A 144,179-nucleotide genomic window follows, 5' to 3' on the forward strand; every position below is an offset into this window, starting at 1 on the left:
GTGTGATAATCCCCACCAGTAAAGTGACCAATTACATCTTCAGTTCCTACTGAAAACTTGTGGATTGTTTGCTACTACTTCAACCTGACTTGTTACTGGTGTCCCTCCCTGTGGCGTTGCCTTGTCTTCCTGCCTAAAGAGCCATGACCAGTTCTTGCTTTCATTTTGCTGGCTGTGAAAAAGCTTGAACGCGGCTCTGCTGAGAATGAGTTTGTTTCCTACAGCTCTGCTAATAAACCACAGGGTTTGGGGGAATATATCTGTTGAGCAAGAGCAATGGGTTTGTAGGGCCTATAAAGGAGGAGGAAAACTTATTTTATAGAGAAACTTTAGGTTCTCTTTCCTTCCATATAAGGTCAGTTACTTAGGGCACTCTCAAAGCCAAGGCAGGAACAAGAAGCTCCAGTTAACTGCAGAGGTCCTACTTTGACCTACTCTTGAGAGGATACTATAAAGTGGGGCTATCCTGCAATATAAAATTTTTGGAAAAGGAAGGCAGCTTGTATTCCTCTTAAGGTCCTGTTTGCTGTGATTGATGTCAGCTGCTGCATAACAGGACTGCCACATCCTTGGACAGATGTAATAGGATCTGAATTTTAAAGCTTCACTGGTGCCAAGAATGACAAAGTAATAGTAGTGTATGGCAGGCTTTCCCCCCCAATCTCATCTTAAATACTAGATGCTGCCAAAGCGTGGAAAAGCAGTGTTAAATTCTATGGCATCTTAGGCATGTGTTAAGTAGCTAAATTTTTTGCTACTGCTCTAAACTGAGCTACTAGTCATGCATGTGTCGCATGCTGCTGAGTTGGAATGCACCAGAGCATCCTGATAGAGATTAATTATTAAATCTTATTTTCCCACACTCAGGAAAGTCTGCCTGGGATCAGTGGTCACTTTTCTGTTTAGCAGTCCTTTGTAAGCTTTACTTAGCCAATCTCTCCCTCATGGTGAAACTGAACTTGGGCACAAGCTGTCTTGAGAAGCTGGTAAAAGTGCTTTTTGTTGTAAAAGTCTTCCAAAAGTCTTAAAGGAACTCGGTATGTTTGGGGAGTGGCAGTTTTTTGTGCATATTCCTGTTCATTTGGGGATTAGGTTCACAATATAACCTGGCCACCTCCTAATGTGCATTTGCACGACCAACTCCTCGTGAGTTCACTTTTGTAGTTTTAAATATCTTGCCCTTCTCGACACATGAAACAATCCCTTTGTTTCATAGAAGAGGTGAAAAAATGATGGCCAAATTCGCTACATGGCATTAATGATTCTGGTGTGTGAAATTGCTTTTTTCATTTAGAGAAGAAGCTCTTGCTATGTGACAGAGTGGTTGTAAGCACTCCCTTAATACAGGTTGTGACTGGAACTGGGTGGTATTTAACAGCCCAACAGAAGAGTTCACTGGTTATACTTGAAAAGCTTATCAAGACTGCTACTGATTTCAGCATGTTTAAGGAGAGAAATGAAATTTGTGTCTCCAAAGGTGTTGGTGTTTACAAGTTTTGTGAACAATCTCAAAACTGAAGCATGACACAAATGGGAGAAGTGAAAGTTTAGTGGCCTTGCCCTGTGACAAACTCAAGGAATGGTCTCAGTTTTTCTATCCAGTGTCCTGCTGTGGTCACAGTTGGCTGACCTCGTCTGGAGAACAAAAATTGGGTTAGAATTTGGATGTGAGCTACCTTCTGAAGCCATCTGTGCCCACAAAGCTTCCTCCATGAAACTGTAAAGCACTTTTTGCTTTTTTCTGCTGTCTCAGACACACACTGATCTGAGGCTGGCTGGGTGGGTGGTAAGAGGACTTTCTCAAATTTTAGTGCTCTACATATAGATTACCTTCCCTGGAGAACCTTGCAGGACACCAACATGATTGTGTCCTATATCTGCTGCTGCTGGAGCAGTACATCTTGGAGTCTTTAAATTTTCTTCTTATACAGTATTCTTTGTTTCTGTGCCTTGGAATTGCTGGAAAGTGGGATCAGAATGGAATTTGCCCAAACCTTCCAATAGATATTGCAGTTGAAGGGGGGGGGGATCTTTGAAATCTATCCATGAGCTTCTGCTCTCTGACTTGATGCTTTTAATACGTGGATAATTTGGGGGAGTTTAACAATGGAGATGCACATGCTGCCCTGCAGTGTAGTCTTCAGAGTCCGCTCTAACCCTATATTGCAGCTTTTCCTTTTTGGAGGCATGAAAGGCAAGCTGGTACTCCCATTGGTGCTAGATGAAAGGCAATGCTGGACTGAATATTATGTCAAGGGAGAGAATAAAGGTAGTAGGTTTTTCACTACTATAAAGGTAGTAGGTTTTTCAGTAGCTTCACTGCATTCCAATAGATTTTCCCATCCCTATGTTTATCACTTAGACATGATATTCTGTGGAAGGTGGTAACATGTTTCTAGTGCTGTTATGGCTTGTGGAGAGGTGACTGCATAATGATTAAAGATCTGTTCCTTTAAACATTACTTTGCAGTTTGCACTGTATGTTCAAGCTTACCGCTGTCCTTGGTGAGACTGCCTCTGAAATAGGATGGAAAAATAAGACTGTATTGATTATCTGCCTAAGGCTGCAATCCTAACCTTCCTGAGAGTAAGCCCCATTGAACAAAATAGGACTTACTTCTGAGTAGACCTGGTTAAGATTGTGCCCTAAATCTCCGTAGAAACTCCTAATGTGGAAGATGATGTTGAATATACAACCATTAACCTTGTTAATAACAACCAGTATCTCTTCTACAGACTCAAAATGCCAAACTGGGGAGGCGGAAACAAATGTGGTGCCTGTGGAAGGACGGTGTACCATGCAGAAGAAGTTCAGTGTGATGGGAGGAGCTTCCACAAATGCTGCTTTCTGTGTAGTAAGTGATGGTGTAGCTGTCTATTGAGCACCAGCCGAGCTGCCTTTTAAATGGACAACTTTGCTTTCAGCATACAAGGCTGAAAGTGGGAAGAGAATGTGGCTGCATCAGACACATACACTTTAGGATTGCTGTGAGGTCAGAATGCTGTTTGATGTGGAGCTAGCTTCTGCAAACTTGGAAGTCCTTATTCTCTGCTGCTCTGACTCTGGAACTAATTCTCCCTGGATATCAATTGGTCACTAGTCTAAACATCTCTGAAAATGACATGTCAGGTTTTTACTTTGTTCAACGTGGATTGTTTTTAAAAACTAAAACATGTGCTTTGGCTGGCTTAGCTGAATCAATTTTGGCAAATAAAAAAGCATATTAAGAAAATATGAAAACTAATCCATCAAATTGCCAGTTTTCACACTCCCCGTTATTTAGCAGTTCACACTTGGACCAATCTTATTAGAAAAATTGTTCAGGACTTGGCTTTGTTCCTCATACCAAACAAGTTAAGTTATTTGGTTGACTTTTCTATTGCACCATAGCAGAGCCAAAATTCTGTTGGGCTTTGGCTCAGGAGGCTGTAGATTATCTCAAAAAAGCAGGGTCCAAGTGATTATTTTTTTGGCCTGCAGCTTATGAAAGCATTGTATTCATACTAACAGCTGCTTCATCATAATGGATCATATCAAATAGATATGACTGCCTAGCTGAAGAACAGTGCTATTATTCTCATACAAAATGAAGTGTGTAGCTTGTCTCGAGCTGATACCATGAGATAGGTGGACAGACAGGAAGGTTTTAGGGGTCTGTGTGAGAAACTAAAATATTGGGGGGATGGAATGCAAGACCTTGTCTTGGTAGTAAGAAACATTCTTGAACTAAACAGCAGGGGCTGGGGAGAAGGAAAAACAAGTTCAGATTACTTAGTTTCCGAGATTGCTTCATTCTGCTGGGTGTCCATCCTGGGCAGTAGTGTAGCTATAGTGGTGCAAGATGGTAAGTAGTTCAGGCTCCTGAACTTTGCTTACGCTTGCCACTCCCACTTGCCCTTGGAGGCATTCAGGTAGCATGGTGTAAGGTCTGCTTACACTCCCCTTCAGGAGCCTTCACGAATTACTGTTTTTGCACTGCTCTAGCTATGCTTCTGGTCCTGAGAAATACTAAGTGTCTTGAGGATGGACAGTGCATATTCCTTCACCAGTGAGTAATCGCAACCTGCCTCTGCAACTCTGAGCTGAAAGGCCAGATCCCCCAGTCAAACATGACTTCTGGCAGTTTTCGTGGAAATTTAGAGGTGCCTGGTAGGAGAAGCATATAACATGCTATTGACCTGTTTGTGTAGTACACAAAGACTGCAGTTCTATGCATGCATAAGTTGGGAGTTCCTTGCTTCTGAGGAACTGCAAGGGGGCTGTAAAGGGGTCAACTTTTATAATGTGGCCCAGTGGTGCATATAAGGAACAGGGATCAACTGTGTACACCTGTGGGCTCAGCAGAAGTGGGTTAATTGCACTGAATTTAGAAGAGTGCTGCAGATACTTAAGTACAAAAAGCTGTTGAAGTCCTAGATCCATCCACAGTTTGAGGGCACTCGATTTTACTGGGTAAGGCGGTTTGTCTTTCGATGAATGCTCGTGAGGATGTGCTTGAAGTTGCCATGGACACTCTAGTGACAAGTCAGTTTAAACATGTTGCCCTGAATTAGGCATTTTTTAAAGTGCATTCACTGTGGAGTGAACATGCCTATGAAGACAATGGCTTCTGAACTGGGGAGGGGTGGGGAGTAATGTGGACCTCATTTCAAGGAATCAAAACAAGCAACCTAAGACTGTAAAAAGCAGAACAAGGTAGCAAGTTGCTGATGGTATTCCAGGTCACAGCTTTTTAAATAGATTTGATGTTTTAGTTGCACTCAAAAAAACTCACGACTCTGCTGAACACAAGCATGAGATTCAGTCCACCAGAGCATTTAGCTGTGGACACTTTTTTCCTTTGTTCCTGGGCAAAAGAGGATTTGGAAACTGTTGCATAATTAAATATGTTGGCACTAATATAGATGCTTATTCTGTGTGGCTTTTTCTTTTTAAAAAGCGGGAGGAAAAATTGCTGACCTCAGTTCCTGGCTTCCGTGCAGCTTCACTAATTAAACTGCATTGAACTTCCATTCTGTAAATGTCATCGTTGGGAAAAGGAAGGCGAGTGGAAGTTCCTCGCAGAGCAAAATATAATTCAACAATTCAAACAACCTCCCTGTAAACTTTCTGTAGTTTACTACCACAGGCCAGAAAATGAACATCTGGCACTTGGGTTTGCTAAACAGGCTGCCGTAAGAGCCATTTCTAAAAAGCAAATCACCTTTTTTTCCAGTGGTCTGCCGGAAAAACTTAGACAGCACAACAGTAGCCATCCATAATGAAGAGGTATACTGCAAGTCTTGCTACGGAAAGAAGTATGGTCCAAAGGGTTATGGCTATGGCCAAGGAGCAGGCACTCTCAATATGGACAGAGGAGAGAGGCTGGGTATCAAGCATGACAAGTAGGTGCAGCTTTTAGTTGCTCTAGCTGATTGCATATTTAAGTAGTGAGTGAAAACCACACTGGTGGCAACATCCCTAAGCAAAATGAACCAACGTTATACATGTGCTTTGACTTAAGGCTGTTCAGGGAACCAGCATCTCTAAGAAATGCGTTTTCCATTTTTGCTTTTGCATAAAATAGTGATCACATTGACTGGAAAAGGTGCAGAAACTAGTGACTAAGTTTCTACAATGAAAGCAGTGCCAGTAAACTTGGGTATTGAGTGAGGGCCTACAACTTAAGCTGTTGAAGCAACTTCATGAATGACTTTAATAGAGGAACTGGGCACCAAATGATTTGATTTTAGACACATTGCCAAACCATGGTTTGATGCTAAGAGAATGGCTGCATACTTTGTGCATGCTTTTCCTTGTTCATGATCCCTTAATTCGGTGATTTTCAACCTTTTCCATCTCATGGCACACCGACAAGGGCACTAAAGTGGTCAAATAACTAATTGCTTCCTCTATGTTGTGAACTCATAGTTCCTTGTTTTGGATATAAGAGCAAAGGATGGTGCCAGAGGCTCGTATTAAGAATCCAAAACACCCTGGCCCATCTATCATCATCTGATATAGGATTTGGAGCAGCCTAGACATTGACTTGGGGAGAATTTCCCCAAGATATTTGTGTGTTGACTTTAGGTTTTTCTTAACTATGTACCACTTGTGTATAAGAACTGCCTGCTGCCACCCCGAGAGCCTGTTAAATAGGGAGGGGTGAAGTGGACAGCGTGCAAGAAGCAGTGTAGGCATGAGTTCAGGACTCAACACACTTTGGTCCTGGCAACAACTAAAATGGTTAGTAATAAAGTGCATTAGAATATAGATGGGGAAGTGCAGGACTTGTTTCCACAGTAGTGAACCAGGAGTGTCAAACCCCTTGGGCCAGATGCGGCCCCTGAAAGCTCTTTATCTGGCCCCTGTGATATTTGGGCTGTCCTAGCACTGTCCTTTCAGCAGCACTGGTTCTGCTGAGACTCTGGGAGTTATGGAAGGAGACCAATGAAGGCAAGGGACACTGGGGGGGGGAGGACAGATGGTGGGAGGGAGATGCTGCCAAGAACCGAGTTATCATGTGGGCCGCCCTTTCAGCAGCTCTGCTTCTGCTGAGGTGTCACTTCACTGACCCCCTCTCAGCTGCAAAGTGATACTGCAAAGTAGCGCAGCTGAAAGGGCAGCCCATGTGACAACCGGGCTCTCCCATACCTTGAAAATATGATCAAGATTGGCACATTTTTCTCTTGTCATTTGCAGCTAATGAGTTTCCATGTGAGATCAAAGTGCTTATTTCTGGCCATCAGCTGGCTAATGACATCACTTCCTGCTTAATGATGTCACTTCCAGCCCTCAGGTGGTGCTGTAAATGCTGTTCAGTCCGCTATACGAAACACGTTTGACACTCCTGTACTAAACCATGGTTTGGCATTTATTACAAATCACTTTAGTGTGCTGTGTGTATGTCGGGGTGCAATCCTAACCCCTTATGTCAGTGCTTTCCAGCACTGGCATAGCGATGCCAGTGGGACATGTGCTGCATCCTGCAGTTGGGCGTCACTCACGGAGGCCTCCTCAAAGTAAGGGAATGTTTGTTCCCTTACCTCGGAGCTGCATTGCCCTTATGTCAGTGCTGGACACCCTCAGTCATTTATTTTGTTAACAGACTTCAGTGACCTGCTTTTGTTTCTTGGGTGCAGTTCAAAAACTCTTCATATTGGAAATTTTCTGTGCTGCATAATTGTGTTTTGAAACTGTTATGAAATTGGAAGGAATTGTCTGTGTTAACCTTAGTGTTGGACACTGAAAAATACTAGGCTTCTTATGTGAACTTGAATGTTGCAGGATTTCATGCTGCCTTTGCTGATGTTAGGAGGTATTAGCAACTAAGACACGATTATGGCACATTTATCCTGAAGAGTGTGATAATACAAGGCAGAAGAAGGCCACATTTTTAAGGCAGTGGGAAGTGCTGTAGCCTTGATGACTGTTTCCAGCATGTGGCCCTTCAGATTCACTGAACTCTAGAAACAAAAGACCCAACAATGTAAACAAGACTCTAGCAGAGTGGATCTGTAGTCTGGCCTATGTATGAAAATGAATAGCTGGCTTGAGGATTTAACTGCTTCCTAATCCTCTTGAGACTACAAGTGTTGGGTTAAAAAGAAAATTGTACATGAAGCATTTGGCAGGTTGAAGAGGCCAGCATGGCCTTGGGCTAAGGCATACTGGCAGTCAGCAACTTGAACAAGTTGCTTTACCCACTGCATCAGCACAGCAATTGGTAAAGAACTAAAATCTAGTACAAGTCTGTTGCTAGTGAACCCTTTCCTAGCAGCAGCCCCCCAATTGTGTTGCCCCCGAGTGGGGGGCGGGGAGGCTAGCTTGGCAGGTAGGATGTTGAGCCCGTGTCTGGGGACCTGCTGGACTGCCCCTGAATTTTCCATACTGGTGGCAGCAGTAGGGCTTGGTGTGGGTGGGGTTGGGGCGGAGGGAGCTATGGGGAACTGTACAGATTTTGCCCTTGGGGCTCCCAGCAATCTGGTGTCAGCCCTAGAGGTCAGCCATAGCTCAGTCACTTGCATCATTTACAGTGTTTTTGTATACTGTACTACTTTTCATCATAGAGGTTGACATAACAGAAAAGCAAAGAGAATTCCTTCTCCCCAAAGGGCTAACAGTCCAGGGGGGGAAAGACAAGGAAATCAGCGAGAACTAGTTGTAAAGATGCCACCTGGAATGAATAGAGGCAGTTCTCCCAGTTCCAAGCATGAAAGGTAAAAGCTGCCTCTTAAGCCAGCTGTGTTGGGAAGAAGCCTGCAATAAGCTTATTGGAATGAGAAAACTGCAGTAAATTGACTCATTCCCCAGTTGTTGCCAATTCCTGCTGTATCTACCAGAGCAGGTAAGGCAGGAGTGGGTGAGATGGAGCAAAACTCCACAAGGAAGATGTGGGATGGCGTGGATCTGGCAGTGATGGTGTGCTCTGGATCCTATCCCCTCATTTCACAGTCTCCCTGCCCTTCAGACTTGTGCCAGCTACAGAGCTGGCACAGGTCTGAGCAGACCCATTGCTGAATGGGAGGCTTACAGAGGGGTAAGGGGATATGACTCCCTGTTTCCTCCATAGTCTCCCACCACACACACACACACTGCCTGCTGGATTCAGTGTGGCAGTGGAGGGGGAGAGGAAAGGATTGTGCCCTTAATGTATTAGCAGAGGTGTGGAAAAGGCAAACTTACCCACAGTAGAGCTGAGTGACACAAAGTATGTTATACATACCGCAGAATGAGAGAAGCACCTGATCATGGCCACTTAGGAAGGGTGACAAAGCAAGATGGGAAAAGAAACCGATGAGAAATCTAGTCAAAGTAGGAGAGAGCAATCCACAAGCCTTCTGAACTAGGGATGGACTGGGTAGGAGCTCCCCTTCTAATGGAGATTACTGCTGGTCCACACCCACCTTTGTACAGGTCTAGCTCACATGCTGTCGCTCATCCAGCAATTGTGTGTGTGTGTGTGTGTGTGTGTGTGTGTGTGTGTGTTGCTAGTGCTTGAGTGACTGCTACAAATAGCAAGTCAATTGACTTGAAGCTTTGCACTGGTGTAAGAGTGCACGGGGAATAGTAATCTCCAGTTCATTTCAGTTGCTTAAAGGGGTGAAACATCTGTGATGAAACTCTCTTCTTCCCCAGTTTAATGCCTACCTCTTCATGAGATGTGTAAAACTATATGCAGTGTACTGGAGTGTGTTGTACAAGGACACCACCTTCTCTGTTTTAGTGCACCTTCTCATCGACCGACAACAAATCCAAACACTTCAAAATTTGCCCAGAAATTTGGAGGAGCAGAGAAATGTTCCCGATGTGGGGATTCTGTGTATGCTGCGGAGAAAGTAATAGGAGCTGGAAAGGTATAGTGGCTTTTTATTGACAATGTCTTGCCAAAACTGACTTTATTTGTATTGTAACTATTTTTGTCCAGTTTCTTTTCCAAGAGAGTTGACTAGATCTAATATAGGTTGCTCTTTTACTAGCGGTATGCTATAGCTCTGATTCAAAAGGGGGAGGGATGCAGTTTGGAGATGATGAGCAGATTTGACCCAGATTTCTCCAACTTCAACTTTTACTAGACTGACCTAATATTAAGAAGATGCTTTTAAGGAGATTGAATTCCCAGTTAGCGTGTGTGTATATCCTATTGAACAGTACAAGACAGGAGGCTTAAACATAACTATTTTCTCTTTAGCCTTGGCACAAAAACTGTTTTCGATGCGCTAAGTGTGGAAAAAGCCTTGAATCAACAACTCTCACAGAAAAGGAAGGGGAAATCTATTGCAAAGGTAAGGAGTGGGGTGGAGGGAAGGAAGGAGAGATTCCCAGGGCAGACTGAATAGATCAGTGATTTTCAATCTTTTTCATCTCATGGCACACTGACAAGGCACACAAATGGTCAAGGCACACACCAGGTTTTTGATGATTGACAAGGCACACCATGCTGCCAGTGGCAGCTCACATCTCCCATTGACCCTATTAATAAATGATCTTCCCCCAAATTCCTGTGGCACACCTGTGGACCACTCACGGCACACCAGTTGAAAATGGCTGGAGTAGATGATTCTGAGAAGGCAGTGGGATGGCCTACAGACTTGATTGGCTAGTTTCATCTTTTACTGAGTAACTTGAAAGTATTTCCTTAACTCATTACTGCCCAGCCCACAGTGTACCTATTGGATCATGTTGCGAATATGCAACATTGGGCAGAAATGGCTTTTAACTACCCATTAAGTTTCTCAAATGCCTCCTGCACGTGCAACAGAAGTTATGGGTAACTTGAAGAGCTCATGGGACTCCTGTGAGAGCATCTCAATCTTTGATGTGAAGATGGAAGTACTTGAGTAGGATGTCTGTAATATGCTGGCTTCAGTATCTGGCTTAACTAAGTCCAACATAGAAACGTCATGGAATTGAACTAACTGGAATTTCTTTTTCTCGCAGGCTGTTACGCAAAGAACTTTGGTCCTAAAGGATTTGGCTATGGCCAGGGAGCTGGCGCTCTTGTTCATGCGCAGTAAATACCATTTCACTGAAATGGCTCTGCAGTTACGAGATGCAGCTTAAATTCTACTAACTGTGAAACTGATACTAGTTTGTGCTCTTTCTTGGTTTTTAATATTGTATATTTTCACTGTTCTTTTTTTTTTTAAAAAAAAAAGCCGCACATGATAAGGCTGTATTTGCTAACAATTGATCTCAATAAAGCTTTGAATTTAGAACAGTGTTTAAAAGGTCTGAAGAAACTGTCTTGGTTTTGCTGGCCTATGGACCTGCCTCTTAAACTGGTGTTTTCATAAGTGTCGGCAGCATCCAGAGACGGATGCCACCTGCCTAAGGCAAAAAGTTTTGACAGAGTGGTGGGAAAATTTGGATAAAAGTTGCATCAATGTGGCAATGATGGTATGCCAAAGTCTAAAGGGCTTAAGGACTCATGGCTTACTGGGGGGAAAAAATCCAGATGCTAAAGTCTAAAGCAGTCACTTCTATGTTTTTCCTGGAGGAAGGGATGCTGGTGGCTTCGTTCCCTCCTCAATTGGGGGGGGTGTACAAAGCTGCCAGCACCACCACCTCCAGGGAGAACGCAGAAGTGACATCACAATGTCATGTGACATCATGATGTTACTGCCCCAGGCGCTGGGGATTTTAGTTACGTCTTGTGGTCCTTCATTAGAAGATTGGCGTTTGAATGGTAATACTTGATCAACTGCTTCATATGTGGCTTTCAGAGCCAGCCTAGAGAATCTTGGAACCCTGTACAGGAACCCTGTTCAGTAGCTTGCCGTCTGCCTGCAGCCTGAAGTATCTCGTCTGAGTGGGTATTCCCTGCACAGCGTAAAAGGCTAGATTAAAACTCATACCTCTGGCATGCTAACTTTCCACAGTGACCATTCAAAGCTGACACACTGTAGTCTGATAGGTCAGAAACAGCTTTATCTGGTATTTCTGGGCCCCTTGTACTCCAAAGTTCCCTCGAGTTGTTTGAGAAATGCTGGGATACAACAGTGGATGGCAGTGTTTTAGTTTAGTTTTCATATTGGTATGGGTAGTGTTCCTCTCGCTAGTGTCAACGGAACTATGGGCTCAACTTTTCTCTAAGAGGGATAGTGTGCATCTCGTTCAAACACATCATTTTGCTCTATCAAAATTGCTAGTCTGCATATGCTGTGTCAGTCATTCTGGACTGATCTTGTGCCAAGGGAATATAATGGAAAATATGCTTGTTTTAACAAGTAGGTTGCCAATAAAATTACTTCATCCCTTCTTTTAAAATAAGTAATGAAGAGCGTAACTGTTCAGGCAATGAAGTTGCATGTACCCCTGTAATAAAAATAATCTAGGTCAGGGGTTGCGATACAAGGACATCTGCAAGAGGGATCTGAAGGCCTTAGGGATGGACCTCAACAAGTGGGAAACCCTGGCCTCTGAGTGGCCCGCTTGGAGGCAGGCTGTGCAGCATGGCCTTTCCCAGTTTGAAGAGACAGTTGGCCAACAGTCTGAGGCTAAGAGGCAAAGAAGGAAGGCCCATAGCCAGGGAGACACACCAGGGACAGACTGCACTTGCTCCCAGTGTGGAAGGGATTGTCACTCCCGGATTGGCCTTTTCAGCCACACTAGACGCTGTGCCAGAACCACCTTTCAGAGCGCGATACCATAGTCTTTCGAGACTGAAGGTTGCCAATACATGAGGTCAGGGGTGTCCAAAGTTGTCAGCAGGAGGGCCACATCATCTCTCTCACACTGCGTCGGGGGCTGGGGAAAAAAAGAATTAATTTACATAAATTAATATACTAGAGGTGGAACTTACACGAATGAATGAAGGTCTTGCCGTAGCTCAAGGCCTATAAAAGGCCTTGCACAAAGCAAGGCTGGCCTTTTCTTTGCTGCTGCTACTGCATCACAGATGTGAAACAGCAAGCAGTGGAAGGAGCCCTCATCCCACAGCTAACACAAGAGGTCAAAGAGTCGCCCTCACTCTGAGAGCAGTCGCATCTGGCCAGTGCGGGCTCCAGCAAATTTCCGGAGGGCCCAAGGCTCATTGGGGACTGGGGTGTCCCTGAGGGCCGCATTGAGAGTCCTCGAGGGCCGCAAGTGGCCCCAGGGCCGGGGTTTGGGCACCCATGGTCTAGGTGAATGTAACTTAAATAGGCTCAAATACAACCACAGAAGGAGGAATTGAGCGTTTGATTACTTTAAGTGTAATTTTCATATTCAGAGTGGTTTTGGAACAGAATTCAAACTGCAATGGGCTGGAATTCTCTTATGGGGCTGAGGGCCAATGCTATAAACTCAATCCAACATAGCATTAGATAAGGTCTTGGAGGTCCTTGACTGCTCTGGGAAAATGGTGATAAGCTAGATCAGGGCTTTCTAGCCTGAGGGCTGGATCGGACATCCTCATTAATCCCTGCCGTGTGAATGTAGCTTACTTGTCCATTGGGGAGGCTGTCGTTGTTGCTACCCATCAGCCTCTGATTGCTCTACCCCAGCAGGCTCTGCTTCAGGATTTTCTGCCAGATATGGTGGGGCAGAGTGAACATGGGGGGGGGGGGGGCGTGATTGACAGTGGCAGCTTCCTTGGCAAAGTGTTAAGCTCTGATCACAGGGGTGAGGCTGTTTGTGGCATGCAGTGGTCTCCAGGTTGGAGACAGCTGAGCTAACTACTGAAGATGAAAATACAGACAAACGATGGTCTAGTTCAGGGGTTGGCAACCTTAAATATCCAAAGAGCCGTTTGGACCCGTTTTCCGGAGAAAAGAAAACCTCGGGAGCCACAAAATCCTTTTGACATATAAAATGAAGATAACACTGCATATATAGTTTTTTTTTACCTTTATGATCTGCTGCAAGCTCCCCTTCCTGTGCTAACCAGACAATATACTTATTGTCAAGATATATCTTGACTGAGGGCCCAATCCTACCTAACTTTCCAGCACTGATGCAGCCCAGACTTAAGGAAACAAATGTTCCCATACCTTGAGGAGGCCTCTGTGACTGACTCCCCACTACAAGATGCAGTGCATGCCCCATTAGAATGGCTGCACCGACACTGGAAAACTGGATAGGATTGGGCCCTGAGACGGCACTCTGAGGCTCACACAGGGTGACCAGATGTCATAACAATAAAAGAGGACAAGTCACCCCAAAATGTAGGATATTGAAGAAAAATGTAGGACCACAAAATAAAAGCTAAAAACACTCATCTATATTGATTATATATTGATCAATATATAGATTATATATTTATAATATAATACACTCACCATATACATGACCCACAGCACATTACGGGAGCAGGGGAAGCCCCAGCACACCATCTTCCCAGGCAGGAGCGGCCAAGCCCCCCTTTCCCTCTCCCGCAGCACAAAACAATCTCCCCCTCCGCCCAAGGGGAAAGCAGCAGCAGCCCATCCTGCCCCTTTAAATCCCAGCCTGTAAGAGCCAGAGCAGCAGCAGCCCATCCTGCCCCTTTAAATCCCAGCCTGCAGGAGCCAGAGCAGCAGCAGCCTGTCCTGCCCCTTTAAATCCCAGCCTGCAGGAGCCAGAGCAGATGGCTGAAAGAGCCGCATGCTGCTCTAAAAACACAGGTTGCCGATCCCAGGTCTAGTTTATCAGCCTGTCATGGATGAAATGGCATTTTCCTTGAAGGCGTTGCTCTGGACCCAGATTTTGCACCTGGATGTTCAAGTGTCAACTATGGCCTGAGGTACTTCCACCCTGTGTGTGCCGGCTTCAGACCAGAGTGTTTGCCTCTACAGGGCTACACTGGTTTCATTATGTCTGGATTATGGTAATTCTAAATGAGACTAGTCTTGAACACCACTTAGGGCTCAATCCTATCTAGCACAGGAGTGGCAGCTCCAAATAGCTACCACCAACTCTTGGGCTGGATCTGAGCATGGTTGAGGTCTGCATAGGGGAAGGGGAAATTTGTACCCTTACTTACCCAACTAAGGTCCCAGCCTGCTTATGGGGGCTTTTCAAGTCTGCAGCAGTTAAATTACTGGCACAGACTCAAGAAGCCTTGTGTTGGGCTTTCAAGTGGAGGAGGCTTCAGCCAGTCCTACCCCCCACTTGGCACTTGTTCAGCAGTGGTAACCAGGGGTTGATCTACAGCATCAATGAGGTGGCACAGGCCTCCCCAGGCACTGCTTCTCCAGGTGGAACAAACATACCTCACAGCATGTGCCAGTAGTTTGGCAGCCTAGGACTGGGCTATTAGACACATTATCCTATTACACACACAGGATCCTGCTGCATGATTGCCAGCAAGAATGACCACTTCACGCCTTTCTGTGACTTCTATTGGTTGTCAGTATGTTTCTAAGTGTTATTTTCAACCTAAAGTCCTAAGGGGCTTGAGGCTAGAGTGCCTGAAGGACCACCTCCCCCTCCCTGTGAAAATGTCCACCTTGAAGTAATCTCAGAGGGCTCTTCTGCATATTCTGCCACTCTGCAGGAGCTGCATCTACCTCACGTGTGAACATACTAGTTCTCCACAAGCCTGGCTAAGTTGCAGATGGCCCACACACACTAGGAGCAATAGAGAAGGCTTTGAACCCTATCACTGGCTCTGTTGACCACATGTATGTAATCCAGAGGCAACCCAATGCTAATCTGCTATGAAGCAGGCAAGCCAGAGTGGGGTTGCCACATCCAGAGTGAGGTTGCAGTGCAACTCTTGAGAAAGGGGAATTCATTCCCTGTGTCACACAACAGCCATCTCTACGGAGCTGCTCAGTTCTGTGCCACCTAAATTGGTGGTGCAGAGCTGAGCAGCCCGGTGTAAGGCCTGTCTGCTTGGCACTGGAGTTAGCATCCACCCTATGTGCCAGAGCCTGGTCCTACCCTCCTACCAGCCTACCCTCCCCAGACCCCCACACTGGTGACACAACTCTGTGTACAAGTCTTTGGACTCCCCCGGGGGGGGGGCCCAGAAGTCCTTACAGCACTTTTGCAACACCTGGAGGCTGGCACAAGGGCACCTTAGGATTATGCTCTTAGTGCTTTAAATCCATTTGGGAAAGTACAAACAAGAGAGTCTTACACTACTAACGTACTTAAAAAGCCACACTACAATTCTGTTCCTATACATTCAGGCATCAACCATCTCAGCTTATCCTACTTGATAGCGTTCTGAGAATAAAAAGGAGGGACAACCCTGTATGCTACCCCAAACTCCTTGGTAGAAGGGGCCAATAGAAATGTAATAAGCAAGCATTTAGAAATGTGTTGTACTGTTGAGAATACTTACTGAATCTCATTAAAAACATTCAAGAGTGAGAAAGGTTGGCAAAGCTACTGACTATGCAAAGTGACTGCAGAAGTCATGACACGCACTAGCATCTAGGAGACAAATATTTATTTGATTAATAACTTACAAAAATTGACAGGTTTAATTTATGTAAGGAGAGCTATTTTATTAAACATTTTACAGATTCTGTTCACAATGTAATACAACATCTTGACAGTAGTAAAATAATACTTGGCACAGTTATAAATAAGGTAAATTAAAAAAATCAATACACAGTTTAAAACAGCAATGCTCTTTATGCATATTAATTGTTAAAAACAAACTCAGGAGGGCACTGGAAAACTTAAAACCTGCAAAAATCAGCTTGTCTAGAGCAGACACAACATTTCTTTGCTCGTTCTGTATCGGATCAATGGACATTTAAATTCTTTATTTGAAATTTGTTTCATGTAGCCCCTAGAGTGTATATTATACTGCAGTATATTTAACATATTTCTTGGCAGAAAAAAATGCTGCATAGATGTGTTTTCTTCCCATTCAGATGGTTTCAGCATACATATACTTCAGTATTTCTGAAGACAAACTAGAACTGCACTAGAATTATTGTAAACAACTGAAAATACAGAACTTCCTCCTGGTTGCATCTATTTTGTTAGCCAATTTTGCAGTGCGCAGTCAGGCAACACTTACACCCTTTGTTTTGGTTCAACTGAACTAGAATTAACTGTTGTCAGAAACACAATCTTTTTACAGTTGTTTTTACAAGGAATCCATGATACACATGAGTGGAACTGGCAAAAAAATATGTTGCACAGGTTTTTTCTAGGGCTATGAAATGTATTTAGCATACACGCAGACAGCTTTAACACCACAAATGAGTCTGTGGAACTCCCAATTTTCCCAAATGGGGGCTCCACACCTTTAACGTAAGAGGAAAAAAGGTCTTGCACAAAATCGTTCAGTTTTAAAACTAACATTACAAGAAATGGTGTAAGAATAATATATTCTTGTTATACTTCATCTGACAAAATAGCACAGGCCTTTTATCACCCCTGCACCCCAGCTTCACTTTCTTTCCTTTGAAAATAGTATGTTGAAGAGATAGTTAATTATTTTTCCCCCAGTATACGGGGGGGGCCCTGTATCCACATATTCACTTATCCACAGATCAGGTTTGCAGGCCCCCTGCCCCCAGCAGAGGCCACAGGTGTCTCTCTGAGGCCTCAGCTGGGCTCAGCCTGAGCTTTACAATGAAAAAGGTCACTGCTGGTTTTTTTCGTAAAACTGGAAGTGACTTTTTTCATTGTAAAACTCAGTCTGAGCTTGGCAGAGGCTGTGGGTGGATGGACATCCTCAGCCTCTGCTGGGCTCAGAGAACCCTCCAGAGATGCCCTCTCGTATCTGCAGATTCGGGTATCCATGGGGGGTTCTGGAACAGAAACCCTGTGGATACAGGGGCGCGCCTGTGTTAAACATTCAAGTAAACTAGTGTTGCACTTCTGTAAATCTTGATATCTGGTACTTGCGAACTATGCACACCTAGCAATCAAAGAAACAGCTAGAGGGGAAAAAATGTCTACTTGCAAATACTGAACATCAACTATTTACAGTTTCACTGCTCCTCTTACTAAGGCAAGGGGCGGGAATACCACTAGATTGCTTTAATGCCTGTAATCTGTGCATTACAGGAAATGTTAGCTTTGCCAAGCATCCAACATGCAGTGAAGTCGCAGGGTACAGTGCTTTATCAACAGCAACATTGATCATCACTAAAAAGCCCATTAGGTATCTTCCTACATTTTTGGTTGAATAAAATGAAATGAGCAGCTTTTAAATATACTAACACACATACTCATACGCACACACTCACAAAGAGAAAACTATTTGATAAATTATTTATATACAGATGCACACATTCTTTACACTGGTCTCTATCGTCTATGTTAAGACTTCGCCCTCCCCTCACAGGTTTCTCGAACCACTATGCTGCTACAGCACTTAAAGATAACTAAACAGATTTTTTTTTTCAAGTCTCTCTGTAAACAATAGTTAAGGAAGCAGTGAATAATTCACAAGAAATATATAAAAATGCCATTAACAGAAAATCAGTGCATCACATCTAACAAAAAAAAAAAAAACCTCATCTGGAATGCAACTTCATAACAATCCTTCCCTTCTGAATATATCTGGGTTTGATCACTTGAGACAAAAAATAAGGGTGTTTCCCCCCATTTGTTGAAATGCCATATTCTTCAAGCCCTGCTATGTTACATTTTTCACAAACATGTGCTACAAAGACATCTTGCTTTCTGTTTGAATTCCACCATCTCCATGCCTGTAAAAATAGTTAAGTTTTATCAGCATTTACTCCTTCAGCAAGTGCAAGCAATTTAATTAGTCGTATGTTTTCTTCCTATTATTGAGAGTTTGCCTTTTCCTTCTTTGGTTCCACCTGTGTTGTCAAACTTCCCAACTCTCCAATGACTGGAGAAAGTATTGTGCACAATTCACTGCTTGCATATATTATAATTTTCTTTCTTTACTTTCTGCAGGATATTATATACTATATTTTATTTTGTGGTCTAATTTAAAAATGTTTCATCATGCACACAAGTGGAGCTTTATATTGGACAAAAAAAGCCATACTTCCTTTGTGCAACTTTCCCCCCAGAACAAACAACTTCACACAAAGTTTATTATGAATAACACACTGTATCAGAAACAAGACAGCCCCAACAGCCAACAGCCATTACTTTTAGGTTACCGTTCTGTGATCAATATCTTGCTGTGTCCTGCTTCAGCAACTGCAGACTTTACAGTGGATCCCCAATAAAACCATGTGATTCTTCGGAGTATTGAATGCACATTTTTCAATGCACATAATACTATAGCAAATCTATACAAAAATTCCATTACAGGAAATATAATACAGTGATCTCAAAGTTCTGGATGCTCTGTGACTCTAAATTCCAATGAAATTGTTCAAATTATGAAATAAATAATGTCCAGCACAGCATGACCTTAGCATGTCTGTAATTTAACAATCTCATGCTCCATTGTAAAAGCAGATAAAAGGAAAGAAAATGCTGTGAATATGTTGTAGTGAATAATTCCCATGGCAAGGAACAGTTAAGATCCCCTTTTTCATATTCCTCCTCATTATCAGGATTGGCAGTTTATTCTGTCCTTTGTTGACATCTGTTAAGAAAACTGATGCGGAGAAGGTACCATTAGATTCACTGTTAGCTCTATTCATAGCATGCTACTGTTCAAGGGACGTGGATTGGAGAGAAACAAATGTTGAGGCACCACGCAGATATGATATGGTCACAGGCTGGAGGTGGGCGTTACACGAGCTGGTAGCCACTTCCAGATGTTTGCTCATATTCTATTGTATACTGCCTTGTCCAGTCCACGATAACAGGGCGAAAAAGACCACAGCATCTGAATTCAAAGAAGTCTATAATATTTCTTATACATCCATGGCTAAAAACAAAAAACAAAGATGCAGAGTTACATAAATGCGTTACAAGCTGAAAAGGGCAATATGTACTATACAAAATACTACAGCCTAGTACCTACTGTGCTTGTTGGTGCTAATGGCACATGGTACTGATGTGATTGCTGGTACTGATACCCATAGTATCACTGTGACTGAAAACCAGTGTGACACAGTGGTCAGACACACTGTGATCTTTCAAATAAAAAAGTCATTGGTTCTACTGGCTCATCAGTCAAGAACTCACTATGCAGTCTTAGGCACACTCTCTCTGTCTCCTCACCTTTCAAGGTTACTTAATTAACATTTACAGCACTGATTGTGCAAAGTGCTTTTGTGACAGAGACAAGAAAAATCATCTCCTTAGGGCTGCTGAAAGAACTGATGGCATAATGTACGTGAAGGATTACAAATACTTTGATGCCATATAAGTCATTGATTTCGATGGAACCTGTATTACAAAATGCAACAACGCAGAGCTGGAAAGGAAGTATGGAGCTGGGTTATAGCAACTAGGAGAGGAGGCACCAGAGGAAAGGAATGCTGGGAAAATAATTGGTTAAGAGAATACAGCCAAAATGCACTGGGCAGTATTTGAGAGATAATGTAGGAAAGAGGAGGTTGAACACAGACCATATCTAGACAGAATGTGGATAAGTGTTAGAATATGGATGATAGTTAACATAAAGCATAGAAAATAGGATTAAAATTGTGACACTTTGTTTTCGATGTCACAAGGTTTCACTGTTGGATCATACTGTTGGCTTCACCAAAGGAATGTACAAGAAAAACAGCAGGATGAAATGGGTGCTAGACAATGTGTAAGGGATTAATTACGCTGATATGAGAAAAGAATCTATGCAGGTATCTTTGACACATACTAATGGATCAGACTAAAACTGGCCCATGTCATATAAAGAGTACAGATGTTACTTTACAAGAACTACATTTCTCAATTCTGTTTGCAGGAAGCTGTTTTCATTTGTAGTAATGTGCATTTGGGAAGCTATTAAGTTTTTATTGCATACACCGCTAAATAGTGAGTATGTGTGTGCGTGAGAGAGAGATAGGCAATCTTATGCACGGCTACTCAGAAGTAAGTCCCATTGAGTTGAGACTTACTTACAGGTAAGAGGGTACAGAACTGCAGCTATAGGCTATTATTATGTCTTTCAAGGTATTTGTAGTTTGTTTATATATAAAATTCTCAGATAATACATTTTAACAAATACTTAACTAATAGATTTCTATTACTTGAAGGAGATTGTGTTGTTTAGCAGCACTTTATTTCAGTCAGGCTCACAACAGATGAGACACAGGAGACTCATGATCCATTTTTAAAAATTGTTGTTGTTAAAACTGAACTGCCACTGTAGATGTCTGACTTGCACAGCGGTGGAAAAGAAGGGGCTGTATAACCTCTTCCACACAAATTGCTTATGGATAAAAACTGCACCACCATTTTCTCTACTGGCTTCATTTTAAGTAAAACACGTGCTTTAGTAAAACACAGGAGAAATCATTTATTATGTAGGGTTCTACATTCTCACTCATCAAGACAGGTAGGTGACTGCCCTCTTGTGAGCATGATTTGAGAATCCCAAGACTTCCTTCCATCCTTAGAGCTGCAGAGGTGAGCAAGCCTAGTATCCATAATTCTGAAGGGAGCACCAGCCCCCTCCCCAGACTGAAGTTTAGAAAACAGAATGAAAGTTATTCATCTGCTGCACTGCTAAGACCCCTGGAGTAACCCTTTCAGTGTAGGGCCAGCCACTGGACTCCCTGATACACCCTTTCTATGTCCAAAGCTGAAGCTGGCAAGAGGAACAGGGACACCCCTGACCTTGCACTGAGGTGTACTGAAAAGTTAGGGACAAGAAGAACGGCAGGGATCTTGGCAACTGTGATTTCTGGCCACAAAAATTGTGAGCCTGTTCATTGTTCATGTGTTTCCCATATCTTATCTAATTTGACTTTCAAATGTAAAGACAGTGGCAAAAATATGCACTTCCACACGTTTGTTCATTCACATACTTACTTAAATGGACTTTCAATAGACGTTGTTGTCACTTTAAAGTGCTTATATCGTCTCGCATTCATTCTTTCATTTGTAGTAATACCTAAACAGGAGATCTGGGGGAAATGGAGAAGAACAAGGAAGTATTTAGAATTTTTGAAGTTACATGTATACAAACCACTGAAGTGAAGAAATGTTGCTGCTTCAAGTCAAGACAGAGATCATAAAAAGAGGAAAAGACAGTAAAAATTGGATATTTTTGTCTACATCTGCAGATACTGTGGAATTGGTTGTGCACATACAACAAAGTATGCAATTTTGTGGCTGCATGAACCATAAGGAAAACATGAGACTTTGGCATCAACACTGGACTCGGTTTTCACTTCTAAAACACTCAAGTGATAACAATGTGTCTGTCCATGAACAGTTTCTTTAGCATCACATCAATCCCTGAAATCATCAGTGGATTTGGTTAACATTTTCCTGCTCCACAAAACATTCTATCATGTTCTTTTCATGCATTCCCATTAAACAAACCTGTAGACGAAAACCCAGTTAGTTAATTTCATGGCTGTTATTGTGTTATATTAAGACCAAAAAAAAAAAAAAACAACACCCCAGAAAGATAAAGTTTTTAAATTAGTTAAAAGAAAAACGGATACACTTTCCCAGATACGGACAACATAATTTCTGATTCTCGTTATAGCAGCATTTCTCCATCTGTGGACCAGGACCCACTTGGTGGATTGTGACCTGATTTCTGGTGGGTCCCACAGAGCCTCTAATGAAAACAAGGGTGCCGGAAAGATCAGGTAACTAACTGCCTCAAGCCTGGAGACTATTCAAATATCTGTAACTGTGTTGGCAACCTTCAGTCTCGAAAGACTATGGTATCACGCTCTGAATGGTGGTTCTAGAACAGTGTCTAGTGTGGCTGAAAAGGCCAATTCGGGAGTGACAATCCCTTCCACACTGGGAACAGGTGCAGTCTGACCCTGGTCTGTCTCCCTGGCTATGGGCCTTCCTTCTTTGCCTCTTTGCCTCAGTCTGTTGGCCAAGTGTCTCTTCAAACTGGGAAAGGTCATGCTGCACAGCCTGCCTCCAAGTGGGCCGCTCAGAGGCCAGGGTTTCCCACCTGTTGCGGTCCACTCCTAAGGCCTTCAGATCCCTCTTGCAGATGTCCTTGTATCGCAGCTGTGGTCTACCTGTAGGGTGCTTTCCTTGCACGAGTTCTCCATAGAGGAGATCCTTTGGGATCCGGCCATCATCCATTCTCACAACATGACCGAGCCAACGCAGGCGTCTCTGTTTCAGCAGTGCATACATGCTAGGGATTCCAGCACTTTCTTCAGATAGCTGCTAACTGCCCTGAAAAGAGCTAAGCTCCTACAGCTTAAAAGATTACTGACCTTCTTAGAGTGCATTTCAGCAATGCAAGTTTCTTTGCCAGTAAAACAGCTGCATTTAGAATGTACTTCATTTCACCTTTACCCTCCTTTGTGTTCCTACCTCAATCATCATGTCCAATAAAATACACACGTAACAGATTGGAAAGAGAATGTCATTTTTTCATCCTTCCACAGTACTTGCTTCAAATCCAATACCATCTGACTTAGGAAATGAAGTATATTTCAATTTTCTAATGCTTTTCACATCAGGGAGAATAACAGCCCACAGCCGCAACATACAGAGCTCCACATATGTACATTCTATGATAGGAAACACTCCATACACACATGGAAGAACCTCTGGGTCTACAAAGAATATTTCCATTAACTTCATAAATAAAGGGAAACATCTTCACTCCAAGCTGCACATGAAGATCAAAGATGCCCAACCACGATCAGAACACGATTTTATTTATTTCAATCCCAACCAGTTAAAGCTATTTAAAAGTATAAGAGAAAGCAAGCTGCTTGTATCTTTATTATTAATTCTGCTGGTCAGGCCAAATTCTTTCCTACCTGATACATCTGACACATTAGCAGCACAGCCACCCACATGAAGTGAAACACACTGTTCAAAAACATCCAGAACATCCAAGGCGAACAGGTGGCAATTTGTGTAATATATGTCCAAAAACCATCTGCTGTATAACTAGTGTGACAGTGGATTCCCCAATCTGGAATAAAAAAAAAAAAACATAGATGGAGTAAGAAGATGTTCTCTGAACTCCATTGCCACATCCTTGCCTTTTGGTATTGAAGATACAAAGCTTTGCAAGTTTCTAACTATTAAAAGGGCAGTGCAGCAACAGAGCAAATTCTATGGGGAATAATTCAAGATGAAAGTGTTTTTATGATAAAACCCGCTAGACCAGTGATGCTCGAACTATGGGTTGAGACCCACTGGTGGGTCACGACCTGATTTTTGGTGGGTTCCCAAACAGTGATGGAAAGATCAGATTTTTGAATTGCCTCAAGCCCTGAGGCTATTCAAAAATCAGATACTGCAGCTGCAAAAAGCTCAGCTCCTGCAGTTTGCAAGCATGTGTAAATATAGGGAGGTAATTGCTTGAGTGTCTTTTTCTGGTTATTATTACTTATAAATAAATCATGATTTCTTTCTATATCTCCTTTTTGGTAAGCTTAAGTGGGTCCTAATAGAGTGTCATTTAAAAAATGGGTACAGGTGCTAAAAAGTTTGGGAACCACTGTGTTAAACAATAACAAATGTGTAGTTCAATGCCTACAGGCAATAAAAAAAACAACACAATTGCATACAACATAAGAGTATGCAGACACACTAAGAATTAAATCAGGCAGTTAGAAAGCGATTCAGGAAATATACTCACAAGAGATACATCCATAAATCATCCAGCATATCATGAAGAGTAAAAAGAATAGATATCCCATGAAATAACGATGGTTGCCAGCTCCTAAGTACAACAGAGAAAATGATAAGATACTAGAGGTGGTGATTTAAACAAAAACTTCTGTAATACTGTAAGCAGAGCGTCCCTGCCATAAGACTCAAACTTGTTGCAGTTGGACAGTAAAATTTGTCACATAATTTGCAAAGAAAGCACAAGCCTTTTCTGAGGAAGGATTCAAGGGATAAAGCAAGTTATGACTGACAACAAATACAATATAAACTAGATTCAACACCCAATGGTAATTTCTTCTCCAAAATAGATGTAACTTTCATGTTATCTGAGGTGCCAATACAATAAATATTTTAAGAATTCTGTTTTTACATGGAATCTTTTTTAGTTGCTATGATTTGTGCTTCAAGGTCATCCTGCCAAATAGTCACACATTGAATTTCTTCCCTTACAACTCTAAGCAAAAGTTCTAATAGGTTCAGCTGCATCATATGTAGATGATCATACGTAGAAACAACCCCCTGAAAAACTGTGCTAGTTATCAAGTTCTGTTTGCTTCCCTTCAGTGTTTTACCCAGGCAGAAATCCCCAAACTGGGTGATAATTAGTTTTAAGGGAAAATTGAAATATTTGAGGCAACCCCTTGCCTCTTCTGTCACCAAGAGAAAAAAGCATATGGTGTGTCCACCAGTCCCAACATGACCTCTGATCCTTCCACTGTGGCCACTCAGGGATGCCAGCTGATGAGCAGAAGCTCAGCTGTTGCTCCGTAGGAGCTTGTGGGGCAGCTGGTTGGCTAAAGACGCACCAAGGCAACATCCCTGCAAACTGGCAGAGAGAAGCAGTGGCTTGCTGTGCCTTACTAGCAAGGCTTCAAGCCTGACAAATACAGGCAGCCCGGTCCAGGGAATGGATGGTGGTGCGGTATTGATGCAGGAGGGGAGGGTGGCATGGAGACGATGCTTCCTTTTGGCCCAGCAGGAGTGCTGGAAGTGGGTGGTACAATGGGCAAATATCAAATTATTCATCAACGTTAAAGTGAAACAACTTTAAACAACGTTAAGAAAGGACTTTCTGTAAAGTACAATTTATTTCTGAACTAGTGCCCTCAATCCATGCCACAGAATGCCGATACACTTGGATCTACTTATCTGCTTCCCCTAGGCCACATTAATTGCCTACCCAGTTCAGTGCTATTAAATGCTATCAGGAACTGAGCCATCAAGCTCCTTCCACAGTCCCATTGCTTCTTCCTGCTGCATGACATCTCCCAGATACCCTACCCCAGACCATATTAGCCAACTAGCACACAAGCAGTAGTTTGGCTGAACTTATGTTTTGTAAATCGTGGTAAAAATAATTCCTGGGCATCTTCTAACGTCCCAACAGCAATGGTGAATACGTGGAAACTAAGGAACAATGCTATGACTCAAAATGAAATACACACGCACCACAAATATGCTAAGGAAAAGTTTAATGGTAAACTACTAGTACACTGAATGCTCTGTTCAGTACATACCTACACAATTACCAACCCATGGGCAGTGATGATCGAACTTGGCTATACATCGATTGCACACACCACAATGTTTGGACCTCACTGGTTTCCGTATCTGTTTGACAGAGTTTAACACACATACAATTGCAATAAGCTTTACAGATGAAATACAAATGTATGACATTTTAGACAAACCATTTTTGCTGTTGCTCTCACTCGTATGTACAGTGCCATCAGGCAGCTTCTAAGGAGAAGAGCAGTACCATCACATTCTAACCCTGACTTCACTTGCAAATACAGACCTCTCTCACGTTATTTTTCTGTAATAAACTTAAATTATGTATTTGTTATAGTGTACATGCCTTCCATGAGTTTTAAAAGAGTCCAAATGGCTTACAAAGGAAGCACTGCACTTGATGTGAGCATTTGGACAAATGGGTCACAGGGTCTCAATGGCAAAAATTAAAGCCAAACACAGGAAAATTCGCTTTTCCATCCTAAGTCTGAATTTCCCCACCATTACTTAATTTTATTGCCAACATTAAGAAAGCACCTTTGATCTAGAGATCGAAACAGCAAAGATTTTATTAATGAGGGGAAAAAACCCATAACTTCCCAACAAAGAGGCCTTGAAGGCATTTCTAGTGCTTGTAGTTATCGAAAGATCAAATGATTATGCACAATGAGCGTCTGCATAAATAATTTGTACACTCAGTGGAACAGACTGAACAAGATACTGCTGTATCTATGTAGAAAATATTTCATCAAAACAAATGAAGAGCACAAAAGCTTTTTTGTTGTAGGAATGACACCTGCAATATTTTACTTTTCACTGTTTCAAAGCAGCAAATATATCAAAGAAAAACATGTGTCAGAAGTACAAAATTAAACTGTCAACCCCATAAACTGACAACTCTATAAAGATAGCCTTTTTAAGATAGCCTTTAAAAGACTGTCTTTTCAGTACACCCCAAAACAAACAGAACACTTACACTCTATGCTCAGTTATCTTCATGCAGAAATGAAAATACAGCTACATACTATAAACATTTCTTTTGAATGAATGATAGGGCACAATCCTAACCAACTTTCCAGCACTGAGATAAGGGTCATGAAACTCTGAGCTAAGGGAACAAACATACCTTGAGAAGGCCTCCATGACTGCCACCTAACTGCAGTATGAAGTACATGCTCCACTGGCACAGCTACAGTAAAGCTGTGCAGGAAAGTTGGTTAGGATTTGGGCCAAAATAATTTTTTATTTTGATGGGATATACAAAACTTTTAAACTTTTACAAAAATTTCAGATAATGAAGTGAATTTGGATAATGAATGTAAATATTGATATTTTCAACACAACGGCATAATTCCTGCCCAGCCTGAGAACTACTTTTTAATTATTAAAATCATACTCCACTTAAGGCATGAAGAAGTCTTATACATGGCAAAAACTTTTGACTGGCAGAGGTGACAATAACCAACCTTGATGCTCACTTTCTCCACCCTTCATGTTGAGAACTGACTTAGCAACAAAATACCCAGATTGGGCATGCATGGCTACAATATACCTGCCAATTACAAATGAAATTTGTTGGTGGAAATATTTTCATGGTTTGTGCCCCTCCTCTGAAGTAGAAAAAAACAATTAGGATTAGAAGAAACAAGCCAGTGGCTGTAGAAGGGATGTTTAACATTACTGGCTTGCCAGAACCCCTAAGGCCACAGACAGCAAGAGTTGAAGAGAAGCCTTAATCTCATGTCCTCCAAGTAATGCCAAAGATGAGCCAGGAGCCACACGTCATTTTGGCTTGTGGGAGGAAAGGCCTTTAAGCCCAGGGTGGCAGTTGCATCTGGGGCTGCCTGGGGAATGCTTTCAAGGGGCCACTTTACCTTGGGCCCATTACAGACTCTTAAGGTGGCAGCAGGAACACCAGTGAACTAGAGAGAGGCTTCAAGATGTCCTCCAATATTTCTTACAACAGCCCCAGCAACCCAACAACTCTTACCTGTCCCATCAAAACGTTGCTCTTTTATCTAAAGTTTGCAAACTCTGGCTTACAAAAACCAGGAGTCCAAATCGTGGGTTGATGAGGCAAGAGTCTTACGGCAGTAACATGCACAATCCTTGCATGCTATAGCAACAACTACAGCAACAGATGTATTAGCAACAACAGTGTCTATATTGGTACAAAAATATTTCCTGGAAAGAGGTTCAGGCACAGACACAACCACTGAATCTGTACATAAACTGAACCCACTTCACGCTGCCATCCATGTTCAGCTTTCCCACTATCAGGACCTCCAATATTTTTAAGGACTGCTACCAAAATATTTAGGAACTGAAAAACCTAAAGAATTACAATGTTGTTTGTTGAAAATGTTGTTGAAGACAAACATGGCATTAAAATGTATATCCTAATTACACGCAAGTTTAAAAAAGCATACTACCAAACAGGTACTGCAGAATATACTGAGGTCCAGACTTCCTGTCTCCGCAAGTTCCACTATTGTCTACAGAGGAACAAAAACAATAGTATTTAATATTTTAACAAGCAACTGTACACAAGGCATTTTCACAGCACTTAACACAGATCATCTTAGGCCCTGGCAAGTAGATCAGGTCATGCCATTTTTTGTTAAATCAATTTAACGGCTGAAAAACTGCAGACACAGGGCCCAATCCTACCCAATTTTCCAGTGCTGCTGCAGCTGTGCCAGTGGGGCATGCACTGCATCTTGTGGTGGGGCAGCAGTCACAGAGGCCTCCTTAAGGTATGGGAACATTTGTCCCTTTACCTTGGTGCTGCATTGTGACTGCACCGGTGCAGGAAAATTGGATAGGATTGGGCCCACACACTCCTATGTGGTTCTGCACCACTAGCTTTTAAATGCAAGGGATCTCCACCACCACCTCACAATGCAACAATGCTGCCTAGTGCTGAGACGGCCCCAACATCAGGTTTGTGGAGTTGCTCCAATGGCCCAAGATCCCTTTCTACTTGCTCAAAAAGCACCTATCGCAGCAGGCCAGGGCCCTATAAAGTTTCCCCAATATTAGCACAGCAGCAGGATGAACTATTGTTGTGGGGTAAAGAAGGCAGTCTGATTTCTGCTTCCTTATGCTCACAGTGAAGCCCTTAACACAAACCTATGTTCTGCCGCCCCACAGTGAGAGTCTCAATCTTAAGCGTTATCTAGTCAAGCTGCTCACCATACAGTAAAACTGTCCCTAGATTGTACCACTTCATAGACTGTAGGTAAGAGACCACTCTCTCATATTACATTCTCCCAGCACGTAGAAAACTGTGAACCAGGGAGAAGGGCTAATAATTGAGCCTTTTTGCTAGATTGGGCCTCAGGCAGCATATTGCCCATCTACTCCAGCTACCAGTGAGCTTCTGGCCCAATTTACCTGGAGCCCTTCACTTCTGAAAGAGCGTTTTCACCTCACACAATCTTTCTCATCCACTGAGGTCAGCTGGAGTAGCTTGAGATTCCTTCCTCCTCAGAAGCCAAATTGACGCCAACTCTGAACGGTTTTCTTAATAATGACAGTTACCACTGAAAAGCTCTACTTAAAGAGGCCTGCCTAGCTACATCTTTATTTTTTCTCTGTTGATTTGTAAAACCTTGGTTTGAGGTGGGCCTCTCCTGGGATTATTTACATTGCACAATACTTTGAGCAGGCAAATTTATAAAATGCTTTTCTAACACAATATAATATATTAATATAATATATAATAATCAATATTATTATTAATTATTATATTAGTAATATAATATTTAATATTTATATATTAAATATATAAATATATTTATATTTATATATTAATTTAATATATAATATACATATTGTTATATATAACAATATAACACAATAATAAGTTAACCCTGGCCCTCCTCATTCCAACAGTGTCTTTTCTAGTGGCTGTCTGCTGGTATTCTTTTGCATCTTTTTAGATTGTGAGCCCTATTGGGACAGGAAGCCATTAGTTACTTGATTTTGCACTGTAAACCGCTTTGTGAACTTTTAGTTGAAAAGCAGTATATAAATACTGTTAATCATCATCATCTTATCTTTCAAGTAATATTTAAGATGCATGGGATTTTATTACCTTTTTCTTTTGTTCTTCTGTGGCTTTAATAATTCCTGGATCTGATTTCCAGGATTTTCCAAAATTGTAGAAAAGTGCAACACTATTGGCAAGGAATGGAAGGTGGATGAACATAAAATTTAGATGTATTTAACATTAAGGAATGTACATAAAACATGTTCACATTAATATTTCTTTTCTAAGGAACAATGTTCTAAAAATTAGCATAAAAGGGTTTTGTAGTCCACCTGTCATAATATTTTGTAGAAAAAATTCAGTATATATTTTGAATGTATCCAAAAGCTTTTTATTATATACTGTTCAACAGAATAATCACCTCTTAATTTATTCCAGAAGCTCTAAATTTATTAGGTCCTTAAAATATTTTCTAAAAGAACGTATAACAACTGCCTATTCACATTTTTTTAAAAAAGCATTTTAACTGAAATTTCCAGTCATTTAAATCACAAGAGAACACTTTTAACCATATAAGGGATTGCATATGGCATTGACTATTACCATAATCATGCCTTTAAAAAAAAAGTACTGAAGTTCATATTCAATTGAAAGTTCTTCTACTGTAAACAGAGAACTGAAAGAAGAAAGTTCACGATTATTTGAAAGAATAAAATACTCCTTCTGGATACACTTAGCATTTTCTTTCACATGATCTAAATTCCTCCTTGTTCAGATTTTGGAGTTGACTTTGCTGTGTTAATGACATCTTATTTCTGTGTTTTCTTCAAATTAACAAAAAGTAAAAACTTGTTATACTTTGATGGATTCAAATGCTTCCTACCACAATTCTACTAACAGTTTCACTTGCTGATTCAGTAAAAAATGCAAACACAGTGAATGTGCTTTCACATTAATCTGTGTAGCCTCAAACTACTAATTTCAGTGGGGCTCCAACAATACTAATAATACTAATATGTTAACAGCAATTCTCTGGTAGATATTGGCAATGTGCAGAACTTGGGCTCAGTTGACTGCTGTAAGTTGGACTGAGAGGATCGTAGCCTGTGCCTTTCATGTGCCAATAGACAGTCAGTCTGAGTTTGTCTGAGCCAATAGTTATGAAATTTTGTCTGAGCCAATAGGCTCACTTGCTGAGTACCTTGTAACAAACGCATCAGTAAAGCAGCTACCACGTTTTCCAGACTCACAGAGACTGGTCCAACAAGAAGCTGATGGAACATACCAAGATCCAGGTCTACAGAGCTTGTGTCTTGAGTACACTTCTGTACTGCAGCGAGTCATGGACTCTTTGCTCACAACAGGAGAAGAAACTGAACGTTTTCCACATGCGCTGCCTCTGACGCATCCTCGGTATCACCTGGCAGGACAAAGTTCCAAACACAGTCCTGGAACAAGCTGGAATCCCCAGCGTGTATACACTGCTGAAACAGAGACGCCTGTGTTGGCTTGGTCATGTTGTGAGAATGGGCGATGGTCAGATCCCAAAGTATCTCCTCTATGGAGAACTTGCGCAGGGAAAGCACCCTACGGGTAGACTACAGCTGCGCTACAAGGGTATCTGCAAGAGGGATCTGAAAGCCTTAGGAATGAACCTCAACAGATGGGAAACCTTGGCCTCTGAGCGTTCTGCTTGGAGGCAGGCTGTGCAGCATGGCCTTTCCCAGTTTGAAGAGGCACTTTGCCAACAGACTGAGGCAAAGGAAGACCCATAGCCAGGGAGACAGACCAGGGACAGACTGCACTTGCTCCCAGTATGGAAGGGATTGTCACTCCCGAACCGGCCTTTTCAGTCACACTAGACGCTGTGCCAGAACCACCATTCAGAGCGCGATACCACAGTCTTTCGAGAATGAAGGTTTCCAACTTTAACTGTAACAAACCTGAGAGTTGGAGGACCAAATGGAAAACCGCTGCAGGAGAGAAGGCTGCAGTACCACTATAGGAAAGGTAGGGGCTGCTGTGCAGAGCCACTGAGGCTATAAAAAGGGCTGCACCAGCACAGAGAGCTGAGAGACCACCAGGAAAGAGCTGCTGTGAGGAGCCTTGGAGAGCGAGCTCTACAGAGGAAGAGAGACCACCAGGGAAGAGGCGCTGTGGGGAGTGAGCTGGGAGAGACCAAGCTACAGAAAGGAGCTGAGGAGAGAGCTGCAGGAAGGAGCCCCTGGGAGAGCCTCTGAGAACCAGGGAACAACCATCCAGCCTTTGCCTCAAGTCCTGCTGCCTGGAGCCTGCCTGCCTGCCTGCCTCAGGGAATTTGGAACGAGGTCATTTTGATTTGTTTGGTTCAGGTTCCATTCCTCCCAATAAAAAGCCTTAAAACTTAGCTGGGTGTCAGTGGTCTCTTTCAATCCTGCATAACAATATTAAAAGAGTTCCTTAGCATTCAGGTCATTGTACAAAGGGTTCACTGGAGCAAAAATGTTTGAAAAACACTGTGATTTGATTCACACCTAATACTAGGCTATGGTTTGTACTAACCACAGTTAAGAACCCACACATGGCTTCAGCTTCTACACATATAATAAGCAAACTATATTTTAAAGCAGTTTGTTGCCTACCCACTCAGAACTCCACATCAGAAGTTCCTAGATTCTGATGTGTAGTAGGCCTCTTGAGTTGGTGCAGTTGTTAAACAGATTACCAATAGTCTGTGAATTCAGACATCACACCATAGTTCGTACACACTGCTTTGCAAACCAACTTCAGATGATTGTTTTATATTCCAGTTTCTTAGCTCCAAACAAACCTGTTTATGAGCAGGCTTGGGTTCAGACAAAGTGAAACAAACATGGTTTCGCATTGCGGCTTGAACCCACAATTGTTAGAACATCCACAAAATATTCATGACTGACGGAATCACTGATAGAGGCCATGACTGACACGTTATGAAATATTTGCTTACTTAAAACAAATCAGCCCAAACCACAGTCTTCAATGAAATTCCATCAACACTAAGTGTGCAATTTCAAGAGGGATTCAGAATGAGTCACTCATTTTTAGTTTACAAAAGGTTCCAAAATAGAGATGCTTTGGCTTGAATAATATGGTACATGCTTTTACAGAGTGCCATGATTTATTCAGAAGTACTAAACCTCATGTCTAGACTGCTAAAAGAAGATGGCAAAGATAAATGAATTTGCCCTAAGAAAAGGTTGAAATACCTTAGTTATCAAACTGGCATTAGATTTTTTTCCCCAAAATCTATGGTTTTGAGAACTTGGACAATCTGTTCCTGTGGTTAAGAATCTGCAGAAAGGCCCAAGCCAAACCAAAAGATTAGAGAGGGTGTGAGTTTCTTGTATATTGCCACTTGCTGCCCTTAACTTCTACACAAATAATGTGAGCAATACACTCAAAAACATCCTGCAAAACAGGTGCCTGTCTGACATCATGAATTATTATGACAGAAAATATCCAGTCTTCTGTAAAGAGGAAGAAAGACAGATGTTTAAACTGAAAGAAAAAGGGTAGCAGGGAAATGAAAAGGAGAACTAGAATTGATAAAATTCTCCCTTCTCCATTTTGAAGCTAAACAATGCCAATTTCTTCAGGGCAACCTGTCTGGAAATATTTGGAGAAAAACACACTCTCATTCCAGGTTCTCCTTTCTGTTTTCAAATTCAACCACTGCAGACACTGAACAGAGAACAGTGCAGACAGAAAAGGTAATATATTAAGGTGCTAAAACATAAAGTCTAAGGGAGTTCTCCTAAGTATCTGCCACATCCAATCAACTCTTATATTTCTCCAAATTTGACTATGGGCACAATCCTAACCAACTTTCCAGCACTGGCGTAGCTGTACCAGTGGGGCATGTACTGTATCCTGCAGTTGGGGGGCAGTCACAGAAGTCTCCTCAAAGTAAGGCTGTGTTTGTCCCCTTACCTCAGAGTTGCATTGCCCTTACCTTGGTGCTGAAAAGTTGGTTAGGATTGTGCCCTGTGTCTCTCAGCTCCTGATGAAAGCCTACAACATGGGCTTCACACTTCAACAATGAAAGAAGGTGCCAGGAGTCCTGGGGCTGCATTTCATTTATGTCTAAAAATTATATCTTGCCCTTGCAACAGTAGGGGAAGCTATTTGGGGCATTTTTCTTTACTTTTTTTACACATTTTTATTGAGGATGAAAGAAAGTTGACTTGACAGCAAATTGAGTTATGCAATTCACTAAAAAGAAATATTTCAAAATGGCAAACATAAAGGATATCATTCCAAAACCAGAAAAACCATGTCACATACATCCAGAATTTTGTTGCTAGGTAGATTCCAAGAGGCAGGGCACTATGCATCGAGTGATCAAAGAATGATCTGTGAAATCAATGAAGAAAAAATAACACAAAAGAGGTTGTCACATATTGCTCAAACACATACCCTGAATCATTCACTAAAACAGGGGTCTTTAAACTTTTCGGCTGAAGGGCCGCATCAAATATCTGGTATGGTGTTGAGGGCTGGAAAAAAAAATTAAATATAAAATTTAAATAAATACATTAGAGCTGGAATTTAGATAAATGACTGAAATGAATGAATGAACGGGCTCAAATGTCCAGGATTTCTGCAAGCACCAACACAGCCCAAGAAATAAAGCATACACCCCCTATTCCTGCATTCCACAAGCACAACTCTGGTTGTGTTTGGTTAACTGGGCCAGAGGCTCTCAGGGGATCAGCAGCTGGCTGCGGGTCAGACAGAGGCTCTTCACGGGCCTCATCCGGCCCCCGGGCCAGGGTTTGGAGATCCCTGCTCTAAAATGTTGTATGTCATGTATACAGTTTCAGACACTCATGGTAAAAAAAGGAACATACTGCATCTGCTCCAAAAGCTACATAGGCTTTTGAAATCACGATACTCAGGCCAGCCTATCTGGACCAGAATGTGAAACACGGCCCACATTTTCCACCATCCCCTTTTCCTCCAAGACGGCAATCAAAACAGAATTGCAGCAACTTCCTACCAATTTCATCACAGAAGCGGTGCTGGAGAAGTTGGTAGAAAACGGGGACAAGAGCAAAATGAAATGATGACTAGCTGAGGTGGTAGACAGGTACAAGGACCTCCCTCTGCCAGTTTACTGCCTTCCCCCAACTAGCTTTACCTGGCCTCACAGGTAGGCTGGAACTGCCATCTTGCTACTAAAAGAGTTTTTTTAAATATATCATACATTGCTATAAAGCAAGTATTTAGATAGCCTGCAAGCAGAATGATGATGACGTTAATAATTACAAAATAGAAGTAATTCATAGTCCAATTCAAGTCATGCTCACAGGAAGTATGAATGCAATATTTTCACCAGAAGGTCTTTTCTAGCTTGGAACATAAAGCAGAATTCAGCACATGCAGTGACAGCATTCAGGAAGCTTTTGTAGGCACAAGCACAAAACATCTTTGACATACTCTGAATGAAACTCTCAGCAATTGTTATTTGACCAGACCTCCTGAGCAAATTGACTTTTGTCTACTGAGCATCTTTGCGGGTTCTTTTTGCTGCTGCTTGCAAACATTTTATGCAGTTGCTGAAATAATTCAGATCTAATGCTTCTCTGCATTTCTGGGTGCACAAGCAGGCCCAATGCAGATATGGAAACTGCAGATACAGGGGAGCCCTGTCTCCTCCACGGCCCCCACACACACCTGGCATACCCATTAAAGTTTAGAACCTTAGCAGGGTGAAAATTATCTTCTTTATACAGGTCGCTATAAGCATTTAAACTTATAACAACGTAAAGGCAAGCTGCCAGCAGCCGGAATGCTGGAAAAGACTTGATAAAGGTTAACAGGAAGCAGTTGCCGTTGTACAAATCGATGATAAGGCCACACCTGGAGTATTGTATCCAGTTCTGGTCACCACATCTCAAAAAGGACATAGTGGAAATGGAAAAGGTGCAAAAGAGAGAAACCAAAATGATTACTGGGCTGGGGTACCTTCCTTATGAGGAAAGACTACAGCGTTTGGGTCTCTTCAGCCTAGAAAAGAGGCACCTGAGGGGGGACATGATTGAGACATACAAAATTATGTATGGGAAGGATAGAGTGGATAGAGAGATGCTTTTTGCCCTCTCACACAACACCAGAACCAGGGGACATCCACTAAAGTTGAGTGATGGGAGAGTTAGGAAAGACAAAAGAAAATATTTCTTTACTCAGCGTGTGCCATAGGATGTGATGATGGCATCAGGACTAGATGCATTTAAAAGGGGATTGGACAAATTTCTGGAGGAAAAATCCATCATGGATTACAATCCATGATGTGTATGTGCAGCCTCCTGATTTTAGAAATGGGCTATGTCAGAATGCCAGATGCAAGGGAGGGCACCAGGATGCAGGTCTCTTGTTATCAGGTGTGCTCCCTGGGGCATTTGGTGGGCCGCTGTGAGATACAGGAACCTGGACTAGGTGGGCCTATGGCCTGATGCAGTGGGGCTGTTCTTATGTTCTTCCTATGGGTTGGGAGCACTTGCGCACCTCACAGGGCGGCGGCGCTTTTCGAAGGACTCCAGTGGGGAGGTTCTGCCTCCCCACCCACAGCATATCCCCATCTCACGAGTAGCGCAAGCCTGCTCACAAGTGTGCCCCACTGATTCAATGGGACTGAGTGCCATGCAGCCCTAGGGCCTATTGCCTGATTCAGTGGGGCTGCTCTTATGTTCTTAGTTAACATCATGCTTCCTGTTAACTTCAATCTATTTTTAATGGTACTAATAATCAGCCTTCTGAAACCAGGAGACAATATTGCAGATGTCCCAAGAGGAAAACAAACTGCTGCCAGTTTAGTAACAAACAAAGAAAAAATTTGGGCTACATTGTCTTAGTGCAGTCATGCAAATTTCCCAATCCACTAGTGCAGTGGTTCTCACATATTTAGCACCAGGACACACTTTTTAGAATGAGAATCTGTCAGGACCAACCAGAAGTGATGTCATGACCAGAAGTGACATTATCAAGCAGAAAATTTTTAACAATCCTAGGCTGTAATCCTGCCCACACTTACCCAGGAGTAAGTCCCATTGACTATCATTGTTAAAAGAATATACATAGTAGCTTGCTAAAAGTACAGGTTTTTCACATTTCCCCAAATGCAATCACATAGCATGGGAGCATCAAGGCTAAAAAATAAAATATTGAAATGAATGGGGACCCACCTGAAATTGGCTTGCGACCCACCTAGTGGGTCCCGACCCACAGTTTGAGAAACACTGCTCTAGTGCTTCCAGACGGATTCAGTTATAGTACATTTCCATAAGCCAATGATATTACAGAATTCTATAATCAGTTCATTCTGTAATCACAGACTAATGTTTACATTTTGAGAGCAGTGACAAGGCTAAAATGCACACTCAGCAAAACACAATTATTTTAGCTGAATTTGAAGCAAAAGTCTAACCCAGACCTTAAGCTGCAGCAATATAATCTCTTACATTTACACTAGAGATTCCAATGTCTACAATGCTTAAGAGGCTTATCTGACATATGCTGTATTTCTTAAATTGACAAAAAATGAATTTAAGACTTCCAGTCTTTCTGGAACAATAAAAACTCAATATGAATGTTTTTTTTCTCTCCCCCCCCCCCTTTTTGCTATTAAAATTAGATAATTCTTCTTGGCCTATAAATATTGTTTGTCTAGTCAGATTAGATGGAAATCCTGCTTTCCAAGAAAATCCCTCTTAAAAGAAGTGCATTTGTTTATTACAATTACATTAGGGATGTTTAATAAACATTTAATAAACAACTTTCAGTATTTGGTTCTCCAACTGGAATGTCATAGCAGAATTAAGAGGAAAACACTTCTGTTAAGTCTATACAATTGCGTTCTCATAAATGCAGTAATTCATAATGCTGCTACCATCTAGTACAGTATGAATCCTATCAATTATCTAGAGCAGTGGTTCTTACACATTTAGCATCAGAACTCACTTTTTAGAATGAGAATCTGTCAGGAAGCGACATCATCAAACAGGAAAATTTTTAACAATCCTAGGCTGAAATTCTACCCAAACTTACCCAGGGGTGAGTCCCATTTACAATCATTGTTAAAAGTACAGGTCTGTAACATTTCCCCAAAATGCAGTCACATACCATTGTCAGCATTGTCTAATATATTAAAAATAAGATACTCAAATGAATGGGGACCCACTTGAAATTGGCTCGCGACCCACCTAGTGGGTCCCGACTCACAGTTTGAGAAACACTGATCTAGAGGGCCAAATGTGACAGTATCAAAATCTATTTCCCTAGTACACCTATGCTTGTGATTTCTCTGCCTGCCCTGAACAACAATTTAATGAAAGTCTAAAATGGGATAAAACAAATGTCTTTAATGAACTTTGCTTCTATACATCTTACAATATAATTTATGTAACAGTCAAATCATCTTTCTTTGACAGAGGAGCTGCTGAATGCAATACTTACTTGGAAAGAAACTGAACCATGGCCCATACACCACCGTACATTAGTCCTTTAATCAGCCAGGAATCAATATCAAGGTCTGCTATGAACCCAACCAGCCAAATAACTAGGAATGGTGTTCCTAACATCACTTTCTGACGAAATTCCTAAATAAAAAACAAACATTAAGGTTTTTAGATATGTTAATGAACTATCCAAAAAGTAACATACTACACAATTTTAAAATTTAGATATTTCACAGAAAGTTTAATTTGCTTTGTGCTTTAAAAAGGATTTGGTCTTGTGGGGTCAGGAAGAATCCTATGTTTAGGTGAGCAACATCTCTAGTGCTGCAGTTCTATATGCACTTTGCAAAGGCGGTAATTTTCAACCTCCTTCTTCATCTCATGGCACACTGACAAGGCACTAAAATTGTCAAGACACACCATCAGTTTTTTTTGTAATTGACAAGGCAGACAGCATCGCCAAAATCTCCCAATGGCCCTACTAACAAAATGAACGCGCCCCCCCCCCAAACTCCTGCAGCACACCTGTGGATCATTTGTAGCATGCCAATGTGGTGCAGCAAAGTGGCTGAAAATTGCTGTGCTAAGGAGTGCAACAAGGCTTCTTAATTCTGAGTTGCAACTACAGCACAGGATTGTGCTGTAGGTTTGGTGGTTCACTTCTCCCTGTAAGAGTAAAAGGCATGGGAGAAGGGAAAGGCATGTGCAGGCCCAAGACAGCCCCAACCTCTCCTACTGCAGCCCAAAAAGGAAAACCCATCATCAAAATCATGTCATAGTTTTATCACAAGAAAAACATTACATGACTTATCCTTTAACGAATATACTCACTTTATCAGCCCTCAGCTTTCTGAGAAATGATGGATTGTCATAACCCTTTGCCTGCCTTGCCTCTTGGAGGTGGTTTATCATCCAAACATTTTTTCTTTGTTTTGCTAAATCAAGGGGGGATTCACCCTATCAAGAGTATGAAAGATTTAAGAACAGTTTTATTTTCTTTAAACAAGTAAAATCAATATAAAGAAATTTCACTTTCAAAACCAGAATTACTCAAACGTTTAAGCAAATTAAATATACAACATTATTTTAGGCAGCAATTTGCTTTATGCCTTGGAATTACTTTCTTGCAGTCTTTTCTCATTTTAATCAGTTTCACTAAATGAACGACAAGCAGTTGACTATTTCTATACCCTTCAGAAACAAAACTATGTGCCTCACTGCAAATTCACTAGCTTCCTTTGGGGAATATATGGACTAGTTAATGGGAGTTAAAAAGATCCACGCATTTAGCTCATTAGTCTGGAACAAGAGGCTCCCTCTCCAATATTAACAAGCAGCAGCGGCAATGAAAAAAGAAGGCTGTTAATACTCATTCATGGAATTTCTCCAACAGACATGCTAACTGTGCAGTTATAAATCACCTTGCATGGATGTTCAACCAGAACATATGGTAGAATGTATGTCCTTCAATGTGGTGAAGAATTAGGATCAGGCTGGCATGCTCTACTCACTTCTGGTGTTTGTTCTTTGGGCTGAACAACTGTATGGGGCCTAAATGTTAGGCAGAGGCACTAAAGGTTAATCAACATGATCAGTTTCCCAATCCTATTGTGTACATAAACTAAAGGTCTGCACAAGGCTTCTGTACTTTAAAGACACATTATCTGTGGATGATACTATATTATTTAGTATTACTATTAAGAATACTAGTATGAACTATTTATATAAGAACCTATGTAAGTTTATGTAAGTTTTTTTTTCAAAATTAATAGCATTAAACCTCAGTTACTAACAACCTAAAAAAATGAAGCTGAACAGAAAGCATATTGATTGTTTAGTACTTGACTGTGAGTTTGTACTGTCTAGTGTTTTATTCAAGGTAGCTTTTTAATATTCTCCTCTCTCAGTTCAAGAAGATCAAGAAAAAAGGAGTCCTGTGATAGACATCATTTGCACCCAAGAGGATTAAACTATTCTCCACTCTTTCCTGCCAGTGGGGTACACTGCATACCATGATGTAACAACTTCCCTCAACTGGTTCCACCCGCTATTAATAAAATTATGATCTCTTGTGTACACACACACACACACACACACACACACACACACACACACACACACACACACACACAAAATGGTGTTATGGCTCTAACTGCAAAGGATTTCAGCAAGGTAATCCTTGGATTACTTGGGATAAAATGCTGAAAATCCTTCCATAGTCCCACATACTGCATAGAAGAGAATGAGCAAATTGGACCCCAAATCTAAGTCCAAGTGGGGTGTATATCCAGAGGTGCAGAAGGAAAGGAAGCTTGTGAAACAATAACTTCTTTACCTTCTTGCTTTCAGCAGTCTCCCACACACACACAAAGCTTTTCATGAGGGTTGGAGGAGTCTCTAGATGAGAAAAGATGGGTTGAAGGAAAAAGGGATGAATTGTTGACAATTGGGAAGAGGTACCTTAGGTGAATAGAGCACATCTCACAGTGAGTTTCTCTACCTCACTGGTTCCCAAAACCTTTTTTGACTGGTGGCTCCCTTGACCTACTGGGCCATTGGCTGCAGTTCCCCATTAGGGCTACAATCCTATACACTGTAGGTGGCGTGTTTTTTGTGAGGATTCTGTGGCTGCCTGACCAGTTTCCACACTTTCCTGGGGAACCGCACGTCACAGCTGGGGAACCACTGCTCTGCCTGATTTTCAGTAATTTGTCTTTCCCCTGCAGCTCCATGTACCTCACATACCCCTCCCTTCTAGCAAGTCCATGAACCCCCATGAGAAACCTTTAAAGCAGCTGCTCTGAACAGGTAATTCTCCTGCATTAGCTTCAGTCTGCTAGAGCTGCTCTCGATACAAACCAAAGTTTTCAACTGACAAAAAGATCGGTTTTACACCTTTTACACCTCAAGAAAGAAAAGAGGCAATGCTGTACAGAGGAGGCAAAAGACAACCAACTGAAGGTACCTCCAGCTCCAGTTTTGCACTCCTTCTCTCTTCTACTGAAGGTAACTCCCCTCCTAAACAAAGCATTTACGGAGGCTTGAAAAATGGCTGAGTCCTCCATCGTTCGGCCCCCGCCTAAAAAAACAATGAAACAGGTACCAGAAACTGAAAAAAAACTGATTCAGGAAAGGCAGGCAGCCTTTGAAACAGCACAAATGCCAAGGACTGCACATTTGAATCCCAGCATCCGAGACTAGATACCTAACTAGAGTGAGACATCTGCTAATAGGATTTGCATATCAAAACCAAACATATTAACTTTGGAATCTTAACTAGGAAATCACTAATAGGGACTAAAACCAGGCAACAGTATTTTCTGACCTGTAAGGGAAGTTTCCTTTCTTATTCACAGAGAAGGCTTAGTTTAAGGAGAAAAAAAGCTTAAGCTCAAGAGAGTTCACTTTATCCTTGAGAAATCAAACTCTCACCATGTCTTACCACTAAGGAAACAAATACAGTATATCAAACAGGACTTGTTCCATCAAACAGGAACAAATGTAAAAGTAAAGAAGACTTGCCCTCATTCTAATAGTTTTCTGGGATGTCTACAGCTTCATAAACAGGACACAACGTGATTTTCTTGTCCTTTTACAATTAACCATAAAAATTACCTGTTACTCCAGGCAGGCGTGGCTTCTACTGTAGAGTTGTGCAACACTCAAGGCCTATTCAGGTCACAGGACTAATTTAGCTTTCAATAACTAAATCCAGAAACTATGCACAGCACCAAGTCATCAGTTTGACGCTTTTAAAGTCATTTCTGTCCAGCGTTGCATATATGCAACAGGGATCAAATGTGTATACCTGTGGGCTGGGCAGATATGGTTTAAACAAATATTAAGCCATGGGAAATAAATATATCGAAACCATATAACAGAATTCCACCAAAACCAAGGATTTCAATCCAATTCTGTGCAGAAATCACCTTTTTTTCCAACAGAAAACAATTCAATATATCAAATGCTTTGCTACAAATGTGGCCTCAAATGCATAGCATTAATTATGATGTCCAGGAGAAAGTCAATGACACTGTGATGAGAGCTTTCTTTTCCCTATTGTTTGGATGCTTCCAACGTCCCAGAAGCTCCCTTGGACATTCAGCAGCCTAAAAAGCTATTGGGATATGATCCTCCAGCAGCCTTTGTCCTTTGTTTTAAAATGTCATTATCAGTCGGCCATGTGCTTTTGTGGAATTCCTTTTTCCTGGTCTGGAGGAACTAAGTTTCTACCAGTTGGGCAGCCAAAACCTATCTGTCGAGGGGGGAGGAGAAGTCAGACGGGCTCCACTTGTCCAATCAGGTAACTGTATGACATAATCCAAACTAGGTTACTTAACTTCAAGCACTACTTGAAGCACTACTTGTAACTAGGTTACAACCTACTTCAGGGTTGTTTCTGATAGCTCTGCCATGATATCTAGTGCTGGTCCGTGGAAGGCATGCTCAGAGGTCCCTTACTCTTCAGAGACCAGGATTCCTGAGACAATGTAAGTAGCTAGTGACAGGGACTGTAATCCTAGCTAGATGAGTCAGGGAATTACATTTATTTTGCTTTGCTTTCTCTTTTTACTCCAGAACTGACTGCAAAATTTCACTGTTTAGCAATGCAACATGTTGGGGGTTTGATGTAGCTTGCTCTTGAGTGGCACTCCAGCAGCAATTGCCGGGCATTACTTACTAAGAGCAACTCAGAGTGCAATCCTAACCCCTTATGTCAGTGCTTTCCAGCACTGACTTAAGGGAAATGCAGCTCTGAGATAAGGGAACAAACATTCCCTTACTTTGAGGAGGCCTCTGTGAGCGACACCCAACTGCAGGGTGCAGCACACATCCCGTTGGCACCGCTATGCCAGTGCTGGAAAGTACTAACATAAGGGGTTAGGATTGCGCCCTTAGTTAAACTTTTTCTTTCTGCCCACCTAGCCAGACATTAGGCATTTTCCATCAGCCTGCTTGCACATTTCCTACCCTTCCCACTTTTTGCATCTGGTTAAATTACTTTGAATGTTTATTCTTGATCCTGGGTGCCCACGTAACAACCATTGCCCAGAGTGCTTTTGCCCAGCTTCAGTTGGTGCACCAGCTACATCCATTTTTGTCTAGTCCAGCAGTCCCCAAACTGGTAGGTCATGACGCATCAGCCTGAGAGGCACTGGACTATGCCCCTTTAACGGGCAGGGAAGGGGGAAAGGCAGCAACACGATCCCTAGGATCGCACCACTGCTAGGACATAAGGGTTTTTTTTTACTTACCAGCAGGTTACACCATCCTCCAGGGGGCGCAGGGAGCCCCACAGAGCCCTCCATAGGGCTCCCCAAGCCTCTGATTCACTAAAAATAGCTATCGGAAACAACTTTCGATTTCGTGATAAGAAAACTGGAAGTAGTTTCCAATCGCTACTTTCAGTGGACTGGAAGCTTGGGGAGCCTTGTGGAGGGCTCTACAGAGCTCCCTGCATCCCCATGGAGGCTGGCACAACCTGCTAGTAAGTAAACTCCCCACCCCCCAATCCCAGCAGCTGCGCAATCCTGGGGATTGTGTGGCTGCTGCAGCCCCGCTCCCACAAAGACTTAAGTGGTTCCCACAGAGGACTTTGGGAACCATTGGTCTAGTTAAATCGGACTTCACTTGTCCACGCCTCAGGGGGATTTGCTGCATGGGTAACAGCCTATCCTTCATACCTACTTTACCCAGGCTTCGCGCACTGTAGAGGACACTCTGTTCCAGAACCACCATTCAGAGCGTGACACCATAGTCTTCCGAGACTGAAGGATGCCCACAACAATGCACTATACACGCAACTGCTCTTGAAGACTCTTCAGACATGATACAAGAAATTAGGCAGTTACAACAGCCTAGAGACACTCTAGGCCACAATCATCAACTGAATGGGTTCAAGGTCAGATTCAAGAAAACCAAGGATAACCTTCCCCAGTGGTTTCATGCACAAGGTACAAGATGGAACCCTGAGGGACACCACAGACTAACAGCCAAACAGAACTTCCTCAGCACCACCTTCTGGACCCTACCTTCTAGGAAGGATGACGGTAACCCTAACCCTAACCCAAACTAAGCAGTCCAGATAGTTACCATAGACAATGGTGTCGAAAACCACATTCTGTCCCGTCTAGTTCATGACGTAGGTCATCCACCAATGCAACCAAGGCCATTTTTGTCCCAAAACCCAGCCCGAAGCCAGACAGAAATGAATATAGATGATTGGTTGCCTTCAAATCAATTGGTTTCCTTGTAGTTGGGTTGCTACAGCATGCTCTAGCACCTTGCCCAGAAATGACAAATTGGAGACTGGAAGGGTTCTTCTGCCTGATTCTGCTATATAGGTCACTTTCATTTCCTTGTCAGTATATTTTTCAGCCCTTTCCAAGGGCTCCAGATGAATAATTAATCGCTCTGCTGCTTCTTCCCCAAAAAACAGAAATACAAAGCATGATGTATGCTCATTTGTGACAAGAGGACCCTTCTAGAAGGCTGAGACAGGATAGCAGACTGGACTCAATGATGGATTGTGGTGTACCTTCTGAGAGAAGTAATATATTCTTTGCAAACTTGAAAAGTATTACTTTAAAAGATGCATATTTTTGGCTCTGCACCATGAAGCAACTGAACATCAGAACAATATGCATTCTATTACTGCCATTCTTTTGCCTTTTTAGGCAATGTTTTTTCATGGTTCTTAAAGGACTAAAATTTTGTGATAAATTATGTCCTCAACTTAGAAACATTTGTTTTTAGTGGAATTTTTTTTGGTAGATTTGGTCAAAATGTTACCATTAATTCTAACAAATGAAAAGACTTTTTCTTGGACTGAGCTGGCAAGTTGAGTGTTGCATCATTTCAGGGACTAAACTTTGATCTTGAGCAGTCTGTAGTGTGGTTTTATTACAAACTGATGTACTGAGAATGAAAATAAGCACTCCACTTAACAAAACAACTAATATAAGTGCTGGTTTAATGAGATCTAACATTACTTGGCATAAAAAATTTTCATTTTACCTTTGCCACTCTACTTACGAAGAAAACTCAAAGAATATAGCAGTAGACACACTGCAAGTGAGTACATTGCAAACATAACATTGAACATTCTGCTACACAGAAAAATTCAAGTATGCACTTCAGAAGTTTCCTTTATGAAAGACTGGCCCATAACAGATTATCTTGTTATTTTGGGTGCTTTGGTCACTGTGATACAGAATCACTCTGAGCAAGTAGTTGCCTGTTACAGACAGGCAAATTGCCCTCAAAAGGCAAAGAAACAGGCTGGTAACCTTTTTGATATACTTTTCTTTGCATGAAAGCCTTCATGAAGGATTCCAGCAATGGATAAAACACTAGACTTCTTACTTGGTTATGAACAGATAAAAGTCACAGAACATGTTACTTTGCCGAAATTTCCACTTTCTGAATCAACTTCCCTCAAAGTATATTGAAGAGGAGCTCACAGTTAGTAGAGTTTGCAGCAGCTAGTACTTCAAGAGAAAGAATGCTTCAGTTGCTTCAAACACTGAAGAGGCAAGATCACTTCATATTTTATGAACAGTTATTAGCAATTCTAAAAAAAATCCTTGAAAAATCCAATTATGTGGCAACAAAATCCAAATTTTTATTGAAGCAGAAGATGTGGCCCTCAACTCTTTCAAGCTCGTGAGTAATTTCCAAGCTCAGGGAGCATGGAAGGAGCCCCTGTGCAATCAACCACAAATCACTCTACGGATGGAATCCAAAAGAAAACACAAGGTCCATCTTTTTCTTTCAAAACACTCCCATCATTTCCAAGCCATTCAGGTAGCCCAGAATCTATAGATCAGAAAATTGAGCAATGGAAATATCAATAGGGGCAGCAGTGACCACAGGTGGTGCGTGCAAGGAAATGCAGCATCAGAGACCAGACTAGTCAAGGAAGGTGAAAGAAGGTAAAACATTTAAGGTATATCCCAATCTTCCGCCCAGTCTCAGTGGCTTGAATTGTACAGCCAAGGTGCACTTGAGCCTGGTGGTGCTGTAGCTAAATGTCAGGTCAGTCCACAATAAAACATAATTCACGATTGAGTCATGGATAAAGAGACTGACCTGGTTTGCATTACCTAGACATGGGTGATCAAGCTGGGAGGGGAAGGGCTCTCTCAGCCCTGACTGCTTAGATTGTTTCACTGTAGAACCACCACAGCCCAAGGAGTTGGGGAGGAGCTGCTGCCGAGGTCTCTATTAATGGACCATGGCGATAAAAACTAATTCCATCTCTGTCTCCAGGATCTCTTGCAGCTGGGCAGGGGTTTAGAATGTTTGCCCACTTATAGCGGACACAAAGCACAGAATGGGGATTATGTTAGTGTACTGACCACTTTGCTATCTAACAGTCTCCTTGCCTGAGCTGAGAGAGGTGTTCTCAGATTTGTTGAGGACCCTCAGGTTGATGGCTTGAGGGATTTCCATTCGTGTTGAGCCCACTTGTCTATAGTTTCTCAGGACTTTGCAGCCACTATGGAGCTTTGCTGCCAACAAGTAAGTGGGCCAAGGCACAAATTACATTCAACTGATTTTCAACTGGGCAGGAAACCAATTGTTTGGGTATGGGACAGTTGTTTTTATCCCTATAGCCAAGGTCAAACCATTTTCTGGTGAGACTTAAACTGGCAATAGTGGTTTTTTCTCTCCACAGGAGCTGCGGCCCTAGAAGGCTGGCCTGACCCCAAAGGCTAATGGAATCCAAAGGGGCTCTCAGAGCCACCACTAGGTATGGCAAGGCAAATCACCTTAGCCCTAGCCCAGTGGTTCTCAAACCCTCAGGGACAGTTTGAGAGCCACTAAGTCTTTGCCTCCAAAGGCAGGAGGGAAGGGAAAGGCAGAGACAATGCCCAGCATAATGCCTCTGATCTGGGCGCAGGGGCGCGCTGCCACTCACCCCTGCCTGCAGCAGCCTCTGGGGGGGGGTTGGGGGAGCCCGGCGCCAGCCTCAGCAGGGCTCTCCACGCAGTGCAGAGCCCTCCAGAAGACGATCATGACCACTTCCGGTTTTGCGATCATGAAACAGGAAGTGGTCGCAATCGTCTCCTGGAGGGCTCTGCGCTGCGTTGGGAGACCTGCTGAGGCTGGCGCTGGGCTCCCCCAACCCCCCCCCCGAGGCTGCTGCAGGCAGGAGCGAGTGGCAGCGTGCCCCTGCGCCCAGATCAGAGGCGCGATGCTGAGCATCGCGTCTCTGCCTTCCCCCGCCCCTCCCCTTAAGGGAGAACTAGCCGTCCCAGTCTGTAAACCACTACCCTAGCCCAATGCTTCTCAATCAGTAATACAAGTACCAGTGGTATTACTTCGCAGTGTGGCAGACTGTACTTGGTCCCACAGCCATGGTGATCATACTGCACTGGCCCAACTCCACTAGAAACAGAAATGGCTAGGGAAGTGGTGAACCTGTAGCAAGTCTGGCTAGGCAAGAAACAAACCCTTCAAAAGAAGCAGGTTAAGCAAGGAGAGCAGAGTAAAGGAAAGATCACGAAAAAGTCCCAACTGAAGAAGCCTTCCCTTGCTGCAGGGACAACAGTGCACAAGCTGTCAACTTTGCACACAGCAGCTGTCTCTGGCATCAGAAAAGCGGTACTTGCATGCATACATAAAAGATTGACAAGCCTAGTCACTTTGTGGGAAATGGAGATAATTAGGATTGCTCATGTTGCACGACCATGCCTAAGCACACTCTCCCACGCTGCAGAGCCCATTAGGCTTCTTGGGTTGCCAGAGAACTAGAGGCAATGAAGCAGACTGGAACAATTGAGTCATGTAGAACTCAAATGTGAATATGATTAAACACAGGTAAAAGCACATTATCATGTCTACTCTGCTGATGATTGCAGCAAATGAAGCTACCGAAGACTTTTATTCTCTCAGGCTTCTTAAGGCTTTACATTTTAACTGTTTTAATTTTTCTAAGTACAGTATGCTTTCTCTTATATTTTTACGTCTATGTAAACAACCCTATAAATGCAGGTGAAAGCACAGAAGTACATACACATTTTAAGAAATGCACCCCAGTGGCCTAGATTTGACCATCTGCCACTATCTGCCCATTGCTATCCTATAGCCTAGTGGTTACTAAACTTTTTAGAAGCACTAGAGGCTGCTGCCTGATTGATAAAAGCCAAGGTTGATGCTATAGCAGAGATTTAGGAGCAGTGCTCCCTCCCAGTAGCAGTTTGTTTTTAACCCTTGATGCACATAGCCTAATCTGCCCTGTCAGTTTCACGAAACACCAAAAATTGGGTCATGACCCACTCATGGGTCCCAGACCCACAGTTTGAGAACCACTGCTATAGGCATTTTAATTACCACAAATGCACTTAAAATACTGAAATACTATGTTTATCATATTACTTAAGAACATAAGAAGAGCCCCACAGGATCAGGCCAAAGGACCATCTCATCCAGCTTCCTGTATCTCACAGTGGTCCACCAGATGCCTCAGGGAGCACACAAGACAACAAGAGACCTGCATCCTAGTGCCCTGCCTTGCATCTGGTGTTTTGCTTCTTATTTTATTTCTAAATAAATTTATACATTTCAAATCAGCCTGTTGGGATAGTCACCAACACATAACATAGCAGAACCAACAGGTATCACTTGCCTTCCACAGATTCCAAAGCAGACATACAGTTCATCTGTCAATACTCACTATGTTGTGGATCTGTTGTTCTAAAAAACCACAGGTAGCACACAAAACTGGATTGGTCTTCCAGACACCATACAGTACCCAAAACATAGAGAAAGGAGGTGGCTTCCTAGCTGATTCCCAAATAAGTCAGCAGAAGGTATGTGACTTATTCTTACACTGGCTAATCAGGGACAATGCATATCCAGGTTCCTGTAGCAATCCAAACAGCCACTGCCCAGCACATTCCAAGCAATACATCAAATTCTGAGAAGCATCAACTTGCATTGTTCTCTTAATAATACAGAAGAAGAGCTTCCAGTTCAGTTCTCTGGCCACCCCTGTTTATATTCATTTTCTTCACAGCCAACTTTAGATAAGCACATCTCTTTTAAAAATCTGACAAGTTTTTTTCTCCCTTTGGTTCTCACCTGTCTAGAGACCATAAATCTTTTAAAGTCACCCCTACTCTTCCAAAAATGTACGTTAACATTGTAGTTGAAATATTTTGTTTGGCTTCACATTTGCACGTAATGCATTTTCTTCCACTACCTTGCTATTCTGTTGTTTCTAAGTAAAAGCAGGTCTGCAGGAAGGTACCATGGCCAACTGCTGCTTGTCAATAGCTGAGGATAACACATAGATGTTCCAGACTAGAGGAAATATGTTTAGATAAACCTATGAATACCTAATTCATGAACTGAAAGATGAAAAGAAGGGCTCTGACATTAGAAAACATTATAGGTATGTCACTTTAACAACACAAATTTATGTAATTTAAAAATTGAGTTACAATTCAACTAAGCAAATAATGTCAGGAGCTAGGAATGGCTGGGGATCAGGAAGATATGTGGAAAGAGGCCCTAGGACAGGGGCGTCAAACCCATTTCATACAAAATGCTCTTCAGCCCACAGGATGGCTGATGAAGGCTGGAAGTGATGTCATAAAGCAGGTAATGATCTGAAATAAGCACTTTTTTCTCACTTATGAACTCATTAGCTGCAAATGACAGAAAGGAAAATTTGCAAATCTTAAATATTGGAGAGCCCAATTATCATGCAGGCAGCCCTTTCAGCAGTGACACTTCATCTCAACAGCAGAGATCAGCTGACGGTGGTGCTGGAAGAGCCCATGGACTGGATAAAGAGCTTCCAGGGGCTGCATCCTGTTCTTGGGCCTTATGTCTGGCACCCCCGTGCTAGGAGATAGAAGAGCTAAAAATACTGTAGTCCGTGGAAGCAGCACAAATGAAAGAAGGGACACATAGTGACAGCACAATGATAAATCATGATTGTGGGATGGGAGAAGAGGGGCAAATGACATGGATTTAGGAGAAAGAGAAGTCAAGAATAGACAAGGTACTGAGGGAAATCCAGAGCCTACGAACTGAGCTACTAAGTTTCACAATATTTTTAATCAATGTGCAGGTTTTCAGAAAACATACATAAATTTACCTTGATATTTTGGGCATCAACATTAGCTCCAGCTTCTAGAAGAAGGGTAATTACTGTAGTATTTCCTGCCAGTACAGCCCAGTGTAGTGCTGTGTTCTTATGATATTTGTCTCCCAGATTCACTGACACGTTAAAAGTCAGAAGTAACCGAGTTGGATCCACACTAAAACATAAAAACAAAGTCAATTATGTATAAACAAGGACCCACCATGATGTTCACATTAATAGAGAACAAACTCCTTAGAGAGAATACTTATTCATGTGATACAAATAAGTCTAATAGTAGAGACATTAATTAGCAACTATTTTCTCCCATTGAACTAGCTCAATCCATAAAATATTCTTAGGAAATAACTACTAATCATCGGTTTTTCAGTCTGTGAGACAGAAGAGGGTATGAGTTTGCAGGAATATTAAAAAAGGTCACTAGTGCTTTTAATACAAAGGTATTTTATCTCTATTGCATGAATTAATTCTCTCATCCCTTCTCAAGGGCTCAAGAGACAATTTCAAAATGAAATTACAAGGATGACGGCTTAGCCTTCTACGACATTAAAAAAGAGAAAAAAGAACACCTAGATGACAGAAGACATGCAATTATACCTGCCATCTGGACATCACATACCTTCTTTAAAACGTAGTATCAGTCCAAAGTCCTACTTTAAGTTTTACTTCTTAAAATAAGACAAAATATTGGTGACCATTCAGCCTAACAAATATTTAACTATTCAGAAAAGCCAATATCTCAAGTAAGATTTTCACCACTCTTTTCAATCTTAATTTTTCTAAGATCAAAAAAGGGGAAGACAGGCCAGATTTGCAAGATACTTTGTGCCTATGATGGGGAAGAGAACTGGAAGTAACATGAACAATCTGTCCCTGATAAATTCCTGATCACAGCATATTTTAATGATATGAGGATATGTCAATAAAAGATGCTATGAACATCTTGGCCCCAATGTGATATCCATGTAATACTGAAAAACTAAGTCTCTGTTAAGAATTCTTTGAAATAAAACTTCTTTTACTCTGAAATAGCCAAAATATTAAATGTAGGGTAAATTCGTATTTATATCTTTGATATAGCTTATGTTTAATTCCTTCAAAGAATTTCAGATAAGTCTTTTCTGAATTACCTGTGTGTTCTGTAAGCTGCCCACATTAAAGGAGTCATTCCATTTTGATCCATCATATCTACATCCTGATGGAAAGAATATCAGTAATCTGACATATTATTGATTAAAGACATAAAACTGATTAAAGCTGAATAAATATTGAAGATAATCTTGAAACAACCAAGCTGGTACAGCAATCAAATGCAGTAACAAATTTTAAAATCTATTAAGTAAGGTCTTACACACCATAGAATGCTTGCTACTCCACTCTGCCGGAGTATGAAAAATTGTAGATTGTAATACAGCACCACCTGCTGTTAAAACTCAGTCAACCCAATTTATAATAAATTATGGCTGTCACTAAATAAAGCTGACCAGACATTAGGCAATGAAAGTCCAAAGTCAGGGTGCATGCTAATTGCAAGTCTGATAATTTTTTAAAAATAAGAAATTGGAACTGGTGGAAGAGTGAAATGCAGGAAGGGATTATATCTATGGGGCTGGGATATACTGAGTTAGAGCTGGGGGAGGGGGGAATACAACTTTGTTTAAGTTAGACTGTGTATTTTCCTACCACTAAAAATCAGTTTTAGCAAAAGCCAACAAATAAATAAATACCACCCCATCATAGGAGCTTTTAGAAAGAAAAGGAAAGAATCTGCTCAGCATACAGATTTCTTGAACCCATTCAAGATACATAAATATTACATAAGCTTTTAATGGAAACTGAATTTACTGCAAAAATTTGGCTAATTTAAGCACTCAATGAATTCATGCTAAGTAAACCTAAGCTCTGCATTAGTTAGCAAACAGCAGCTTCCCTGCTCTGTTACAAAGTATGCTACCATTAAATGGAACAAAATCCATTGTGGGTCAGCACACAGGAAAAGCTCTCTATTACTTAACTATCATGAAATTACAAGTTGATGTGAGATCATGTGCTCATTTCTCATCCCCCCCCCCCCAAAAAAAAATCTGTATGGAATGCAAATTCCCTTCTACCTGCCTTAGCCATAGCTTTGTCGTGGCTCCACCAGGGACCACTGGAAAGGTTAAACAGGGCTTTTCCAAAACCATTGGAAACCAGGATCAAAAGTGTACTGTGAACTCTGCTTAAGTGATTCTGGTCAGCCTTGGAGGAGGAATAAAATGCGCCATCCTGTGGCCTGGTCTCAACCGCTAAACCATGGTTGAGCAAGTCAGAACTACTATCTCTGAACATTTTATACATGTTGGACATCATTTAGTAAACAACCATCTAGAACAGGGGTTTCCAAACTTTTTGACCAGAGGGCCACATGAAATATGTGGCGCAGTGCTGAGGGCCCAAAAAAAATTAAATATAAAATTTAAATAAATAAATTAGAGATGGAACTTAGATGAATGAATAAATGAATGAGTGGGCTCATTCACTCAGCACCTCTGGCCCTCAGAACATCCTCCAGATGCAATCAAACCACAGCTCTGGACATGTTCAGTTGAGTGGGCCAGAGGCTTTCAGGGGACAAGAGGCTGGCTGCGGGTTGGATAGAGGCTCACTGCGGGCTGCATCTGGCCCCGGGGCCGGGGTTTGGAGACCCCTGATTTAGAATAAATCTTGGAAAAACAAGCTTTGATTAATTAACAGAATACTTTCACTTGAACACTTTTGGGGGGGGGATTATATTCTGAATGTGACATTTAAGATTTACAACAGAACCACTGTAGATTCACAAGCATAAGACAAAACAATGAGAATTCACTTGTTTTAGTAAAGACCATACCCAGTCTTTAAATATGAAAAACAAGAGACAAGAGAATAAATATACCTCAAAATTCAAAACATTTTAAGTCCTATTGTCTTTTTGCATGACACAACAATTTTACTTATTTTTAAATACAAATCATATTTTTCATACATGGAGAATAAACTTTGTTTTACAATGTAAAATCTTTGAAATAGGAGGTGAGAAAATTATTCTATGCTAATTAAATGTCTTGACAGAATTTGGTCCTTGAACAACAGGGAGCTTTTAGGAAAGTTACAGAGTAACTACTGGAGTTCGTCTTCAAGAGATAAAGCCTTTCTCCTAACAAATAAAGAGTATTTTTTTAAAATTACAGTGGGTCCTTGGTATCTGCAGAGGATCCATTCCCAGATCCCCTCTGGAAACAGATTTCTGCAGATGCAGAAAGCCCTCAAAAGACCTTCTGGACACGATCTGAAGGACCTTCTGGTCATGTCGAGGAGGCCTTCCGAGGCCTGGGGAAGCCATGCACAACCTCCCCATACCTCAGTAGGTCTCCAAAAGCACTTTCAATTTTAAGTGAAAACCAGACGTGCCTTTTGTAGGCCTCCAGGAGGCATTCTGTGATTTTCTGAGGCTCAAGGAGTCTGCACCTCAGAAAACCTCCTGGATACAACTTGAAGACCCTTCTGGTCATGTCCAGGAGGTCCTGAATTCCAACAAAGGGTCAGCACCTGTGTTGGATCAAATCTGCAGGTGCCAAATAGATGAGAAGGGCAAATTTGTACTCAGTAGGACGAATGACTGGCAATACACAAATTTTTATTTTAAATGAACAACCTACCAAAACTAGTTCTACAAATCCTAGCATTAAAACAAAAATTAACAACATACATACCTGTCCCCTGGCTATTAGATACGCAACAATAGAGGTATGTCCAAACTGGGCTGCTAAGTGAATACAACTGCATCCTTCTCCATCAATTAATGAAGGATCTGCACCATATTTCATTAGCTGTACAACCATCGATAAATGACCCTGTCTAAAATAATAACACAAGATACAGAAACTTTGCAAAATGGATTTGACTAACTTTTTTAAACAAATCATCAAATGCACCCAGCTGGAAGGAACCAAAATGTCATCTAATTAAACCTCTCAGATGATTTCCTGCCACCTGGCAAAGCCCTTTGTCCTCCAAATTAACTCAAATGAAGTCCCACGGGCAGAACACAAATGAACTGGAGAATGAGAAAAAATCAATCTCTCGTGTGCTGCAAAAGAAGCCTCCATAGCGCAGGGCAGATCAACTCCACAATGACTGAACTGGGCTCTACTTTCATGTTTTGTTACAGAACATTGATTTCAGGTTGGATCTCGATATCTGCAGGGTTCTGTTCCCAGAATTACCATGGTTCCTGAAATACGTGGATGTTGAAATCTGTGGATTTGGGCCCCTTAAAACCTCCAAACGCAACTACAGTGCTGCTCCAGTCATGTCTGGCGGTTATTCTGTGGTCCACAGAGGCCACGTGCAACCGCCTATGGCCTCTGCGGACCTCAGAATGCCCGTACTGGGTAAAACAATGTGACTTCTGGTTTCTCAGGAAACCAAAAGTGACATTTATATGCCTTTAAAAGGCATTCTGAGGGCCAGAGAAGCTGTTGAGAGCAAGGAAACTCTCATTTCTCAGGATCTCTCTGGGAAAGCCACAATTTCCATTCATCTCTTTCTCCCTTCTTATATTTCTTCTGTGCTTGCACCTCTACAGGCCCCCCTTTCCTTCTAAAGATTTTCCTGTCTCCTAATCTCTTTTATTCTCTGTTTTCTTCACTTTATAGCAACTGCTTATATGTTTAAGACATAGCCACAAAGTGACTGGTTAAGAAACACTGAAGTGCTTTATCTAGTCCCCTTCCCTATTATTGTTAATCATACCAATAATAAAGTTTGTTTTGTTATACCTTTCAGCCTCATCTCTTTCTTCATTCCCCACTGAACTGTACCAATGGCCAATACAAAGGATCCAAGCACATAAATTAGTTTCCTCCTATGAGCACATTACATGTGTTTAAAGTACACAAGATACCTCTCTTAATTACACTGCTGAATGTAAACATTACTAATAAGCAAGATGTTTCAACTGATATAAAGTTGAAAATAATTCAAGAAAATATCCAAGTGTTCCCGCACCTTGTCGCCCAATGAAGTGGTGTGGAGTTTAGGTCCCCTCCCAACTGGTCAACAATAGCACCTTTTGATATGTAGTACCTGCAGGCAGAGAACAGGAATGAATAATGTAAAGCAGCAATTGAACACACTGGCATTGAGCATTGTAAAACACTGAGAGCCTCTGTGGAAATCAATATAACAGTACATGAATTTTACTTCCTGAAGATCCATTAATGATTTTGTTCTTTTGAAATAATGGCTAAACAAAACATAAAACAAACTAGATTTTTATTTTTAAGTGGTGCAGGATATTTTTAAATCAGGTCCACTGCTTTTAAAACAACTTAAATATTTATTATATAGCAATTACCTAGTGAAAAATGTTTCACAGGGGAGACAACTCATGCCATTAGCATTAACTGTAGTCTGAAGGAAAAATTAAAACACCACACCTAACCGAGTATGAATTCACTGTGGGGATTATACCACCACAACTAAAGACGCACCCAAAGACTTGCAAGCAGTGCTGAGTCAGCCAACTTTAAGCCAATTGCAGAATTACTGAACGAACCAACAGGCGTGCAGGGTTGAACTGACATTATGGATGTCACTATGTGCTCTTTAGAGGAAGAGGAGTTTAAAACACAATAATCAACACCACTAATGCAAGCCAAGCATTTGTTGCATCACATGTTGGATCAGGAGCAGAAGGCAGGACACAATCCAAAAACCATTGCGCAAGCATCTGGTACAAGTTCTGCAATGTTCAATGAGAACTAGTACCAAACAAATAAATTATAGATCAAGATCTAAGAGGATTTATGCGTACAGTCAGTTCTCTTTATATGTGAATCTGCTTATCCACGAGGGGCTGAACTGCTACCTTCTCTTGTTATCTGCACCTCTGATCTCGTTATCTGCCATGCAGAGAACTGCAAGAACGTTCAGAACGGTACCTGTGACAGCGCAGACCCCGTTAAAATGGCCAGTGGAAGCTTCCAACAGTCATTTTAAAGAGGTCTGTCCTTGTTGCAGGCACCACTTTGAAGGTCCATGCAGCCTCTGGAAGGACTCCGCAGCATTCAGAGATATTTTGGCACATCCTGCATCTCTGCTGGATTCTCGTGATGTTACCCCTTCCCCATCCAGGATGCCCCTTTTACCTCACCTCACTGATCCCATAGGATCAATAGTTCATTATCTGTGAATTCGCTATCCACTAGGGTTTTCAGGAACCTAACCCAAGCAAATAACGAGAATTGACTGTATTTAAATCAAATCTCTGAACTCCACACTTTTCAGAATTTATTTAAATTCTACCACAAAGGCTCTACAATAAATTCATAAGGAACCATAAATAGAATCAAAATTTTAAAAAAAAACTAACAGTAGTTCATATTGTTTATAGAAGACAGTTCTTGCAATGGGTACATTTAACACTGAAAGACAGTTGTGCAATTTCTAATATTCTGGAATGTCGGACGTGTGCTTTAGCAAAAACAACATTCAGATTTGCTTTTTTATGCAAAGTGAAGTAATTAGTCTAAATTTATATAAGCTTCCCCACAACCACTGAAATATTGCTAACTGAATACCTATAATAATACTCAAAAAATAATTGAATGTATGCAAATTGACTTAATTTTAACAAATGACTTAAAACCAAGAATGGACATAGGAATTATGACCTATCGTTGGTGCACTATGAAAACTTAAAACTGTACAGCTGTTCCAGTAACTGATCTGAAGTGGATCTAAATTTGACTGCAGGGAAGGTTAAACCAAAGAATTTTGAAAAAAGTAAACACTATTTTTAAAAAGTCTTTTAAACTTTATGAGTAATACAGGTTTCATTTTCATTATCATTTACAATCAATAACAGTGAGTAGCACGAATCTATGAAGTAGGTAGTGTAAAAAGCCACAACTACTTAAATATTACTGTAAGACACACCCTATGTAGTGCCTGCTACGTTATCCTACTTGGACTCTATCACCAGTGTATATTTGCAACAATTTTAATTTCGGTAATGTAATAGGCACTTACTTTACTAAATCTAATCTGTTGTTGATTGCTGCCCAATGAAGAAGTGTAACATTTTCTTTATCTGGTTGTCGTACGTCATAACCTGCTTCCACCAACTCTCGACACCGTTCATATATTCCATACCTTGAAGAAAATTGGGAGGGCCGGAGAAGCCCAATTAGTTACTGCACTGAACTACATGTTTTTTTAAATCAAACTAAGTACATTTATTGATCAGATTAGGTCAAAGTAATCATGATACACATGTATCTCATGAAACCAGCAAAAACCTTGCATTACATACTGAGCTTACTTAGATGTGACTAAGGAAGCTAGTCATGACTAAGGGGTCAATCCTATCCAACTTTCCAGAGCTGATGCAGCCGTGCTGACAGGGTGAGTGCTGCATCCTTTGGTGGGGAGCCAGTCACAGAGGCCTCCTCAAGATAAGGAAATGTCTCTTCCCTTACCTTGGGGCTGCATTGGCACTGGAAAGTTGGATAGGATTGGGTCCTAAGTCCATCCACTTCAACAGGTCTGTTATCAGTGACTTCCTTGCCAATACTAACTACATTTGGGATAAAAATCTCTTATAGTTGACTGTTTCCAAAAGATTATAAAAATTATTCAGAACTGCAATTCTGTCCTTCAGCTAAAGAAATATCAAATGCAATTGTTCATAGTAACAAAAGTACCAGTACTTCAAAGAATGAATGATTTAGGAGATTTTTCAGTCAATACTCTACATATCATAAATGTAGAGCATAAATTTTAGCATAAAGTACTGCTAAAGCAGTTTACCATAAGGTCTTTTTTTTTACAAATTCTACACTGCAGCGGCTTAGACAAAAAGCTTAAAAGAAAAGCTTCTAACTTAAAAAACTGATAAAATTAGCAGATTTACACCTTACATAATTTGAGGAATGAAAAGTAACACATTTATAATAAACCACTGATGTTTAATGATAAGAATTGAATTACAAGATTATCTAGGTAGTCAAGAGAGAGAGAGAGAGAGAGAGAGAGAGAGAGAGAGAGAGAGAGAGAGAGAGAGAGTGAGCACACTACTACTTTGGAATAAAAGATGTTGCTATTTTCCTATGAAACATTAGGTGGTGCTCATTTACAGGTTTCTGTTGAGTACCAAACAGCCTTTCCCTTATTTTCCAATGCAAAATAGTATATTACCCTCCAGTCTTCTTGGTACAGAGGAATATTTAAAAAGAGATCCAGGGAGAATCTAGGAAATTAACATATGTTCTGGGTAAACTGGAAGAAAGTATAATTAAAGATAAAATTGTGAAACATTTAGAAGAACAAGCCTCGCTGAAAGAGAATCAGCAAAAGTAAATCCTATCTCACAAAGGTTTTAGAGTTCTCTGAGACTGTCACCAGGCAAGTAGAAGAGGTGATCCAAATGACTATACAGTAGTCATTACCCACAGATATAGGACCTGCAGATTGGATTACCTGCAGGTCCTGAACCCACAGGTCAGCCTGATATGGACCCTCCAGAGGCGACAGGAGCTGCGCTCTTATTGCCTCCGAAATGTGTTCTAATGTACCCAATGTACAAAATATACATGAAGTATGAAATGAGGGAAACCAAAATGATTTGGGGTAAACACATAAATAAGACAATTGGAGCTTTTAAGCTTGGAAAAAAGTTATTGGGGGGAACATGTCAACTCACAAAATTATGCATGGTGAGAGAGAGAGAGAGAGAGAGAGAGAGAGAGAGAGAGAGATTTTCTCTCTCAATGGTAGAACCAAGGGTCATTCATTGAAACTGACTGGCAGCAGATTTAGGACAGAGAAAAGGAGGTGTTTTTTTCACACAGTGCATAATACTAACAAAAAATAGGTTATGTTGAATTTTTAATGTTTCTTATGCAATACAGAGGCACTAATTCTAATGGTAATCTTGGGTTTTTTAAAATAATCAACACTTAGTTATCTTAAATTTTGCATTCTTATTTATCCTGTTGCTTAACACAGTGGTTCCCAAACTAGTGGGTTGTGACCCACCAGCCAGGGAAGCACTTGTCCCTGGTTCCTTAACAGAAGGGGATGGCAGTCATGTGATCCCTGTGCTGCTGCCAGGGGCAGATTCTTTTTTTTTTTTTTTAACTACAGAAGTGAGCACCGGCCTCCGGGGGGGGGGGGTCCACAGGACTCCCCAAGCCTGTAAAAAAGCTAAAAATTGCCATCAGAAACCACTTTCCACGCATTTCTGGTGCTCACTTCCACACGCAAAAAAACCTTTATGACCCTGCCAGTGGCACGATCCTGGGGATCACGATGCTGCCATCTTTCCACCCCGCAAAGACTTACTGCAGTCCCAAACACTGCTATTCTCATGCACTGTAATATATGTTGCATCATACAACTGCACAGCATAAATTGTGGCTATTGATGCTATGCCAAAAATAGCAGCATTTTTTTAATTCTCAGACCAAAATAAATAAAAAAACATTGAAATATTCAGGGAAAAACAAAACACTTAAAATTTTGTTACACAATGTAATTAGTTTGAAGTAATCATTATAGTAATACCACAGAAGTAATGCTCCTGAAAGTCAAGAAGTGTGTGAAATAGCACTATAGGAGACACTGCTTTGAGCTGTCTTTTGGGATGGAAAAGTGAAGCTACCTTAAATTAAATAAATAGATAATTGACAACGAGGCAGGAAACTGAATGTTACCCTGAAAGCACTGATTTCACTCTACTACTGCTGTCGTTCACACCAAAACTTGCAGTAAGGAAACAGCACTGAAAGAAGCAGTGTTGTATTGGCAACCTTCAGTCTCGAAAGACTATGGTATCGCGCTCTGAAAGGTGGTTCTGGCACAGCGTCTAGTGTGGCTGAAAAGGCCAATCCGGGAGTGACAATCCCTTCCACACCGGGAGCAAGTGCAGTCTGTCCCTGGTCTGTCTCCCTGGCTATGGGCCTTCCTTCTTTGCCTCTTAGCCTCAGACTGTTGGCAAAGTGTCTCTTCAAACTGGGAAAGGCCATGCTGCACAGCCTGCCTCCAAGCGGGCCGCTCAGAGGCCAGGGTTTCCCACTTGTTGAGGTCCATCCCTAAGGCCTTCAGATCCCTCTTGCAGATGTCCTTGTATCGCAGCTGTGGTCTACCTGTAGGGCGCTTTCCTTGCACGAGTTCTCCATAGAGGAGATCCTTTGGGATCCGGCCATCATCCATTCTCACGACATGACCAAGCCAACGCAGGCGTCTCTGTTTCAGCAGTGAATACATGCTAGGGATTCCAGCACGTTCCAGGACTGTGTTGTTTGGAACTTTGTCCTGCCAGGTGATGCCGAGGATGCGTCGGAGGCAGCGCATGTGGAAAGCGCTCAGTTTCCTCTCCTGTTGTGAGCAAAGAGTCCATGACTCGCTGCAGTACAGAAGTGTACTCAGGACGCAAGCTCTGTAGACCTGGATCTTGGTATGTTCCGTCAGCTTCTTGTTGGCCCAGACTCTCTTTGTGAGTCTGGAAAACGTGGTAGCTGCTTTACCGATGCGCCTGTTTAGCTCGGCATCGAGAGAATGAGTGTCGGAGATCGTTGAGCCAAGGTACACAAAGTCATGGACAACCTCCAGTTCATGCTCAGAGATTGTAATGCAGGGAGGTGAGTCCACATCCTGAACCATGACCTGTGTTTTCTTAAGGCTGATTGTCAGTCCAAAATCTTGGCAGGCCTTGCTAAAACGATCCATGAGCTGCTGGAGATCTTTGGCAGAGTGGGTAGTGACAGCTGCATCGTCGGCAAAGAGGAAGTCACGCAGACATTTCAGCTGGACTTTGGATTTTGCTCTCAGTCTGGAGAGGTTGAAGAGCTTTCCGTCTGATCTGGTCCGGAGATAGATGCCTTCTGTTGCAGTTCCAAAGGCCTGCTTCAGCAGGACAGCGAAGAAAATCCCAAACAAGGTTGGTGCAAGAACACAGCCCTGCTTCACTCCGCTTCGGATGTCAAAAGGGTCTGATGTGGAGCCATCGAAGACAACAGTGCCCTTCATGTCCTTGTGGAAGGATCTGATGATGCTGAGGAGCCTGGGTGGACATCCAATCTTGGGGAGAATCTTGAAGAGGCCGTCTCTGCTGACCAGGTCGAAAGCCTTTGTGAGATCTAAGAAGGCTATAAAGAGTGGCTGTCGTTGTTCCCTGCATTTCTCCTGCAGTTGTCTAAGGGAGAATACCATATCAGTGGTGGACCTGTTGGCTCGGAATCCACACTGCGATTCTGGATAGACGCTCTCTGCAAGTACCTGGAGCCTCTTTAGTACAACTCGGGCAAACAGCTTTCCTACAACGCTAAGGAGAGAGATGCCGCGGTAGTTGTTGCAGTCACCCCTGTCACCTTTGTTCTTGTACAGCGTGATGATGTTTGCATCCCTCATGTCTTGAGGTACTCCACCTTCTCTCCAGCAGAGACAGAGGATTTCATGCAGCTCAGTGACGATGATCTCTTTGCAGCATTTTAGGACTTCAGCAGGGATGCTGTCTTTTCCAGGTGCCGTGTTTCCAGGTGCCGTGGTGCCGTGGTGCCGTGCCGGTTCCAGGTGCCGTGTTTCCAGGTGCCGCGTTTCCAGAAGCAGTGTTATGGGGCTATTATGCTATTACTGCCTAAGGCTGGAATCCTATGCACCCTTACCTAGAAACAAATCCCACTGAACTCAATGGGGCTTACTTCTGAGTAGATATGCATAAGATTGCACATGGGTTAATTTATGCTGTACAAGCAGACTAAACAGGCACAGAAGAGGAAAACAGTGCAACATTGTTCTTCAAAATCTTATACTACCCATTGGAAGTAACCCTCTTCCTAATTTTGTAGAGTTTTTATTATTTTAATAATGTTAATATATCACACTTTAATTTGAAATCACCAACCTCAAGACTGAAACGAGTTTCTGAAAGAGTGAACTTTCTTCCAAATGTTTCAAGAAATCATCAGTCTGAATTGTTGCATCCCTCAAAATCTCTAAGTCATAAAAATCACTGCTTTCCGTGTAACTGTTTTCCATATGACAACGATATGGAAATCCACTTACTGTGTAGCTTTGACGATATCCCATGTGTTATAATCATCAATGTGGCTTTTGCGCCCAAGAGACTCGTTGTATCCATGGTTATAATGAGCTTGGGGCTTGATTTCCTACAAAAGAGAAGCTCTGTTAGGCTATTGCATCCAGTTTTCTTTTAAAACTTCTTCAAAAAAAAAATCACATTTTACTCTATGATTTCAGCCATTTCATGTTGACTTCAGTACAGTTTTTCAACTTCAAGCATTAAGTTTTTAAAAGTTATAGCAATGACTAGGCATGGGGAGAGAGAGAGTATAGAAACAATCTGCAAGTATTGATAACTGACAGAAAATAGTTTTGATTTAGCAGTTACAATCCCCTAAGAAACAAACTGAATGTGAAATTAGGGTCACTATTTTAAAGTGCTTCTAATAATAAGGAAAAGAAAACACAGTCAAGTGGCAGAAACAGAATCCTTGCATTGTGACAAGGTTGTAAGGTTTATTGGAAGGTAAGCTGACTACATAAAGGAAAACTGGGAACCACAACCAACATTTCTCAGTATGGATATAAGTGTTGTCATTTCACAAGGCAGATATAGCAAAACTAATTTAGGGAAAGCTTAGACAATAAAATTGGAACAATTCATATAAGAGTAATAACCACTGCTTCCCTTATGCACGGCTCTGGGATAATCCAGTTTGTGCTACTGTTTGTTAATTTAGAGAAGGTGCACAACAGATAAAATATTTGGCAAACTGCTCTCAGTTTAAATCTCCACTATAGATAATAACCAACTCCTGGGAAAGCCATCTAAAGCAAAGTAACAAGTGCTCCAATTTAGCTGACGAAGTAAAAAACAGTGCACACAGTGCATGTGCTAAATGAATAGTTCCAAATCTGTATCCTAAGGATACGGCAAACACTGCAATGAATCTTTCCTTCAAAACCCATCCATACCAGTTTTCAGGGGACTCTAAAGGACCAAGGACGATACAATCCACTATTGTTCCATAGTACTGAGAGGACTTCATTTGTTCCAGTAGTGACTCTTCCCAACAAGATTTCTACTGAGACTAAAGCGTCAGCTATCACAAACTAGAAGGAGCAGGCAAAAGTAAAATAAGGAAAAAATAAGGAGGGAGGAATAACCAGTTTAGAGATCACCCCAGGTGGAGCCTGTCTGCTGGCAATTCTCCTTGGGACTTCCTTTTATCCCCCTCCCTCTGCAGCCCCCGGTGTCACATCCCATGCCACTGCTGAGGTCCCCATAACAGAAAGGTGGGAGCTTCAGTAGGAAGGAGGCTTGTACTCACACAACTTGCTTAAGGATAAACTGTGTAAGCAACCATGGTCAGGTGTTTATTCACTATAACTTCAACCTACTCATTTTCTGAGCGTGTCTTTTCCAGCAAACCGTACATCCAGATACTAGACTACAGATCAAAACTCTTTTTGGAGACATACTTATTTGTTAACATTTACATTTCATGCTTCCTTAATCCTGGAACTCAAGAGACATATGCAGGGTTCCCTGGAAGTCACCCATCCACACAGACCTGCTTAGCAAAGTAGCTGCATGCAAAGTAGACACTGCTTTTGAAGCATCTCTTTGAGCAAGGAGGATGCGAGAAGTATCAGAAGCTAATATGCACTGCACCATTGATAGCCCAACTACACATGACATGGAAAATTGATATAGCAATATCTTGCACTTTTATTTGGTCAGGGACCAGAGAGAGCATGGACCAAAGTAAAAAATGGATGAATGTCAAAGCAGTCTTACTGAGCTTGCAAATTTATTTTGGTGGGCAAAACACATAACTAACTATATTAAAGTTGCAAATGCATGTGAAACCTAAACAAACAGTAATTTTAAAAAAGAACAAACATAAGAACATGTGGAACAAAGAAACAAATTCTACTACATAGATACTGCTCAATTGCGGAAGAAAGAAGAAACAGGTTGAGCCTCATTATTCGCTGGGTTCCACTCCAAGCACTCACATGGATGGCAAAAAAAACAACTATAGCAAATCAACTTAAAAAACAAAGTCTCTTTGCTCCTGTGATTTAAAAACAGCCTTGCCGACCTTTGTGATTGAAAATAAGAGTCATTAAGAAGACAATCCATCAATCAGTCCTCCAAGGGCTTAGAAAGGTACTTAGCCCCTCCCTTCACCAATGCAAAGTGATCACTTTTCTTTCATGTGCTCAGGGGGAAGGGAGGGGTCGCCTGGAGAGAAGATTGATGGACTGTCAGCCAGCTGCCCCCCCTCTCTCTCTCATTAACGAGGGTATTGTCAAAGGACTGATCAGTTTTTTAAACTGATTTTAAAGGGATGCATTTTTCCCCTCCTGTAGGGATCAGCACATTTCTTCTCATTTGCAATGGCCATTCGTGTTGAGTCAAATCCATGTATAAAAAAATCCGTGTATAAATAGGCTGAATTTGTACAGTAAAGCACTCATTGCAGAAGTTGAGTAAACACAACACTGGAAACCAAAAAATTGGTAAACCAAATACAATGACATTGTGTTTCTAACATTAAACATTGAGTTTCAAACTGAAAGAAAATGAGGAGCAACTATTTAGTAAAAGTTAGCCATTTAACTACTGATTAAGAGGCAGTCTTAGTATTTTTAGGAGTCTTCTAGGGCAACAGTTCCTAAACTTTCCAGAGCCACAATCCACCTCGTCCTCTGTGGTGGGTCTCAACACTACAGGCCAGAATGACTTACCAGGAGCCTCCAAAAGCCTCTTCCAGGTGGTGCCGGGCCCAAAAACCACTCTATTGGCCTCTGCGGGCTGCAGAGACCACTGGAGTAGATTATGGACCCAGTAGGACCTGGAAGAGGCCTTTGGAGGCTTCTGGTAAGTCATTTTGGCCAAATGTGTCACTGAGCCAGTTTCCGGAATGGCTCCAATATGCTTCTGAAGGTTTTACATAACAAAAAAATGGACAGATGCATGACCAGTCTTTAATCCAAACACTGTATTTGGAGGACATAAAGCTCACATGATCAACAGCTGGCATGGAATAAGTTGTCGCTTATTTTAAAAATGTTCAGAATTGGACCACTCTGATTAACAGACTTATTCATTCAGGCTGAAATATTCATCCATTAAAATCAATGCCAGATTTTCCATTGACTTCACTCTGCTGCAGATTCTACTGTCAGTGTCATCCTGAACTGTTAACATATTCTGCCTAAACAGTAAATTTAAAGGATCAAAGTATCTTTGCCATAAATATATATAAAAACTACAATATTTCAGTTATAATCTATGAACATAAAACATCTTCAATCAGTTATGCTTACTAAAGTAGCATTTCTTCAATAGTATACAGATTTGATAAAATTCATAAATAGAATTCATGCAACAATAGTGACTATACCAAATACTACCCTATGAGCATACCACAACACACAATTAAGCATGCTTGTGTCTATGATATCAATAATCTTTAGATGTGGTTAACAATTTGCTATATCATTTGCATTCTGAATGGTGAGCCAAACTAAGGCTCATTCTAAAAAGCTTTTAGGCAAAATGTTTACATTCTAGAACAGGTTTGAAAAATGATGAAGAGTAAGAAGTCAAACATTTTCATATTTATCAAAATGTGACCAAATCTCCTAAATCTTGTCATAGAAAGACAACAATAAATGCACCACTGCGTGCGCTATGACAAGTTCATGGAGTAGCATAATGGTTGAAGAGCATGAGCTAGAACAGTAGCCTTCAACTTGTCAAGAACTATCAAATTCAAACTTCAATCTGTAACATGGGATCAGTTGAGAAGAGTGGGTAAGTAACCCAGTTCTAGGTCCTAATCCATCTGCTGAAGCCCTATGAGCTAGAAATCCCTGGTTCAAAACTCAACTGAGCCATGAACACAGTCACAGACCTTTGGCAAGCCACTATCTCTTTATTTTAGCCATCCATCACCAGATGACAATACAGAAATGTCATCACAGCCTCTTAAGCTGTGGTATGGAGATATAAACAATGTGCTTGGAGAGATTAGAAAAACTATTGTATTCAATTCATTTATCAACTTTCATTTAACACTGCTTCCAACAGGGACCGAGAATGTTATCCCTGATCATAAAGCAATCCAAGTCAGTTGTGGGTGGAAAAGCAGTATGTTCTCCCCTCCACCTGTCTAGATGCAGGTCCTCAGAGCTGGTGTTGGCCCAGTTTGGTTCCCTATTCCATGCCCCACATCAGGCTTCTGAGATGTCAATGAAGAAAGGACAAGAGAATACAATGAAGCAGCCATAGAGCAAGTAGGGAAGGGGACTAGGAGCAACAGTAGTAGTAGTAGTAGTAGTAGTAGTAGTAGTAGTAGTAGTAGTAACTTTATTGTCGTGCTATAGCACAACGAAATTTATGCACCTTTGAGATACAAGCATAAATATATACAATTCCAACAATCACACTCTACACACTCACCCACACATTCTATACAACATGTATCATAATATAAAAACAGTTTAACAGACCATAATGCCCAGGAGCATGGTAACAACTATATCGCCTTATTCAACTTAATTATGACTGTGGGATAAAAACTGTTCAGGAATCATGTGGTGCATGCTCTAATAGTTCGGTATCGTCTACCCGAAGGCAACAGTTCAAAGAACTTATGAGCCGGATGGAAGGGGTCTCTCAGAATACTATGTGACTTCTGCAGACAGCAGAAGTATATATTGTCTAATATCTATATTATGTATGTATTGGCAACCTTCAGTCTCGAAAGACTATGGTATCGCGCTCTGAAAGGTGGTTCTGGCACAGCGTCTAGTGTGGCTGAAAAGGCCAATCCGGGAGTGACAATCCCTTCCACACCGGGAGCAAGTGCAGTCTGTCCCTGGTCTGTCTCCCTGGCTATGGGCCTTCCTTCTTTGCCTCTTAGCCTCAGACTGTTGGCAAAGTGTCAATATCTATAACACTATGCCAATAACACTATGTCAATAACACTTTGCCAATATCTATATTGTATATATCTAATTGTGTATAGATGTCCTCCAAAGCTGGTAGATGAAGGTTGATGATGTGCTGCGCGATCTTAAGAATGAAATTGATTTCCCATTTTTTCCATGTCTGTATCCATACACAATTCAACTGTAAGATCAATTTTAGACTGCAAGTCTGAAGACTGCACCTTGGGACAGGAAACTACCTTCTAATTCTTTGTAAAGTGTCATGCTCTTTATAAAAAATAAAAACAATGTATTTGACAAAGAGGGCTAGACCTCATGAAAGTGCATGGCACAATAAATACGTTCGTCTTTAACTCATTTCTTCCCAGCCCACAGGTGTACACATTTGATCCCTGTTGCATATATGCAACATTGGGCAGAAATGGCTTAAGGTGCCACAGGACATTCTGAACTGTGTCCAAAATGACAACATCTATCAATACAGCTACCACATGCCCAAGAAATTGTGCAGTCGCATTGGTAAATTCTAAAGTAGTTTCATGCTTCCACCTAGGAAACAACCTACACACAGAACATCTTTGAGTTTAGTTTCAACTTTTTAACATGCAATGCTCTAGCACAGGGGTGTCCAAAGTTTTTGGCAGGAGGGCCACATGGTCTCTCTGACACTGTGTCGGGGGCCAGGGAGAAAAAAAGAACTAATTTACATTTAAAATTAGAATAAATTTACATAAGTTTACATAAATGAATATATTAAGGATGGAATTTATATAAATGAATGAAGGTCTTGTAGTAGCTCAAGGCCTATAAAAGACCTTGCACAAAGCAAGGCTGGCCTTTCCTTTGCTGCTGCTACTGCATCACAGATGTGAAACAAGAAGCAGTGGAGGAACCCTCATCCACAGCTCACGTGAGACGTCAAACAGTTGCCCTCGCACTGAGAGCAGTTGTGTCGGGCCAGTGTGGGCGCCGACAAATCTCCAGAGGGCCAGAGGCTCATTGGAGACTGGGGGCTCCCTGAGGGCCGCATTGAGAGGCTTCGAGGGCTGCAAGTGGCCCCAGGGCCGGGGTTTGGGCACCCCTGCTCTAGCTTGAAGTGTAAGTCTATGCTTCTGTAAGCAGAAGATACCTTTCACATGCGTAAGTGCACCTCTGGATCTAACCTGCTGTTATTTTTGCTGCAAGAACTCACCATTGTGAAATCTACCACATTTAGTGGAATGCAGTCTAACGCATAATGTTAAAACAATGACTAGAAAGGATGGATTACGATGAAGCTATTCAGATTATATGGCAATGAATGGCATTTTGTGCAGGGAGGCTAATGATTGTCTGACAAGCCAAACTCACCAGTTTCCAATGCAGAACATGATGATGATGATGATAATAAACAACTTTATTTGTATCCCGCCCTTCTCCCTAAAAGGGACCCAGGGCGGCTCACAACATATAAAAACAGTTTTAAAAGCATGATTTAACAAGATAAAAACATATTAAAAACACATTAACAGAGGCCATAAAAACAGTAGTCAGAATAAAGTCAGAATAAAAACAGCATAAAACAGCAAGTCATAGAGGAATCCAGCCCATAAACAGAAACTAAAAGATGTATAAAAAAGTTAAGAAGGCCATAGAATCAGAATGCTTGTTTAAAGAACAGGGTCTTCAGGCCTCACCGAAAAAACTCGAGAGGGAGCCATTCTCGTCAAGGGGAAGGGAGTTCCACAACGTTGGTGCCACTACTGAGACGGCCCTATTTCTTGCCGCCGCCCCACGAACCTCCTTGGGCGGCGGCACTTGTAAAACGGCCTTCTCTGATGACCTGAGAGGACAAGCCGGATTGTACGGGAGTAGGCGATCTCTAAGATAGCCCGGCCCATAGCAGTATAGGGCTTTAAAGGTCAAAACCAGCACCTTGAATTGGGCCCGGAAACGAATGGGCAGCCAGTGTAGTCCCCGGAGAAGCGGACCGACCGAGTCAAACCGCCTAGCTCCAGTGACCACGTGGGCCACCGCATTCTGCACTAATTGCAGTTTCCGAACCATCTTCAGGGGCAGCCCTACATAAAGCGCGTTACAATCTAACCTCAATGTCTTCACACTTCCCCGCACTTCAGAGGCCAGGGTGTCGAACAGGCATCCCCCAGCACCACCATCTGGAACCGACCCTCCAAGTAGGAGCAGAACCACCGCAAAACAGTGCCTGCAACTCCCAACTCGGCCAATCGGCCCAGAAGGATACCATGGTCGATGGTATCGAAAGCCGCCGAGAGGTCCAGCAGGACCAACAGGGACACACTCCCCCTGTCCAGTTCCCGGCGTAGGTCATCCATCAAGGCGACCAAGGCAGTTTCCGTCCCAAAGCCCAGCCTGAAACCAGATTGAAAAGGATCCAGATAATCTGCTTCATCCAAGACCCTCTGGAGTTGGGCCGCCGCCACCCGCTCAATTCTTAAATTTCCAATTCAATAATTCACCACCATCCAATCCAATTTCCACCACCCGCTCATTATTGAATTTCCAATTCAATAATGGAAATTCTAATAACTATTTCATTATAACATGCTTAATTTTTAAAAAAACAGCAATATGTCTAAATAACATCACGAATCTTCCTTAAGTGCCCAATCGAATAAAAAGATTTCATATTTATTCCAAGATGTTAGCAATAAAGTACATACTATTTGCACAAGAAGTCCATTCCATGGCTTTGAAGTCGCTGTCATGTGCCTCGTCTTCACTGTTCCAAAGGTGCTTTTCCCACCCTCAGTGATTAAACTTTAAGTAAGGCTTCACTGCCATACTTTAGCTGATAGTGGAATTTGATTATTTTTGTATGATTGAATGGCAAGTCCAACATGAAAACTTATTAGCATCTGCATCAATGCATCATTCAGAGCTTGACATTCCCCCTTTCCTTCCTTTCATTGGTTAAAAGATGCCAGACATACTGTAGATACAGAAAGATAGGGGTTTAACTTCCATAAATTAGTTAACCTCATTCACTGCTATTTGGAATACTTCTCAAAATAATCCAGGCTCATAAACAAATTTAAGGCATTCATACTGGTAAGAAAATAACAGCCACTCAAGTTTGCACTGCCTATAAAACTCTCTAGCCTCATGCCTTAATTCTGCACTTCAGAAAAGCACAAAAATTTATGAGAAAGACTAAAGTGTCAATTACTTATGCCACAAGGGCACACTGCAGTCAAGTGCCATGCTCTCAGTGGAAGTACTGTAGGTGAGAACTATCACCCTGAGGACTGCAGAGACAACATTCTTTATTCTCCTGTATTCCTGCCATGATGGTCTCTTCCACCCTTTGCAATCTCACTCTATTTTCATTGCCCACTAAGGGCCCAATCCTATTCAGTCTTCCAGTGCCAGTGTAGCCGCGCCAATGGGGCATGCGCTGCATCCTGTGGTGGGGAGGCAGTCACAGAGGCCTCCTCAAGATAAGGGAATGTTTGTTCCCTTACCTTCGAGTCCCACTGTGGCTGCATCTGTGCTGGAAAGTTGGATAGGATTGGGCTCTAAGGCTCTGCCACTACTCTGCAAATATAAGACAGAAAAAGATACAGATTGTCTGCATCTGCTAACTCTCACAGCCTGCCTCTTACCTAAAGGAAATGTTGATTTCACATCATATATTCATATCATATTTCAAAAAAGATCAAGACAGAGGAACAAACTAGAAAACAGCACACTGTATTCAAAGTTTGCACCCAGCACAAAGCTGTTGTTGAAGGCTCATTCTACCCATGTGGAAAGTCTTTGGCATTCATGCTTCCAATGATAGAAGCTGCACTTCGCACAAACTTACAATAAAATCTCATTAAGACATACAGATATAAAGGGAATGAACCACACTTAATAGTGTCTGAAGTCTCAGCCTAGACCCAGAATTACAAACTATAAAAAGCTTATTCAAACTAATCAACGGTTTTCCTGCCCTACAAGGGAATTGGGAATCAGGAAAGTATTTATGTGGGCACAGAGGGGGGCCGCAATGGTGCTGCAGTTTTCACAACCCTGTCGCAATCAAGGGGCTTGTTTGTTACCTGAGGATAGAGCTGGTCTCTTGCAGGCTCCTGGAGGCTGGCAGCTCCCTCCGATGTCTTCAGTGGCTGAGTAAACAGCCCTTACCTCAGATCAGCAAAGACATCAGGAGATGCAAGCCTCCAGAAGCCTGAAAGAGGCCAGCTCTTCCCCTCAGGTAACGAACAAGCTCCTTGGTAGTGATGAAGCTGCTTGCTGCAGTGCCATTGCTGACATTAAAGCAGGGCTGCTCCCCTTAAGGGAAAATGACTTGTTTCCGGTTCCTGTGGTGGGTCACGGCCCATCACTTTGGGAACTGCTGTTCTACCATATTTTTTTAAAGCTTCATTTTGATCTAAAAAATTACAACAGGGAATTTTCAGTACAAAACAGCTGTGTAATGCCTGCTGCTTCTTTAAATGAATTTCTCACACTTTCAATTGCATTTCCTCCTTCTCTCCCGATTCCTCAGTATCTTAATTTTCCCTAATTTCCATTTTCATATAATTGTTAAAAATCAAATAAGCTTAATACAACGATTAATTAATGTTCAGTGTCAAACTCAGACCAGAGAACTTTTAAATGCATCTTGTGTAACTTTTTTTACACAGAAGACTAATTTTAACAGTGTGAAAATCATAAAAGGAAAGAGGCTACATCTTTCAGTGACAAACAGTAGTTGCTAAATTTGTATTTCTCTTCACCACGAAATGGCACTATGTCAGTATGAGAACACAAGCCCAACCAACTGCATCCACAAATAGTTCTACAGTTCATTCTATATTCAAATTGTTCTTTTGTTGGCAGTTTAAATAAACAAACACAGCACCACCCTAACACACAATCACCCTGACTAGTCCTTCCCTTTAATACAGCTGGAATGCAGCTGGAATAAAGGTAGAAGTGCTTGAGGGTATTGTGCCTTATGCCCCAAATGTGTGTGGGAATGGGGGGGGAGGGGGACAGAACAAGCAAGGAGTCACTCTGTGGTGCAACAGCTTTTCCCTTCAGACCTGCAATAAACTTTCTTTAAAGTTAGAAAACTGAGTACAGCACCTCCATCCCTTCCCCTACTGTTCAACAATTGCTTGGCAGAGCTGCATTGACACTGGAAAGTTGAATAGCAGGAATTGTCCTGCTTCCTGCTAGTCTCCCTCTAGCTGATTGCTGGATGCTGGTTGCCTGGTCTCCTTCTAGCTGGCTGCCTGCATCTCCAGTTAAGCAAGAATGTTCTTTTCTTACAAGTAACACCCATGCTTCCATCAATGCTAAAGAAAAACATAGGTAATGGGTGTGGGGGGAGCAGGAGGATTCCCACAGATCTGCGGATAAATGAAACTGTGATACTGGATCCGCAGATACGGGGGGGGGGGATCGGGACACCTGTATCAGTATTATATTTTTAAAAGACCAAATATATAGATTTGCAGAATGCTAAAGAATTCCGGCACTATTTTGTTTCCACAATAACTTTGTTACTGTAAAACTTCACCTGCACAATTTTCACAGAGGAAACTTAAAAAAGAAGATAAATATGACCAAATGTAAGATACGGTCTGAAACTAATATTTAAAATATTATCTATGAGAAATATTCTAGCTGCTCAAAAAAGCCCAAATACTTGGGACACGTTTTATTAACAGAAACTTTCATAAATAAACTTTAAATAAGTTTTCAGTTACTGCCGACCTCTTTTTCATTTTACAAATAACTATAAGAGCCCTATGTAATATACTATGATGACTAAAATAAAGAAAGCTTCTAAGGCTGCAATCTTCTACACTCCCTTTAGGGGATAAGATAAGTCCCACTGGATTTAATGAGGCTCGCTTCTGAGCACACATGCGTAGGATTGTGTTGTATGCAAGTCAAGGGTCTTTAAAAGACACTCATGTGCTCCCTCAGCTAGTGCTATATTAGCACAATTCAATCTGATAGATCAGTGTTTCTCAAACTGTGAGTCAGGACCCACTAGGTGGGTCGTGAACCAATTTCAGGTGAGTCCCCATTCATTTCAATGTTTTATTTTTAATACATTAGACTTAATGCTACCATGGGATATGACTGCATTTCGGAAAATGTTACAGACCTGTACTTTTAACAAGCTACTTTGTATATTCTTTTAACAATGATAGTAAATGGGACTTACTCCTGGGTAAGTGTGGGTAGGATTTCAGCCTAGAATTGTTAAAAATTTCCTGCTTGATGTTGTCACTTCCAGTCATGACAACACTTCTGATGGGTCTTAACAGACTGTCTTTCTAAAAAGTGGGTCCTGGCACTAAATGTTTGAGAACCACTGTGATAGATAGTTGCTGCCCCCACTACACAGAAATGGATGGGGCTAGCTGCTCTCAGACAGGAAAGTAAAGATTTAAAAAAAACAGCAAGAAACATATGATCCTCTGAATAACACTCCAATAGAGAAAAAAGGGTTTTACAAAAGAAAATCAGCATGCAGTTGGGAAACAAGTAAGGTATCCAAAACACAACCCTGCTAGTTAAGGCCAAATGCCCATCTAGTTCATTACCCTTTTCCCAAAGTGGCACACCAGCTGGATCCTGCAAATGGTATATAGAGACTCGTACCGAATCTGACCGTACACGGGCTAGGGCCCAGTTGAGAGCATATTCTAAGGCGGTGGAGGCAGCTAAAAGGGCGCACCTCTCTGCCACCATTGTATCTGCAGAGAACCGTCCAGCTGAGCTCTTTCATGTGGTCCGTAGCCTTTTACATCTGGCCCCCCCTACTGGTGGGGAGGAGCACACAAAGGCTCGCTGTGACGAGTTCGCAAAACATTTTGCAGAGAAGGCTGATCAGATTCGGCATGACTTGGACGCCGCTATGGGCATGTCTAGTGATGTCCCCGGGGCACCTGTCTATCCTGCTATTTGGGATTCTTTTCAGCTTGTAGAGCCTGAGGCTGTGGACAGGATTCTCTGGAGTGTGAGACCTCCTGCTTGCCCGCTCAACCTGTGCCCAGCATGGCTAATTAGGGCTGCCTGGGAAGGGCTGGCCGAGTGGACGGGGAGGGTGGTGAACTCATCTCTGAGGGACGGGGTGCTCCCGCCTGCCTTGAAGCAGGCGATGGTTCGCCCCCTCCTGAAGAAGCCCTCCCTGGATCCCATTAATTTAAATCACTTTCGGCCGGTCTCGAATATCCCATTCCTGGGCAAGGTGATTGAGCGGGTGGTAGCATCCCAGCTTCAGAGGGTACTGGAGGAAACGGATAATCAGGACCCATTCCAATCTGGCTTCAGGGCGGGGTTCAGGACAGAGACTGCCTTGGTCACCTTGGTGGATGATCTTCGCCGGGGGATGGACAAGGGGAGTGCAACCCTGTTAGTCCTGCTGGACCTCTCGGCGGCTTTTGACACCATCGACCATGGTGTCCCTTTTGGGTCGGCTGGCAGGGTTGGGGCTTGGAGGTACTGTTTTGAAGTGGTTCCGCTCCTTCCTGGCTGACAGATCCCAGAAGATGGTGCTGGGGGACGCCTGTTCAGCACCCCGACCTCTTAGGTTTGGAGTGCCGCAGGGTTCCATCTTATCCCCCATGCTTTTTAACATCTACATGAAGCCGCTGGGAGAGGTCATCCGGGGGTTTGGAGTGGGTTGCCATCAGTATGTTGATGACACCCAGCTTTATCTCTCCTTTCCCCCTGATTCTGAGGAGGCGGTTGGGGTCCTGGATTGCTGTCTGGAGGCGGTTAGGGTCTGGATGTGGGCGAACAAGCTGAAATCAAATCCGGATAAGACAGAGGTGCTCTTGGTTCAGAAATCCACAGCTCGGGTACTGGACTATCGTCCGGCTCTGAATGGGGTTGCACTCCCTCTGAAGGAGCAGGTCCGCAGCTTGGGGGTTCTCCTGGACCCACAGCTGCTCCTGGAGTCCCAGGTGGCGGCGGTGGCCAGGGGAGCCTTCGCTCAGCTTCGGCTGATTTGCCAGCTGCGACCGTACCTGAGCTGCGCGGACCTGGCCACAGTAACCCATGTCCTATTGACATCTAGATTAGATTATTACAATGCGCTCTACGTGGGGCTGCCTTTGAAGACGGTCCGGAAATTACAACTAGTACAGAACGCGGCTGCTCGTGTGGTTGCTGGGGCACGTCGGTTTGACTCTGTCAAGCCACTGCTCCAGCGGCTACACTGGCTGCCGGTTCTGTTCCGGGCCCAATTCAAGGTGCTAGTTTTGACTTTTAAAGCCCTTTATGGCTCGGGTCCGGGGTATTTGAGGGACCGCCTCCTTCCCTACAATCCTGCCCGTGCTCTTAGATCATCTGGGGGGCCCCTTTTGACTGTGCCGCCACTAAGAGATGTGAGAGGGGCAGCGGCCAGGAAGAGGGCCTTCTCGGTGGTGGCCCCCAAACTGTGGAATACCCTCCCCTTAGAATTGAGAACTGCTCCCTCGTTGCTAACATTTTGGCATGGACTGAAGACCTTTTTATTTCAAAAAGCTTTTAATTATTGACAGGCTGGCTGGTGTTCTAGCTTCTTGCTTTTTATACGAGAATCCACCGGGTTTGTTTGTTTTTGATATGGCTGGCAACCTTCAGTCTCGAAAGACTATGGTATAAGCCTACAGCACCCGGTATTCCCAGGCGGTCTCCCATCCAAGTACTAACCAGGCCTGACCCTGCTTAGCTTCTGAGATCAGACAAGATCAGGCATGTGCAGGGTAACAGTTGCTGCTGTTTGTTTTTAGATTTTTAATTATTGTAAATTGTTTTAATGATTGTTTTTAATGTTGTATTTTAAATTGTTTGTAAGCCACCTTGTGTGCCTGTTGGGCAAAAAGGCGGGGTATAAATTAATAAAATAATAATAATAATAATAATACTGCTGCTGAACCTGGAGGCAGCACATTTCCATCGTGGTTAGTAACCAAAGATAGACCAGACCTCCTTGGTTTTGTCCAATCGCCTTTTAAAGCCATCCAACCTCATCATCACACCTTATGGCAATGAATTCCACGATTACATGCTATATAAAATACCACCTCCTTTGGTCCATAGTTAATCTGCCAACCAGTTTCACTGAATGATCCCTGGCAGAATGATCCCTGGCAAGAGAAAGAACTTCACACCATGCATTATTTTATAGGGCTCAGTCGTGCTCCTATTAATCCCTGCCCCCCAGGAAAAAGAAAACCCAAGCATAGCAGCTTTTCTGATAAAGATAGTGCTTCAGCATCCTCAGTGTTTTGGCTCCCCTCTCTTGTATCTTTCCCAGTTCGAAAAAACTCTTCTAGAGATGTGGCAACTAGAGTAGGACACAGGATTCCAAATGTGCTGCAACACACACTTGTATAGCAACATTATAACTTTAGCTTATGTTCTTATTCTTGAACCCTCTCCTAATAAACTCAGGATGGAATAAGCCTTCTCCACAGCTGTTGCACAATGGGTTGGTATTTTCACTGACCACATTGAACGGCCCAATATATCTTTTCTGGTTAATCACCAACAGCTCAGAACCTAAGAGTGTATATGTGAAGCTGTAATATATATTTTTTTAGCCCAAATGTGCATCACTTGGTAATTATTAATGTTGAACTGCAGTGGCCAATGGATGCCCACTCACCCAGTTTGGACAAGGCCACTGAAGCATTTCACAATTGTTTTCATTTTTATCACTCTAAATCAGGGGTGTCAAACTCACTTCATGTAGTGGGCCGAACAGCATTCATGATGCCTGCTGAGGACCAGAAGTGACAACATTAAGCAGATGGTCAGAAATTAGCACTTTGTTCTTACAAAGATTAACTACAAACAACAGAAAAGAAAATGTGCAAATCTTATTCATAATTTCAAGATATGAGAGAGCCCAATTATAATGGGGACCAGATAAATTGCTTCCAGGGCCACTTCTGGCCCATGGGCCTTATGTTTAACACCCCTGATCTATATAACTTGGTGGCATTATCCATAAACTTGGCTATTATTACTGTTTACTCCTAACTCGATAACTTTTCATGATAAAAATGTACCCATAACACCACTGCAGTCTTCTTCCCGAGAGAAACATGTTCATCAAAGTCATGCTTGTTGCAGGTAGAAAGAAAGAAAAGACATCACTGCTTCTCAAGCAACTTGGCAACTCTGGAAAAGTGTAATGTACCCAGCAGACTGGATTAAGGATGGAAATCAATGCACCCTTAAAATGAAGTACTGCTAGCCATAAATTAGTGGACCTCTGATGCTGCCTGGCTATTGGGATACGACTTCCTCAACAGGCAGCCAAACATTACTCAGGGCTGGGAACTTTTGTATTTGGTAAGCACATATTCCATAATGGCTGAACCCACAACGTGTCTTTATAGGGTGACCAGATACAAAGGGGGACAGAGCACCTCTACCTTTACCCATTGTATAGAAGAGAGTTATGCCAGTTCAATATGCAATTCAATACGGAAGGGCTTAAAAAGCTGCACCAAAATCCCTTTTCTATACAATGGTTAAAGGTACAGGCATTCTGTCCTCTGTGACATCTGGTCACCCTCTGAATAGGAGGTGTGACTTCTCAATAGGAGGTGTGACTTCCTGAATAGGACTTCTCAAGTCAGCGCACCTAAGGTAACACTGTTCTCTATTCCTATGATTGCACAGTGCCTGCTTCCACCCAGCTAAGAATGCAATACTATCCACACTTTCCTGGGGGGATAAGCCCATTGACCACAGCAGGACTGACATCTGAGTAGACATGCAGAGGAAGAAGGTGGACATACATAGGGTAAGCAGATACAATGGTGGACAGAGTGCCTCTACCTTTAACCATAGTACAGAAGAGGAACATTTGGCAGGTGCAGCTTTTAAAACCCTTCCATGTTGAGCAGCACCTGCCAACATTCCCTCTTCTACACAGTGGTTAAAGATAGAGGCACTCTGCCCCCCTCATACCAGGCCCCAGTCCCTGCAGCACAGTCTCTCCCAAGCACCAGTAGTGTGTGTGTGTGTGTTGTGTCAATTCCAGGCCTGAGTTTTGCCAAGCAGTGTGTTGCTTCACAACATGGAAAGGTTTAAAAAGCTGCACTTGCCAAAGGTAGAGGCACTGTTCCCCTGCTAACCCTCATACAGGGACTCAGTCCCTGCAGCACAAGCAGCAGTCCCCCAAAGTAGCAGGCAGTGTATGTTGTGCCACTTTCAGTCAGTGAGTGACTGTGTGTTCTGTTATTTCCAGAGAAGGCAGAGTGTGTTCCTGTGTGGTGTCAGATGCAGAGAGAGAGTGAGTGTGTGTTGTGCCACTCCCAGGCAGAGGGAGTGTGTGTGTTGTGCCACTTCCAGGCAGAGAGTGTGTGTGTGTTGTGCCACTTCCAGGTCAGGCAGAGAGAGTGTGTGTGTTGTGTCACTTCCAGGCCAGGCAGAGAGTGTGTGTGTGTTGTGTCACTTCCAGGCCAGGCAGAGAGTGTGTGTGTGTTGTGCCACTTCCAGGCAGACAGTGTGTGTGTGTTGTACCACTTCCAGGCCAGGCAGAGAGTGTGTGTGCCTGTGTGGTGTCACAGGCGGAGAGAGAGTGTGTGTTGTGTCACTTCCAGGCAGAGAATGTGTGTGTGTTGTCACTTCCAGACCAGGCAGAGTGAGTGTGTGTGTTGTGCCACTTCCAGGCAGAGTGTGTGTGTGCCTGTGTGGTGTCACAGGCAGAGAGAGTGTGGGTGCGTGTGTGGTGCCACTTCCAGCTCTGCACCTCCCCGGGGAGCCGTGTGGGGCAGCCCCGGGGACACCCCCTGCGCCAGGCAGGCCCAGAGCGCTGGGGTGAGAGCCCCGCCCCGCCTGCCCCGCCCCCGCGAGGCGCCGAGTAACGGGAAGGAGGCCCGCTACCTGCCGCCCCCGCCGGAGAAGGCCCCGCAGCCTCCCCGCCCGGCCCGGGCCAGCCCCCGCCCCCGCCCCGGGGAGTGCCGAGGAGTGCCGGCGGCGGCCAGGGCTCCCGCTCCTCCGCCCGCCCGCCCAGCTCCGGCCCGCCGGGGCAGCTGCGAGGCCCGGCCCGGCGCCGCCCGCTCACCTCCGGGCGCAGGACGGGGACGCAGCCCGCCTCCTTCTCGCACTCCTCCAGAGGCGCCGCCATCTTGGTGCGAGCGCGCCGCGCTGCATGCCGGGTAGCGCTCGCCTCGTTCCCCCCCCCCCCCGCTGGAGCCACACGCCTGCTCAGGGCCGCCTCGGCAGGCGCGCGCCAGGGGGAGGGACGTGGCTGGCTCGGGGGTCTCCCACACGCGTGTCCGCGTGTCCACATGGCCCCGGCGGCACACACGTGTCTGTGTGTTCACACGACTCCAGTTGCAGACGCGTGTCCACACGACCCCTCAGTGGCACACGCATGCCTTGGTCTGCACACAACCCCAGTGGCACACGTGTGTGTGTGTGTGTGTGCACACAATCCCAGTGGCATGCACGTGTCTGGGTGTTCACACACACAACTGCAGCAGCACATACGTGCCTGGATGTACACACAGACACAGCAGCACACTCGTGTCTCTGTGCACACAACTCTTGCCTGCCTACAAAGGCCTCCATCGACGTCACCCAGTGGCTCCATGCCAATGGGGCATGCGCTGCATCCTGTGGCGGGAGGCAATCCCAGAGGCCTCCCCAAGGCTTGTTCCCTGAGCTCCAGGCTGCATTGCAGCTGCACCCACCCGCCTTCGATTGCAGGGGTGCTGGGAAGTGGGACAGGATTGGGCCCTCAGACGCAGCTTGGGACGCCTGGCAGTGCCGCCCTACCAGTTTCACTGAAAGGGGCTGAAGAGGTTGTGAGAGGAGGGGCTGCTGCAAGAAGCACTTTGTTCTCCCGCAGGAGCCCATTCGCTGCAGATAACCTAAAACAGGCAAACCTGGACTGTGTTCTCAGGATATGGGAATGGGCCAGTTGCCCTGCACAGCAGTGACAGCAGTGCCTTCTGCGGAGGCATCAGCTCAGCGGCCAGCCCAGAGGTGCTCTGAGAAGTGACACCTCGGCAGAAGCAGCACTGCTGAAAGGGTGGCCCATGAGATAACTGGGCTCTTCCAGCACCTTAGCAGTGTCTCCTCTCACCCCACTGACGGCCCAATCCTATCCAACTTTCCAGCACTAGTGCAACCGCAATGCAGCCCCAGGGGAAGGTGACAAATGTTCCCATACTTTGAGGAGGCCTCTTGACTGCACCCCCAGCACAGAAAGCAGTGCATACTACTACTACTACTACTAACTAGGTATTTCTATACCGCCTTTCTGGTCATCGGATTACTCCTCTCACTTTATTCAAGGCGGTTTACAGTTCTTCCACGCAGGCTGAGAATACCCCATTGGCACACAGCAGCACCGGCACTGGAAAATTGGATAGGATTGGGCTCTTAATCTGCCCCTTCACCCATAACGTTCCTTGGCCACGCTGCTGAAAGAGCAGTGTTGGGAGAGCCCTATTATCACCTAGGCTGAATGATAAAGAGTTTCTGAGACGCGTATCCAACCCACATTTGATACCCCTGGTCTTTGCTTCTCCATCACTTGGAGTTCTGGTGATGGGCAACCTTTCTACTCAGAGCACAATACACTTTGAGTTCATTTATCAAATCTCACATCATTTTTCTTTCTCCCATTGCCAATACGCTGAGGGCACAATCCTAACCGCATCTACTCAGAAGTAAGTCCTATTTTGTTCAATGGGGCTTACTCTCAGGGAAGTGTGGTTAGGATTGCAGCCTGAATAAGGTTCCACTTGCAAAACAGGATACCTCAAATCTTTGTTTCTGTCTCTCTAGTTCTAGTTCATCTTTTGCTTTGAGATAACGTTTGCTGCTTCAAATCTCATGTAGGTTTTTTTTTTTTTGTCCACACAGTCTGAAATCTGAATCAAAGTCACTTCAGGAGCCTGCAATTCCTGCAGAATGACAAGATGCCCATTTTTGCTTTCTTTCTCTTACAGAATGTTTTCCACAATTCTTTTGTCAATACAACCCTTTGATTCTTCCTTTGCACACTACTATCACTATAGGTAACCTGCCTTTCACAGGGCAGCCCACCAGTGGGAAGAAATGAGTATTCACTTCTGATGCTTATGGTGGGAGTCATCAAGCAGGATCCAAGTAGAGCCCCCAGATTGACACCAGCCATTATTTCTCAGTAGTGAAAAAGTAATAGCGGCCAGTAATATTGGGCTAGTCACTATTTCTCAGTCTAACCAACCTCACGGGGTGGTTGTGAGGATATAATGGAAGAGGGAGAAGCTTGGGTGCTGCCTTGTCTTATTTGGAGTCCACAGATTCACAGAGGATCTGTTGTTGGCATCCTTCAGTCTCGAAAGACTATGGTGTCACGCTCTGAATGGTGGTTCTGGAACAGAGTGTCCTCTCCAGAGCGCGAAGCCTGGGTAAAGTAGGTATGGAGGATAGGCTGTTACCCATGCAGCAAATCCCCCCTCTCCACGTCGCTGAAATGGTCCAATGGAAAGGCAGAGGCCAATACGGTTGGTTCCAGCGGCGTCGCAGGAGTTGCCAGAACGTGACTGTGTTCAGCCACGAACTGCCTCAGGGACTCCGGCTCCGGATTTTGCCTCGAGGTTGACTCCTGAAGCCTTTTCCATAACTGGATGTAGCCACAAGGCAGTGGAGGTTTGGGATCAGTTTTCCTTCTCTCAGATGAGCTGCCTTCCCAGGCTGACGAGCCCCATCTACCCGGTGACTGTTTAGTCGCCTCTTACGACAAGTACAGCCAAACTGAGGGCCTATTCTTATTCCCAGCACCACAGAGGATAACCCATAGCAAAGCCAGATAAGTCGATGGTGGGGGGTGGGGGACTGATTGGAGTACAGACTGGGATGGGAACAGGATGCAGTGGATCTCAGCGGCAGCAAGATCTGATTTTGGGGCCTGCCACATCCCCTTTGACCTAACAGATGTTACACCAGCAAAATTGCTGGTGTAGATCTGAGTAGGCCCATAGGAGAGCAGGGAGTAGTGAAGGAGGTCAGCTTTCTCGGCATGCCTGGTCCCCAGCTGGCCTGCGACTGCATCAGCATCCTTGCACCATGCAGGCTGGCCAAGAGTTGGGTTGTAATGTTAACAAAATTAAGAATGTTCTTGAAGTTTCCAGTATGAACTTGTTTACATTCTACCAATGTATCTGTAACTCTAAAACACATGAAAAAATGACATTATCATGGCTTTTCACTTAAAAAATAATTTTTTCTAATTACATTGGATTGGGTGTTTTTTTACTCTTTCTATTTTATTTTCCTCTGTATATGTGAAAGAGGACTTTTATGTAATTTGTATTATATCATAATGCTCATAAGCTTAAAATAACCCACATGATCCAACTCTTTGTTATTTAGTACTTATCTCATATTGGATCTAACTGCAAAGTACTGACAAATAGCGCTGCAGAATGTTAAAGCTGTAAATAAGTGTTTGACTAATGAACATGTTTACATTCAATAAATGTATAAATGAGCATGGTGGAAGATGGACAGCAGGTGCCAACAACTACATTTCTCAATGAATTACTGTATATGTGAGGGCCAGTGGTATCACTAGGGGGTGTCAGGGGTGCAGACCACACCCAGTGACATACTCGGAGGGGGTGTGTGTGACATCACTAGTGGCCAAAATTGTGAAATCTTGATATTTTTGAATAATACATCACGTTATATATCATTCAATGAGTAATTTAAAGCGGAATGAAACCAGCATTGAAATGTCTGTATTCTATCAAATGTATTCTAACCAGAAAATAATAATAATAATAATAATAATAATAATAATAATAATAATAATAATAATAATAATAATACAGGTATTTATATACTGCCTTTCTTGGTCGTCAGATTTCTTCTCAGACTTTAATTCAAGGTGGTTTACATAGGCAGGCTATACTAAATCCCAATCAGGATTTTTACAATTGAAGAAGGTTCTGTCTTTCAAGAACTACAACATTTCAGGTGGATCTTTTATGATCTGGTATCACATTCTGGCCTCCATTTTCCTCCCACACAGGCTGACAGCGGTCAAAGAGCAGGTGGAATAACTCAGCATAACTCGGCTAGGCTTGTCAGCTGCTTCAAGATCTCGCTGTTCACGGTGCCAGTGGCCTCGAACTGGTGACCTTCGGATGTTATCTTCAGGCAAACGGAGGCTCTACCCTCTAGACCAGACCAAAAGGAAAACACAACTGCCTTATGTAACAAAAGGGGGATTTTAAAAACTCAAAACTGACCAATGAGACTGATTGTTCTGAGAGCCAATGAGGTGAGCCACTCAATCAAATGATACATACCTATATTTTCACAATTTGGCCAGTAGTGGCGCCACCACCCTGAGGGTGTCACCCAGTCCAGTCCGTACACCCCATCTCCTAGTGACGCCACTAGCAATGGGGGAAAAGTGGAGCCATGGGTGTCTGAATGCTGTGAATAGCCATTGTTTTTTTCTTGGGGGATGGATGGAAAATGTGCAGGATCTTTTATGGCCTTCCCTTCCTCGGTAAGCACCTTCCTTTGATTACCTGTGCAGGCTGCCTCCTCTTTGCAGCCTGGGTTTGCACAGGTTCTTGGTTTTAGAGGCAAGCTGCCTCTGATTGCCAGATGCAGGGGAGGGCACCAGGACGCAGGTTGTGCCTGTTGTCTTGTGTGCTCCATGGGGCATTTGGTGGGCCACTATGAGATACAGGAAGCTGGACTAGATGGGCCTTTGGCCTGATCCAGCGGGGCTCTTCTTATGTTCGTATGTGGAATTGGGATCCCTGGTGGGTAGAATCTGTAAGGTGGGATCTGAATAATGAAGCACAAGTATTCTTTCCTTCCTGTATTTCATAGGGCACAATCCTAACCCCTTATGTCAGTGCTTTCCAGCATGTCCAGCTGACATAAAGGCAATGCTGCTCTGAGGTAAGGGAACAAACATTCCCTTACTTTGACGAGGCCTCCGTGAGTGACACCCAACTGCAGGATGCAGCACATGTCCCATTGGCCCCGCTATGCCAGTGCTGGAAAGCACTGACATAAGGGGTTAGGATTGCATCCTTATTGGTCTTGACTGTTTCTTATTGAAAGTGCTTTCTTTTTGTGCAAAGTGCTCTTCAACCACAGTTCCCACTACCAGAGTTCCCACATGTGCACTAAGTGCTGTGGACATGACAAAGCAAGGCCGCCCTCTGCTGTGCCCTTGGACATATGATGTGTGTGTTTCCTGGTGGGGTCTTTTATATTGTAGATGGTGCTCCAGAGGACTGAAGATGCAACCCTATACATGGGAATAAACCCCATTAAAAACAATATTCTTCTTATGGGGCTTACTTCTGAGTAGGCATGCATAGGCTTCTGCTGTGGAGAAACTTGCTATGAGCTGACAACTGGATTTGTGGATGCCTCTGAATTTGTCATGTGATCTTCCTCCTCCTCCTCCTCTTCCTGCCAGCTGCTCTAGGTAGGATCTAGATTCATATCAATGTGGCAATTTAGAAAAGCAGGAAATTGAGATGCCATTTTTAGCATCACTGGTCAAAGCACCTTAGATTTCCAAGGTTGCATTTGCATCGCCCATTGCTGTCCCAGTTTGGCAGAAAACTGTGACTGAGCTCATACCTTGTGAACAAAACATAGTGTGAAACAACAGGGACCCCTGCTGACCCTCTGACCTAGCCTTTCATTGTTTTTAATTGCAGACATTTATATCCCACCTTTCCATTGCATGCCAAAGGCAGTCCTGCACAAGTCAGTACAAATGTCCCCTTACCCTTAGGAGACTTCCAGCAGCCAAGTATCCTCTGCAGATGCAGCAGAAACCTCAGAGCACCACTGCATTGCCAGGTGGGGATTTAGGTAGGATTGGGCTATAAGCTTCCATTTTTATTCCTTGTTGTTGGCAACCTTCAGTCCCGAGAGACTATGGTATCACGCTCTGAAAGGTGGTTTTGGAACAGCGTCTAGTGTGGCTGAAAAGGCCAATTCGGGAGTGACAATCCCTTCCACAACAGGAGCAAATGCAGTCTGTCCCTGGTCTGTCTCCCTGGCTATGGGCCTTCCTTCTTTGCCTCTTAGCCTCAGGCTGTTGGCCAAGTGTCTCTTCAAACTGGGAAAGGCCATGCTGCACAGCCTGCCTCCAAGCGGGCCGCTCAGAGGCCAGGGTTTCCCACTTGTTGAGGTCCATTCCTAAGGCCTTCAGATCCCTCTTGCAGATTTCCTTGTATCGCAGCTGTGGTCTACCTGTAGGGCGCTTTCCTTGCACGAGTTCTCCATAGAGGAGATCCTTTGGGATCCGGCCATCATCCATTCTCACGACATGACCGAGCCAACGCAGGCGTCTCTGTTTCAGCAGTGAATACATGCTAGGGATTCCAGCACGTTCCAGGACTGTGTTGTTAGGAACTTTGTCCTGCCAGGTGATGCCGAAAATGCATCGGAGGCAGTGCATGTGGAAAGCGTTCAGTTTCCTCTCCTGTTGTGAGTGAAGAGTCCCCGATACCTAATGGCTAATGCCAACAGCATGTGATTTATACGGAAAACATTTGATAATGGTTTAGCACTGAAAACAATGAAGTGTAGGTTCTAATAAGAGGCAATGCAAGAAAGGGGGTGAGTGGGAAATAGACACACAGACACAGAGAAGAACATAAGAAGAGCCCTGCTGTATCCAGCTTCCTCTATCTCACCAGATGCCTCAGGGAGCATGCAAGACAAGAAAAGACCTGCATCCTGTCGCCAGTCCCTTGCACCTGGCACTTTGCGGTAGCCTACATCTAAAACCAGGAGGTTGCACAAACCCATCATGGCTTATAACCTTTGATGGACTTTTCTTCTTGAAATGTGTCCAGTCCTCTTTTAAAGGCATCTAGGCCAGATGCCATCACCACATCCTGTGGCAAGGAGTTCCACAGACTAATTTATTTACAATGGGTAAATAAACCTTTTCTTTTGTTCTAACTCCCTCGACACTCAATTTCAGTGGATGTCCCCTGGTTCTGGTGTTGTGTGAGAGGGAACAGAACATCCCTCTATCCACCCCCTGCATAATTTTGTACATCTCAATCATGTCCTCCTTCAGGCACCTTTTTTTCTAGACTAAAGAGTCCCAAACATTGTAGCTTTTTCTCATAAAGGAGGTAGGTAATCATTTTGGTCACTGCCTTCCGCACACAAAGTTTTGCAGGAACAAAAAGGCAGAAAGTATTTCTGAACTCCCTAAAAATTGCAAATGTTGCTACCCTCCTGCATGAAACATCACCCTGTTTTTGAGGTAGTGGTAATTCTGTGAAGAATCTCTTAAGCCTGGAACATTCAGAATGACATTCCAGATATTTTAAAATGAAAATCTTTTCTCAACTACGCTGATCAGACTCAAATACAAAGCAGGCAGTTCAGTAGAGTTTGTTGCCTTTTGCATATCAATAACCACAGTTCAGTAATACTTTCCCTTGAGAACTGGGCTTACTCTTATGAAGTAAAAAAACCAAAATCTTAATTTAATAGTTAAAAATTACAGTTACTTTAAATGCATCATGTCCTGTACTTTCGGCGAGTCCTTTCAGCGGGGGCTTAGGTGTTGGCATCCTTCAGTCTTGGAAGACTATGGTATCGACTACATATGGAAGACATACTACGTATGGAAGACTACTATGGAAGACTGATTATTACTAATGCACAATAGTGCTGTCATCTATACTTTATGATCGAAAATAAACGTACAGCAATATGACAAGAGTGAAACAGTCATATCCCTTTCTTCATAATTGGAAGAAACTTGTCTTGTGTGCACTCAAGGAAGCATCAACCATTCTGAAAACAAATTTCAAACATATTCCTTGTGCTGTTGTGCTTACTCTGGAAAGATGCTAAACTAGAGGACTCGTTCAAAGAAGATCCTGTGATGCCGGTGGTTGAGGTAGCTTCCTTCCACTGTAGACTGTGCATGTTGAGTGGTCCAAGTATAAGAAGCAGACATCAAAAAGGTGGGCATAGGTAGCCTGGACAGCAAAAAATGTGGGCATCATTTTTGGTCATGCTTATGTTATAAAAATGAGTATCAGAAACTAAGGATTTATTTTCCTCTCTGTGCAGTTTGCATAAACTACATCTGTATTTCTCTTTCTCTGACATTGTCACAACAACCTATGTTTGATTATCTGTCTGCTGCTGCTATTTTAGCTGTTTGAATGTGGTTTTATTATTATGCCATTATAGTGATTTCATGTAATTTTTTTAAATAGTCTTGTGTTTAATGTAAGGTGCCTGCAGGGCCTTCTGGGAAGTCAAACGGCATGATATAAATACAAAAATCAATCGAACAGAGGATATTTCCTGGGGCCCAGTTCCATTCCACTGGATCACAGAGATGATTCACAGTGAAATTCTATACTGTGGTTATGTCTTTTGAGCAGGAATAGGAAACATTACTGAGGCTGCAATCCTAACCACACTTTCCCCATTGAACAAAATAGGACTGACTTCTGAGTAGATCTGGTTAGGATTATGCCCCAAGGCTGCAGTCCTATACACACTTTCCTGGGAGTAAGCCCCATAGACATGAGTAGACATGCCTAGGCTTGTACCCTAACTTCCATTGCTGTGCCAGAACGAGAAGATACTCCAGCACTGATGCAGCAGGGGCACACTGTATCCAGCTTTGGATTTGAGCAGGTGGGAGGTCTCCTTGGGGTAAGGGAGTAGCTATTTAGCTGATGCAGAACCAAGTAGACCTATGTCACACTTGCAGCCATGGGGTTAGGATATGATAGAGGTCTGCTCCGCCATCCCCACCCCTCTCCTGGGCCTGATCCGCCCCTGTTCCACCTTCCCCCGCCCAGAAATACCCTCTCCCTGCCTCCGGAACACACCTTCTCTAGGGTGTGAGAAAACGTTTTAAACAAGGCTTGGTTTCTGCTTTGTTTATTAGATGACGTTCCAGAAGGCCAGTTAGCACATTGTCAGCAAGCAAGTGACCAGTTTTGTTGAAATCTTCAAGCAATGTGTCTGGCTACTTACAACTTGCTCAAACTTGCCTGCAATTTGCTCAAAGCATTAGACATTCAGCAATGGTATGCAATTGCCAGCAGATACTATGATCCAGATTTGTACCTGCTCAGACATCTTTCAGGGCATTCTCTGCTTAGGGTAGACATATATATTACAAGACCTCATGACTGGTTGAAAGGTGGCAATTCTTTCAGATAAATATCACTGAAGGTGTTACCTTCCTTACAAATAGAAGAATCTCCTGATCGTATACAGGTAGGTTACCCTTTATCTGGAAATCCAAAATCCAGACTATTCTGAAATTCAGACATTTTTGCCCAAGTCTTGTCTTCTGTAATGTGAACACTAGAAGGTCTTGTGCTAACTCCCTAGTACAGTGCAGGTACAGGCTGTAAGTCCTATTCTCTGCTCTGTGGTATAGACATTTTTGCAAAATGTCAAAGGGACAAGCAGGCACCCTTATGGGTAACAGCGAAAAGGGCCAGAGGAAGCATTTCTCATTATATTTATGCAGTTCTTCTGAAATCCAGACAAATCCAAAATCCAGAAACCTTCCCGTCCCAAGCAATTCGAATACGAGAAAATCAACCTGTTCAAGGCATAAAAACATAAGAACAGCCCCACTGGATCAGGCCATAGGCCCATCTAGTCCAGCTTCCTGTATCTCACAGCAGCCCAACAAATGCCCCAGGGAGCACACCAGATAACAAGAGACCTCATTCTGGTGCCCTCCCTTGCATCTGGCATTCTGGCATAGCCCATTTCTAAAATCAGGAGGTTGCACATGCACATCATGGCTTGTAACCCGTAATGGATTTTTCCTCCAGAAACTTGTCCAATCCCCTTTTAAAGGCATCCAGGCCAGACGCCATCACCACATCCTGTGGCAAGGAGTTGCACAGACCAACCACTCGCTGAGTAAAGAAGTATTTTCTTTTGTCCTAACTCTCCCAACATTCAATTTTAGTGGATGTCCCCTGGTTCTGGTGTTATGTGAGAGTGTAAAGAGCATCTCCCTATCCACTCTGTCCATCCCCTGCATAATTTTGTATGTCTCAATCATGTCCCCCCTCAGGCGTCTCTTTTCTAGGCTGAAGAGACCCAAACGCCATAGCCTTTCCTCATAAGGAAGGTGCCCCAGCCCAGTAATCATCTTAGTCGCTCTCTTTTGCACCTTTTCCATTTCCACTATGTCTTTTTTGAGATGCGGCGACCAGAACTGGACACAATACTCCAGGTGTGGCCTTACCATCGATTTGTACAACAGCATTATAATAGTAGCTGTTTTGTTCTCAATACCTTTTCTAATGATCCCAAGCATAGAATTGGCCTTCTTCACTGCCGCCGCACATTGGGTTGACACTTTCATCGACCTGTCCACCACCACCCCAAGATCTCTCTCCTGATCTGTCACAGACAGCTCAGAACCCATCAGCCTAAATGTGAAGTTTTGATTTTTTTGCCCCAATATGCATGACTTTACACTTACTGACTTTGAAACGCATCTGCCATTTTGCTGCCCATTCTGCCAGTCTGGAGCGATCCTTTTGGAGCTCCTCACAATCACTTCTGGTCTTCACCACTCGGCAAAGTTTGGTGTTGTCTGCAAACTTTGCCACCTCACTGCTCACCCCTGTCTCCAGGTCATTTATGAAGAGGTTGAAAAGCACCAGTCCCAGGTCAGATCCTTGGGGCACACCGCTTTTCACCTCTCACCAACAAGGCTGGCGTTTATTCTTGGCCATTTAAATGTGTACTTTAATAGCAAGTTTTCAACCATGTCCTCCTGTACACCCATTAGAGTAAATCATTCTGTCATTTGCAAAGGAACCTGGTTGTGATCCATCACAGCTATTGGAGCAGCGTGAGACCCACTTCACACTTGTCATGGTAATTGTGTTTGCTAGACCAACACTTCTCAGTAAATCTATAAAGCGTGAAAGAGTTGGTCCCATTCCTAAAAATATAGCACACATGCATCAGGACTCCCCAGTGTCTGTTCCTGAATGTTTGGAGAGATAACAGAAGGTTCTAAATTGTGTAAGTAAAAATGAAAAACCCGTATATTACTTCCAGCAGGGATAGGCTGTAGCAGCTTTTGGCATCTTAAAGCCTAACAAATTTATTGTGGTGTAAGTTTTTGTGGATGACAGTCCACTTCATCAGGTGCATGGAAGTTTATGCTACAATAAATTTGTTAGATTCCAAGATTCCACAAGACTCATGCTCCTTTTCCTTAAATTATTGCTCCCCAGGAGAGATTCTTTATGGTGTCAGCTGAGCGTTAGAGTGGCTCGCCACCTGCTGGACAGCTGAGCACAGAAATATTTTATCTCAAAGATTCTGCTCTGAAGTGACTGTAGCCTCTTAACATTCATGTTGGAGCATCCTTTAAGGTACCTGAATCCTTTAGAGAAGAGGAACCTTCTAAATCTATTAAACTTTATGTGTTTATAGTATGTACCAAATTTGTATTGGCAACCTTCAGTCTCGAAAGACTATGGTATCGCGCTCTGAAAGGTGGTTCTGGCACAGCGTCTAGTGTGGCTGAAAAGGCCAATCCGGGATTGACAATCCCTTCCACACTGGGAGCAAGTGCAGTCTGTCCCTGGTCTGTCTCCCTGGCTGTGGGCCTTCCTTCTTTGCCTCTTAGCCTCAGACTGCTGGCAAAGTGTCTCTTCAAACTGGGAAAGGCCATGCTGCTAAAATGACAGAGAGAGGATTTTTAATGCTATACAGCAGGAGTCTCCAAACCAAACCCCAGTCTGGGGGCCAGATGTGGCCCATGGTAAACCTCTATCCAGCCCACGGCTTGTCCTTTGAAAGCCTCTGGCCCACTCAACTGAACATGACCAGAACCGTGCTCTGATTGTGTCTGGAGGGTGTTCTGAGGGTCAGAGAGGTTGAATAAATGAGCCCACTCATTCATTTATTCACTCATCTAAGTTCCATCTCTAATTTTTTTATTTAAATTTTGTATTTAAATTATTTTTCTGGCCCTCAACAGCTCACCAGCTGTTTGATGCAGCCCTCTGGCCAAAATGTTTGGAGACCATGACAGCAACTGTTACCTTGCACATGCCCGATCTCGTCTGATCTCGGAAGCTAAGCAGGATCAGGCCTGGTTAGTACTTGGATGGGAGACCGCCTGGGAATACCGGGTGCTGTAGGCTTATACCATAGTCTTTCGAGACTGAAGGTTGCCAACCATAATAGGAACAAAAACTAGTATAAAAAATACGTATGCCAGCTCAGTTAAAAATTACCGAACAAGAATGTTTGTGCTGTCTGAAACTGTCTAAGGCAGAGGTTCTCAAACTTCATGGGAGCTTTACTCCCTCAGTAAGTTCTTGCGGGGAAGGGGCAACGGGGGGTGCTTTGCACTCACATTATGTAGGCAGGGCTGCAGCTGGCTGCAGGAGGTGCGGGGAGCCCTGCGCAGCCCTGCACAGCGCTCCCTGAGACTTGGAACATTCGCTCAAAGCGGGTGCAAAGCACCCTGCAAAACGTCCTGCAAAACAGAAGTGCTTTGTGCCCACTTTTAGTGAATATTCCAAGCCTTGGGGAGCACTGTGCAGGGCTCCCCACACCTCCTGCAGCCTGCTGCAGCCCTGCCCTCTTGAAGTAAGTGCAAAGCACCCTTCCTTGCCCCCCTTGGTGACACTATCCTGGGGATCGTGTTGCTGCCCCCCTCCCCTTTCCTTGCCCCTTAAAGGGACAGGGGAAGCGTTACACGAACTGGTGGGACGCGACCCACCAGTTTCAGAACCACTGGTCTAAGAAAGCACACCAATCATACTGAATAAGACCTTATTTGTTATTTTCTGCAGTTTGTCATGCTAACACTGTGTGATCCTAAGCAGGTTTACTCAGAAGTAAGTTCTACTGATTTTAGTGTATCTATAGTAAGAGTGTTTAGGATTGCAGCCTAAGTACATCCTCCCAGGCTAGCATATAAGCAATATTTTGGGGAAATGATGAAGAATTGGAATAGAAACAGTATAGAGAGTATTCCATGAAAGAGTTTGTTCTGATATTGTTCTTTTTGGTTCTTTGCTTACAAATGGTTTTTTTATTTCTTCTGATGGGCAAGAATGAGCAACTGAGACATAAAGCACAATCCTATGCACATCTATTCAGAGGTAAGTCTCATTGTGTTCAATGGGGCTTAATCCCAGGAAAGTGTGTATAGGATTCCAGACCTAGTTGAATATTTGTTCAGCCACTGATGTTCGGGGGGGGGGGGGGACTGAGGGCGCAATCCTAACCCCTTATGTCAGTGCTTTCCAGCACTGACATAAGGCCAATGCAGCTCCGAGGTAAGGGAACAAACATTCCCTTATTTTGAGGAGGCCTCCGTGAGTGACACCCAACTGCAGAACGCAGCACATGTCCCATTGGCTATGCCAGTGCCGGAAAGCACTGACATAAGGCTTTAGGATTGCGCCCTAAGTGTTTCAGGTGCCTGACTGCTACTGTAAAGCAGCCCCTCCCCCTCATTTGCAAAATTCTAATCAGTAGTCCTGCAACTTCTGTACTGAGCAATATGCTGTTTTTGGAAGTAACTACCGAGGGGGGTCCCCACCAAATGGGCTGTCAGCAAAAGAGACTGGCAGAGAAATATTTCTTCATGGGAGGGTGTTTCTTATCTCCATCCAGCCATAAGGAAGAGATTAATTCTTCCACCTGGCTGAAACATGCAAAATGCAGAGGGCAAGGATACAAAGATACTTCCTTCTATAGGGAAGGGAATATGCTGATGGATAGATTGCTATAGATCCCCTGGGGGCTGGGGTTAAGAATAGGCCCTCAGTTTGTACTTGTCCTAAGAGGCGACTAAACTGCCTCTTAACTAACTAAGAGGAGACAAAACGGCCTCTCTAAACGGCGACTAAACGGTAGATGGGACTCGATAGCCTGGGAAGGCAGCTCATCTGAGAGAAGGGAAACTCTGATCCCAAACCTCCACTGCCTTGTGGCTACATCCAGTTATGGAAGAGGCTTCAGGAGTCAACCTCGAGGCAAAATCCGGAGCCGGAGTCCCTGAGGCGGTTCATGGCTGAACACAGTCGCGTTCTGGCAACTCCTGCGACGCCGCTGGAACCAACCGTATTGGCCTCTGCCTTTCCATTGGACCATTTCAGCAATGTGGAGAGGGGGGATTTGCTGCATGGGAAACAGTCTATTCTCCATATCTACTTTACGCAGGCTTCGCACACTGGAGAGGACACTCCATTCCAGACCACTATTCAGAGCGCGATACCAGAGTCTTCCAAGACTGAAGGATGCCAACAATATAAATTGCTATATTTGCTGACTGAAATCTGGCCTGGGCTTTCCTGCTGTTCCTTAATGCACAGCGTGCTGAAGAGAACAGCATCCCAAAAGCAGCCCAAGAATTCCACATTGTGTAAATATATAAGAACGCGTGAAATAATTGACAATCTGTGGCCTTTTCATGGTACCCCCAAACTGATCAGAGACGGGCAGCCAGTGGTGTAACTAGAGGGGGTGCAAAGCACTAGGTTTTACAAACACCTGAATGCTCCTTGCAAGCAGCCTCTCCCCCTCCCCTTCGGAGCCATTCCAGGTGATGGGAGCAAAAAAGAGGCATTTGTCTCTTCTCTGGGTCTTCTCTGCAATTAAGGATTTCCCTTTTGGTAGGACAAAATTAGGATAGCAGCAAAATAGTGCGTCAACAGTGGATTTTTGGAAGTATGGCAATGACGCATACTGGGGCACTGAGTAGAGTGCTCAAGGCCCAAATCCTAACCCACTTTCCAGCACTGGCATAGATGTGCCAATGGGACTTGTGCTGCATCCTGCAGTTGGGGGGCACTCACAGAGGCCTCGTCAAAGTAAGGGAATGTTTGTTCCCTTACCTTGGAGCTGCATTGCCCTTAACTTGGTGCTGCAAAGTGGGTTAGGATTGTGCCCTAAGTTACCTGGAAAAGGTTGACTCAGATATTGTTCACGTTACTTATGAACACTGGCTTTTCAGATTAGATCAGGGGTGCCCAAACCCCGGCCCTGGGGCCACTTGCAGCCCTCAAGGACTCCCAATGCGGCCCTCAGGGAACCCCCAGTCTCCAATGAGCCTCTGGCCCTCCGGAGATTTGTTGGAGCCCACACTGGCCAGACGCAACTGCCCTCAGTGTGGAGGGTGACTGTTTGACCTCTCATGTGAGCTGTGGGATGAGGGCTCCCTCCACTGCTTGTTGTTTCACATCTGTAATGCAGTAGCAGCAGCAAAGGAAAGGCCAGCCTTGCTTTGTGCAGGGCCTTTTATAGGCCTTGAGCTATTGCAAGACCTTCCTTCATTCATATAAGTTCATCTTTAATATATTCATTTGTGTAAACTTATGTAAATTTATTCAAATTTTAAATGTAAATTAATCCTTTCCCCCCCCCCGGCCCCCGACCCAGTGTCAGAGAGGATGTGGCCCTCCTGCCAAAAACTTTGTACACCCCTAGATTCATAAAGATGTTTCTCCTATACCAAACAGTCATTCTGTCTTCTCCCTAGTACCAGCGTGATTGACCACATCATGCCATGACATCGTCATGATGTCCAGTTGAACATCAGTAAGAAATTCCTGATAGTAAGGGTAGTTTGGCAGTGGAACAGATTGCTGATGGTGGTGGTGAATTCTCCCTTATTCAAGATCTTCAAGCAGAGGCTGGACAGACACTTGCTGGAGACGCTCCAGGACAGTGTTTCTCAATGTTTGCCCTCTGCTGTACCACTTCACATGGCTCACCTATTCGAAGTACCACCGGAAGTAACTGGTGATGCCATCATCACCAGTTATTTCTGGGTTGGGAGGCCAGTACGACATGACAAACACCAGTAAGAGGCTCAGGGTGGATGGGAGGGGTTTTTTGAGTACCGAAAAGTATGCTTTGGAGCTCTGCTCACTGAGCCTCCTACTGCTGTTTGTTGTGTCGCGTTCCTGGTCTTGCTGCCAGGCAGCAGGTGTCCAGGGGAAAGTACCACCAGACATCACCTCAAGTACCACTTATGGTACCTGTATCACTGGTTGAGAAACGCTACTCTAGGAGGATTTCCTGCTACAGGTTGGACTGGATGGCATTGTGGGTGACTTCCATGATTCTATCAAATTCTTGACATTGTCCTTTGGTTGGCTACGATTGCATGAATCCCTTTCAAGTAGAAGAAATACCAGCAGAAGAAGGAAGTGCTGAAGCTGCAGCAGATCAGGGAAACAATGGCTGTTAAAAGGTGTGAAAAATGCATAGAAGCATGGAAGATGTGGGAGAGACTTCTTCCCCAACAAACCTTTTTGTCTTCCCAAAATGGCAAGTTTCTGACTACAAACCGAATCTCAGACAAAGTGCTAATATTGATAAAAGAGTCCACATTAGTCCCAATTCAGGAGGGCAACACAGGCTGCTATTAAGACAAACCACATGCAGGAGACCACCTAAGAAAGAACTCCTGTGACGTAGGAAAAATACTGACTGAAATTGCTGGTTGACTGGCTAAAAGGAACCTTTAAGCATCTAGAAACATAAGTAAGATTATTCATCCCTGAGCCTTGAAACAATCACCACATGGTTGACAACACTTGATTGCCCCACACCCCAACCTGCCCAAATGGAAAGTTCTCCACTGCTTTGTCAGCCGCTTTATGAAAAAGTAGAAGTCTTGAAGGAAGGAGGAATTCTTCAGAGCTCTTATTTTCTAATTGACTCCTGATGATTCCGATCAGATTGCTATCAGGCGCTCACTGGATAAAATCAGGAAGAGAAAGTCTGGGTTTTGCGACGCCAAGACTTGAAAAAAAATCCCATCCATTGACATTATCAGGAAAGCTGATACGTGCGTTGGCATCAAACTTAACCGTGAACTTTGGAGAGCAAAACTCTCGTTATGTTGGAGCAATAGGGGAACAGAGTGTTGTGCCTTTTTCAGTGAGGAAAGCACTATACTGTATTTCCATTCCTGGTCCCCTTCTCTAGTCCCCTTATAATAACCACAAGCAGTGGACAATCATTGTGTTGTGACTCCCCACACTCACAACCTTCGCATCCTTTCTGAAAACCCACCTTCAAATCTATGCATGTCTATTCAGAAGTACATCCCACTGAGTTTGGGGCCTGCTCCCAAGTAAGTATGTATAAAATTGAAGTCTAACAGCCCAATCCTTTGTGAACTGCCCCACTGGCAAAAAGCGTGTTCCACTGCAGAAGTACCAGGATCCAGACAGAAGCATCTGGATGTAGCATGTGTTGTGCAATGCTATCATGCTCAGCGACACGGTCAGCAAGCGCAACGAGGCCACCAGCGCAATTGATGGCAGCCACACAGTGAGACCAGCGTCCACTCGTGCCAGATGAGTAGGAGGTGAGGGTGGGTGGTGGAAGGAGCAGGAAGAACAATTTGTTTCAGGGGAGGGAAGAGGGTGGGAGTGAAGAAGAACAGGGGTAGGATTAGCAGTACTGCTGTGCAGCCATATCCTATCCCTCTTCCCTTTCTCTTGCTCTCCCCAGTACCACCCCAGGGGTTGGGCCTGAGAACTGAACCTGACTACAGTAGGCAAGGACCTTTTGGAATTCTGCAAACAGGAGCCACTCAAAATCACATTTGCTCCCCTTGACTCACAGTGCATTACTTAACTAGATTATTCATTAAGCTATAATACTGTGTTAGTGTAGATATCCAACGTCTTCAATGCTCGCTCTTGTCCCAGTAGTACCTCTCACTGTTTATTCATGGCGTCAGTCTCAGACCTTAAGCAGCACTTCTGCTAGTTGCCCTCTGGCAGAAACGTTCTGTGCAACAGCTCAAGCCGTTCCTCCTTGTTCATCAGATCACAAGTGGAGTGCCTGAGTGAACTTAGCGAAGCCACAGAAAACAGGAAGTGAATAGAAAGACTGAAAACAGAGATTCTCAGGGTACTTTTCAATGCAACGTTTAGCTTTGGTACCAGTGGCATAGCTAGAGGGGGTGCAAAGCACTACATTTTGCAGGAAATCTCAGCGCACCGTGCAAGTGGCCCCTCTCCCTCCCCTTTGGAGCCATTCCAGGTGAACGCCTCCATTTTGTTCTTGTGGCCAGAACGGCTCTGAAGGGAAGAGGTCCCTTGCACGGTTCAGTGAGGCTCCCTGCAAAATTAAGGGTGCAGTCATAACCAACTTTCCAGCACTGGCATAGCTGTGCCAGTGGGGCATATGCTGCATCCTGCAGTTGGGGAGCAGTCATGGAGGTCTCCTCAAGGTAAGGCAATGTTTGTTCCCTTACCTCGGAGTTGCTTTGCCCTTATGTCAGTGCTGGGAAGTGGGTTAGGATTGTGGTCTGAGTGCTTTGCACCCCCTCTAGCTATGCCACTGCTTGATATTGGGATGTTCCCTTCTGAAACATAACATCTGAATTGTTTGCAAACTGCCATCTTACAGGTTATCCCTCAGTACTTTTAAAAGTACAGACAATGCCAAGAAATCTGCACTATGTGTTTGTTTTTAGCATACCACTCACTGTCTTTTTTTTTTAAAGAAAAACTTATTGAACAAACATTAATATTCCTTTTTGATTAGTGATGATAATTCCCTATCTGTTCCCAAAATGAAAAGTCAAGTAAAAATTCCAATAAAACCAGTGGCTACGAATATTTATAAATATTCAGTGGCGACCAATATAAATGTGGCTTCCATTTATTTGAATAATATCATTGAACATCTCATATTATACTGTGTAGTCTTCTACAATTTTTACTTTGCATTGACCTCGAGAAAATAGCTGTGCTCAAGGCAGCAAAAACAGTCTTACATCTTGAAGCAATTCTGTTGATTACAGAAAGCTGCAGAGTTAACATCTTTTCCAAACAAATATAATATCCTACTGAGATCATAAACCGATGTCTCTAATCGCCTGCTTTCTTCGTATCAAGCTGCAAGTTACACATAACCATTTGTAGTACATCTTTTCTCTGAGTATTATTACCACTTTTTTAAGGCCACCCAGCTAAAAGTAGCCTTTACAGGCTGCAAGTTTAAGCAGAACAGTAAAGGGCTTAAAGTTTTCCCAATATTCTTTTCCCAATTGGGTGAAAAACAGCTGGGGAGGGGGAGAGAATGTATAGGGCAAAAATGACCTCCATTTCCTGTTAAGTGCCTTGAATCCTGATCCCTCTTAGTTTTGACTCCCCGCCTGCTTCTGATGCCTTGACCTTCTATTGCTGCCTTGATACTCACCCCCTGCCTGCTTGAGACCGCACATCTGCCTGGAGCCCCCTTGGACTGACGGCCAGCTCCCCTGAGATCCCAGCTGTCTGGAGCATGACCCTTGCCAAGTCCTGACAAGAGGTGAAGAAAACATGCTTGTCCTCCACCATTGCATCTGCGTAGTGTTATGCAGCACAGCTGGTCTGAGAGGTCAGAGGCCTATTACATCTTGACCCACAGTGGGAGTTGGAAGAACTCTCAGTGGCCTACTGTGACCAACTTGCTGTACACTTTGGGGATCAAATTGCATGTATCTTTTCTGACCTGGGTGCCATATTAATTACAGATATAGATGCAAGCAACGGAAGTTTCCACTTGCCCTGTTTCTTTGTACGCCTTTCAGTTTCTGCAACCTGATCATGTTGCAGACTGCAGCCTTAATAGGCGAGACCCACAACTAGCATTGCCTGTCTGGGCTGTGTGGTCCTCAACTGGCACTTGGAATACTTTAAATAATCTTGGATGCTTTTTATTTAAAAAGGGGGAAAAGTGGGATATAAATGCTTTAAAATAAATAGTAAAGCTCCAGTACCTCTTGAGCGTTTGTGTGTCCGTCCTGAAGCAGGATATCAGTAAGCATTCTTAGGGCACAATCCTATCCAACTTTCCAACGCTGATGCAGCTGTGTCAACGGGGTGTGTTGCTGCATCCTGTGGTGCGAGGCCTCCACAAGGTTAGGGAACATTTTGGTTCTCCAGTCTCCTGAATTTCAATGGGGGTTTTTTAATTAATGCCATTTCCTCTGTCGTTGGTGCTGGAGACATATAAGATTTTGCTTAATTTATTTATTTGTTTTTCACATTTTTATACCGCCCTTCCTCCAAAGAGCTCAGAGCGGTTTACACAGCTGCTCCTCCCCTTTCTCTTGTCCTCACAACAACCCTGTGAGGTAGGTGGGGCTGAGAGAAAGTGACTGGCCCAAGGTCACCCAGGAAGCTTCGTGGCTGAGGGGGAACCTGGATCATCCAGGTCTAAGTCCACCTCCCAAACCACTACACCACCCTGGCTCTCTGCTCTGCCTACATCATCAGAGATCATCATCATCATCATCAGAGATGAAACTAGTGCAGATCCTGAGGGGCACCTTCCCCTGGTGGTATGTCAAGAGGAAGCACGTGGCTACTGCCCCTCAGACTCCACCCTAGATTCAGCATAGGTGTGGGCAGCTTCGCCCCCCCCCCGTTCCTTCTTCTTCAAAGGGCGTCCTCCTCAGGAGAAGGAATGGGGGCTCAAAGCCGTGGCAGCCAGTGCTCCTTGCTCCAGGGGGAACCCGAAAGTGATGTCACGACATCATGTGACATTGTGACAGCATTGTCCCGGTTACTGAGGCACTGTATTTATGTCTCTGCCTGTTGCTACCTCATGATGACCCCTCCACCAGTGGAGTTGTGCTGGCATATTGGATATCCCAGTGTAAAAGGATGCTTGCGTATCTGCAGTGTTAAACCAACATAGTCATCAGGACTGAGATGTATCAGGACTGTATCTCAGGATACATCAGTGCAGGAGGCTTCTTCCACATCCAAATGCCCCTCTATCATATGGAGCATATGATTTCACCCACAGCCATGTTTTTAACCACGGCTGTGCTTGGAAATATAAACTAAATAGTACAGCAAACGTAACACTTTGCAGACTAATTCCAACTGTAAACCGCAACTCATTACTATCAAATTGACCTTGCTGGAGGTAAATAGAGCTCCAGATATTTAATATCAACATAATCACGTCCCTTTTCAACACAACTGAGCAGTGGCATTAAAATCCTGATAAAACTGTCTTTAAAGCATGGGCACTGGAGCCCAATGGCGGAGAAGCAGGTGCAGTCAGCATCTCTGCTGCCAAGTACTTCTACACATCAGAGTTCTCAAATGAATAACCTGCTGGAAGAGCTCAATGTAATCTAACAGGAGTGGTGTGTTGTACAAAGATAGCTCTGCACCTGCTGGTATGTGTGTGGGGTGCACTCTCTCATAACTAGCTGTACCTAAGTAGGGCAATGGAGAGTGTGGCACGGCAGGCAGGGTTTTCTTTTATATTTATAGACAGAAAAACTTGTAGATGAATAAATCAAGAGGTGATTGAGTAAACTTGAGAATTGCGTAAATCAAGAAAATTGAATTTATTCATTTATTTTGCTATGAGACTTAAGGTCTACTTCTTGGGCATCTAGATGCAACATTACAGGAGCTTTCCTTGACTTTGTAAAGTGTTACTTACATCAGCAAGTAACTTCCACAGCTGTACATTGTTACTGACATTAGCAGGCAGCACAACTTCTGTAGTGCAGAGGAAGAAATTCAGACAAAGAATGGATATTTTCCTTCACTGATGAAATCTTTACTAAGGGACGGGAGCAGTGAGTAACACTGGGGCAATGGCCTTCCTTCTTTTTCTGAAGCTGCAGTTCTCCGATGTTTGCCTGTGGATCACTGGACTCTGTGGGACTTCTTTCTGGGTAAACATGCACAGCACTGGGCTGTAAAATTGTTTCCACTCACTGCCTGAGATGTCCTTATATTCTCTCTGCTCTCCAACCCTGCTTATATCGCTCTCTACTATTTTTTTTTCCTTTTCTGGAAGGCCTCCTCCCTGCCTTTTTAAGCCTGAGAGCAAACAAAAACTCAGCAGGTTAAATGTTGTTGTTGTTACAATGTTTAACCCACCCTTCATCTCAGGGTGACATATTTGGTTCTCCCCTCACCTTAGTCAGGTCTTGGGCCGGCCCTGCTAAGAGATGTACAGTGCAATCCTTTGCATGTCTTGTCTACTCAATCCTAGTGCATGTCTATTGTATTCAGAGGCACTTAGTTTCAGGAAAGAGTGCATAGGATTGCAGCCCAAGGTTGTACAGGGGAAGGGCTGTAGCTCAGCTGTACAGTACACCCCTGGCATGTAGATGGTGCCAGCTTCAATCCCTCGTATCTCCAGGTTGGGCTGGGAAACCCCCCTGCATGAAACCCTAAAAAAAAACTGGGAGTCTGAGTAGAGTGTACACTGTGGACAATACTGGACCAAATGGACCAATCAGGTCTTGGTGTTAGGCAGCTCCCTATGTTCAAGGTCACCCAGGAAGATTCTTGACTTAACGGGTCTCAACCTAGTCCTAGTCTGAACTTAGTTCAGTGTTTTAGTTTGCAGTGGGGCACTATTTGCAGTGGGGCACGGCAGTGCTCTGGGCCCCTATGCATTTACAGTCCAGCTCCCCATTATATGACCCCCAGGCTCCCTGGGCAGATTGAAAAGATCCCTTGGAAGGTGAGACAGGTGGAGTGACTACTACCCTGGCTTGCTTCCACGGGATGCCTGCAATCATGCAAGGGCTGCTAACTGAGAGCAAACTGATGAGGAAGTTGAAATTCATTATCTGTACTCTCCAGATGATCACTTTGGGTCATGCATGGAATAAAATGCTGATGTCTTCCTATATCTCACTGTTGTCAGCTGCCAGCCACAGTGCAAACAGAAAGAGATAGATGTAAACACAGTTATAAAAGTCTGCCTTCTGCCCACAGGTCTTCATCCAATAAATCTACTTACTTTGAACTTCTATACATTAGACCAGTGGCATAGCTAGAGGGGGTGCAAAGCACTAAGTTTCGCAGATGCTGTGCAAGCAGCCCCTCCCCTCCTTCGGAGCCATTCTGGGCAGTGGGAGCAAAATGAGGCATATGCTTTCATTTTCCTCCCATTGCCTGTCTTCACAGCAGAAGACCTCGGGCAGATACTGCTGCCCGAACGGCCCCTCCTGACAGAGGAATTAAGTCAGATAGAGGTTAAAAGAGAAGATGTTTCAGACCTCATTGATAAATTAAAGATCAATAAGTCACCGGACCCTGATGGCATCCACCCAAAAGTTATTAAGGAATTGAAGAATGAAGTTGCTGATCTCTTGACTAAAATATGCAGCTTGTCCCTCAAAACGGCCACAGTGCCAGAAGATTGGAGGATAGCAAATGTCTCGCCTATCTTTAAAAAGGGAAAGAGGGGGGACCCGGGAAACTATAGGCTGGTCAGCCTAACATCTATACCGGGTAAGATGGTGGAATGCCTCATCAAAGATAGAATCTCAAAACACATAGACGAACAGGCCTTGTTGAGGGAGAATCAGCATGGCTTCTGTAAGGGTAAGTCTTGCCTCACGAACCTTTTAGAATTCTTTGAAAAGGTCAACAGGCATGTGGATGCGGGAGAACCCGTAGACATTATATATCTGGACTTTCAGAAGGTGTTTGACCTGGTCCCTCACCAAAGGCTACTAAAAAAACTCCACAGTCAGGGAATTAGAGGGCAGGTCCTTTCCTGGATTGAGACCTGGTTGAAGACCAGGAAACAGAGAGTGGGTGTCAATGGGCAATTTTCACAATGGAGAGAAGTGAAAAGCGGTGTGCCCCAGGGATCTGTCCTGGGACTGGTGCTCTTCAACCTTTTCATAAATGACCTGGAGACAGGATTGAGCAGTGAGGTGGCTAAGTTTGCAGACAACACCAAACTTTTCTGAGTGGTGAAGACCAGAAGTGATTGTGAGGAGCTCCAGAAGGATCTCTCCAAACTGGCAGAATGGGCAGCAAAATGGCAGATGTGCTTCAATGTCAGTAAGTGTAAGGTCATGGACATTGGGGCAAAAAATCAAAACTTTAGATATAGGCTGATGGGTTCTGAGCTGTCTGTGACAGATCAGGAGAGAGATCTTGGGGTGGTGGCAGACAGGTCGATGAAAGTGTCAACCCAATGTGCGGCGGCAGTAAAGAAGGCCAATTCTATGCTTGGGAACATTAGAAAAGGTATTGAGAACAAAAGGGCTAATATTATAATGCCATTGTACAAATCGATGGTAAGGCCACACCTGGAGTATTGTGTCCAATTCTGGTCGCCACATCTCAAAAAGGACATAGTGGAAATGGAAAAGGTGCAAAAGAGAGCGACTAAGATTATTACTGGGCTGGGGCATCTTCCTTGTGAAGAAAGACTACGGCGTTTGGGCCTCTTCAGCCTAGAAAAGAGGGGGGGACATGATTGAGGGGGACATGCCAGAGGGGGGACATGATTGAGACATACAAAATTATGCAGGGGATGGACAGAGTGGATAGAGAGAGACGCTCTTTCCCCTCTCACATAACACCAGAACCAGGGGACATCCACTAAAATTGAGTGTTGGGAGAGTTAGAACAGACAAAAGAAAATATTATTTTACTCAGCATTTGGTTGGTCTGTGGAACTCCTTGCCACAGGATGTGGTGATGGCGTCTGGCCTGGACGCCTTTAAAAGGGGATTGGACAAGTTTCTGGAGGAAAAATCCATTACGGGTTACAAGCCATGATGTGTATGTGCAACCTCCTGATTTTAGAAATGGGCTATGTCAGATGCAAGGGAGGGCACCAGAATGAGGTCTCTTGTTATCTGTTGTGCTTCTGGGGCATTTGTTGGGCCGCTGTGAGATACAGGAAGCTGGACTAGATGGGCCAATGGCCTGATCCAGTGGGGCTGTTCTTATGTTCTTATGCCTGGAATGGCTCTGAAGGGGAGGGGAAGGGTCCGCTTGCACAGTGCATTCTGGTGCCTGCAAGTGCTTTGCACCCCCTCTCGCTATGCCACTGCATTAGACCGTGTACATTTCATGTTCTGAAAATCTGGGTCTATTAACTTCAGTCCTTTGCAATCAAGGAGAGTAAGTGCAATGATTGCACTGTGTTTTTATAAGACTTTCATGATGACGAAACACAGGATGAAACCACACCGCCCAGTTCTCTAATATAATTAGATCGTCAAGCCACATGAACCCAATCTTATTCTAACCTTGTTATGAGTAATTCTTTTCATAGTTGTTGCTGGCTTCTTTTGGCATTGCTGTGCTAGCAGAGAAATAATCTCATTTGTGACGCAATGAATCAATGTGCCCAGTGCAACAAAAGTTGCAATTAGTTTTAAATTGTAGCCACTGTTTCAGATCTTACCCTGATCAGTTTCACCTAAGCATGCTCTGCATTTACTTCTTCAATGTGGAAGGTTCATAAACATTGTTTTTCAGCCATTAGAAGACTGTGGCATCAGATGAAAGGAGGAGCTCACCAGCCTCTCTACAACTTAATGTAATGTAGGTTGATTTACCAGAACTGAACTTCTATAATTATTTAAACAAACAAAAAAACGCCCTTCAATTTATTTGAGAGAAAGGCAGGATATAAATCTTTTAAGTAAATACATTTTATACATGAGTGAGACATTTCTTAGGGTACAATCCTTACCTGGGAGTAATACATACCTGGGAGTAAGTCCTATTCAATGGGCGTTACATCTAAGTAGATATGCATAGGCTTGTGCTGTTGCTAATCATTAATCTTTTGTTCCTCAAACTGAGGGTCAGGACGCACTAGGTGGGTCATGAGTAAATTTTCAGGTGGGTCCCCATTCATTTCAATGTGTATTTTATTTTTAATATATTAGGCTTGCTTCTCCCATGGTATGTGATTGCATTTGGGGAAATGTTATAGATCTGTACTTCGAACAGGCTACTCTGTAAATGCTTTTGACAATGATAGTCAATGGGGCTTACTCCCAGGTAAGTGTGGATAGAATTGCAGCCTTTGGGATGTTTGGGGAATTCTTTTAAACAGATCAGCAACTGCTTGGGAGAGTTAGGAAGGTTTTTCTTTATTTCAAATAAATTTTTAAACTTATTGTAAACTTTTAATTTATTTACTTATTTCATTTAATTTTGTCATATGAGGGTGTTGAAAATTTTCCTGCTTGATGATGTCACTTCTGATCATTACATCACTTCAAGGTTAATGACATCACTTCAGGTGGGTCCCAACAGATTGTCATTCTGAAAGTGGGTCCCATTGCTAAAAAGTTTGAGAAATGTTGATTTATAACATTCTCTGAGAGATGATCAGAATGAATTCCAAGCATGAACAGTTGAGGGCATTTTTCCCCCAGGTTTGTTCCTTTCTCCAGTGGTGCTTAAAGAAGCTTACATTCAAAGATTTTTTTAAAAAAATTATAAATTATTTAAACAAAAATTCAAAGAAAATAGCAGCAAATGAAAACAACCAATCCAAGTGCAAAAGAGGAACACAGGCAGCCTGTGTTTGAGTCCTAAAGGCACTAAAAGTTTGAGTTTGCATTGGAGCTTCAACACAGTGGCACCTAAATGGCTGTGGGTATATCCTGCATGGGCAAGGAAGCAGCTAGAGGTCTTCTCAGGATATTTGTTGCCTCACCCTGTGCTGAGCCCCAGCAGCTGCTATGGGTCTATTGGGATCAGCCGACAGGTGAGAGATCTCATTTTTATTCATTTATTTATTTTATAAATAAATTTCAATGTGTATTTTATTTTTAATATATTAGGCTTGCTATATAAATAAATAAATATATAAATTTATATTATAATAAATATATAATAAAAAATGAAAAAGAGAGATCTGATTTTAATGGTGCTCCAACCCCCATAGAAAAACCTGCCTGCAAAAAAGAACCCCTGGTTCTGAAACATCCACCCTGAAATGAAAAGAGTGGTTCTCAAATCGTTCAGGAACAAAATCAAACGAACAGCCAGCATGACCTTGGCACTGCCCCACTTGTTCTTGGCAGCCGGCTTCAAAGATTCAGCTTGTCTCTCCTTCACAGGCGACATTCCTAAAGCGTTTCTCTCCAGCTCTTCTCCAAGTAGCTGGGTGTGTTCAGGCCAGAGCCGGTCATCCTCCATCACCAGCAATCCCATTCTATGACTTTGGTGCACCCCTAAGCCCATGTCACATCTTGAGGTATCAATACCCATTCAAGAACTAGTTGTCAACCTTCAGTCTCGAAAGACTATGGTATCGCACTCTGAAAGGTGGTTCTGAAACAGCGTCTAGTGTGGCTGAAAAGGCCGATTCGGGAGTGACAATCCCTTCCACACTGGGAGCAAGTGCAGTCTGTCCCTGGCCTGTCTCCCTGGCTATGGGCCTTCCTTCTTTGCCTCTTAGCCTCAGACTGTTGGCCAAGTGTCTCTTCAAACTGGGAAAGGCCATGCTGCACAGCCTGCCTCCAAGCGGGCCGCTCAGAGGCCAGGGTTTCCCACTTGTTGAGGTCCACTCCTAAGGCCTTCAGATCCCTCTTGCAGATGTCCTTGTATCGCAGCTGTGGTCTACCTGTAGGGCGCTTTCCTTGCACGAGTTCTCCATAGAGGAGATCCTTTGGGATCCGGCCATCATCCATTCTCACGACATGACCGAGCCAACGCAGGCGTCTCTGTTTCAGTAGTGCATACATGCTAGGGATTCCAGCATGTTCTCTATTAAACGGTATGAAAACCAGGAGATCTTCTCATATAACCAGAGAGTGGTGTGCAGTGTCCCTGTGGATGCCTGACAGGCAGCAGTGAGGTTTGACTAGTTCCTTCTTTTTGGCTGCAGCTTTTTGCACTGTGATAGAGGAGGAGGTGGGAGCGATGGGGGCTGATGCCTGAAGGACCCACTTCAGCAGCATTTGCACCTGCCATCTGCTGTTGCTGCAGTGGAACAGGAGGTCTTTCTGCATCACAGGGTGCATCCCTGTGCACTCACTGCCTGCAGTCAGGCGCTGAGGGTGCAATCCTAGCCACACTTACCTGGGAGTAAGAGCCATTGACTAGAACGGGACTTACTTCTGAGTAGACCTGCATAGGATGGGGCTCTTAGCTTGCAATCCTGTCCACTTTTACCTGGCAGTAAGCCCCATTGACTATAATGGGACTTACTTCTGAGTAGACATGCTTCTGTCCTTAGACCCCCATCCTATGCATGTCTACTCAGAAGTAAGTCCCGTTATAGTCAATGGGGCTTACTCCCAGGTAAGGGTGGGCAGGAGGGGGTCTTAGTTCGCAGCAGCCGCTGCCCTAGTCTGGAGTGCAGGGAAAAGGTGGGGGAAGCAAGCAGCAGAGCGGGGGCGTGGCTAAGGGGAGGGGGCGGGGCCGGAATGGGCTGAGACAAAAGGGCCAGGAAGGGGCGCGGGAGGCGCGGCTTGTGGAGCGGCGCGAGAAGGCTCGCCCGCGGCACGTGATCCCAGAGGGGGCGTGGCTCCGGCCAGAGCCCCGCCCCTCCCTCCTCCCCCTCGGCGGGCTCGTGGAGCGCCCGGAGAGGCGGCGGCCGTTGATGAGAGGATCAGGAGGCGACTCCCGGCCGGGCGCAACGGCAGCCGGTGAGCGACTGAGGGCGGGCGCAGCGACCCTGCCGCTGGCCGCAGGCGGCGGGACGGAGGCCGCTCGCCCCTGGCCGGGCCCGGCTGAGGTAAGGGAGTGGGGGCGGGGCGCCGAGGGAGGTCCCGAGGGAGGGGCGGTGGCGTAGCTGGCGGGGGCGGGGGGCGAGCGAGCGGCCCCTCCCTTCGGAGCCGTTCCATAGGGCTCCTTTGCCCCCCGCCGGGCATGGCTCCGAAGGGAGCGCCCCGCACCCGCCAGCTACGCCACCGCAGGGGCCCTGCCGGCGCTGGGGTTCCCTTCCTCAGCAGTGACTGCTGCAGGGGCGCCCCAGCCCCCCCGAGCCTCGCAGAGCCCCCGCTGGCCCGCCCCGCCTACGTGCCCCCGGCCTTCTGCAGCCTCGCAGAGCCCTGCCGAAGCCCCTCCAGCCCCCTTCCAGAGGCGTCCAGGCCGGCTGCCGCCGCCGCATCTTCCTGTGGCAGGGGGTTCCACGGGCTCGTCACGCCCGGCTGAGGAGGCGCTTTCCTCCGCAGATTCTTCCAGTCCCTTCGAGAGGCGTCCAGGACACTTGCTGCCGCCTCATCCTTGTGGCAAGGAGTTCCGCAGGCCCTAAAGAAATATTTGTCTGGCCCCCTTATGAAGGCGTGTAGGTTGCATTCTGTGGCAAGGAGTTTCACTGGCCATTTGTGAACAAGCTAAAGAAATATTTGTCCAGGCCCCTTTTAAAGGCATCTTGGCAAGATGCGATCGCTATGTCCTGTGGCAAGGCGTTCCACAGGCTGATGACAAGCTGGGTAAATAAATCTTTCCTTTTGTCTGCCCTAACTCTCCCAATTTGAGTGCATGTCCTTTGGTTCTGGTGCTGTGTGAGAGGGGGAAGAGCATCCCTCTGTCCACTCTATCCATCCCCATCACCACATCCTGTGGCAAGGCGTTTCACAGACTAACTGCACAATGGGTAAAGAAATGTGTTCTTTTGCTTGTCTTAACTCTCCCAACGCTCAATCTTGGCAGATGTCTCTTTGTTCTGGTGTTGTGTGAGAGGGAAAAGAAAAGAACCTCCCTCTCTCCACTCTATCCATCACCACGTCCTGTGGCAGGGAGTTCCACAAATAACACACTGGGCAAAGAGATTGTCTTTTGTCTGTTCTAACTCCTGATGTTCAACTTTAGTGTATATCCTCTGGTTCTGGTGTTGTGAAAGAGGAAAAAGGACATTCCTCTATCCACTCTTTCTATCACCATCACCACATCTTGTGGCAGGGAGTTCCTCAGATCAATTGCATGCTGCATAAATAAATATGTTCTTTTGCCTGTCCTAACTCTTGCAATACTCAATTTTAGTGGTTGTCCACTGCACTGCGATGCAGGTCTCTTGTTATCTCGTGTGCTCCCTGGAGCATTTGGTGGGTCGCTGTGAGATACAGGAAGCTGGAGTAGATGGGCCTATGGCCTGATCCAGCAGGGATGTTCTTATGTTCTCCTGGTTCTGGTGTTGTGTAAAAGGGAAAAGAAATTCCCTTTATCCATACCCTGCATAATTCTGTGTATCTCAATCATGTCCCCCCTCAAGTGCCTTGTTTATAGACTGAAGAGCCTGAACTCTGTAGCCTTTCCTTGTAAGGAGGTGTACCCCAGCCCAGTATCATTTTGGTCACTCTCTTCCCTTTTAGCTGGAATGGGAAGCCTGCTGTGGGTATCCTATTTTTTTTTTGGGGGGGGGGGGAGAAAAGCTTAGAATTATTCTTAGAATTAATTCAGTTAGAGCTGCTGAGGCCCTGGGAGTAAGTAATGAAGCATGTGAGTGTCGGGAGTGGCTATTGTTGTTATGAATATATATATTTTTCCGCTCAGCAGTAATGAATGCTCTCAAGAGTGGTTTGTATAGCAGAGAAATAAGATTCCCTCCCACCTGTTCTTGTGAGGTGAGATTCTTATAATCTGATTCAGTGTTTCCCAAACTTCTTTGACTGGCAGCTCCCTTGACCTTCTAGGCCAGGGGTGCCCAAACCCCGGTCCTGGCGCCACTTGAGGCCCTCGAGGCCTCTCAATGTGGCCCTCAGGGAATCTCTAGTCTCCAATGAGCCTTTGGTCCTCCGGAGATTTGTTGGAGTCCACACTGGCCTGACACAACTGCTCTCAGCATGAGGGCGACTGTTTGACCTCTCGTGCGAGCTGTGGGATGAGGGTTCCCTCCACTGCTTGCTGTTTCACGTCTGTGATGCAGTAGCGGCAGCAAAGGAAAGGCCAGCCTTGCTATTGCAACACCTTCATTCATTTGTATAAGTCCATCTTTAATATATTCATTTATGTAAACTTATGTAAATTTATTCAAATTTAAAATGTAAATTAATTCCCCCCCCCGCCCCTGACACAGTGTCAGAGAGACCATGTGGCCCTCCTGCCAAAAACTCTGGACACCCCTGTTTCAGGCCATTGGCTGTGGCTCCCCATCAGGGCTACAATCCTATACATTGTGTATCATGGCGGGTTTTTCATGAGGATTCCCTGGCTGGTTTCTGTAGCTCCCTCCAGGAAGCCACAGCTCACAGTTTGGGAACCACTCTGTTAGCTGGTCAAATGTTAGTGACCCCTGTTAAGTATCCCCAGCTACTTACAGAGGACTGTGCCATTTCTCAGTGCAGATCCGAGGATTGTTTGTCAGGAGAGACAAACTCCTCCATGTGATGGCACGATTCCTGAGGAGATAGCCCGGCCAGGGGGCTTTCCCAGTTGATTCTGCCTTCTTGGCGGCAATGGTGAAGAATTCATTTGGAATCAAGCTGAAGGCCCCTGCAGGGACAGACGTTGAAAGACTTAAGAGTTACTCTGTTTGTGTATGCATGGTGTGAACTGAGTAGTTTGATTGCCTGATTTGGTTCTTTTTTGCTATGAGAAGAAGAGGAGGGGGGAGATTTCCCCCCAGCTGTTTATCGGTGTGAGGAGAAATTGTAGAAGAGATTTACCAAGCTTGTTATGGTTATCTGAAAATATAATTACAACTTTACAACTTTGAATTTCGGTGGATTATAAATTAACTGTCCTTGGATAAAGTTTGTGCATTGGAGCATTTATTGCCTTGGTTTGCTACTATTGTTTGGGAGTGCGGCTGGATTTTTTTTGACATTCTTGCGGATTGAAGAATGTGGTTGCCAAGGCTACAAGTATAAACACAGTAGATAGGAAACAAAAATAAAACAAGAACAGTGTACCAGTGACATCTAGTGGATCTAAAAAGACATTGCAAGAACTGGATTTGTGTTTATAAGTGGAGCAAGGAAGATAATACACTGAGGCCATCTAGTGGTCATAAAGAACATTAACAAAGATGGCGGCTAAAACAGCGAAAGTCCGAAAGGTGAGGATACAAAATATACCAGAAGAGAAAGGAGAAGATACGTTACGACGGATTGCCAGATTAATATTAGAAGGGATTGATATATCAATGGAGGAGATATTTAAAGAACTGGATCCAGTGAGAAGAGTGAGCACTTTTATCTGAGAAAACACAAATTACCAAGAGAAACTTATGTGAAATTCATCAGAACCTTTGACAGAGATAAATTACTGTAGGCCTCACAGGAAAAGGAATGGATAGCGGATGACAATAAAGTTAAAATTTTGAGATATGTTCCATGGAGAGTGAGGAAGAAGAGAAAGAGAAAATAATGAATGTGGTGGAAATGGACAGACTTTCAGAAATGTTGGATCACCAGCAAAAACCGACACAAACTGAGCAGTGGAAACCTTTTTATGCTTGGTTGAAAATGAAGCTTTAGAAATATATGATAGGGCATTTAGATGATTGTATTATATATATAATTTGATATATGATAGATGAATGATGAATGAAAAATGATATTAAGAGGTAAATTTAGAAGAGGAAATGGATTAAGATATGTAATGATTTATTAGTTTTAGCAATATATGATGATATATGATTTCCTGCACCCTCTTTTGTGTGTTTTTGTGTGTGTTGTGTGTTTGTTTATATTTGTTTTTGAAAAATATTAAAAAAATTTTTAAAAAAGGACTGTGCCATTTCTAACTTGAACTTGTAATGTGTGTATTTGGATGCTGCAGAGGTTTTGATTTTCTGGGCTTTTTCTTAAATGTGGGGCATTGCAGGCTTGGTTGTATGTGAACAAGCATTTTTTCTTTTTTGTCTTCTGTTTCCCCAACTGAAACGCATCCTACCCAAGCTACCCTACCCCACTGCAGAGCTGTTAAGGGAGAAACATAAGACACTAGGGGGGAAAACTGGGGGAAAACTAGGGGGGAAAACTGGAAGGTGCAGAGGTTTAAGTGAGCAAATCTAGGCTCTCAGAAGGCTAGAGTTTGTTGATTGCAAACAACATGCTCATCTCCCCACTGCTGCTGTTGACGCCTGGTATAATTGGCAGTCACATAATTTTGCATGTTCCTTACAAGGTCTTGCCTTTCTCCTCCCTGTTACTCAACCTTGTGCAATGTTAAGTAGGTTGGTCAGTTTTTTTATGGTGAACCTCAGTTTCTGTGTGGCAGCAGATTGTTTACTCAGAGGGAAGCATTTGTTCTTGTGTCCAGAAAGCATTTTGAATGTTGCATCCAGATTTGCTATGAATTTAAACTGCAAGTGGATCCCGTTAATTTTGATGGAGCTTGCTTACAGTTGAAAGCTGTGATTCTAAACTCTAGGTTTAGACCATATGATAATTAGACTACTGACCACTGTGTTGTAATGGGGAGACAAGGCATACACTCTGTGTATTCCTATGTACTCTTAAGTAACTCAGGGAGCACTGTAGCAATCTTTCCTGTTCACCTGGATTAGATTACAGTACTTTTAGATTTTATAAGTGTACTGTGATTTAATAAGGTATTGTAGGATACTGTCAGAGTTAGAAGTGTACTGCCAACCCTGGCCCTCCCTCAGCTGTTCTTGTTGCCTCCATGGACCCTTCACAACAGGATGTGAAACATCTGAGGTTATGATGAGTCATGGGGGTGGAGTCAAAGGATGGACAAGGATACAGTAGGTCCTGGGCATGATCTCTGTTCATGATGGGCAAGCTTCACAGGTTCCTGAGCGCAGCCTGAGTTTTGGGGTACAGTATGGTTGGTGCTAGTGGCTGGGCTGCTTGAATGTATCATTGCTGTTAATGCTACCATAGTGTTCACTAGACTAACAGCACAATCCTGTGCATGCCTACTTAGTAGTATTGTGTTCAGTGGGGCTTACTCTGAGGACAGAGTTTACAGGGTTGCAACCTAAAGTTTTTTTCCTATATGCCCTGCAGGTGCGGAAGGGCAGATTTCTTGCAGTGGTCCAGCATTTCTTGTCAGGATACTAGCAAATGCAATCAATGCCTGTTGTTTTGGAAGTGATCTGTGTTTGCACAGGCCTGGCTTAACTGCTGTTGATACCAACATGGAGTAGCTTGCCCCAGAGAGAGGAACTGCTTCGGGGCTCATTAGTCTTTTCTACAGAACCCCACACAAGGCATTGGCAGTTGCAGATGTTTTGTAAAAAGATGTGCTGGGGCAGATGGCAGGAACAAGAAAAAGTGGAATTAAATAGAGGATGGAGAGTAGTGAATTAGTAGGGAATTGAAAATTTTGGGGAAGAGTTGGTTCTAGTGATGTTGGCATTGGTATCCTCTAGAACAGCCATTCCCAACCATTTGTTGGCTATGGACCCTCTTCTCGAGTTCCAGGGTCCCCCGTCAAACAACACAAACAGGTGAACATAAAATCATTGATTATTGAAGGCCAGTTTGCGGCCCACTTCAAATGTGCCAGGTTTCCCCTGGGGGCCGTATGGCTCCCATTGAGAATGGTTGCTCAGACTACTGTCAAATTGTCTCTCATTGCTGACTACTTATTGTTGATGTGGGGATTGCAGGTAACTCCTATTTTAGAGGATTCATTACCATTGGTACACTCTATAATTTATGTGGGGTTGATTACTGTCTGGTGCCAGTGATCTAGTTAATTCTCCTGTTCCGACATCCAAGAGGTATTCAATAATGTAAAGGACAGGATTATTTACACAACAGAACATTTTTGGTCTGTTCGGATAAATTAAATTTTGTCATCAAGCCATGCTGAAGTGAGTAAAAAGGCATAACACAGCTAACCCTGCTGCTTTTGTGCCTGAGGTTTAGATCTGTGTGTCCTTTGGGTGCCTTTGCTACTGTAAAATGCACAGTTTTACGAATGGTGAAGAATTTTCAACATACACATTTCTAAAACTGTGTAGTGCTTCTTGATACATTTATATGAAATGAAAAGGTTTTGACTGTGTCTGAATGTACTGTCTGTTTGTTACAGTTCAGGTTATAGTGAGCCAGGTACCAAAAAGACCTGGGATCTCTTTGCTTTATGAGCTTGCATTTACCTTCCCTTGGCTTAATGGTATTCCTTTTACCTTTTCCATGTACACCCTCTTTGTTTGTTTTGTGACTTGATGTGTGTGTACGTCTTTATCAGTTGACCAGTCTGTCCTCAAGCAGGAGCAGAGCTTGCTTCTATCTCCAACTTGTTTGTATTTCCCCAGTATCTTCAGTGTAAGGGTTTTGGGTGTGTCAGGGTAAGTTACAGCTGAGAGTAGTGTCTGTTGGCATCTGCTTGATAGCATAAATAAACTTCCCTGAAATATCTGAGATATTGATTGTTTACTTGAATTCTAGTTCTCTGTAATATATTGTAGAGTGGTTCCAGGGAGATTGATGATAAAAGTTGTGTCAACATTATTTTGGTTTTCTAAAGAGTGATTTTTGTTTGATTACCAATGTTTTTTAAAAATACTGTCTAGTGTTAGATGCATGTGATTAGTGGTATGTTTTATTTGGTCGCCTTGCTATGCTCTTCTGTAATCACAGAAGGATGAATTGAAATCTGTGTTCCCTGAAGAACAGAGTGCTAAACCAAAAACAAATTCTGGTCAGTTTCACTGATATGTAGAATCTTTAGGAGATAGCAAAGCAATATACTACTTGCTCCATCATGCAACTCATTCATCTGAAGTTCCATTTTGGCATGCCCTAATTTTCATCTATATCTTTTTTTCTGTGTGTAAAATCAATTCCCATCATTTATTTTAAAAAACCCACTTTTCATTAGTATGTATACTTAAAATGAGACCGTGGCTGCTGTTTTCTTGAAACTGAAATATTTAAGACTTTTTTGTGGGTGAAGAAAGAATGCTAAAATTTGACAAGAAAAGCACTTGTATATGTAAAATCATGTCGAGAGGACATTTGGTTGGCATGAGCTCCATTAGAATCTTTTGTTCACTGTTCTAATTTAACCAGGGGGGTGGTTCCTTTCATTTCCCCCAAGACTACATGTGTTGCACTGAGGTTCAAATTCAGATTGTTCTATCTAGTTGCAAATTATTTATTTATGTCAAAGATCGTTCAGTTAAATATGCTTTCAAGTTCCAAGAAGTTTGCCAAGGAATTTTGTATATATGAGTATTTTGAAGACGTGTTGTGAACTGGCTTGACTCTGTTAAGTGTCAGTTATTCTCGTCTGTTTTCAAAATGGCTAGAATGAATTCAGTTCAGATCCATTTAAATTTTGGATACTTGACTTTGAGGGAAATGGACCCCACTTTTGTCTAGTTCCTTATTAAAAGCAAAACTGTAGTGTTCAGGGACTGGTGTGTGACAAGTGGTCTGAAGTAGCCTTGGTATCTTGCTTGCGTTGTGAGAACTTTAATTATCGGCTGTTGTATACTAGCAAATTCTTTTAAGGGCTAGAACTGCAAGTGGTGTTTTCTGGTTGAATGTGGCTTGAGTCAAGACCATATTGTTTCCTTTTCGCTACTTAGGGCCCAGTCCTCTCCAGCTTTCTAGCATTGATGCAGCCCTAAGGTAAAGGAACAAACATTCTTTCCTTGAGAAGGCTTTTGTGACTACCCAGCCATTACAGGTTGCAGCACACACCTCATTGACATGGCTGCATCAGTGCTGGATATTTGGATAGGACTGGGCCCTAACAATGTGTACTCGGAGAAAGAGGTCCATCTACTTGCAACTAGTCATTACCATTAAGCAAAAAAAGTCACTAAATTAGTAATGTGCCATGTTGACAGTGGAAGAATGAGATATACAAGTGGAGGTGATGATCCACTTGGATATACGGGCCTCAGCTTTGTTCCAGGTGCATAGATATCAAACTTCACAGAAGTTAAAAAAAATTTGTTATTCTAATTGTGTTTTTTTTCCTTTGGAAAATGAATGAGGCATACTGTCATCAAACTATAAGCAGTCAGCGTAAAATTTTTGATAGTAGAAATTGTCCTTGGAAAGTACCAAGACAGTCAAAGGCTGGGGTCGTAACCATGAAATAAATTTCATTCATATCAACTGTGAAAATCATATTGTTTTGTCTTGTGTCTGTTTCCTCCTTGGTAATCATTTGGGAATTTACTGCCTTACTGCTAATTAGTAAGTTGCTTCAAGCTTTGGATTTTTTTTACTCATCAGTGAGAGGTATTTGCACTGTTTAAAATTGAAACAGTCTTGGCAGTATATCCTAAGGTTGTAAAAGAAGCACCATTGCACAACTGCCCAGAAGTGTTCTTGCAATGGCTTATAGATATAAAAACAAAAACAAAACAAAAAAGCAGTTAAACAGAACTATCAAATCCATATAAATTTGCTCAACCTCAGTAGCCAGTGATTTTCCTGGTTTTTTAAACATGATTTTATGGACTTTTTCAAAGATAAAAGAATGTATATGTAAGAGATTTCATAGTGATAATGATTCATTGAGATGGTTCTGTATTGTATAGCTTCTTGCTATGTGCATCAGATCATGAAGGCACCTTAAGCAGGCTTATCTAGACAATATTGAGAAATGGCAAAATTATTCCTCTCTGTCTTTATTGCGAAAGTCTGAACGGCTATTTAAATTAGTAATTGATACATTTACAATATGGTGTATGTTAGACAGTAATTTTGTAGAAACACGAGCAGTGAAGATTCTGGAACTTTGATAATGGGGTTCTCGATAGGTAAAAGTTTGAGATATGTATAGACATCTGTGTAGATAAGAGAAGTAATAGTGAGCAGTGGTGTAGCTGGAGGGGGGACGGAGCACTCAGGCTGGCAGGTGGTGGGCGAGCGGCCCCTCCCTTCAGAGCCATTCCCGGCGGGGGGTACAAAACAGAGCCAGTGTACAATGTTACACAATGTTGCACAACACAGAAATGGTATGATTGTGCTTTCAGAATGGGTGATTTATCCTTGTAATTTTCTATTCTTGGAAAATGGAATCATGATTGGTAATTAGGATCCAACAGCTGGTAGCCTCTGGACCCAACTGATTTTCAAGGGCAGAACTTCCCATTATGTTAGTTGCTGGAGATAGCCAAACAATTGTAGACAAATATGGTAATAAAATTTGCTAGTAGTAAACATGCTGGGGGAGGGAGAGTTACTCAAAAGGATCTTTGTACAAAACTTGGTGATAACTTAGGGATTTATAAGTACCACTCCGCTAGAAATTATAATTTACTTTCAGCCTTGCTGTTTTGGTCAACAGCTAATGGTGTGTGCGCTCTGCATTTGATGTCTCTTCCTTTTTGCACTATTTTGTAATGTGTTTTCCCTTTTCAAAATGCTTTTCATCACTCACCGAATCTTGGCACTCACGAACTTGGGTGAACTGCATGTGTAGTTTTGGGGCTTATGCATATGCAGTACCAGCAGTGTTTTAAACTTGCGCTTGAATTTCCTTCTCCCCTTTCCCAACTGGCTTTAATCATGGTCAAAAGTTGCATCAGCTGTGAGATTACCAAAGACTAGCCCTACCCAGGAATTGCCAAATGAACATTGCATGCCAATTAAGAATCCTGAGGTAGTGTTGATGCTGTTGCAATGCTTGACCAAGGTGGGAGGAATTAGTGGATGGGTGGGAGGAGGTGGAGAAAGTGTGGCTTCTGTGTCCAATTTTAATTTCTTAGTCATTTCTTCTTGAGAGGCAGCATTGCATACTATCAGTCCAGATGATGTTTCTTGGTGGTATTCAGTTTCCCTAAGGAAGGAATTGTAGAGTGTTTTACTACTTTGCCCTCAGCAACATATTTTTAGAGACAAGCTGAACAGGAGATTTCTCATATTCTTTCAGTTTTTTTTATGGTGCACTGTACTCAGTTACTTAAGAAAAGTCTCCTTGGCCTCAGGGGTATGATTCCTGTTTCTGTGCAAGTGGTTCCCAGTTCAGTTCACATGCTCCCAAAGAAATGGGTGCTGTACCTTTTAGAAAATAATATTGTCATGTTAATAGCTACTAGACCTAGCATCTGAAATGGGAGCTTCATTTTCTGAGTGACTCTGTCACCGAATGGCAGGTAATGGGGACTGACACTTGGCGGTGATTATCTCTATCGTGTGTATGAGCATCTTGGGATGTATGACTGGCTATCGTTCAAAGACACTGGACCAGATGGCTCCTTGTTGAGGCAGTTCTTGTGTTCACTTTTGTTTTCCATCATTGGTCCTGTAAACTGTTCAGTATGTCCACTTATTAGACTGTAGGCACTTTTTGTCCAGAGATCTATCATGGTAAAGAAGTGGAGTACTTTGCCTTCCAGTCTGAAATGTGACACATAACAGTAATGTTCTGGAAGACAGCCTTTGTTTTAGTTCTAAGCTTTATTTTGTTCTGATCACAACTTTAAAGCTTATGAGTTTGTATGAACTACTGTGGGAGTTAAGGCGGGAACCTGCTGTTCTGAAACTGAGCAGTCCAGACAATGTAAGATTGGCATTGTCTGTCACTGCATTCTCTAGCAAATGATTCTCCTGAAAATGGATAATATGATATGTAGTCAGAAATAATCTAATCTCCCAGCTTGTGTTATTGTTTGAGAGTAACTGCATTCCAGGCTCATTACAAAGAGCTGGTTTACTTGTTAAAGAAAAATATGTAAATGTTCTCTCGAGACTTCTGTGTTGCTTTAGTTGCTATGATATGGTACAGAGTTTATGGTGTTGGAAATCCCATACCCCATTGGATATTGGTCATTGGCCAGTGGAACTTCTAGAACTTGCACCTGAAACCAGTGGTGCATATGTGATAAGAATACCTTGTGCAGGCTTAAGCTGTTTTTACTCACTAAGTCTCATTGAGCTCATTGAGGCGGACTTCTGAGAAGACACACATGATTGTGCAGTTAACCTTTCTAGAACATTGTGATTGCAACAGTGTTACTACAGAATTGCTGTTACTCTGCTCCCTTGCCCAGGTGACAAAGAAGCGAGAAGTTGTTACCTTTGCACCAAGCGAGAATGTCTCTTTTACAGATGCTGTAAGCATGCAAGCTTATAGAAAGACAAACAGGCAGCCTGAGGGAGAATGTTACCAGGAGACAGGAAGAAGCTTGGTGCAATGGTAACGAAGATAAACAAAGGTAATGGTGTGCAGGGGGTGGGAGGATCTGTTGATAGGGGGGACTCTAGTTCTGAGGAAATGTGTCGTATCAACCTGTGCAGCTGCATGCTGAAGTGTTCGCATGCCATTTGTGAAGCATGTAAACCCTATTATATTTATATATGGCTTCTCTTCTAAGAAATGTTGGAACTCCTTCCTTTTAACATATGCTCTTATTTTCTGTATTTTAACTTTTACGTTGTATGCCACTTTGTGTATTGTAAAAATGATTAGACAAGGAAATGTCTTTGGGGAACACACCAACCATTTCAATTCTGTTTGATGCATGTGAAAAAGCCATATGCCACAGTAATGTTTCTCGAACTGTGGGTTGCGAGCCAATTTCAGGTGGTTTCCCATTCATTTCAATATTTTATTTTTAATATATTAGACTTGATACTACCATGATACGTGGTTGCATTTGGGGAAATATTACACATCTGCACTTTTAACAGACTACTATGTATATGCTTTTAACAATGATAGTATATGGGACTTACTCATGGTAAGTCTAACCTGAGATTGTAAAAACTCTTCTTGCTTGATGATGTCACTTCCGGTCATGACATCACTTCTGGTGGGTCCTGATAGTCTCATTCTAAAAAGTGGGTCCCAGTGCTAAATGTTTGAGAACCACTGAGCTACAGGATCATTTATACACTTTTATCTATTGCATTTTTTGCTTTTGCAAGCTTAAGATACAGTTGTTCTGTATAGTGCCCAGTTGAGCAGTGTACATATGAAAGCCAGTGTGGTGGAACCAGGAAGACCTGGATTCTAATCCCCACTCAGTCATGAAGCTTTCTAGATTACCTTGAGCCAGTCATTCTCATCCTGACTTGTATCACAAGGTTGTTATATTTTAAAATATAGTTCTAAATTTGCACAGTCCAAACTTCTTTTTATACAAATGATTCCTCAAAAAATGAGTTTGCTGTCCCATGAATTAATAAATGAACAATCTGTTTTAAAGGTCTTTATAATTATACAACACGCACTAATTGGAAGGAGTTGTTAAAGAGGGATGAAAAACAGTTCTGAATATTTGAGCTTTATATAGTTTATGGCAATCTGTAACTAGAGGTCACTTGCTTCTACATTAAAGTCTTAATATCATACAAATAAGTTATGGTAAATTTAATATCTAATATATAGCTTTTTAAAATCTCTGTATATTTCTTTTGGCCTTTAAATAAGCTTTATATACAGGGTATTGGATGCATGTTTGGTTTTCTTTGACTTGACTGATGTTTCTGAGAAAAAATAACCTTAATCTTATGAATACTCAGTCAAAAAAAATGTATATAATTTCCACGTGAGAACAATAACATTTGTCTTGACCCTATTTTTGGGACAAGGGGTTTAATGACTTGCAAACTTATAGTCATCCCCTCCAAATAAATATTTACAAGTGTAGGTTGTACACGGAAAAATCCGTGTAAGCTTTTTGCATAAGTTAATGAGGTAGAGAGGTGTATTCATGTCCCAAGTAATTAAAAGTCTGCAGACAACCCTAAAGTTTATGTATGAATCATTTGAGTGAGGAACAGGAAATTGAGTTTTAACACACAATTGCAGTATAGCACACTGACAAGCTAAAAGATTTTTGAGCTTTACAAAATTAGCTACAGGTGTTCACAATTGGCAGGAGTGCAAGAACTGTAACCAGCCAAAATTGTGGTGGTTGCAACTCCACCGCCCTGGGAGAAAAGCAGTGTTGTCTCTGACAATGCATTGAACTTTGGAAGCACCCTTAAGCAAAGAGAAATACAGTATTGCTTTTTTGAAGTCCAGTATAGTGACAGGATGAGCTCCTGTCCTTGACTTATTTTGGGTGTTCCACAAATGACCTTGCCAGATTAAGAGAATTGTTTGGTGGTGGGAGCTCTTGAACAATTTATTGACTTTGATCCAAATTTGTAGTTTTTTTCATGCAGATATTTTGGGCTCTGTTGCTGCCAAGTGTATTAATGTTTATACAACTGCTAAACACGGATCATGTAGCACTTTAAATGTTTGCCTGCTGGCAAAATCTTTAAAAAGCTACAACGTGTTGTACTGAGAAGTTAATGGAACCTTCAGTTAGCCAAACTATCCTAGTTGCATACCGTAGTACAGTGTGACTTTTGGAAATTCAAATCATTTGGTTGGTTCAACTATAAGAATAGTTTCTTTGGCTTGGACAGCCCTTTGAGTTCTGTTCTTGGGTCAGCATCACAGACTTCTATTTATTATCAAATTGCTTAGGGTATTTCTGGGAAGGGGGGCTCTCATGCCTCTCCTACATTGCTCCTGGTACGAGGGTGGGTTTTGTCTAGCAAACTCTGTTCCTCCTGAGGAATTGTATTAAAAATGAGACCATTTTCAAATAAAAGACTTTATTGGCAACCCTGCTTTTTCAGTAAAATTTTACAGTTGCACGTGAGGCACTAGGGTCAATAACGTGCCACAGTGTAAAGTACGTAATATTGTTCCTACGAGAGCAGTGTGTGGGGCTCAGTGAGCTCAGTATTTTTTAGACATGACTCAGCATCACATTATGTCAATTAACTAAGAAATGTACACTGTGCTTCCTGGAATGCCCTGTCAATTTTTTCCATGGAATCCTGTTGGGCCATTTTTCTTTCCTCTGTTGGTAGTCAGAAGCTTCAGGAAATAAACTGACTTCCTTTCCTGGTGGTTAGTCGGTAGCAAAATGAAGTACCTAACCACAGCCAGAAAATCAGTTAGCCTTTACAGTGTGACTTAGAAGGACAGTAGAAAAATGAATTGGACCTGAAATATGAAGATTAATTCTTTCAGATCCATATTTGTATTCTGGGCTGGCTGGTTACAAAGATTCCAGACAGCAATCTGGAAGACACATTTTGTGGAGGTTGGTCCTTGCTTGAGAGGTGCACTGTCTGCAGTGGTGATCGTTCCTTGAAAAATTTGCAGATGTGATGGGGGTAGATAGGATTCTAGAAGCTGAATTAAAAAGTTTCAGCATGAACTCCGTCGATAGCTATGATGAAACAGTTTTGCAGGGTCACGAGAAAGCTTCAAACTAGAAAAAATTCTGGTTTCTAAAAAGATTTCATAAACCAGAGGGTTGCTGTTGACTGTTGGGACATTATGTGCTTGATTTTTTTTGAAGAATTTTTTAGTCATTCAAAAGTAAAATAGCATTGACCCCTAAAGCTGCATGGAGGTACCCACCAATGTTTTACTGCATTTTAGTTGAGGCCTTGAAAATATCACATGATCATTCATACCTCTTTTTAGCAGTGGATTACCTGAATAGCAGATTGAAGTTTTATGAGATTTTTTTTCTTGGTGCTGAAAGACCTCTAAGACAGGTTCAATAAAGCAATAAATATAGCAGGTTCAATAAAGCAATAAAGCACTATTGTGTTCAGCTAGCTTTTATTTATTCAGTTTTCTAAATACATACAGTATCTAAGAAAAGCCTTGAGGAAAAACAAATTTCATTTAGTTTTAAAAATAAACATGAATGTTGAGGTCTACCTGTTCATTTACACAGTTCTGTGTATTTTGTTTTGAGGGCACAGAAGGGAGCAATTCTTACTCCATAAGTTTATTTGATTTTGGTGCCTGTGAAAGGCAGTACTGTTAAGTAACTTTGCTGGTATTAAGTTGATGAGATGATGGTGCAAGTTATGGAAACGTTACAAGCTGTCTTGCATTAAACATTTATTTATCGATTTCTATCCTGCTGTTCTCCCTGGTGGGCACCCAAAATGGCTTACAAAAACATATAAGATGTGTTAAAAAAAATTCATAATTAAAATATAACCCCAAACAACCAGCAGCAATTCCCATAATCGGAGTAAAAGAGCCAAGCATATAAAATACAAAAACAGCAGTAAAGCGTATTTGTAAAACGTGCAGAACATGCCAGCACTAAAATGACCATGATAAAGTTGGAACAGAAGTTTCTGATAAGAAATGGTTTTTAGGCCCTGCCAGAAGGCTTTTGAAGAGGGAGCGGATCATAAATTCCATAAAGTTGGTGCCACTACTGAAGGAGCCCTATTTATTGCTGTTGACTTTCTCACCTCCATAGGTGGTAGCCTATCTAAAAGGGCCTTCTGATGCCGAGAGGGCAAGCTGGATTATACAGAAGGCAGCCATCTCTTAAATCCGCTGGCTCTGAGTGGTCATAGTTCTTTCTGAACAGTGTAATTCCCAGTTGACAAATGAAATGTTTACTGTAATATATTGTGAGGTTTGCCTGATGGTGGGGGGAGGGAATGGATAGAGAATATTCGCTTCCACCCAAGATCCATTGTGCAAAATGCAACTTTGCATCTCCACATGTAGAGTTATATTTAGGGAGTCAACAATTATAAAGGTTTGCTATAAACAGAATTGGAAGCAGTTGGTAGTTGCATGTTGAAAGCGTTGGAGGTGTTGCTTAGTTTTCTTCTCACTTAAGCCTAATTGCTGCATGAGGAAAATACTGTGTAAATGTCCATCTGTCGGATGGGGAGCACAGTAGCTTCCCCCATTTATACATTTGAATTCTGAATGAGTGCTCAGCAAAGTTAAGTGAACAACTCGTCTGATAGGGCATATTTGGATTAATCTGGGTTTTTTGAGCTCATTCAGGATTCTATCCTGAGGAGTGTGCACATGAAGGAACTCCCCCCTACCCAATAGCAGTGTGCACCCCCCTTTGCTTTAGAGCAGTGGTTCTCAATCTTTAGCAGGCTGCAGACCACTGAGGCAAAGATTAGAATCATTGTGGACCATGTGCTCCCCCACCCCCTGCACACAAAAATACAGTTAAATATGTAATAAGCTGTATTGGAGATTAATTAAATTTATTATTTTCAGAGGCGATTTCTGGGTTGCTGCTTTTGTTGGCAGCTGCAGTGCAAGCAGTCCATTCTCTACCCTCTCGTGTGGTCCGTGGAAAGCATCTCCTAAAAAAGGGTTTCCCCCATGGACTACCAGAGAAGGCAGAGAATAGATCTCCTATAGCTACAGCCAACACTTCAGTGCTGGCTGTAGGTGGTCTGTTCTCTGCCCTCTCCGTTGGTCCATGGGGGAGTGCCCACTTGGTGAGATGCTGGAAGTGATTGAAGGTGATCTTTCTTTTTCCTGAGACCTCGTGAACCACTTCTCAGAGTCTCACGGACCACCAGTGGACCACAGGTTGAGACCAGTGTTTTCGAGGGTTAGGGAAATAGTTCAGAGCAGGATCCAGTAGAATATGAACAGTCCCAGGGTTATTGAAAGATTGTTGAGGTTGTCTCCCCCCCCACCCCATTAATGTCAGTGTTTTCTTTTGGAAGAGAAGGTTGTATCCAAACGTTTTCTTTTTAAAAGAATTTAAGACTTACATTCTCTTTAATTGTGTTGGAAAGATAATATTTGCTGTAACACGACCTGCCAAGTAGTGGCTGCTTTGGAGCTCTTTGGTGTGTGTAGATACTGTTTCCCAAACAGATGGTTAGACTTTTGCACTCTGAAGCACCATTAAACTTGACTATGTTACTTTTTTAAAAAAGGTTTGTTTAGAGGACATTTTAGTGACCAAAACTTTATACAGAATGTATCTTTTCCATGTCCTTGAGAAAACTCTCAAACCTAACAGCCCTTCTCCCCCCCTTTAAACATACAGAATGTACAGGGGTAAGGATAGGAGAACATCTGGTTCCTGCTGGATGGGTGTGGTCTGAACTGTAGTGGAGTAAAAAGAAAAGGCAGAGCTGCCTGCCTTTAGGACAGTAACCCATCTGCCTACTGTATCGTCATATTGCCCTGCTCTTTGATTTGTTGCTTATGGACTGGACTAAGCACCGAGGGCTCTGATTGTAGCAGGTAAGGGGCTGTCTGGCATTTGAGGCAGTTTCATGAAGCTGTGACTTTAGAGTGAAGTTCTGTGCATTCTTTTGAATTAAAAAAAAGTATTTTGTTTAGTGGATCTCACTTCCAGGTAAGTATGTATACTTCAAAATAAATTGCGCCAGACTGTAGGTAAGACAGAGCTGGGGATTCCTTCCAAGTAAACATTCACGGAATTGGTGTCCTGCCCAGAAATGTGTTCTGCTTTTGCCTTGTCACTTCTCAAATGCAAATAGGCTTTTGGTTTGTTTGTAGGTGCGTGCGCATGTTAGTGTGCACTGTGGATGAAACATTTCCTGTCAGGATGTATGTTTCTTTGACTACCGTGATTCTTTGACCTCAGAGATTAAACAGGGCTTGTAATTCTATATCCTTTGGGTGTTGGTAGCAAAATTTTTTCCATTGAATTTCTTTTAGGAGACAGGTTAAAAACTGTATACATTTTAAGTGCTAGGAAAAGCTTGCGTATGGCAAAGATGTTAATGCCATAGCACATTAAACACTGTTAGTAATGCTGTTTAAATCTAGTACAGAATGCTTTGAGGGTGATAAGGCTTTTGCAGACTGTTCTACATAGGAGAGCATTCAGCCCACTTGTGTTTTTGTAAACAGGATGTTCCGAATTGAATCGCCACTGTTGGTGATGAAATGATATTGTGGGATTTTCCACACCAGTGTTTGATTTATGTGAAGTTGTTTCATATGGTAAGCCAGGGTGACTTAATTTTAGAACATGGGAACAGTGCATCTGGGGGTGGGGGGAGGGAGAAGTGAGATTTTAATTACGTTTTACTGATTACTATGAATATTGTTGCTGCTTATCTTTTTGCTTGTTAATGATTTTTTTCTCTGAACGGAATACTTTAGGGTATTGGCTAACTGCAAAGAGACCCCTTTCAAAGTGGTGTCATCTTATATTTAGCGGGGGGGGGGGACGACAACCGTCCTTTCTCACCCCAAAATGGTGTCTTTCCAGTGGCTGTTGCTGGTGTTTCTACTGCGGATCTTTTTAGACTGTGACCCCTTTGACCACAGGAACCATTTATTGATTTGCTGTATAAGCTGGTTTGTGAACTACTTTTTACCGTACCTGTATAGTTTTTTGCTGTAAACAAATATTCATAATAGTGACATTAATACTTTGGTTGTAATATGTAGGGCAGTTGCTATACAAGTTGTCTCCTCCAAACTGATTACCAACACCTTGGGAAAGCTTCATCTATATGCTTAATTTTTGTGGCAGGGCCCCCTTATACCACATGATCTGGTCAACTGAAAATTCAGAAACCTAATCTAACGTCACATTATGAAAACTCGGTATTCCTTTTACCAGCTTTCCCTCTCTTTTATTGTAGTCTTCTGTTTATTCATGTAAATCACAAGTGGAATTTTGTATTCTTAGGCTGCAATCCTATACATACCTTCCTATGAATAAGTCCCTTTGAGTACAGTGGAACTTACTTCTGAGTAGTCATGCATAGGATAATGCTGTTATATTGCTGAACAGTGAACTGTATTCTTTAATAATAATAATAACAAACAAATATTCTGGGAGTGTGTACGTGCATGCATATGCACAAAATTTACCCTTTCTTTAAGTAGAACAATATTGAGTTATGACCTGATTTTGTGGAGAGCTGCTCTGCTCTTGAAGCTCTTTCTGGAAATGGAAAGAACATTGTGTTCTTGCAAAGACCCCTTTTGCTTGTTAAGGGACCCCATGGGTGAGCACAGTGCTTCCACTCTGAAGGAATTTCTGGTGACAGCAATGCTTCACAAAAGGTTAGAAGTCATTCCTAGAACTCTTCTGCAGATACTGCTTATTCTTATTTTTTAAAGAAACAAATGGTGAGCAATGGTGTATTACTATGTTGCTCTTCACGGTTGCAATGTTTTTTCTTTCAGTAGCTAACATCTTTTTTTATTTTTTTAGGTAGATTGCAGAATGGAAGACCTCTAAATGAAAGACCGCAAGCTTTGTTTCAGCATGGAGACGACTTTATTTGAAGGGGAGCCTGACAGAGCTTCTGTGAGTAATTTGTGTATATGTTGGTTGGCAATCTGACTCAGGAATTTCCTTTAGAAAGAGAGAAATTTTACATCCAACTAAACCTCATATATCCCTGCCTCTTTTTGCAGCTAGAATGGTGCAATTTTCCTTTACAAATGCTGTAATTGCTAAGCTCAGGCTAAATTAACATTTTTTACTACCCACTTCTATTTGATCAATGTAATATTGTGCATTTTTAATAAGGAGAACTTTGAAGCACAGTCTTCAAAGTTGAGTAATAGTTCTCTAGCATTCAAAAAAGGAAATGAAAATCCCGTTAAGTATTATTCAACTGTTACAAACTTTTTTCAGTTGTGACTTTCTGAGGGACTAAGATTTGGGATAAACCTTAATTATATGTTGGATGGAGGGAGAGATAATTCTTACGATAAATATTTTATAGTGTTTTTGCTAACATTTCTATTAGTATATTCATATAGAGTCATCAATGTATATGGCACTTTGCCTAGAGTGAGAAGACAGTTCCCTACCATCAGGGACTAAACAGTCTGAATATTGAAAGAAGGGAGACAACAGAGGGATGGAGGCAGGTGAAATGAGGGAAGCGTATGTGATTGTTTCAGTCACACATACTTGAATTTGGTTACAGCAGAATACAGGTGTGATGCTAAAAACTTCTCTGATATCTAAGGCTCTAATGTTACATGCTAAGGCATGTAATGAAACCATGGAGACCTAACTTGTTGCAACACATTACTGGGGGGTCTGGTACCTAGTGGAAGTTCCTAATTAGAACTGAGAAACAGCAGGTAGAGGAATTCTTATTTGGGGGGAAAACTATAGACTGAAATACTGTTCTCCTTGGTTGAAGATAATTGGGTAGTGATCCACTGTCTAGTCACTAACACCGTTCCCCCTAAGGGGTTTGTGCTGCTGCGTGGACCTTTGTCAGCTGCACAGACTTGTGACTTGTTCCGACGTTGCTCTGTAATGTTCGGCAATGATGTCATCTCATCATTTGTGAACATCTGGGTTGCCAAGCTGCACAGAGTTCAGCTAATAGATGTGTAGCTGCACCACTGCACACCTTGGAGGGACTGGTGGTCATTAAGTGGGTGAGCGTATGGGAGGAATGGGGACTCATTTTCTGTTCCATAATTTTCACAAAGGATGTTTAGAGCTCACTATGTGAAATGGAAGAAATTGAGCAGGTGTTCTTATCTGATTTGTTGTCACGAAGAACTCTGAATCTAGTAGCATGTTCTAGACTAGCATTCACTTGAAATAAGAACACCTTTATTTTTGTTACCATGTGTAGGCAAGTCTAGGAAGTGCTTATGGTCTAAATATAATTGACCACTAACTCATAGGAAATAATATTGCAGTAGAATAGTAAAATATCATCTGTAACCTCTGTGCAAAGAATTTGAAATCAGTGGTCTTCAACTTAAGAGCTGGACCTGAATCAAACCCTACCCAGCAACATGGGATCCAGTTTGAAGAATCCAACATCTGCATTCCTCTCCCTATTTACACGGACCTCTTGGCAACTGCTCCTGTGCCACATCTGCTGTTCTGCAGCATATGGCATGGTGGCAGCTACAAGCAGATAGCATGTGCACCCATGATCAGCTTATGCTGTGCTTGCCATAGCACAATGAAAGCAGGCATGTTGCTTTGTTGAACTGGCCGCAGACAAGAGAGGTAGCCAGCTGAGGGCCAAATCCTATCCAGTTTTCCGTTGCTGGTGCAGCTGTGCCAGTGGGGCATGCACTGCACCTTGTGGTGGGGCAGCAGTCACAGAGGCCTCCACAAGGTATGGGAACACTTGTTCCCTCACCTCCGGGCTGCATTGATCCTGCACCAGTGCTAGAAAGTTGGATAGGATTGGGCCCTGCATTTTCATAATGGCCTTTTTCCTTGCAATTGGGACACCTAGCTCTGGCTACTGTTCAAAACAAAATAGAGTTAGCAACAGTGCTGCAGCACATCTGAGGTCAGGTCACAACTTGGTTCTGGGTTCCGATCCACCTGTTGAAGACCTGATATAAACCATAGAATGCATGCTGTTGTTTGTATATTGTATCTGGAAAGAATCAAGTTGATTTGAGATTAAAAACTGCTTCTTCAGTGCTGTATTCCTAACTGGAATAGACTTTTAAATGAATACTGAAAACCTTAGGCACAAATATGAGATTTTTCTTGCTCACTATTAGGTAATCTCTACTGCTGGTTTATTCTGACCTGTGCAACTTGTGACCTTTCAAGCCAAATGCAACCTAATGGTAATCCCTTAAGGACCATAGCAAAATTGTATAGTATATGGTGTGCACTGCTGAATGTCCCTGGGTTAATCCTTGGCATCTCCAGATAGTGCAGAAACAAATTCCTGTCTAAAACCTTGGAGAGCTGCTGCCAGTCAGTGTTGGTAAGACTGAGCTAGGTAGGCCAGTGGTCCGAACCTGTATAAGGCAGTATCTTTCTCTTCCCAAGATCTTAATAGTGTCCTTAAGAAGGTCTTTGTGGTCTGAGAGATTCATAAAGGGGTAGGTGGTCCTTCAGATATCTGTCATTCAAACTATTTAGGACTGTAAAGGTTAAGAAACACACTTTGAATTGTATCCAGAAGCACAGTAGTACCTTCTGTAGCCAGTATAATTCTTTAAGTGTGGGCAAGAGGTGTTTCTAATTGGTATCAGCAGCCAGATCCTGTATTTTGCACAAGCATGCAATCTGCATGTAGCCATTTGCAGCACTTGTGGTTTGCTTCATTTGGGCAACTGAGATCTAAAGCGTAGCACTAAAAATTGAGTACAATACTATGGAATTGAAAAGTTAGCTTCACTGGGTGGATCAATGTTTGTGCATCATTAGCTTTCTGGAGAGAATAGTTCTGGACTTCGCTGTATAAAATTTGATCCTTAATTTCCTTTCCTAAACACCCCCCCCCCATTTTTTTTAAAAGTGGACCTTTTTGGAAAAATACCTTACAGTTTTGTGCAATATAGTACGAGCTAGAGCTTGGATATTTTTCCTCTTATTCTGTATTACAGTAAAGTTTCTACATCTGTGAGGGTTACATTTATGGACCCCTTTCAAAAATCTTAACCCCTGTGAGTTAGGGAACACTTTATATAAGATGCATAACCTCATTAGCTAGCTTTTAAGAAGTTTGTCATTTTGTTATGTGAAAATTTCAGCAACCTTTTAAAGTAAACATACCCAACACTAATCAGATTTTTAACTAAATACATGTTAAATTATTTAATAGTTACATGGATGTGAAATTAGATATGATAAATAAATGCATTGGATGTTGGGTTGGTAGACTCACTGTTTCTAAGGGAATGCTACATGAGAGAGATGGGTCAACAGAAGGCTTTGCACAGGCCAGAGATGGTGGTTGTGGTCCTGTTCTAGCCACACAAGCAGGCGGTCATGCACTCTGGTTGAGAGTACTCTAAGGCATATTGTACGTTCACCTTACTTATCTAAAACCAGTTCAAGCATTTATATTCTTAACATGCCCTGTTTTAGCCTTACCTTTGTATTTAAAAAAAAAAGATCTGCAGCTGACGAATATTTAAGCTGCTGGTCTAGATATGGTTGGAGTCTTTTCTTGACTTGATAGCTCTGGATTGTGGTAGTAGAATTTTAACAGTTGAATCATGCATTTAGAATGTGATCCTAAACCATTGGGCATTGTTACGTGGTTTGGCTCATGAAAGTTGACAAAAATAAATAGGGTCACCCAAGAAACGGGAAACAAACTGCAGCAGGAGGTGGTAGCAGCAAACAAATTGATGCATGAGCTACAGCCTTTCATCACATGGCTGTTTGCAAAGATTTGGGACAGTGTTCTCCTGGGGGACACACACATAGGAGTGCTCGTTGCTAGTAGAAAGAAGATGCTATTCTGAAAATCTGGCTTCTTTGCATGAATTGTATACAAAGTAACAGGGAGTGTGAAATACTGCAACCGTTTTGGAATATAAGTTTAATGAAGGAGGGGGAACCCAAGGTAAATGACTTTTTCCTGATTAGGGGATTTTCTGCTTCATTCTTCCACAGTTTATATATGTGAAAGTATCTTTGACTTACTGTCTGCCAGCCTGAGATGAATACAAATACTAGTATAAATAAAGGAAAAATGGCTCTTCCAATTAAGAGAAATGGTACAGAAGGCTTTCTTAGTTTTTACATAACTTTCTGTTCTGTGTAATTTGTCTTGTTTTAAATGATTAACTACTAAATTTATGAAAGTCTGAAAAATATGGTAATGTTTTTAAAAGCTCACTCATAGCCTATAAACATGAAAGTAGGTTTCTGTGTGTCAAATTATAGACTAGCTTTTTGTCTTTTCAAGACAGGTGTTCACTGTGTACAACTGTTTTAAGATAGAAACTCTTTATGAACAGAAGTAGACATCAACTGGCTAGTTTGTTTAGTCAGTTGCTTAGGAGCTTCTTGAAAGTGATTAGCTATGCAGTGCTGAAATATTTACATACTGGCCATTACAATAATCTTGAGTGATCAGCTTTTATCTGCTTTGCTCAGCTTTCCTGCTTCAGTGTTTCTCTTGCTGGCATTTGCTGCACAGTACAGGCTTGTTGAAGTATTAGTGGCTAGACTTTCCTGCTGTTCTGTTTCATCATGTAAGTACTCAAAATATTGTAGTGGTTCCTCTTGTTCTGTTCTTCTCTGTTTATGTTTAAGAGACTTTCCTCATGCTTTTTCTTCAGATGCTTAAGTGAGGATGACATGTAGAAAGAGTTACCTTCATTGGTTTGGAAAATGGTTCATTTAACTGGTAATGAGTGTGGATAATTGGTAACACACCTTCTTTGCTTTATCTTGCACTTTGCCTTGTTTAACACTCCCTTTAAAAGCATATACAGTGGGCCTGCTGTATCTGTGGGCTCTGCATCCATGGATTTAATCAACTGCAGATTGAAAATGTATTTTAAAAAGTTAACATAACTTTGTTCGCCTCGAAACCTGCCATTTCACTGCACTCACCGTGTTTGCCTCCCACCTCCCTTGCACCGCTTTAGCTGGCTGTTAGGCAATTTACACCTGTTTCAGTCAGTGTATGCAATTTGTGCCACTTTGTTAGCCTGACATCTGTGGATTTTGGTATCCCTGCAGGGTTCTAGAACCAAGCCCCTGTGGATACGGATGGCCCACTGTAGTAGTTCCCTCAACTCTGTTATGCCAACTGCAAACTCCACCCCTCCAATAGCTAACTTCCTTGTTGATATCTAAAACTTTTCATAATTAGTTATTAAGCCAGTGCTTCCCAATCTTGAGTGTCCTGCAATGCCCCTGTGCACTACAAATGCAGTGCATGACTCCCAGAAGTGACTGGTGATGATGTCATTGCCAGTTACTTCCAGGTTTGGAGACCATGCTAGATGCTACAAACAGAGATGAGAAGCTTAGAGCAGGTGGGGAGGTGTTTCCTAGCACATGAAAACCACATACAGGTGCTCAACCCACCAGGCTGAGTCTCCTTCTGCTGTTTGTAATATCCTGCTCAGAATTGCTGCCAGCCAGTTGGTGGCCTACAATACCCCAGGAAGTGCTGTGTGACACCTCAGGATGTCATGATGCACAGTTTGGGAATCCCTATGTTAAACTGTGCCCAATGTAAGAGTGAGCTTCTCTAATAAGCCATGAATTCAACTTCTTCAAACCATTAATTCACCTATACCTTTCTGCCTGCAGCAGATGTTGGTACTGATGTTGTAACCTACTTCAGAAGGAAGTAATCTCCACCTAATGGTCACTTTTGGCCCTACAATTGCCAAACTGTGGGTCAAGATCCACTGATTGAAGACCAGTGTGGTAATCTATACTCTGGTTAAGTGCATTGTAATCTTCCTTCCTGTATTAAAGCTCTCTTGGGTGCATCAAGTGTTCTCATAAGCTTTCCAATATATGTATACTGGCTTCAGTATCTGCCATCTACTTTATATGAGTTATTTTGTTATCTGTTCATTTTTGTCAGTAAAGATGAACACTTAGAAAAGTTAAACTGAAAGTGGAGTATTTCAGGAGAACTTAGATTAGGTTTTTAGTTAAGACTGGGTTTTGGGCATAGTAATTTATTTTATACACAATTATTTATGAAGGCAAGGGCATAGCACATTTAAACTAAATAAGTTATTTCAGTTTTAACAAAAGTACATTGACTTCCTTGTATCTGTAAGGCCCAACCAAGATATGTTATGGGTATCATGCATGTGTAATAGTCTCCCAGTCACCTTTTAAAAAATAATGAAAAGCGGCTACAAGCTTGAGTTGAGGAATATATAGGGAAGACACTGTGTAACCTGTCTTCTTCACCAGTTGTCCCCCCTTGCAGTGACTTCTTTCCCTGGGGAAGAATGCAGGTACCCGTTTAGACCACAAGGAGAAACTGCCTTGGGTGGAAGGGTGATTTTGAAGGGGAAAAGTTAAACCCTTGCTCTTCTGCTCAGTTCTGAAGCAGTCAGCATATTTTTTTTATTTCTGTAGCTATCAGATTTATTGTTGCTTGATTTTCTTGGCTATTTAAATGTGCAACTGAGTGGAAAAATTTGTGGCCTGTCATAACAGTTTTTTGAGTCAAAAAATTGTGTACAAATTACAAGATGGCATTAAACTAAAGTTTAATGCATTAATAGTTAATTAATAATAGTTAAATTAATAGTTAAATTAATAATAATTTAGTTTAATAGCATTAAACTAAATTAAACTAAAGTACACTTCATGCAGTTTTAAAGCAGTGAAGCCCCCAATATACATACTGGTTACATTCCAGAGGTCTGTCTCAAAGTTGAAACACGCATGTTGAAACAGTTCAATCTGGCTTTTATAATAATAATAATAATATACAGTATTTATATACCGCCTTTCTTGGTCTTTATTCAAGACTTTATTCAAGGCGGTTTACACAGGCAGGCTTATTAAATCCACGCTGGGATTTTTACAAATTGAAAGAAGGTTCTCTCTTTCAAGAACCACCACATTCAAGCTGTTACACTCCGATCTGGTTTAACATTCTGGCCTCCATCCTCCCACGCTCTGAGCAGATGGAACAGCTCAGCTGCAGCTTGTCAGCTGCTTCAAGGTCGCACGGTGCCGGTGGCCTTGAACTGGCGACCTTGTGGATGTTAATCTTCAGGCAAATGGAGGCTCTACCCTCTAGACCAGACCTCCTGCCCTGCTTTTGCAAGATGGCTGTACCTGCTCAAAAACACTGACACAGCCTTCTGTAACTTGGGAAACCAATGTATAAAATTTGTATTAAGTTTAAACTTCAGTAAACTTGTTTATATGAATGTGCAGAATTGCAATAACATGATTTAATAAACTAAAAGGTTGACTAAATTTTATTATGTAATGCTTCTAAAGTACAAATCCTTTTATATAATATTTTATCCTGCTAAATCCATATTTTCCATAATGCATTTCATAATATTGTATAACCTCAGAGTCCCTTCCATTATTCAAATAAGATTGTATCCTTTCCTCCTGGTATCTGTTGGAAAATGTTAGCTTAAAATAACTCATGATACAGAAACGTGTTTATAGCCAGTGTTTGGCTGCTAGGTAAACTGCTTGATTTCCAGTTCTCTGCCAATAACGTTCTTGCTGCTATGAATAGACTGAATATAAATTTTGTCTTCCTTTCTTTACTGTCAAGTTTCCAAAAGGCATATGTTACTGCAGTTTTCCAGCTAACAGTTGATTCTGCATGTTATGTGGTATAAAAGTAAAGATTCCTTAAAATGATTTGTAGTCTTGGAAGGCATTTGCTGTCTACTAACAAAGTTGCTAATAGCATTCTTTTCTAAGCAGACACACTTGTGTGGGTTTTTGTTGTGAGCCACTCCTCCTGTTTTGGAGCTATGTTGTTGCTAAGAAAATTCTATCAGGATTTGATGTGCATGTTGTATTTTTTTAGCTACAAACTAACTTGCTGTTTCCCTTGTTCTTTCTTTTTGTTGTGGCTGCCTTCTCTGGTGTGTTTCTCTTTTTTTTTCTTTTTTTTTGCCTTCGACTTTTTTGTTTGCTGTTCTGCGTACTCAATTGCGCTGCATCTCCAGCATCATGGTGAAATCAAAGACTCCCAGGGATCCTCAAGTAAGTGAGTGGTTTCTGCTCCAGCATGTGGAGAGTTGCATCCTGTAAAAGATCTCATCTTCATTAAGCTCTTCCTTGGTAGACCAATCTTAGCAAGAACTGAATATCTGGAAATGACTTCAGATGCTAAAGAAACAGAAAAACCTTTGAAAACGTGTGTGTGTGTGTGTGTGTGTGTGTATGTGAGAGAGAGAGAGAGAGAGAGAGAGAGAGAGAGAGAGAGAGAGTTCAGAAGCAGCTAAGAATTAAGAAGCATTTTCCCTAGCTTCAGGTAGAATAATTTGAAAATAGCAGTCTTGATCATGTTAAGGATGTTTCTGAATGTTGGAAAATGTTGGATTTCCAGTATAACCATAGCCCTTATAAGAGACAGTGAACGTGACTTTAACATTATATAAACTTAAAAGGTTTTGAATGGATAAACCTACATATATATGCATATGAATAAAATAGATTGGCAGATGAATGCATTCTTTCCATTTAAATATGTATACATGTTTCAGAGAAGGCATTTCTTTCCATGTGAGAGGTGGATTGCCACCTCTTGCACTTGCTACTCAAGGGTTTAAGTAGACATGTCCTCCCATATCAGTGGATACATTTCAGCCCCACCACCTGCCCATGGATACAGAAACTATCTGTATTGTTTACAGATACAGATACAGAAACTATCAATAAAAAGGACCCCGTCTCCATTCAGCCATTACCTTTGTTTTCTCTGGCACCAAACAAGCATGTCTCTTCCTCTAACAGAATGCTATAAGCAAGCAAGGTTATTGAAAGCTTGTGTGTCTCTAGCATTCAGGCTGCTTGTCTTTCAATAAGCTTGCTTGCTTATAGCGTTCTATTAGAGGAGGAATACTTGCTTGGCAGCACCAGTAAGAAGAAAAATGGAAGTAATGGGGTGTGAGGGCAGAGAACTGCGGGTAACTGAATTCACGGATTCCAGATCTGTGGATACAGGGATACTCCTGTACTTATCTTTATGCTAATTATCCTGTATTTTGAACTTTACTCCCAACCCTTGTCAACCTGTTCTTAAACGATCAACTGATGTTTCGTTTATTGAATCGGATGGATCCCAATAACTATATGTTAAAGTCAAAGTTAGGACCCAGTATATAACTTTTAGTAGCTACAGATCTAAATTTGTTGTAGTGACTGCTTTCAGAATGCATTTTGGCTAGATTTGTAAGCCAATAAAGCTAGTTTCCACTTTAGACCACAAGAAGTCTACAGTGGTTGTTTCCCTCTGGAGACTCCATGGTAGCAATGTATGTAATGACTTCTGTAGAGATTTTACCTGTTCGTAGAGAAGCGAGCACTTTAAAAACTAAAGTGGTTGCACAGAGTAATGAGTTGCTAATTTCTCTGTGGTATAAGTACAAAGATGGTCTGTTTCAACCAACTTGTGTCTCAGCACAAGCCTCTTGGATATTAATCACAGTTGAGAATAATGTGATCAGATGCAGACATCTCTCAATTTCTCTCCCCCCCCCCCCAATCTTAATACATTATTGTAAATAAGCAATGTTTAGCTACTGCTGCTGAAAGCCTGGTCAAGCATTCTTGGATAGCTGATACTGTTGTACTGAAGAGCTCTATACTTTAACTAATTGAAGCATGTTACTATAGTTAGCAAGGCTGAAGGGTTAAGATAGTAGGTTATATATTAATTTGTACTGAGAGTGTTGTCTTTAGCTATCCTACAGAGGTCTTTGAAGCTGAGGTAATTTCCTAAAGCAGGTTTTACATGATGGGGAGGGGAATAGGTCGTCTGTTAAAAGGAAAAATGTAAACCACACCAGGCATGTTTGAGCTCTGTACATGTAAATTAATTACTTATATCTTGACCTCTAGAACTAAATATTTTAAACCAGAGGTTCTCAAACTGTCCGTCTGGGACCCACCAGTGGGTTGCGAAACTGATGGGGCAGATTAGGTTTTGTGCATCAAGGGTTTAAAAAGCTGCTACTACAGTCACCAATATGTCTATTTCCCTTGGCATTTATAAATCGGACAGCAGCCTTTAGGGCCTCTAAGAAGTTTGGGAACCACTGCTTTAAACTATTGGTTATTAATGGAGCACTTTCCATTTAATTCCATCTCCATTACACATTATTAGAGGAGAGAGAAAATGGTGATAATGAAGTAAAAACACGTAACTGCTTTCTGCACCTCTCATTTTTTAGGAGGGGCCAAAATCTGAAAAAATAAAACCATTTTATTTGATGTTTATTTAATGTTTATTTACTGTTTAATGTGGGGGAGTGCATGGATAATGACTGAGTGCATCTGCTGACACTAGACCACTTATCACCTACCTAGTACACTTTTTAAGTGATTTTAATATATAATTATCATGTACATTTTGAATAAAAATGTACATTACACCACTTTCTGTACTTCGAACCTTTGGAAAACACTGGAGTATGCAAAAAATAAGTTTTCTCCCACCTCTACACATTATATTCCAAAACTGTTTAATGGAGTGTTTCAGAGTAGAAGGCACCTTTTTGAAAGGAGATGACCTAAATTTTTAGGGTCACTGTAGCTTTTATTGTGAATGGTTGAGATAAAAAGAAGCCATCCATGCACTTCTTTCTGACCTTAAAATCTTTATTCTTTTGGCGTTCTTTAAAGGGTGAGAAAAACATCACAATAACACAAGTATCAGGTGTTCCAGTACATTAAAGGCTCTTGTTCTTTAAATACAATAGTGATAATGAATTGATACATTTTAAATAACTTGTTTCAGCAGGTAGTGTTGATACAATTTTGAAATCGCTATTGTCATTTTAATATGCCATTTACATATAGTTGCCAGCTGAGAACCTCTTAGTCTGTTAGTCTCTTAGTCTGAGAACCTGTTAGTCTGTCTATAGCAGTGGTTCTCACACATTTAGCACTGGGACCCACTTTTTAGAATGAGAATCTTTCAGGACCTATCGGAAGTGATGTCATGACCAGAAGTGACATAATCAAGCAGGAAAATTTTTAGCAATCCTAGGTTGCAATCTTACCCGCACTTACCCAGGAGTAAATCCCATTTACTATCATTGTTAAAAGAATGTGCATCATAGCTTGTTAAAAGTACAGGTCTGTAACATTTCAACTAAATGCAGTCACATACCATGGGAGCATCAAGTCTAATATATTAAAAATAAAATACTGAAATGAATGGGGACCTGCATGAAATTGGTTCGCAACCTGCCTAGTAGGTCCCAACCCACAATTTGAGAAACACTTGTCTACAGCAAACATGAAGTTAGTGAAAGTAAGAGACCCGAAGACTCCCATTACTTTGGGTTTGTGGAATCACCAAACTTGGCCTTGTTTTGACATCTACATACTACTTCAGGCTTGAAAATGGGACTTGAGGATTCTTATGTAGCAGTCATTGTTGTCACATTGACATCTGGTCAACAAGAATGTGTTATGGCTTGGTAAGCGTTCAAAGCAAGCGGCTGTCCGGTTGCACTCTCCACCTATCTCTCAAGGACAGAGCGTAGGCACTCCTGGGAACAAAGACGACACACGGCAGAAGTCCTCTACCAAATGTCTCTTTACTATGTACAATATATACAGCAACAGTCCAGATAACACACAATCACGAATCACACTGAAGTAGCCTTTGGCACAAAATCCACTCTGCATCTCCCACACTCCAGCTTGCCCTCCCTGGACTATATACTGGCTATAGCCAATCAGAGCGTACTAAAAGTGCAAAGTCACTCTGATGGCATATGGGGTGACTCACCAGGTGACAGTCACCTGGTATGCATCACCAGATGTTGCATCATCTCCTCCCATGATGCTGTGCGCAGTCAGGCCAAGGCTTCAGGGCCTGACACTATCCAGCCTGCAAATTACCTGCAGGCCCGGGGATGATCCCATAATGTCATGCACAAAAAAAACCTGCAGTTTTGTTTGCGTGTAGATTCCACTCCCTTGCCCAGACTGTGTTATCTACTACTACTAGATGAGCTGCATGTATTTTATGTTGCCCTTTGTGAGGCAAGTAAGTGGTTTAAATGTCTTGGAGTATTGCACACTGGTGTTCTTGAGAGGGCACACATTGCAGTCTGAGCCCAACTTAAATTAGTTGTTGAAAATAAGATAACGTATTCCATACCTGTATACAAACTACCCGAATAAGTAGAGGGATTTAAAAATGGTGGTGTTTGTTTTACTCAGAAGTAACCCCTTTGTGTTCAGTACAACTTGGGCTGTAATTCTATTTTCCTTGCTGGAAACAAACACATGTAAGACGTTCCCTGGTGGCTTGTTTCAACTTAGTTCTGAAAGCATTTCTATCATGACCACCTTGTAAATACTTAATCCTTATACTGGTTAATCCTTCTCACTTTGAGTATGGGACCAAACAAGGTGTGCAAAAGCTCCCTATTTACAAACAGGTTGGGTTCCAGGGATCTGTTTCTAACTTGTTTTGTTCATAAGTAGAGTAATGCCTCTTCTGTTGCTGTAACTGTCTCATTTGGGATGCTGTCAGTGCTCTGTTTCATTCTCCACCTTGTCAGATTCACTCTGCTGTCAGTGCCTTCCATTTGACTTCTACAGGCAGAAGTCAGGGGCTTCTGGAAACAAAAGCTGGACTTGACAGATCTCGGTTCTATACAACAGGGCAGTTCTTTATATTTTTGATTTCATTTCTACCAAAATATGGCCCATTGATAAAGGAATCCAGGTAGGGTTCAGGCTTGCAGACTTCCTGCCTTGTTCTCTTTCAGCCCCTTTCATAAAGGCTGCCCCCTAGCCTAGTAACCATAGGAGCGCTACAGCCCAAGATCAGTGTTAAAAGTTGGAATTTGGATGAAAGCTGGGATTCAGCATTATCTTTCTAACAGTGCAATATTATACATATCAAAATGGAACTTACTATCAGCTGATATGGTGGGAGCATAAGAATAGGTGAGGTGAGTGGCCATCAGCCATTTTCAACCTCCTTCTCAGTCTGACTTGCCCCTCTTCTTAGTTCAGGGATGCTGTAGATCAGGCTTATGCCTGAGCGGACAGATACCCACACCCTTGCACCTGTGGAGTCAGCCTTGCTTTGGCCATTTACCAGTTAGATGAGATGGAAGGCCTGGGAAGAGGGCCAGTGCAACCTAAAGTGACCAACAGGTATTCCTTTCACCACCACCACTACCCTTGGCCACCTTGGTCTGAATAGCCAGTTTCAGGGAGCAGGCATTAGTAATATATAGGCACCTCCTATGTTGGTGTTTTGAGTTTCTTCCGTTTAGGAAAGCTGTGATATTTGGTATAGCTATCTTGGGGGTTGGGGGAGGAAGCATTAGAGAATTCTAATATTGGCAGTTGTTATCTTTGTTAAAGAGAGCATAGAATACAGAAGCTATCTACTTCTGAATACTCAGCTTATAAATATGTTCAGCCCAGACTTCCATCTTGTAGACAGTGCTGCTGAAAACAGAAACTGCTCAGAAGCTTTCAGAGAGGCTCTGCAGGGAACTGACAGTAACGGCAGTGTAGGGGGGGGCATTACTATACTTACAAACAGACCCCTGGAACCTAAAATGTTCATAAGGAGGGTAGCTTCTGTATCATGTAGTTCCACAGTGGGATCTCTAGAGGGCACTGTGACAGTATGAAAGACCGGAAAATTTAACCAATGAAAGGCAGGGGGGAGAGCTGTAGCAACAGTACAGTAGAACTGATTTGAATGGCTACAAGTGCAGCAATATCTCAGAAAAAGCACATTGTGTGCATTTAGGAATTTAAGTTGATACTCAATAAAATCTGTACCATGACCCTTTTGAATCTGTAACTGGTTTCTAGGAACTTGGAATGTCAAATAGACCATTAATTAGAAGGCTTTTGGTTTGTCAGAGTGGGGAGGGGGAACAGATTTTGAAGGATACTTGTAGCCATACTCCTGAGTTATAGGTGCAGTTACTTTTAAACGTTAGATGTTCAATATTGGGAAGATTCTATCTGAAAAGTCCTGTAAGATATACATAAGGGTAGAAAGTAGGACTCTAAAATGCTGTGCTAAGAAATATCTGAGATGGCTATAAGTAATTTCACAGTCTTTTACAGATCATGGAATTTTGTGGAAAAAACTAAATCTCTTCTGAAGTGCCATCCACAGTTGCGTGAGCCAGTGTAGCCCATGCCCCTTCAATGTATATAGTATTGAAAGTTATTAGAATTTGTAGTAAGTAGGCCATGGTTCCTTTTCCTTGCCATCATGATCTTGTCTTGAAATTGGGAGTGTGCTGAAATGGGAAGCAGGTACAGCAGTGCCTTGCGCTTTCATCTAGTTAGGGACCAGAGCATGAGTCAGAGCATCTAGTTAGGGACCAGAGCAAAGTAAAAAATGGATGAATGTCAAGGTGGAGCCTTATTTAGCTTGCAAATTTATTTTGGCTGGTAAAAATGTAAATAACTAACTACATAACACTTGCAAATGTGTGTGAAATCTAAATGAACAGAAATAAAAGAAAAATAAGTATAAGAACACTAATGAACATAGTGGAAGGTTAGATGAAATCGGATGAAAAGGAAAACATGTAGATGAAATTTGAAATGTGATTATATAATTATAATTAAAAGCAAAGCAGTGAAAGTCAAGGTATGCCTAAATACCTTTTCCTGTATGTTCAGATGTTAAAGCTGGCTGGAGGGACATGTGCTCTATGGTCTCCCAGTAGTGGCACTGGAAGAGACTTTAGCTATTTACCCATGGAATCGTTTGTGGGAGTAAGGAGTAAATTGTATAACAGGAATGAACTTGTCTCTAAGTAGAAAAGGAGGATCTGAGCTGGTTAATACATTGTACAGTGCATGATTTGTGCAAATGGTGCTTTGTCCCAGTTCAGTTGCAGCACTGACTGAGCTTGAATTACCTAGCAATTGATGGATGAGGCGTTTTGCTGTGTCTTACATGTTGAGGGTACATCTTTTTTTTGTTTTTTAGCTGTGGTAACAAACAATGATGAATCTCATGTTCTGACACCGGGAAAGATGAGCCAACGTCAGGGGAAAGAAGGGTATCTCACTCCAACCAAAGAGCTACACCCACCTTCATTCAGTCCAGGAGCTGTCCATGGCCATGGTAAGAAGCATCTCATTAATGGAATGGAATGCCAAAATCGGATATTCCTGTGTCTTCGCTTGTGAGACATGTCGCAACAAATGTGTTTAGTTCTGTGTTGTCCATGCTGAGTTAGCAAGCATCTAAAGTTAAACTTGCATCAATCATTTGGAACCCTTTGAGTGTTGAGATTAATTCTGGTCCCAGCATTATGGCTTCTCTGAAGTGATGACTCTGGAAAATCATTTTTAATGAACTGTTGGTTAACAAATGGAACTAAACAATTTATCTCTGCTACTATGAAAATGGACTTGGAAAGCACATGATAGAGCTGCCTTGCTGAAGCTAAGCAGGTCTAGGTCACTGTCTGAATGGGTGATTGCCTATGAACATAATGTAAGCTGCATTTTTCATGATGGAAGAAAGGTGGGATATAGAAGCAAATGTTTTTCAACTGCTCTATCATATGACTATGCAGTTTCTGAAATGGAGTGTGTTCCCTGTTTTCAGTTGAAGAAAATACACCCTTTTCACTTGGGATAGAATTGTTTGGACCAAGTGATGAGTCAACAAGTCAGCAATTTAAAGAAAACTAGAGCTAAGGAACTCCTTACATTATTACAGTCTCAGGTCTATATAGCTGTACAGGAACATGTACAAATGTACACCTTTGAGGGAATTGTGGTCTTGGTTTTGCTGTATCACTCTACTTTTCACAGGCCTTTTAGTGAATTAGCAAACTGCATCAAATTTAGTGCCAGGATGGTTGGATTTTGAGATGAAGAAAATGTGTAACTCATTATGAGTGTCTCATTCGTGGTTTGTTAGTAGAATAGTGTTAAGCTAAGCAAGAATAGGACATATATCAGTGGTTCCCAAACTTTTTATCACCAGGATCCATGTTCTTAAATGACACTCTATCAGGACCCACCTGGGTTGACCAGACCTTAAAAAAAGGAGTTCTAGAAAGAAATATTTTTATTTATAAGTAATAACCAGAAAAAGATCCTCCAACATTTGTTTCTCTATATTTACATATGCTTGCAAACTGCAGTAGCTGAGCTCTTTGCAAGGTCATTATAAGCTACAGTACTAATTTTTGAATAAGGACCTGAAGCAATTAGTTATCTGATTTCTTATTTTCCATCACCCTGTTGTGACCCACCAGTGGATCCCAACCCACAGATTGGGAACCACTGATACATGTTGTTGTCTTGCTCCTTCTCAAGAGATACATTAAAGATGTACCCCAAACCAGTGCAGACCAAACACTTCATTTTTTTATGGGTCCATTAAGTGTTTGGGCCTACCACTCAAGTGAACAGTCTCTGGGGCTTGCATTTGGGAACTGGCATGCGTTCACCCCCTCTGAACAAAGCTTGTCTGTGAGGACCCACAGCTCATTTTGACATTCTCTTCCTACCAACTGTGGGTTATATTCTGTGGAACGCATAGAAACAAGCTGGCTTTTTGTGCTGTTCTACATGTGGTTGTGCAAATGTATATGGAAGAAATTGCATAAGTGAGGTACTAATGGTTTTTTGTGTGACATATTGTGCAAGCCAAGTTTGGGATTTCTGGTTATAAGAACCTTGTGCTACCACTTCAGTGTGCACAAGCCCTCTTATGCAAGTGGAAGGATGACTTGGGATACAGCTGTATTACTATTATTTTCCTAAAATTTGTGAGTGAAATGTCTTTCTACGTAAACTGTTTGATGCCAAGTGCATTTGGAATTTCACAGGCTTACACAATTGTGTATGTTTATAACTAGTGTTGAGCTACTACTGCATAGTGACTAAGACCACTTGTGATTTGGAATGTCCCTCCCTAACCTCCTCTCTGCTGTGAATTCTATTGGTGGTGTGCCTTGGTCTTTTGCTTGCAGTATGGTGGTAGTATTGGCCTACCTTACAGGGCTGTTGTAAGAATTTCTGAATTAATGGGTGCAAGCACTTTGAACACTGGAAGGGCTATACAGGTTGAGTCTCATTATTTGTGGGGGTTCTGTTCCAAGGACTCACGTGGATGGTGGATGGCAAAAAACAAGCAAATCAATTTAAAAAACAAAGTCTCTTTGCTGTTGTGATTTAAAAACAGCCTTGTTGACCTTT

At 42.6% G+C, this 144,179-nt stretch overlaps 3 protein-coding genes and 2 pseudogenes across 4 annotated transcripts in view; 3 read left to right on the forward strand and 2 right to left on the reverse strand.

The window, feature by feature from the left end:
• LOC136657074 (cysteine and glycine-rich protein 2) overlaps nt 1-10,659 on the forward strand; it is a 16,063-nt gene extending 5,404 nt beyond the window's left edge. Inside the window, exons 2-6 of the mRNA XM_066633676.1 lie at nt 2,737-2,855; nt 5,217-5,385; nt 9,207-9,336; nt 9,672-9,765; nt 10,421-10,659. Of these exons, the coding sequence (XP_066489773.1) occupies nt 2,744-2,855; nt 5,217-5,385; nt 9,207-9,336; nt 9,672-9,765; nt 10,421-10,497 (582 nt within the window). The 5' untranslated portion in view covers nt 2,737-2,743 and the 3' untranslated portion in view covers nt 10,498-10,659. The remainder of the gene's footprint in view (nt 1-2,736; nt 2,856-5,216; nt 5,386-9,206; nt 9,337-9,671; nt 9,766-10,420) is intronic.
• Nucleotides 10,660-15,873: 5,214 nt separating this feature from the next.
• On the reverse strand, nt 15,874-79,301 carry ZDHHC17 (zinc finger DHHC-type palmitoyltransferase 17). 2 transcript variants are annotated; one of them, XM_066633857.1, is made up of 17 exons: nt 79,228-79,301; nt 62,262-62,365; nt 57,228-57,350; nt 55,203-55,280; nt 53,906-54,050; nt 51,302-51,366; nt 50,166-50,328; nt 38,885-39,010; nt 38,052-38,194; nt 33,882-33,950; nt 29,685-29,766; nt 28,018-28,080; nt 25,591-25,684; nt 24,042-24,125; nt 23,212-23,369; nt 21,269-21,363; nt 15,874-19,217 (listed from the first exon to the last, which is right to left on the reverse strand). In XM_066633857.1, exons 1-17 carry the CDS (start codon nt 79,288-79,290, stop codon nt 19,079-19,081), a joined length of 1,794 nt encoding a protein of 597 aa, XP_066489954.1. In that variant the 5' UTR covers nt 79,291-79,301; the 3' UTR covers nt 15,874-19,078. The 2 variants fall into 2 exon arrangements, with proteins under 2 accessions (XP_066489954.1, XP_066489955.1); XM_066633858.1 differs by having other exon boundaries at nt 29,685-29,809; nt 33,850-33,950.
• Nucleotides 75,806-75,925, reverse strand: LOC136657883 (5S ribosomal RNA; annotated as a pseudogene).
• Nucleotides 79,302-91,222: 11,921 nt separating the features above from the next.
• Nucleotides 91,223-91,339, forward strand: LOC136657932 (5S ribosomal RNA; annotated as a pseudogene).
• A 33,421-nt stretch (nt 91,340-124,760) lies between these two features.
• The window catches only part of LOC136657583 (oxysterol-binding protein-related protein 8-like), a 66,722-nt gene continuing 47,303 nt past the window's right edge, over nt 124,761-144,179 (forward strand). Inside the window, exons 1-4 of the mRNA XM_066634503.1 lie at nt 124,761-124,822; nt 126,780-126,875; nt 134,951-134,987; nt 141,949-142,086. Of these exons, the coding sequence (XP_066490600.1) occupies nt 126,807-126,875; nt 134,951-134,987; nt 141,949-142,086 (244 nt within the window). The 5' untranslated portion in view covers nt 124,761-124,822; nt 126,780-126,806. The remainder of the gene's footprint in view (nt 124,823-126,779; nt 126,876-134,950; nt 134,988-141,948; nt 142,087-144,179) is intronic.

Source organism: Tiliqua scincoides, chromosome 7, assembly GCF_035046505.1.
Source record: "Tiliqua scincoides isolate rTilSci1 chromosome 7, rTilSci1.hap2, whole genome shotgun sequence".
Classification (NCBI taxonomy): Eukaryota; Metazoa; Chordata; class Lepidosauria; order Squamata; family Scincidae; genus Tiliqua; species Tiliqua scincoides.

What these genes read in the sequence shown, in the direction of transcription:
- ZDHHC17 (XM_066633858.1), bottom strand. Translation starts at nt 79,290, where the DNA reads ATGGCGGCGCCTCTGGAGGAGTGCGAGAAGGAGGCGGGCTGCGTCCCC. An exon ending in ATCTAATAGCCAGGGGACAG is followed by an intron (nt 51,367 to 53,905) that starts GTATGTATGTTG and finishes TCTTTCCATCAG; the next exon opens with GATGTAGATATGATGGATCA. An exon ending in ATGGTTCAGTTTCTTTCCAA is followed by an intron (nt 33,951 to 38,051) that starts GTAAGTATTGCA and finishes TTGATTTCACAG; the next exon opens with ATCATTCTTTGATCACTCGA.